Below are 116,747 nucleotides of genomic sequence, written 5' to 3' on the forward strand. Positions count from 1 at the left end.
TTTATTTTTAACTGGTTAGCTAGAAATCGACCTGATTTGTTACTGTGTTCAAAATTCTGCAAGCAAAGTCTTTGTACTAGGAATTGTGTTTTTTTTATTAATAATTTCATTTAATTCTAGTTTTGTTTTGCATATTTTGTTCATTGTTTCTTTATCTTGGTTGCACACGTAGGCTTCTTCTAAGGATTTGATGTTTTTTTTCTAGTTCCTGAATGTTTTTGTTTTCTTCTTTCTTTTTTTGTGATGAGAAAGAAATTATTTTACCTCTCATCACAGCTTTCCCTGCTTCCCATAAAACAGAAGCTGATGTTCCAGGAGTGTCATTAAAGTCTAAATATGAAGTCCACTCTTTTTTAAAATATTTAATAAAGTCTTCATCTTTAAGCAGTGATGTATTAAATCTCCAGTTTTTACTTGGCGTAGTATTATTCTTGTGCATTAGTGTTAAAGATACAGGAGCATGATCGCTGACAGCTATAGGGTGAATCTCAGTGTCTGAAATATCACTCAGCAGTGAGCTGCTGACTAAAAAATAATCCAGACGAGAGTAGGAGTGACGGACATGTGAGAAGAAAGAATATTCCTTACTGTTGGGGTGAAGGGAGCACCATGGCAAAGGCCATAGTCGCTCATATACTGTTTGATTATATTTGTGGACTGCCAATTGCGCTGAGTTCCTGCTGTGTTGAGCCAATCCATTTCTTCATTTAATCCAAGGTTGAGGTCGCCTCCGAGAATAAGTGTGCAATCAAGGTGTTCAGAGAGTGCACTAAAAAATCCGTGGAAGAATGAGGGTTCATCAACATTTGGACCATATATACTTACAATACATAGCTTTTTGTTAAATACTGATAATTTAATAATAAGGAATCTACCCTCTGGATCTATAACTGTATCGAGTACTGTAAAATTAACATTTTTATGTATTAAAATTTCATAGCGCAGCGGTGGTGTGGATAATTTTGCCGAAAAAAACGGCGGAAGCGGAGCCGCCGAAGAGTAAACTTTCTCTACTTTCAGAAGTAAGTACTGAATATTATGTCACTTATTTATGTCACTTATTTATGCGCAAATGTTTTTATAATGAAGAACATTAAAACATTACTGTTGGCCACATGTCGGGAAAGTTATGTGACATTAGCGATGTTTGTACTAACTTGGTTTTAAAGCCTTTACTTCAAAATATACGGCGTTCAATAGTTGACTTTAATCTTACAGAGAATGTGATGATTTTATGGATAATTAACGTCAGTCATATATCCACAAACACAACAAGCTGAAAGTCAGTGATGCTGCTCAGTTTGCAGTCCTGTATATCACGGCACAAGCAGGATTCACTGCACTGTTAATGTTAGCTAAGTTATATTGCTGCCTCTGTTCGGTGGTGTCGAGCCAAACGGACTTTAACGTGTGTTTGAACGAGCTGACGGTTCACTCGTTAAGCTGAAAGAAAGATGCTTTAATCACAGGAGTCACACGTGTCCACTTTACCATCTGGGAACTCTTCTTGTTTTGTAATAACACAATCCTCCTTCTTTTGTGCTTGTTTGTAGCAGTGTATACACCTGAGACTGTCACCTGTCTGTCTGTCCTGCACTCTCTCTCTTTTTCTTTCTCTCTGATTGTGTAATAAAAGTATGAACATGTATTTATAAGTTACACTTGTGTTTAAATCCTGCAGCTTATCACACATTTGATTTCCATGTGTGACAACTGCAAGTGTCCAGAGTGAGGACAGACTGAGGGACCCACTGCTGCACATCATCTGTGAGGCTTTGCACCCCTGATGATCCACCAGGACAAACTCAGCAGTGTGTGAGGAAGAGGAGGAGGAAGAGCCAGCAGCAGCTGACAGATGGAGAGAATAGACAGACTGTTCCCTGTTTGTGAAGGACTGCTAGGAAAGTTTAGAATAACTAATTGTCTGTCCTGAATCAGTCTTATTAGGTAATGTTCAAATAATTTTATCATTCCAGTGTTTGCAGTGTGGGAGAAAGTACTCAGGGCCTTCAAGTTACACACTATGAAAGGCAGAAACAAGTTTAATATTCAGAAACCTAAAGTATGTATCAGCAGCTGAATGGACCTAAAAATAAATGTTTGTTTCAGTTCTATGAAGCTTTGAGTATTTTGGATTAGTAGCACTGCTGTGTTTGTTGCATCATATTGCTGTAATTGTTTATATGCTTTATATATTCTGAGGTAAGTTGATCTATAGTGTTACATCATACAGTGGGGCAAAAAAGTATTTAGTCAGCCACCGATTGTGCAAGTTCCCCCACTTAAAATGATGACAGAGGTCAGTAATTTGCACCAGAGGTACACTTCAACTGTGAGAGACAGAATGTGAAAAAACAAATCCATGAATTCACATGGTAGGATTTGTAAAGAATTTATTCGTAAATCAGGGTGGAAAATAAGTATTTGGTCAATAACAAAAATACAACTCAATACTTTGTAACATAACCTTTGTTGGCAATAACAGAGGTCAAACGTTTACTATAGGTCTTTACCAGGTTTGCACACACAGTAGCTGGTATTTTGGCCCATTCCTCCATGCAGATCTTCTCAAGAGCAGTGATGTTTTGGGGCTGTCGCTGAGCAACACGGACTTTCAACTCCCGCCACAGATTTTCTATGGGGTTGAGGTCTGGAGACTGGCTAGGCCACTCCAGGACTTTCAAATGCTTCTTACGGAGCCACTCCTTTGTTGCCCGGGCGGTGTGTTTTGGATCATTGTCATGTTGGAAGACCCAGCCTCGTTTCATCTTCAAAGTTCTCACTGATGGAAGGAGGTTTTGGCTCAAAATCTCACGATACTTGGCCCCATTCATTCTGTCCTTAACACGGATCAGTCGTCCTGTCCCCTTGGCAGAAAAACAGCCCCATAGCATGATGTTTCCACCCCCATGCTTCACAGTAGGTATGGTGTTCTTGGGATGCAACTCAGTATTCTTCTTCCTCCAAACACGACGAGTTGAGTTTATACCAAAAAGTTCTACTTTGGTTTCATCTGACCACATGACATTCTCCCAATCCTCTGCTGTATCATCCATGTGCTCTCTGGCAAACTTCAGACGGGCCTGGACATGCACTGGCTTCAGCAGCGGAACACGTCTGGCACTGCGGGATTTGATTCCCTGCCGTTGTAGTGTGTTACTGATGGTGACCTTTGTTACTTTGGTCCCAGCTCTCTGCAGGTCATTCACCAGGTCCCCCCTTGTGGTTCTGGGATCTTTGCTCACCGTTCTCATGATCATTTTGACCCCACGGGATGAGATCTTGCGTGGAGCCCCAGATCGAGGGAGATTATCAGTGGTCTTGTATGTCTTCCATTTTCTGATGATTGCTCCCACAGTTGATTTTTTCACACCAAGCTGCTTGCCTATTGTAGATTCACTCTCCCAGTCTGGTGCAGGTCTACAATTCTTTTCCTGGTGTCCTTCGAAAGCTCTTTGGTCTTGGCCATGGCGGAGTTTGGAGTCTGACTGGTTGAGGCTGTGGACAGGTGTCTTTTATACAGATGATGAGGTCAAACAGGTGCCATTCATACAGGTAACGAGTGGGGGACAGAAAAGCTTCTTACAGAAGACGTTACAGGTCTGTGAGAGCCAGGGATTTTCCTTGTTTGAGGTGACCAAATACTTATTTTCCACCCTGATTTACGAATAAATTCTTTACAAATCCTACCATGTGAATTCATGGATTTTTTTTCACATTCTGTCTCTCACAGTTGAAGTGTACCTCTGGTGCAAATTACTGACCTCTGTCATCATTTTAAGTGGGGGAACTTGCACAATCGGTGGCTGACTAAATACTTTTTTGCCCCACTGTATTCTATAAGGATGTTATGTGTTTGTATACTTTCTGCCCAGTTTGACACATTTAGCAGAAGTCAGACAGGTTAAAGGCTCTGATATCTATTCTGTATGACTTAAAGCAGTTATGACATGGTCTGATTTTCTCACCCAATAAAGGAATATTCAATATATTAGTCTACTCTTCATTTTTATCAGAAACAGTTATCACAGCTCATACAATTTCTTTTTACACATGTATGTAAGCAATGAGCCAAATTTAGTAATGCCAACATACTGAAGGAACAACATTTCTCTCTTATATATGATACACCTATATATGCACTGTCAAAGATACTTGTCTTTGAGTGAAGATTTAAGGTGATAAGACATATAAATAACTGCAACTTGAATCTGTTCACTGCTGTAATAGCTAATAATGATTAATATAATAACTATAATATTGGCCATATTATATTTACATTACCAAAGTGATATGACTTTAGTCTCATGAACAACATTAGCTAATTGTTATTTACTAACTAATCTTAAATGACTGTTCAGTACAGAAATGAAGCCCAACAATCATGTTTTACTGTCCTGTGGTCTCAGCCTCAGATACTTATCAAATCACACAAAGCTCTTGTAGAAACAAACAAACAAATGAACAAAATATGTTTTCCTTCATTTCTGTCAAACAAAGTTGTATGACACGTTTCCAGCGGTTAGTATCATGGTTGCTAGGCAACCTGGGAAGCGCAACGGAGACTAGACCGTCCCATACAGACAAACTTGCCGTTTATTTTGCAAATCGAGCTCAACACTGCCCCTAGTGTCCTGGAGCACTTCCGTTGTGTTTTGGAATTTGCATGTGCTTTGGGGTTTGCATGTGCTTTGGAGTTTACAAGTGTTTTGGAGTTTGCATGTGTTTTGGAGTTTGCAAGTGTTTTGGAGTTTGCAAGTGTTTTGGAGTTTGCAAGTGTTTTGGAGTTTGTACGTGCTTTGTCTCTAGGGGCCACTGTAGAAGAGCATGTGGAAACATCACTTGTTTGTAAATAGAAAGAGAAAAAAAATGGGCGGTGAGAGGCTCCATAAGTCTGATTATGTGTGTGTATATTCACTAATATGAACAAGCGTGGCTTGCATGTGTGTCCTATAAGTCTGTGTGTGCTGTGAGGCTGTTGTAAATGTGCTGCCGTTGAGTGCATGTGTTTGCGTGATCGTGGTGTGTAAATATGCAGAAATAGAGGGTATTGTTTGTAGGTGAGTGGGGAAGTAGGTGATCACAGCAGTGAAAGAAAAGAGAAAGAAAAAAACCACGAGAACGGTGAGTGACAACAACAAAAAAGAAAAGAAACGGAAACATTCCAATTAAAGCAATGACAGAGGGTGACGGTGTTATATCGGCTATGACATCATACTGATATTACAAGGTTAAACTCATGTTAAAGGAGAGAGTGTAGCGGATTTTTATCTGGAGTGCAGTCAATATAACCACGGAGTGGTGCCGGGGTCACGGTAGAACTGTCCGTCCACGTAGAGCCGGTCCATGGCGATGACAGCGCGGGAGCCTCTCTAGATGAAGCTACGTCGAACTGGGAACAGGACCTTGCGTCGTTCCAGGATCTCTTTGGGGAACTGGTCGTTCACGCTGAAGTCCATTCCTTTCAGCTCCCTGCCGCAACTCTTCACCTGTTCCTTCTGTTTGAATTGGCTGAATTTGGCCACAATTGGACGTGGTCTCCCAGTCGGCGACCTTACAGCCCCCAAGCGATGTACTGTTTCGAAGGCGATGTTCTTTTCATCACAGCTTTCCCTGCTTCCCATAAAACAGAAGCTGATGTTCCAGGAGTGTCATTAAAGTCTAAATATGAAGTCCACTCTTTTTTTAAATATTTAATAAAGTCTTCATCTTTAAGCAGTGATGTATTAAATCTCCAGTTTTTACTTGGCGTAGTATTATTCTTGTGCATTAGTGTTAAAGATACAAGAGCATGATCGCTGACAGCTATAGGGTGAATCTCAGTGTCTGAAATATCACTCAGCAGTGAGTTGCTGACCAAAAAATAATCCAGACGAGAGTAGGAGTGATAAACATGTGAAAAAAAAAGTATATTCCTTACTGGTGGGGTGAAGGGAGCACCATGCATTGCAAAGACCAAAGTCGCTCATATACTGTTTGATTATATTTGTGGACTACCAATTACGCTGAGTTCCTGCTGTATTGAGCCTATCCATTTCTTCATTTAGTCCAAGGTTGAGGTCGCCTCCAAGAACAAGTGTGCCATCTAAGTGTTCAGAGAGTGCACTGAAAAAACCGTGAAAGAATGAGGGATCATCAAAATTTGGACCATATACACTTACAATACATAGCTTTTTAATCAAGTATAGATAGTTTAATGATTAAGAATCTGCCCTCTGGATCTATAACTGTATTGAGTACTGTGAAATTAATTTTTTTATGGATTAAAATTGCTACTCCTCTTTGTCTAGAATTATAACAAGCTGAGAACACATTAGGAAACTCAGGTGTTTTAAGTTCATTCGACCCTCTAAGGGGTCTGTGGGTCTCTTGTAAAAGGACAACATCTGCCTGTAGTTTTTTGAGTTGGTTAAATATTTTTAACCTCTTTGGAAACCTAACTGAGCAAGTACTAAAAAATACCTGTTACCAGTTACTACCGCCTAATGGAAACTCTAAAGACCAAGCTGAGTCAAGTTAAGCCAAGCTAGGTTGGTGGTAGTGGATAAAGGTAATTAGAGCTCACAAGGTCTGATTGAAATGGAGGTCATTCAATTTCAGTGTAAAGAAGTTAAACTACATATGTCAAGGTCTCATAATGGTTTGACCCGAAACCTCTGCTGATAATTACCCACGCCTTTTTTCACACCTTGGCTCATATGATATGTTTCATAGTTGGTCAACGACCCTGGTAAAGACAACCCCATCTGGGGTTTAAATACCTGGGACTCTCCAACATTTAGTTTTAGATCTAACGAAGGTTCTCAGATGAGTGGTGAAAGGTCTTCAAGAAACTTAGAGAATTCCAGCTGCTTTCTTTCAAAGCTCCTCAGACTATCATGACCTGGATGACTGGGAACCCCTTTCTTTTCTCATTCATTGTGTGCAGTCCCTCTGGAGTCATAAAGTTGGAGCTTGTCAGTAGCAAAGGCCTGAAAGTACAAAAATGGCTACTGAAGAGGGCTTAAAAACAGTCCTGCTTGAATTTGAAAGCCGATTTAAGTCTGTACTTTCAGAACTCCAGACATGAGTGTAGTGCTCCTGTGGCCCGTTGGTCTAGGCGTATGATTCTCGCTTTGGGCGCGAGAGGACCCCCGTTCAAATCCCGTACGAGTCCCCTTCCCATCGAAAGCTTTAACCTTCATGGAAACTTTTGGCAAGTGTAACTCCTTCTGGGTCATTGTAAATGTGTTGCTTACAAAAACTTTCAATGTTATCTGTGACACCAATTTGTCTGTCAAAACTGCTTTTACTGATTGTGTGAAGCAGTCACTCTGATGACTCATTGAGTGATGCCATTGACTGCACAGTCCCTGCCATGCAATATGTTTATGTCACATTTTGAGAGTGACTTGGAAACCTAACTGAGCAAGTACTAAAAAATACCTGTTACCGGTTACTACCGCCTAATGGAAACTCTAAAGACCGAGCTGAGTCAAGTTAAGCCAAGCTAGGTTGGTGGTAGTGGAAAAAGGTAATTAGAGCTCACAAGGTCTGATTGAAATGGAGGTCATTCAATTTCTGTGTAAAGAAGTTAAACTACATATGTCAAGGTCTCATAATGGTTTCACCCGAAACCTCTGCTGATAATTACCCACGCCTTTTTTCACACCTTGGCTCATATGATATGTTTCATAGTTGGTCAACAACCCTCGTAAAGACAACCCCATCTGGGGTTTAAATACCTGGGACTCTCCAACATTTAGTTTTAGATCTAACAAAGGTTCTCAGATGAGTGGTGAAAGGTCTTCAAGAAACTTAGAGAATTCCAGCTGCTTTCTTTCAAAGCTCCTCAGACTACCATGACCTGGATGACTGGGAACCCTTTTCTTTTCTCATTCATTGTGTGCAGTCCCTCTGGAGTCATCCCTGTTGGAGCTTGTCAGTAGCAAAGGCCTGAAAGTACAAAAATGGATCCTGAAGAGGGCTTAAAAACAGTCCCGCTTGAATTTGAAAGCCAATTTAAGTCTGTACTTTCAGAGCTCCAGACATGAGTGCAGTCCTCCTGTGGCTTGTTAGTCTAGGCGTATGATTCTCGCTTAGGGTGCGAGAGGTCCCAGGTTCAAATCCTGGACGAGCCCCCTTGACATCGAAAGCTTTAACCTTCATGGAAACTTTTGGCAAGTGTAACTCCTTCTGGGTCATTGTAAATGTGTTGCTTACAAAAACTTTCAATGTTATCTGTGACACCAATTTGTCTGTCAAAACTGCTTTTACTGATTGTGTGAAGCAGTCACTCTGATGATTCATTGAGTGATGCCATTAACTGCACAGTCCCTGCCATGCAATCTGTTTATGTCACATTTTGAGAGTGACTTGGAAACCTAACTGAGCAAGTACTAAAAAATACCTGTTACCAGTTACTACCGCCTAATGGAAACTCTAAAGACCGAGCTGAGTCAAGTTAAGCCACGCTAGGTTGGTGGTAGTGGAAAAAGGTAATTAGAGCTCACAAGGTCTGATTGAAATTGAGGCCATTCAATTTCAGTGTAAAGAAGTTAAACTACATATGTCAAGGTCTCATAATGGTTTCACCCGAAACCTCTGCTGATAATTATCCACGTCTTTTTTCACACCTTGGCTCATATGATATGTTTCATAGTTGGTCAACGACCCTGGTAAAGACAACCCCATCTGGGGTTTAAATACCTGAATGAAGGCAGATTTAAGTCTGTAATTTCAGTGTTCCAGTTGTGAGCGCATTCTTGCTGTGGCTCGTTGGTCTAGGTGTATGATTCTTGATTTGGGTGTGGGAGGTCCCGGGTTCAAATCCCGGACAAGCATGTAGAGTTGAATATCTATGCGGCTACCTCCTGGAGAGTGTTGTTCACTTGGTTGGCTCTTTTGAAGTGGGTTCTCTTCACCATAGAAATGATTGTAAGATGATCCATCTTCCTTGGACGTCAAGGTTTTTTTTGTGTTGCTGAGTTTACCAGTTCTTTATTTCTCAGGATCTGTCAGTCTGTAGATTTTGTTGCTCCTACTATTGTAGCAATTTCTTGGATTGGGTTTTTTTTTCTTTTCTGTTTTTGCAGCTTAAGGATGGCTTGTTTCACCTGCAGGTGTTTCACCTCCTTTGACCGCAGGTGAACTTTTCACATAAATATCTTCCAAATACAAGCACCACAACTCAATTCCAAGACTTTTATCTATTTATTGAAAGTGATATAACAAAGGTTTGTCCACACGTGCCGATGAAATAGCCTTTGAGTCGATTGTCTAATTTCTTTTGGTCCCCTTAAAAAAATAGGGTGGGACATGTTAATGAGCTGAAACTTGAGGTTACTCTATTCTGTAACCCCCGTTCTCTGATAACACGAGTGAGGTGTCTCACTATGGGGAACTCTCTCTCAGCGTTGTCCTCAGAAGCCTCTATATCATTACTCCAGCCAGTATGGAGTTCATCACAGCACAGAAACAGCTTTAGTGAAGGTTACAAATGATCTTCTTATGGCCTCTGACAGTGGACTCATCTCTGTGCTTGTCCTTCTTGACCTTAGTGCAGCGTTCGATACTGTTGACCATAATATCCTATTAGAGCGATTAGAACATGCTGTAGGTATTACAGGTATTGCACTGCAGTGGTTTGTATCATATCTATCTAATAGACTCCAATTTGTGCATGTAAATGGAGAGTCCTCTTCACACACTGAGGTTAATTATGGAGTTCCACAGGGTTCAGTGCTAGGACCAATTCTGTTTACATTATACATGCTTCCCCTAGGCAGCATCATTAGAAGACATAGCATACATTTTCACTGCTATGCAGATGACACCCAGCTCTATCTGTCCATGAAGCCAGATGACACACACCAATTAGTTAAACTGCAGGAATGTCTTAAAGACATAAAGACTTGGATGGCCACTAACTTTCTGCTTCTTAACTCAGATAAAACTGAGGTCATTGTACTCGGCGCTGAAAAGCTTAGAAATATGGTATCTAAGCAGATTCTTACTCTGGATGGCATTACCTTGGCCTCCAGTAACACTGTGAGGAACCTTGGAGTCATTTTTGACCAGGATATGTCCTTCAACGCACATATTAAACAAATATGTAAGACTGCGTTCTTCCATTTGCACAACATCTCTAAAATTAGAAATATCCTGTCTCAGAGTGACGCTGAAAAACTAGTTCATGCATTTATTACTTCCAGGCTGGACTACTACAATTCATTATTATCAGGATGTCCAAAAAACTCACTGAAAAGCCTTCAGTTAATCCAAAATGCTGCAGCAAGAGTACTGACAGGGACTAGAAAGAGAGAGCATATTTCTCCTGTTTGGCTTCCCTTCATTGGCTTCCTGTTAAATCCAGAATTGAATTCAAAATCTGCTCCTCACATACAAGGTCTTAAATAATCAGGCCCCATCTTATCTTAATGACCTTGTAGTACCATATCACCCTATTAGAGCACTTCGCTCCCGCTCTGCAGGCCTACTTGTTGTTCCTAGAGTATTTAAAAGTAGAATGGGAGGCAGAGCCTTCAGTTTTCAGGCCCCTCTTCTGTGGAACCAGCTTCCAGTTTGGATTCGGGAGACAGACACTATCTCTACTTTTAAGATTAGGCTTAAACTTTCCTTTTTGCTAAAGCATATAGTTAGGGCTGGACCAGGTGACCCTGAATCCTCCCTTAGTTATGCTGCAATAGATGTAGGCTGCCGGGGGATTCCAATGATGCATTGAGTTTTTCCTTTCCAGTCACCTTTCTCACTCACTATGTGTTAACAGACCTCTCTGCATTGAATCATATCTGTTATTAACCTCTGTCTCTCTTCCACAGCATGTCTTTTATCCTGTCTTCCTTCTCTCACCCCAACCGGTCGCAGCAGATGGCCGCCCCTCCCTGAGCCTGGTTCTGCCGGAGGTTTCTTCCTGTTAAAAGGGAGTTTTTCCTTCCCACTGTCGCCAAAGTGCTTGCTCATAGGGGGTCATATGATTGTTGGGTTTTTCTCTGTATCTATGAAGCGCCTTGAGGCGACTTTTGTTGTGATTTGGCGCTATATAAATAAAATTGAATTGAAATTGAATTGAATCATTGGCTGGCAGTCGTGACGCTTGCGTCACGGAGGGGCCACCCTCCTCCCTATAAAAGGGTGTGACACAGCGTCACCCGTCATTCAAGATAAGCTCACCCCTTCCTCGCGTCGTGCAAGGAGGGTGATCTGGTGAGACACCTCACTCATGTTATCAGAGAACGGGGGTTACGGAATAGAGTAACCTCAAGTTCTCTTTCAAACATTCGTTTTGGTGTCTCACTATGGAGATATGCAGACTCCCGTATTGCCAGATAAGCCCATCTGAACGACTGACTGCCAATTTAGGAGGTCTCGTGGGGACCCACACTTAACACAGTGTGGGCTAGAGGTGGTGCAGTGACATCCAACCTGTAAAACCTTGCAAAGGTCAAAGGTGAAGCCCAGCTCGCAGCTGCACATATCTCTTCTATAGAGACACCCCTAAAAAGGGCCCAAGAGGTTGCCATTCCTCTGGCAGAATGAGCACGAAGTCCCTCCGGGGGGGGGGGGGGCAGACCCATGTAGGAATAAGCCAATTGGATCGCCTTAACAATCCAGTGGGAAATGCGTTGTTTGCTAGCGGGCTTGCCAAGATGTGGTTTAGCCCAGGAAACAAACAGCTGATCCGACCTCCTGAAAGCCTTCGTTCTCTCTATATAGGTACATAAAGCCCCTAACTGGACAGAGAGCATGTAGGCGCTCCTGTTCAGGGGAGGAGAAAGGAGGATGGGGTCACTCTGATATGGTGGTGGCTATGGCGCTTTCGATTCACTCTCAGTGATGCAACCCATTGCTGAGATTCCCTCATATGCAGTCTGCCTAGTGAAATGACCGCCAGTGAAGACGCCATTAATCCCAGCATCTGCAGGCATTTTCTGAATAGGAGATATCTTCCCAACTGAAAAATGCCGGCATGTGATAGCATTTTTTTACTCTGTCCACAGAGACACGCTCTGTACGAGGCGGAGTTTAGAGCTATTCCTATGAAAGAGATGGCCTGAGCTGACTGCAGGACACTCTTTTGGTAGTTTATGGTGTAACCCAGAGCCATCAGATGATCCACTGTCAACCTGGTGTGCTCTCTTCCCATTATTTCTGACTCTGATAGCAGCAGCCAGTCGTCTATGACCTCAGATGCTGATTCAGAGCCCGTAGGTCCAGTATCGGACGCAGTCCCCCTCCCTTCTTGGGCACGAGAAAACACTTTGAGTAAAAGCCGCATTGGCTCTGCTCCTGGGGTATTTCTTGTACTGCTTCCTTTGATAGCTAGGTAGTTATTTCTTCTTGCAGGATCCTTGCTGATTCGCCTTTTGCAAGAGAGAAAATCACTCTGTGAAATCTGGGACGGGTGGTTGCGAATTGCAAACGATAGCCTCGCTCTAATGTCCCCACAACCCATTCTGGCGCAGCGAGAGCTCGCCATCTCTCTATTCTTGCTGACAGCGGCCCCAAAGACAGGCGCTCCACAGTAGACGGAGCTCTGGCTCCCTCTTGTGGCGGAAACTGGTCCTTCGGGCCAGACCCGACTGCGCATGCGCGGGCGGCCCGTGCTTGACCAGCGCTTATGGGGCCGGACACCACTCAGGGAATCAACCCCGGTGGTGTCTGGGTGCGTGGGGGCATTATGTTTTTCAACATACTTTCTGTGTTTTTCACACATTTTTCCCGTGCCCTTGGCAACATGCCTGGATGCAATGGGTGCGTTTTTAGTAAACAGTGTGTTTTGTGAGACTGACATGCTTGATTCAGCTGAACAGTGTCTCGTCGTCTCTTTGCTGAAATGCGCTCTGTGGGATCCAACTCGAGTCCCAGGCGCTGAAAGGTGGAGGCAGAACACACTTCTCCGAACGGGCTCCTGAACTGAGCCCTGGAGTGAACTTGGAACCCGGGCTGGTCCGGCTCCAATCTCCCCGTGGGGGATGTTAGGCAGTCCGCTTCTTCTTGCGGTCCGACTGCTTGGCTGGTGGTGGGGCACCCTGAGCGGCAGCAGGCGGGACATGTTTCCTGTGCCAGTGGGTCTTAGGGCTCTGCGATCCTAGGGGACCCTGGGCCGCGACCTGCGGGTCTGGGCGGCGAGGGATTTTAAACGTTGGCACGCCGTCTGGTGACCTGAGTGAACGTGCGGCGACTGGGTGGAGGCGGGAGCGCAGCCTGGGTCTTCCTAGGGAGACAAAGCTGCAGGGCCTCTCCCTCTTTCTTTTTCTCCTTGCACCGTCTTTGCATGGTGTCAACGGCGGTCCTGAAAAGGCCAGCGGGGTTGATTTCGTCCAGAATGTCACGTTTTTCTCTGTCTGAAAGCCCCGACAAGTTCAGCCATCTTGCCCTCTCCTGTAGGACGATGATGCTGAGGGCTCTGCCCGCCGCTTGTACTGCTGCTCTAGTGAGGTGGAGACACTGGTCCGTAACTATGCCCAGCTCTTCCCACAGCTCACTAGCATCCAGGTTCGCAGCAGCCTGGTCCTGGAGCTCCGCCGAGTAGGCTAGCAGGAGCGATGAGGCGTTCAATGCCCTCGCGGTGGTGGCAACCGGATGACATGGAAAGTTTCTGGTTTGGGTGGAGATGAGAAGCCACCAGATTCTCCACTGTGGGAATTTGGTAGATGCCCTTCTCCTTCATTCCAGCGCAGTCAAACGCCACCGCTCCCTGCACGGGGTTGGGTGACGAAAATGGCTTTGCCCAGCAGCGTGTGACCTCGTATACGCATTCGGGGAAAAGCGGCAGTACCTGCTTAGTAGTGCGCTTTGCTTTGGGGAGCCTTTTACCCTCGTATCGTGAGGTGGAGGTCTCCGTTGTCACCGCGGGGCATGGGATTGCCAGCTTTTCCGCTGCCCGTTTTGCAACGTCAAATAGCTCCATGCTGCAGGACTGTGTGCCGGGGTTATCACAATCGGCCCCTTGTGTCGCAGAATTCCTACCAGAGGGGGCAAAGAAAACATTGTCATCCTCGTCCGAGACGAGAAGTTCCGACGCTCCCTCAGAGGAATCGCTGAGTAGCTTAGTCTCGAGGGAATCAGACAACATAGCTTCGCAGCTGACCTCGGCATCATCCACCAGCGGGACGACAATATCCATCTCGTCAACCGAGCTGGTGCCTGGTGTGGCGGACTCAGTGTGCTCCATAGGTGGGCCGATTGGAGACAGCATTGGGTCCTTCTTCAACAGGCTAGCCTGGCGGGCTAGCCTTCGGCAAAGGCTTTTTAGGGTGAAGCGAGCGCAGTGTTCGCATATACCCGGTGTGGAAATAGCCGCTTGGGCGTGTTGCAGCCCGAGGCACATCACACACACGTCATGTGTATCTGAACCTGAGATTGTGCATCCGCAGGGGGAAATTTTGGGCAGCGGTTTGCAGTCTGCCATATTAAGGAAGCTTGGTGTAGCTAGCTTGGAATGGCTGGACGACTAACGCTGATTTTGTTTTTCTTCTCTCGGTCGGGTAGCTATGGTGAGCTAGTATGACCTAGCTAGTGTGGTGGCTAGCGCTTGTGCTACTTGGCTTGGTGACCGTGTGTAGCAAAGACAGTTAGCTTGGTCAGCAAACTGTTGTGCTAGGTGCGTGGTGGCAGCTAACACACTCTCCGACCTGGCTCTGTGGTGAAGAGCAGGCGACTCGAAACGTGAGCCGTGCTAGCGCCCGGTGATTTCCCTGCAAACATTCAGATTAGAGCAGCATAAATTCATTCATGAGGGGAAATTACAGTGAGAACACGTGGAGGCTGTTAGGTGGATAACATAGTGAGTTCAGTTCAGTTCAGAGTTGGGGTGACTGTAGCTCAGGTGGTAGAGCAGGTCATCTACTGATCGGAAGGTTGGTGGTTCGATTCCTGGCTTCGCCTAGTCTGCATGCCAAATATCCTTGGGCAAGATACTAACCCCAAATTGCTCTCCGATGCATCCATCGGAGTATGAATGTGTGTGAATGTTAGCTATAAAAGCACTTAGAGAGATGTGCTGGTGTGAATGGGTGAATGCACAAGTTGTGTAAAGCACTTTGAGTGCTCAGATGAGTAGAAAAGCGCTATATAAGAACCAGTCCATTTACCATTCAGTGCATTGATGTGACATTGTCCTGAAGGATTTAGTTATTCTTTATGGTTAAAGAAATTGCAATGATTTATTCATATTTATTATAAATAATTCTAATTATACATCTTGCTTCCATATTTGTATCCTGTGTCACTAAAAATACATTTTATTTTAGTTTTATACATTGATTAATGACCTGCAGAATCTCCTGATCATATTAAGTGATTCATAATTGTCACTTTATGCTTTCTCCATCTCTAAAGTGATGACATCCTTGCATTACATACTTTAGGTTCATTTTCTGTAGGCAGGTTTCTGACAGAGAACAGGCAGACTTACACTATAACATGCAGCGTTCTATAGATGGATGCATAAAGAAATGAAAAATTACATGTATGTGCTAACTTTCTAAACACTTTGTTACATTTATGATAAAATAGATTAAACACATTTATGTCGGCCTTGGCTCATAGTTCTTGTCTTTAAATTAACTTTGCCTGTGTGTGTTTCAGGTCCTGCACTCTCAAAGACTGAATGAACCAGCATTGCAGCCATGGGTCACTGTGAGCATCACAGGGAAGGTTGAAGCCGCCCACTGCACCTGTAAGGCCGGAGTCGTGGAGACCTGCACCCACGTCGCTGCTCTTCTGTTTAATGTAGAAGCAATAGTGTTGATCTGTGGCACAAGGACTGTTACAGATGAACCTGCATACTGGGTTTTGCTGGGTAATATGACCAAGATACAGCCAGAGGTTGGCCATAAGATAGACTTCTCCTCTTCAGCTGCCCAAAAAAGGCTCTCGATCAAAACATAAGCAGACCATCCGTAGTGACAGGTAAAAGGAGCCGTCCTCATAAAAGAAAAATTCCACCTGCTACTGTGGAGGAGTTGTCACTGCTATAATGCCATAATGTTTTATCTAGGGGTCTAGATTTATGCCTGTAGTGCACTGCCGTGTAAATAATTTGCATTTACTGAATATGTACTGACTGAGTACCACTGTTCAAAAATTGAATAAAGAAACAAACTAATTTTTGCCTCTTTTTTTTTTTTTTAATTAAAAACACTTTATAGAACATCACATCCGTTACAATGTAGAATCCATGTCATTTATAGTTTAAAAATGACAAAATGTTTACATAAAATCATGACAGTGTTTACATGATATCACCCACTACTAACATTACTTTATTTACTGTATCTTTTGAAAAAAAATACCACTATTTATACAGCAAAAGACTTAAGAATATTTAACAGGAGCAAGTTTCATTTTTCCCTGGTTTTACTACCACAATGTTCAACAAACGCAGCAAACCTTCACCATCTTATCCAGAAGGGTCACCTCTTCACCCTCATATGGAAGAAGTAATTTGATTGGCATGGTGGTATGTTTGAAGCAGGTCCCTTGTGTAGCGCTGAAACCCAGTCACGATGTGTTTCATCCATTTTAGAGGCTGGTTTGCTGCAATAATGCCAAATAATTAGCAACTCTATAAATAGAAGGTAGTTCCGCAAAATCGCTCAGTAGGATGTTTGTTCTCATTTGCTATGAGCTCAGAGCGCATCAAAAATAAAACTAATAGGCTATAAAGAGTGATATGAACATATTTAGAACTTACCGTAATGAAAATGTCTGGAGCACCAACAGATATTTGGAGATGGAAGAGAACTGGATATCAGCTCGTCTCACAGCTGCTATCCAGGCTAGACGCCTTCGTTTGGTAACATCGATACACGAGCTGCCTCATGTTGCTTCCAGGTTGGGAAAGAATGAAAAGACAAACCCTTTTCAAGCTTATTCTCTTGCCGGTCATGCGATCGAACATTGCAGCCGACCACACAGCAAATACGAACCATGGCTGTTGTGTGTGCCTTCGCTCCTTTTTCGCTTGCGCTTTGTTTAGACCCCCAAAATGGCGGATCAGGCCAAAATCCTTTCCACGCCCACCCCCGTGACATTCACGCTCCAAAGCCCTATAGTCAAAATCTCTATCGTTGGCCAAATTTATATCGTTTCTATCGTATATCATTTATATCGCCCACCCCTACTTTTGAGTATCACTAGAAATATTATAAACAGTCTCCATACAACAGTTTGCTATCAGTAAACACCGACGGCATTCACTGTTATTCAATTCAATTCAATTTTATTTATATAGCGCCAAATCACAACAAATGTCGCCTCAAGGCGCTTCATAAAGTTAGCATACCACATCCTTGTTAGCAGTGTATAAACGATAGTTTAGCATACATTAGCACAGGCATCAATAAAGGACTGCCGTACTAAACACTTTTACTAACCGCAGGCAGATGGACAGGCGACAGGGATTGAGCGCCTGTAGTTGGTGTCTAAGCGGGCGATGCTTGGACCAACGCAGGACAGCAGGTCCTCAAACTGGGCGAGGGAAAGACGGTGGTACCGCTGAAAGCAGCCGTCAGCAGCTCCTGGAGCAAATGGTGAAAACTCAAAAAAATTAAAAAAAATTTAAAAAAAATCCCCATTTTAAAAATGTCATGTGACAATCCAATTGATCTGATTGCCTTACGGAGTGATGATGTCAAAAGGACATCTTTAATACCTTTGATCCTTTGAAGTTCTGAAGTCCTTAAATACGGATCAGAAACAGCAATTTTAAAGAAGTTTGTTCGCAGCCTTCAAATGTTCGACAAGAGATAAATTTGGAAATATTTCTAAACCTTTTCAGAGTCACTGTGCACAGGCTCCAACATGCGTCCACGAAAACGCCGACAAAGAAAAAAAGATAATGCTGCCTCTCCTTCGTGGTCTGGCCAGCCAATCTCTCCAGGAGAAATGACCATGGATGGTGTCTTATCAGTCCAAAGGGCATTACAGGAAAGTCAGAAGGAAAACTCTGACCTCCATTACAAAGTTAAACAAATTGAAGAGAAGCTTCAACTAGAGGAGAAGTGCAGACAATTGGAAGCACGAAATAAAGACCTGGAAGGAAAACAGCAACGCCAGCCTGATATAAAAATTATCAATGAGGGCTGGGGAATGAAGTTTAGTCAAGGACGAAAGAAGTTTTTTTCCCGTTTTCTTTCATCGGGAACACAGAGTGCTGAATTAAAAGAAACATCTGCCCAGCTTCAAGGAAAGAAAGCTACTATTGAGGAGATACAATGGGATCTCCAAAACATGGAGCAAAAGAATCAGGTGCTTCAAGGAAAGCTCAATGAAGCTGAGAAAACAATTGAAAAAATCCGGCAACAGAAGACTGAACAGGAAATACAAATGGAGCACAAACTGAAAGGCATGAAGGAAACTTACAGAGATCTGATAGTCAGGTTTAATGAAACAGAGTGCAAAAATGAAGAGCTTCTTGAAGAAAAAAAGCAACAGGAAGAAGAAAAACGTATTCTCCAGGACTTTGAGAGAAGGAATTTAAAACTGCGAGAATTTTGTAATAAAATGAAGGACAAAACACCTGAACTGGAAAGAGAAAAAGAAATACAAATGGAGCACAAACTGAAAGGCATGAAGGAAACTTACGGAGATCTGATAGTCAGGTGTAATGAAACAGTGCAAAAATAAAGAGCTTCTTGAAGAAAAAAAGCAACAGGAAGAAGAAAAACGTATTCTCCAGGACTTTGAGAGAAGGAATCTAGAACTGCAAGAATTTTGTAATGAACAAAAAAAAACAAAACAAAAAAAACAAAACAAAAAGGACAAAACACCTGAACTGGAAAGAGAAAAGGAAATACTGGAAAAACAATGTTCAGAGATGCAGTGTACGATCAATGGAATAAGGAAAAAACACTCAGAGCTCATGAATGTGATGTTGTTGAGGGTAAGTGACTTGAAAAGCCAAATAACTGAAATGCAGACACAAAAGCAACAACAAGAGAAAAAATGTGAATACCTGCTGAGTATGCGTCAAGAATTCAAGAGAAAAATTGACCTGATAGAAGAGATGAACAACAAAAAACAAGAGAGAAATACAAACATGTGCAAGGCAAATCGAATGGAGGAGGCAACATACAAAGACCCGAAAGAAAAGCCTAGTAAAGAACAAGCAGGATTAAAAGAAATGGAGCAAAGATGCAAGCAACTCGAGAAGCAAAATGCAGAAACAAACGATCAGTTGAGAACCCTTATCCTGGAGAAAAAAGCACTCATGGAAAAATACCTGGAAACGAAGAAAAGCGGCTTCTGCTGGTTATTCAGATGATTTAGCCTCGTCCTCCTCCACCTGTGATCGATCTTAATTTTCACCTCTCCTGTCCCCCCTCTCCTTTTCTCTTCTAACACATATTCCCTACCATCTTAATCTTTTTTCTTTTTTTCACCCTCACCCCCCAACCAGTCCCAGCAGTTGAATGCCCCCTCCTGAGCCTGGTTCTGCTGGAGGCTTCTGCCCGTTAAAAGGCAGTTTTTCCTCCCCACTGTCGCCTAGTGCTTGCTCAGAGGGGATTGTTGGGGTTTTCTCCCCCCCCCCCTCCCCTTCATTTACTTATTTGATTGTTTAACTTTTCTTTTATGTTGTTTCTGTAGTTACTTGTTTTACTTTTTTCAACTTATGTAACAAAATAATAAACCAATTGAATTTATCCTTTGAGTATTTTTCAACTAATCTTTACAGAATTAAGCTCTGTCTTTTATTTGCTTGTTAAAACTCCATAAATGGTGAAGTAAAAACCCTGGGATATGGTTTAAAACATTGAAATAGACTAACCAACTAGTCTAAAACTAAGAAACACTTAAATATTATGTTAAATTGAAAACAGTTAAAAAGAAATATCCCCGTTCAAAAATGTCATGTGATAATCTCATTGGCTTATGGAGAGAAAAAGGCGCACAAAAGTGGCAGGAAGACGAAGAAAAAACACGGCATAATGATACTTTTACATTTTGAAATCTACAAAGGTTTGCACTGTGAGAATCAACCTGTGAGAACTGTGACTAATCTTCCTGTGTGTGTGTAAAAAAAATAAAGTGAATAAAGTGAATAAAGTGTATAAAGTGTGTGGCGTGGAGCTAGTTATTCTGAGAAACCCTGCTGCAATAAATGAGGGACCACTGTATATACTTTCTCTATGAGTCTCCAGGTGAAGGCACAGCCATGAAGTCGTCCACTAGGCAGTCCCAGATGGCCGTCGCTACCTGGGGGATGATCTGGCACACCGTGGACACACCAACTCTGTAACTGAACGCGATGGTCCTGAAAGAGTCCCTGGTGGCAAGGAACCTGGACAAAATTGTTCAAAATTAGTATTATGTGTACTGCAGTTACAAAATACATTATTCAAACTCTTTTGTGATGTCAGATTTAAATTACAAAACATAAATCTTACATAAAACATTTTGTAATTATAAGGATAATTACATAATATATATTAGATATAATATAAAACAGTCAGTTGTGTTTTGTTTTAACTTTACCATATCATAATTTGATTGGTAGCAACTTTTACCACTACAGTGAGCCAATCACTCATAATTCCTAAACATGTCAATCAGGTAGGAATGAAGTAAGACATTAATAGAGTATGTATGTAGCCCTTTCCTTGCATAAATCATTGTTAATATTTTTGAAAAATTAACCTGTGATAAGACAGCATATCAAGATAGAATATGCTGGATAGAACCATATAACTAAAGATGAACCAAACTGTTCACAATTTTATCTAACTCTCAGTTTTAAGAAAGGCTGGTGACCCCTGTTATAGAGTCTGACAGCTGCAGGGATTATATACAGATATTCAACTATACAAGAATTAAACCAGGTCTAAATTTAAAAAAAAGGAGTGAGTATCACTACAAAGATTAACCCACAGTGGTCCTCATACCACAGTTTGATATCAGCAAACACCGAGAGCATACACTGATATGACACCACAGCCATGCTATCAATGCAAACACTGATAACATAGCATATATCGAATTAAATCAGGACTTGATGAGGCCTTTTGAGTAGGGCTGGGCGATATGGCCTAAAATCGCAATATAATTTGAAGCATGTGTGGTAACGATATATATTCTTTTCTTCTGTATAATGTATTTTCCACACAAAAAATCCTTTAATTTTCTCAAAAATTGAGAGTTTGCCTTATGTATGAATTCTGGTTGTGCTTACTGACCTCAAACCAATTTCTGCGTGCAGAAATCTGTTAAAAAATGTTTTAGTACAACTTTGGTAATCCGCACTGCTTGATGGATTGTCAGAGCATTACGGCTGCCGTAGTGAGGAGCTTCGCGGAGTAATCTGGGTCCAAAACTCTGTCCATTTCAGGTCCCAAAGTCAAACGAACACTAAGAGTTAAAAACGGTCTAAATTCTTTTATCTTTAATTAAATCATCAGCGTTGCTGCTTTATCGGGTGTAACAATTAAGTTTTACATCCATGAAAACAGAATTTATTAAATTTAACGGAGTTAGAAGTCAACAGGAAGTTAGCTCGCTAGTTTACACCTAAACATTTCATACCATGTTCTGACAGAGACTTTCGAAACTAATTAAAATGTACAGCTCTGCTACCACTTCCAACATACATGAAGACAGAGGTTACTAAAGTTGGATTACCTGTTATATAATGATGTGCTACGTGATTGCTAGCGACACAGCTATGTTAGAATAACATTAGCACAGTGAAGCTGGAGGATGAACCCAACTTTTTCCACTCATTGAAAGTTAACGTGAGGGATTTTGGTGGTCAGGGACAAATGCAATCGCGCAGCAGGATGCTATACACGGGCCAAACTTCAGTCAGGAGAACAACTGAGATTATTCATCCACAATACGAGGTTAGTTATTAATATACTGCAACAACATGGAAATAGTACAGCTGCGAGAGAATTCAACATTAATGAATCAATGTTACGGAAGTGGAGGAAGCACAGTTTTTGGCTTTCCCCATATTTCAAAAGTGCTTCATCTCTTTGCTATGACTGTCGCCTAGTGATGCACGAATCATGAACGAATTGTTCAGTACTCGAGAATCACTTTACTGACTCATGAATCATGATTCACAAGCCCAACTGACTCACTGACTCATCCCTGTTGCTGTTAGCAGCAATATATCTAGCTTATAATTAAAATTGTGGAGAAAAACACAACATCCAGTATCTTAACAAAAAGATTTCTGCTCTGAACTGGAAGAAAAAACCCTGAGTAGAAAGCTCACATCAAGACAATAGCTCCTTGGTTCACAGTAGCATCGCTCTGCTAATATGCTAACAGCACATTTGAGCTACTCACCCCCTCCCTTCCTGTGCTGAATCGTAAGCATAAGCGAATCACTCAGGACCATTGACTGTAGAAAACATGGACGACGCGACAGGTCCCCAAAAATGAAGCCAAAACGTCTCTATCGCCCCCTGGTGTCTGGCTGCAGTATAGGTCATAAACCCCGCCTCCTCCATGTTAGCGGATGGGACTGGGGTCAGACTAAAATAAATTAATTCTCCTTAGATAATTTTTTTCCAAAGATTCTTTCTTTTGTTTTTAATAGTTCTCATCACGCTGATTGATGTTCAAGGGGTCTCCTTTCCCATAAGTTTGATTCTAATTCCTACCGCGGTGATGTTAAATTGGGGTGAAACGTCATCATAAGAGCTTTGACTGACAGCTGCAGTCACGGAGAAACTTGCGTATCTCTGTTCGCGAATAGCAGATAGAGCGTAGGCTCTGAGAGGAGGACCAGCGTTTACGCTACGAAAACACGACCGAGTGTTTTAACCTGACAGCCTGAGGTGTTCTTCAGTAAACTGGACTACCCGACAGAAGGACCCGAGGCCCCGCTGCACTTTTTCGGTAAATTAAATGTGTTTGTAAGCTAATCCGTAACTATTCAATTCAATTCAATTCAATTTTATTTATATAGCGCCAAATCACAACAAAAGTCGCCTCAAGGCGCTTCATAGATACAGAGAAAAACCCAACAATCATATGACCCCCTATGAGCAAGCACTTTGGCGACAGTGGGAAGGAAAAACTCCCTTTTAACAGGAAGAAACCTCCGGCAGAATCAGGCTCAGGGAGGGGCGGGGCCATCTGCTGCGACCGGTTGGGGTGAGAGAAGGAAGACAGGATAAAGACATGCTGTGGAAGAGAGACAGAGGTTAATAACAGATATGATTCAACACAGAGAGGTCTGTTAATATATAGTGAGTGAGAAAGGTGACTGGAAAGGAAAAACTCAATGCATCATGGGAATCCCCCGGCAGCCTACATCTATTGCAGCATAACTAAGGGAGGATTCAGGGTCACCTGGTCCAGCCCTAACTATATGCTTTAGCAAAAAGGAAAGTTTTAAGCCTAATCTTAAAAGTAGAGATAGTGTCTGTCTCCCGAATCCAAACTGGAAGCTGGTTCCACAGAAGAGGGGCCTGAAAACTGAAGGCTCTCCCTCCCATTCTACTTTTAAATACTCTAGGAACAACAAGTAGGCCTGCAGAGCGGGAGCGAAGTGCTCTAATAGGGTGATATGGTACTACAAGGTCATTAAGATAAGATGGGGCCTGATTATTTAAGACCTTGTATGTGAGGAGCCTACTACCGTCCATAGCTAGCTCCTGAGACCTAGCTAGCTAAAATGAGCACTCGGCTGTCAGGGTTCGTTTAGCTAATCTGTGCAGGTGAATGAATTTACTGAAGAAATCAAGAGAAACGCCCCGGGCTGCTCAGTCACTAATTACTGTTACTGTACTTTTATTACAAGTATTATATTATACTGTAAAAGCAACAGGCTGCACCCTGCTTCAGCTCCTGTGCAGAGCTGAATATTTAATATGTGCAAACAGCATGTTTTCAGTCTCTTGCCACATCTGTAAAGACAGAAACAATTTTTTTAAAAGCTTGTACTTCAGTAACTCCTCATTAATCAGGAACTATGGATTAAAGTACTGTAGTGTACTGTAATACTGTACTGAAAAAATGTAAGAGAAGAACTTCAGATCCTGAGTGTGTGAGGACAGAAGAATCAGCTTTATTTCAATATTGAGGGATAAAATTTATTTATTTATATCTGAGTTTGATGGTTCTGTTGTCTTTGTGATTACAGGAGCTGCCCTCAGATTCAGACCTCAGCCCCATCGAGTGACAGCAGACAGATCATCCAACATGTTCATATGTTAACTGTAAAATGAACTGATGAAAACAGTACAAAGGTTAAAGTACCACACGTACTGTAGTGAAAGCTGCAGCTGTTTTATTGATAAAGTTAAACAAAAACGACAAAAAACAAAAGGATTAATCACTCATGTAACTGTGTCACTATATATCAGCATTAACAGGACCTCAGTTTGGTGTTTCACAAAGCTGCTGATCTCAGACCTGCACAGCTTCCGTTTTAAACACTTGATGTACTCAGCTGCATGAAGAGCATATGAGATTTTGTCTAGCACAATTAAATAAAACCTGATGAAGGTCAAAGGTCGTCACTTGTATGTTGAACTACAAACTTGTCATCTGGAATTCTTTCACAGTTTTTTTGCAGATAGTGTTATTTACCATAAAGTGATTCAGAGTTATTCATACCAGAGTAACCAGAGAGGATCACATATTTTTAAATATATAACTTTCTACAGGACTGAATATAATATCTTTATGTAAAAGTCCGGAGCCTCTGGGGAGTATCAGAGTATTTATAACATTACACAAAACAAAGGTCTCCATCACAGTGTTCATGAAATGCTGGGTTTATCCATCTCCTGGGGCAGGCCTACGGAGGAGTGCTGAAGATTTCCCTGTGAGGGAGCTGCTGGTGAAGATCATGAGTCCTGCTTGATCAATGCCATGAGCTTCAGTCTTCCTGGTGTTTCTTAAATGATGCCTCTTACAGCGGGTCAACAGAACTTATGGCACAGGACAGCTGTGATGAAAGAAAGGGAAGAAGTTTCTCCAAACCTCTGGACCCAGGAAACCCAGCTTAGTCCTGATGGTCTCCCTCACTAGTTTATCTCCAGGGTAAATGTAGCTGTTGATATAATATGGACTCTATTATTAAATGAAAAGAACAAATTAGACTACACTACTGAAACCTCATGCTGTTGTTTTTAAAGTCTCCATGTTACCAGGCTGTAGAGGGCTCTGAAGATTTAAACAGTTTTAGATCCATTACACTCACAGTCTTATGTTAAAATCTCAAAGGACAGCATTATATTTTTGATATTAACAGTAACTCTGGGCCTCTGTAGAGTGTGCAGCTGATCTCATCGCTGTCTAAAAATGGATAAAAAAAAACATAAGTGTTGAAGACTATTAAGAGTAGCAGGTGTGTAGCATCGCTAACTAGCTAGCAACAAGCCTTCAACACAATGCGTATGCTAGCGCCTAAGCTAACTAACGAATTAACAACAGAGTGATTTTAGAACTATAAGATGATAAGCTGTGTGTCTTTTTTATAACAGTGACATGGTTGTATTTACCTTAATTAAACGAGTCGTCAGTCGCGGTAAACCAGCAAAAAAACTTGAGCAGCCGGGCTACGTAAAAAGTGTAGGGGGGCGTGTTTGCGGTCACGTCCAGCGGGTGTGTGGGCGGGAGCGTTACACAGTCGCTCCACCTCAAGTCACTACTGCGCAGACTCTGGCTCCAAATTTGCAAGATGGCAGCCTCCACAGGCGGGGTATTTTGGCTTCATTTTTGCACAATGGTAGGAGGCGTGGTCGCGTCGTCCATGTTTTCTACAGTCAATGCTCAGGACTCGCTCACCCCCTCCCTCCTGGCTCACAGCTTCTTCTTCTTGGTTGGCAACCAATGTTAAGGCACATTACCGCCCCCTGGCTCACAGCTCAGTGGACATTTAGATGAGAAAATATATATTTGACACATTTAAGGAAAATACTAATACAATTAAAATAAACAAAATAAATGTTTATTAAGCAATTTTGATAGGAAATTGCTTAATTTTAGAAATGTTTTTGCTCTTTTTTGCTCTATAAAATAGTTGTTTTCTTTTAGAATCACTCATCTTAGCAGCAGAGATGGGCAGTAACGCATTACTTGTAACGCGTTACTGTAATCCGATTACTTTTTTCAAGTAACGAGTAAAGTAAGGGATTACTATTGCAAAAACTGTAATTAGATTACCGTTACTTTCCCGTAGGAACGCTGCGTTACTAAAACCGTTTTTTTGCGAGAATGTCTCATGACAGTGACGTAAGCAAGTGCGATGTTTGTGAAAACAGCTGTGTGCAGATCAACAATGGATAATATATGGAGTGTGGGAGAGAGTATGAGCCGTGCAACGTTTTAAAAGCGTGGAAGTACTGACCTTACTTTGAGTTTGATTCCATAAAAAGTGACAAAAACACTAGTGTCCGTTGTGCGTGGGAAGAAAACTTTTTTTACAGCAAAAACCCCCTAAACTTCCAAGCAAACACCGAGTGCGCTACGACATAATGGGAAATTCACAGAGAAACTGGCGGATTCTTCCACTGACCGCTGCGGCACACCTGCACCAAGGTAAACCTCTGCCTACCCAACTCCTGCTATACAGGTGAAAATAGAGCAAAAGGACCGCTGAGTCTTTGACTTTATTTATTTTCTGCTGTGTTTTACTTGCATCTATTTGAAAGAGTGAGTGTAAAACACACCACAAAAAAAATTTATGTGCTGGAATGTGCATAAAATAGGTTTAAATATTAAACAAATTTCTTCCAGTCAGAGAATGTTGCATGTAATTTAATTTTTGCTTGATGCATAAACTTAAAAGATTAAAACTAATAAAACAAGTTTTAAAAAGAGACTTTTCCATTTGATTACATTTTGTATGATGATTATGTAGAAAAAGTAGAATTGGGCTGAAAGATCTATCGCTTTATCACCTATTCAGGTTGTAAATTGTGTTTTTAAAAAGTAACTAAGTAATTAATTACTTTTGAAAATAAGTAATCAGTAAAGTGGCTGGGTGGCTGTAGCTCAGGAGGTAGAGCAGGTCACCTACTGATCGGAAGGTTGGTGGTTCGATCCCTGGCTCCTCCAGTCTGCATGTCAAGTATCCTTGGGCAAGATACTAACCCGAACTTGCTCTCCGATGCATCCATCGGAGTATGAATGTGTGTGAATGTACTTAGAAAGCACTACGTATAGATAAAGTGCTTGCGAGAATGGGTGTGATTGGGTGAATGAGGCATGTTGTATAGAGTGCTTTGAGTACTCCGTGAGAGTAGAAAAGCGCTATATAAGAATCAGTCCATTTACCATTTAAAGTAACGGGATTACTTTTTGGGGGAAGTAATCAGTAATTAGTTACTGATTACTTTTTTCAAGTAACTTGACCAACACTGCTTAGCAGTAGGATTTACATGAAAAGAGAAACAAATTAAGTTTGAGTGAAAATGTAAATTTTTTGCACTCTCTGGTCAACTGACTCAGTGAATCAAATGACTCAAAAAATCTGATTCACTTTGGTGAGTGACTCATTAAAACTCGATTCAGTAAAAAGAATCAAATTTACCATCACTACCTTTTTCGCTTGCGGTTTGTTTAGACCGCCAAAATGGCGGATCGGGCCAAAATCCTTTCCACGCCCACCCCTGTGACATCACGCTCCAAAGTCCTATACTGGCTGGAGTAATGATATAGAGGCTTCTGAGGACAACGCTGAGAGAGCGTTCCCCATAGTGAGACACCGAAACGAATGTTTGAAAGAGAACTCGTAAACCATTCATCCAATTTGAATGTGGATACCCCCAAATGAAACCTGAGAGTCGAAACATGATGACCATGTCTATAATATAACTATAATTGGAATGTGTTTCAGTAAACAAGTAAAACAATAAACAAAAAAAGCTTGTGTCCATACACAAAAGGTGATAAAGGGAAATCACTGCAGTCTGTTGCCAACCAAAGTGAATGCATGTGACTGACTGAACAGTTATTCTTGGTATGTGAATTGTGTTTCCAGGTGTGTGAAAAAGATGCAGCAGCAAATAAGAATCAGCAATTGATAACAGAAGGAGATCCTGGGAATGTTGAACTACTTTCGTATTAAAGGGCCCAGATCACGACCCCTCCATCACTATACTAGCAGTTGGTATAAGTTGCTGTGGCATTGTGGGTTATGGGCAAATATCTGTACTATGGGTTTTCAAACAAGACATACTTTCAGTCTAATTGCACTGCCATCAACGTAAATATGATACTTGATTGTTACTTAAGTGCATTTGATAATCAGCACCTGGCTGGACAGCTAACGTTGGCTGTAGGTCAGGAGGTAGAGTCCATCTACTAATTGGAAGGTTGGTGGTTTGATCTGTGGCTGCTTCAGTCTGCACGCTGTCAGATTCATTTCATGAGATGAAAGACAAATATGCCCGAAGTACATTGTCTTAAATTTATTAAGCAGTTAAAAGGTTCAAGTTAAAAACACCATGCCTTTTAGTTTGTTCATGAGACCCAGAGTTGTTTTCTTGTAGGTATCACAACCCAACACCCACATTGGAAAGATAACATTTGAATGTGTGAGATTAGATAAAACATAAATGTGTTATGAGTTTATTTGAAATATAAAGTAATGAGGTTTATAAGCATTAAACATAAAAAATATATTCTAACAATGCCTAAGCATCTGTGGAAAAGACACTGATACCCATAGTTGCTCTCTGATCATTGGAATGTGTATAAAAGTAGAATAGTAAAAAGTGATATATAAGAACCAGTCCATTTTCCATTTATTTGCCTAAATAAGGCTTTACTTAATTGTTTCACACTACTTCTACATTTGGATTTACTATACCTGTTCAGGACCAGATGACTTTTAAACATAAAAATCTGTCAACAAGAGTCTACTTGTTCTGTTGTTTATACACATTTTAAAATGAAAATAAAAAAACCCTATCAAAATAAGTTTTTATTTAACATTAATGCACTGCCACTTTGGGAGCATCCATATAGTGTTTGTTGATTTGTCATCGTTTTCATATTCTGAGGAGCTTTGGGCTGCTTTCACTGAGCATATTTATCTATATCTGTTTTGTTTTTTGTTCAAGTAGCTGGTGGATACTGAGGTCTTGCTTTGGATTATTTACCGGTTGACTGGCATCTCCTTCCAGTACCGTGTTGGAGGGCCCAGTCTTTTTTCACTTTGATGGTTGACAGCTGCACATTTCCACCCGTAATAACTGCCACTCCACGTTTCCGGTCCTTTCACTGTTGGAAGTAAGGATCGACTCTATAGTATTGAACCACCACTTTCTCAGCATCAGTTACATGCTCCTGCAGCTCTTCTCCAGCAACATTGTCTGTTTTACTTTTTTGCCCAGCAAAAGTCATCACTGAAAAAGTTACAAATATTCACATCCCGTCCTATTAAGAGTTCTTCATTCCCACTGTCACAGAGTGCTCCCCATTGGAAGGTCATCTGATTGAGCCCATTATAATGAGCCCATTATCATCAATGGAGCTCTAGTGGAGAGGGTGCAGTCCTTCAAGTATTTTGGTGTGCACATCTCCTCAGACCTGACATGGTCTGCCCACATTCAGGTCCAGACCAAAAAGGCTAGGCAGCGCCTGTATCACCTACGACAACTGAGGAAGTTCAGGGTCTCTCCAAAAATCCTCAGGATTTTCTATACAGGCGCTGTGGAGAACATCCTCACACAGAACATGATATCGTGGTTTGGGAACAGCTGTGTGAAGGACCAAAAAGCTCTCCAGAGAGTGATCCGCACAGCAGAACGCTGCTGCAGGATCGCTCTCCCCCCGCTTCAGGACACCTACACCAGGAGATGCCGGACTAGAGCAGCGCAGATACTGAAGGATCCGTCCCATCCTGGCAACAAACTGTTCCAACTTCTGCAATCTGGTAGAAGGTTCCGCATCATCCGGGCTAGGACAGAGAGACTCAAGAGGAGCTTCTATCCCCAAGCCATCCGGGCCCTAAACACACACACCCGCCCTCTCACATCATCTATAATTGACTGAGACAGGACTCTGTTCCAGACACTCTAAACCCAGGCACAATGTACATTCCAAATTCCTTTAATTTTAAATATGTTTATATTGTCTATTCTGATAAATAGTCAGATGTCTATTCATATTAATGTACAGAATTCACCTGCTTGCTGCTACTAATGCATATTCACCCAATGTATATACTATATTTATATATATATATATATAATGTTCTTCCTCTACACCCCCCCCCCCCCACCCCACCCCCCCATTTTTGCACATGTCAAGGAGCGTCAGGCTACATTTCACTGTGTGTTATACTTGTATAACTATGCATGTGACAAATAAAGAACCTTGAACCTTGATTGTTGCGGTTTCCTCTCTAATATTGTAGGGGTAAAGTGCTGTAAATTGGTGCTATATAAATGAAACACAAGTTGAACAAAGTTTGAGCTTGACAGTGGAGGAATAGAGTATCAGTTAGAGTTTTCAGAAGAAAGAAAATGAATAAACTGCTGTCCAGTGATATAATGTACAAGGTTTAAATGTTAAACTACAAAAATACCTTAAATGTACATTAACTGTTGTGAAGCTGACCCCAACTTTAGGTGGAATTTACTTAAAATGAGGTAGTAAAGACTAATATCAGTTTTTTAGGGATTTAATTTAATGTATAGTTTATGTGTGTAATTTTTTAAAATATCATTATACCTTTATATACAAACGTTATGTAAAAGAAAGAAACCCTCAACTGCATATGAGTAAATAGATAAAATGTGGACTATTAAACATTAAGTGAACTTGATTAGAGCAGGCAGAATGCAATAGTTAAAATGAATCAATACCTAAATCATACTAACTCTCAGAATCCTTGAAGCACAGGAAGAGGAGGAAGAGGAGTGACAGCAGCAGTAATCTTTCTTGCCAGCTGTCTAATTTCAGGGTTTTGCAACCCCTCAGCTGTGGCTCCGGTAATAAAAAGAAAAACCAAAAAAATATATAGGGAAAAAACACTGAGATTGTAGACTTGGCCAGCTCTTTCTTCTACCTTTTTGGTCTTGGTTTTCCTGAGACAGGACAGTAGTGGCCCCTGTGTATCAAATAAAGTTTTGAAACCATTTCTTGTAGTCTTTTTTAACCATAGAAAAACCTGGAATTTTAACAGGGGTGACTGCAATTTCTACATGTGCTATACATCACTACGACATTTAATTATTAGTAATTATTTTTACTGGAATTATAAAATTATTATTCAACCGACTCTTTCTTCCATAGTGTGCCTGTCTCCCATTGTACCGCCTCATTTTGCTTTCTTCTTACCCTCGCCCCCAAATGGATGGGAGTTTTTCCTTCCCACTGTCGCCAGTTGCTTGGTCACAGGGCAGAGGGTCATGTGACTGTTTGTTTCTTACTAAAATTGTTTGTAGTCAACAATATAAAGCACCTTGAGGCAATAGTTGTGATTTGGTAAAATATAAATTAAATACAGCATAGTATTCAGTCTAATTACTTTTGTCCATCTCTCCAAAAAGTTTTCATGAATGATGATACTGAGAGAGATTGAGAAAATCAATTTAAAATATATCTGATTCTGGATTCATTCAAGTAAAAATCACTGGACAAGCAAGAAGTCAACAATGGAAATGTGTGTTTTGAATGAGTCGGAAAATAATGCATCCCCCACAGTGAGTACTGCAATCTGGTGCTTTATTTGAAGTAGTGTCTATTTAAATTTTACCATTTTAACAGGATCACAGACTGAGTGTGTCATCTCTCTGACAGGCCTGTGCTAACGCACGTGCACGCACACCTGCAAACAGTGGCTTCCTATCGTATGGGGCTGCTCAGAGTAAAAGGTAAAAAGGAAGCCCTCACTTTGCTTTAAAGTTTGGTTAGAAGGCTCATTATGAGGTCATTAAAAAAGGGTAGCTAAATAAAATTAGACACATTAGATTTGTGATTGTAAAAAGCGGTGTAGGCGATGACGGACACTCCAGTGTGTATAATTGAAAGGTTGAGGGGGCTGCATGTCCCACCCCAATGTCAGTGCAAATCAATGTCCCCATCTCTAATAGACTCTTACACAAAATACATTTGTAAAGGCAGTTTGTTACATAATCCACTTTTGTTGTGACTTTCTATATTTCATCATAATAGAGTATGTACAACAATTTATACTCTTGGTATGCAGCTCTATTTACATTTAAGTCTAGTCACAAATATATAGAACTGTTGTAGAATGTGTACAACTACAGCCATAAAAGTCATAAATGCAAAGGCCAAATGCAGTACAAGGGCTTTCTACATATACACAGTGAAAAGAACACTGCAGTGCAAGTTTTATTTTTTTCTATCCTGTACATGTCTGTGCTTTCTGAAACATCAGGTCACGTATCTGTACCCGGTACCCTTTACTGCTGTTTGTCAAAACAGATAAAAAAACCTGTTATCTGCAAAAATCAATTAAATGCCCCACAATCCTGCAGACACCATCTCCAAAAGTCCTGATCAGGATTCAAGCAGTAAGCAGTCCTCATTCTCAGTGGAAGGAAGCATGAGCTGTTGCTCGTAGTACAGACTCTTGGCGTAGTTGATTTCTTGAGATATTTTGATGGCGAGGCTCTCGCTTTTCACATGGACCTACGGAAGGAGTGTCAAAGAATGAAAACACTGAAGTTGGGAAGAGACAGAACAATTTAAATGAAAACTGGTCCTATAAGCCACCAGTCACTGAAATTGGAGAACTAAATTAGACAACTTCTTACAATTTAAAATGACATGACATTTTAAAAATACAGCTGAAGTGTATCTCATTATCTGATTGAAAAAGAATCCTAGCTCATGAAGGTTCGGGATTAAAGAAAGTTATTTTGGTCTTCTAACCCACAACTTGACCTTGGTTGTTCTAGTTTTCTGCAATGTTATCATCACATTATGTAGGAGGAGAGTACTTCTAAGACCTTGAATTTTGTATCTGCAGGCTTCTCCAAACCATTATTGTAAAGTGTCAAACTCCAGTCCTGGAGGGCTGGTGTCCCCAAACGTTTACTTTTTTTGCTGCAACACACCTGAATAACATGAGTAGATCAACACTCTATAGACTTGACTGCATGCTGACAGCTCTGAAGCCCATGGCTGTCTGCCCATAGTCAGCTGCCATAAAAGTATCATCTGTGATTTTGACCAGGGCTGTCTCACTACTGTGAAGTGACCAAAAACCAGAGTGAAAATGCTCAAACAGACGATTGTTAGTAAGGTGAGAGTAGATCTAAACAGCAAGTTTTCAAAAGAAAAGGTAAATTAGCAATTGGACACAAATTATTTAGGTTGGAAGGGTCTGCATCAGGTTTGTTGAGAGTTGGAATTATCACAGCTGTTTTAAGAGGTAAAGGAAAAAAGCAGAGATTAGGGAAGAATGAATAATGTCTGCTATTAATGGAAAGAGTGAGGATAAGTAGGATTTAGTTTCCTAAGTGGGAAGTGGGTCAAGGCAAAATTCCACCCAGCAGAGTGGATAAAGGAGACACTGGGTTTTTAAAGGAGCAAAAATATCCATAAGACTGGAGTCCATCATTGCAGTGAGACACCAGTTCATCAGGAGTAGATAAATTGTCTCTGCTAGGAAGACTGTCGATTAAATGGGAGAAAGCAGTTATATCAATGTTCTTGATATTATGATAATCAAAATGGGAAAATTAGCTTTCTCCAGGCGGTGGATGAGCTCTCCCTTAGCATGGGGTGAGGAGTTCAGTCATTTGGGAGGAGTTCACAGTAGAGCTGCTACTCTTCCATATCGAAATGAGCCAGTTGATGCGGTTGCCTCCTGGGTTCCAACTGGAGGCCACGGGGTAGGCCCAGGACACACCGGATTGGGAATGAAGTGTTTTTTCCCAGGTAAGGTGGAGAAGGTGGCTCACTACTTAGGCCTCTGCTCGGACGACCCAACTTCAGATAAGCGAAAAATATAGCTGGGGGATTTCTTGTTTTGTTATTTCAGATTTTAACTTTCAATGAACTTTTATTGAAATTGTCCAACAATGTGCAACAATCATAATGCACGGCACAATGCATCTTTTGTAGTAACATATTTTCATATCATATTTAACATTGGTTTATTTTAAGTGTTTTTCTTTGTTGTCTTTTGGAGTATAGTCCAATGTTCTTAATGCACAATTCAAGTGCTGCACAGTTTAATCATTAATGCTGAATGTGATTATTGGTTTCAAATGCTTTTGTTTAGAGTTTTTCACATCCTTCATTAAATAGTTCTCAAATTTAAATTGATATCAGGGCTCTAGAGTGTGACCAATTTGGTCGCAAATGCAACCAAATTTTTCAATGGTGTGACAAAAAAAAAAAAAACCCCTAGGTCGCACTGGTGCAACCAACTGTTTGAGTGAAGAAAAAAAAAGGTTTCAGCAACTCTGAAAGTCTCTGTGTGGAGACACAACAGACACACATTATGCCCCTATCATGGTCTAAAGGGGTCGGCAACCTGCGGCTCTTTAGTCCTTATAGTGCGGCTCCGTGTGGTTTGGGAAAATAATAGCTGAAGTGTATTTTATTTATGTTAGTTCTTTTTTAACTTGTAGTTCTAAATTGGAAGATTATTGTGATATTGAAATATAAAAATAAAATTAGATTCTATTGTTTTTTTCATCGCTCAAAATAAGCGTCACACTCGCTGAAGCCGATATACCTGCCTAAACGGCGTGCATTTATCGAGACTTTCAACCCCAGGTAGGCCAATTATGGATCTTTGGATCCACATTATGTCAGCAGCTATTCTCCACCATGAACTATGTTAAAAACAAACACCGCTCACGCCTCACAGATGACAGCTTACACTCCTGCTTAAAGATGAAAGTCCCTTCATACAGCCCCGATTTGCAGACACTGTGCGCAGAGGTCCGGGACCAGAAGTCCCATTGTAAACATATCACGGCAGACCCGACGATGTTTGCATGAACATGCTTTTCAGCATCTCTTTATTGACCACTTTTCACACATGGTTGCTGTATGCATACAACTGGCTGTAGCTTTTCAGCTCACAGCCCAACACATACCAAGACAACAGCACAGACGTTAAGGCGGCGAGGCGTGATTGCGGGTGTCGCTCAGGTGCATCCGCCTCCCCTGCAGCAGCGCTGCAGACCACGCCCCAACACACACATTAACCAGGTAAAATACATATTTAGGCAGAATTTTGCAAATATCTATTTTTCATTTTTCAGCAGCATAGTGCTTGTTTTCCAATTATTTTTTAAAAGTCAGGTCAAGGCTCCAAAATCCCAAAGGCGATATAACAGTTTTTGTTTGCTACATGGATCATTTTAGTTCAGCTGGGTGTCTGTATTTATGTCTTTTTTGCACTAGATTCTGAGCTGCAGGTTCTGTATCTCTCCAACCAAAATACGCTGAACCAGCAGCAAAAGAAGATCCAAACTACGCTTCACATTTCATAAATGTTGTCATTAACTCCCTCTTGAATTTAATCAAATCGGGACCTAGTGAATCGGAATCGAATGGATTATAGAAATCAGTGACGATACCCAGCCCTAATGAAGCAGCCTGGGCCTGACAGAAGTGGATGTAGCTGTGGGTAATGAGAAAAGATGAAAAGAATTATTGATAACTTTTTTTGTTAAGGCCTGATCTGTCTGAAATTCATAGCCAGTGCTCTAAAACGGAGCCATCAATCTTTGAACGCTGAACAAGAACAGTGTATCCAGAAAACAGGTTATATGTCGTGATAAATGCACTGCCCAAGTGTCCCCTCTACCCACTGCCTTTAAGCGGCAGGCAGCAGCAAACAGGTCGTCAGAGGAGGCCAATGTGATGATTAAGTTTAACATTGCCTACAATATCTCCAAAGAGTGCCAACACACTTTAAGCACAAGCACTTTTTCAGTAACTTATCTTTCTTGTAGAAATGTGCTCCAAATAAAGAACTTTGTGTTGACAAGATTGTTAATTAATCGTTTACAAATCAATTGTCTGTATGGACAGCAATTTCCCCCCCCAAAAAAGTGCACATGTAAAACTGTGGTGTTAAGTAATGCGGTTGAAAAATTTTGGTGCGCCTAACTTTGTGCTGGTGTGCAAAAAGTACACTGGTGCGCAAAAAGTGCTCACCAGTGCAACCGTGGCAAAAAGTTTGTCTAGAGCCCTGTATATCAGTGTTTCTTAGTTTTAATTTGGTCTATTAGTCTCATTTTTCCCACTTGCTTAGTCGATTTAGGAAATTAGTCGGCAGGAACATCCCTACTTGTGATGACACATGATCAGAGGGTAAGCACCAGACACTTACATGGCTACTAAGATGAAGTTATATTCTTAGTTACCAAACATACTGCAGAAGTTGTTCAAAGGGAAATTAGGAGTCTCTTTTTCTGCTGTAAACCATATTGATGCGTGTAGTTGTTTGAATATCACACAGGACACAAAATAAAAAACATAGTGGATTGGTTTCTTTTTCTGTGAATGAATCTGTGTCTGGCTTTTATTTGTCCTGCTTGGTCTAATGCAAACTATCTGCTTAAAGAGAAATGAGACAGTATTTTGTCTAATTTGAATCAATCAAAACCACTGGAACAATCCAAAAATGTCACCGAAAACTCACCATGGGCTTCTGGTGGGAAGGACCGGGAATTGCCACACCACTGCTAGTATTCTCAGCCTTCTTGGTGAGTTGCACATATACCTTCCCATGATCCTTAGATACCAGACAGTGGTAGAGGTCATCGTATTTGACCTCCAGAAAGATGGCCTCACGATCCACGAAGTCACCTGGCTTCAGGAAGTAGACAACTTTCGAGGAGATGAGTACGCAGTACGTGTCGATGGGCTCAACAGCAATGAAGCTGTAGGAAATAAAACATTAAGCTTTGCTGAATCTGCAGGCAATCAACTGTAAGAACACACAATGAACTGAGTTACACTCACAACTCTGAGTGAATGTTGTCTGTGAGGTGGAACAGTTGCTCCTGACCGTCCGCCTGTGTGGCTGAGTATCGAGGCAGCAGACCCTGGGGTCCCTTACAGCAGCGGGGCTTCCTCACATGCTGCACAGTGAGCCTGAACGACATAGCAGCAGAATGTAAACACTTCCAAGAACAAGAACGATTCAGGATATTTCAGTTCTAAGAACATTAGACAAAAATGAAGCTGTGCCTTAGGGTCGGGGAACGGGTCCTGACTGTCAATTGTGCTTATGCGCCGAACGGGCAGGGTGCTTGAGGGTGGCTCCACCTGAGGACTCTTTTGTCCTACTGGGAGACTTCAACGCTCATGTAGGCAACGACAGTGACCTGGAGCATCGTGATTGGGCAGAACGGCCTCCCGGATCTAAACCAGAGTGGTGTTTTGTTGTTGGACTTCTGTGCAAATCACAGTTTGTCCATAACAAACACTATGTTTCAACATAAGGGTGTCCATAAGTGCACGCAGCTGCCCTAGGTCGCAGGTTGATGATTGATTTTGTAATCATATCACCAGACCTGCAGCCATATGTTCTGGACACTCAGGTAAAGAGAAGGGCTGAGCTGTCAACTGATCAACACCTGGTGGTGAGTTGGATCAGGTGGCGGGGGAGGATGCTGGACAGACCTGGAACACATAAAACGTACGCCTGCTGCCAGGTCTATGGCAGAACTTCAACAGCATTCTGAGGGAGACTGGAGATGTTGAGGTGTAAATTTGATCCAGGAAGTTATGGCCGCTCATTGGAAAGTCTACATGCTGGTAATACTTTAGCAGGAATTTCTTCTTGATTCTCAGCAGGGCTGAAGATGGGCTCCCACATACCGATGGACCATTAACAACTGACATATGAAATTATCTTGCGTGCCAGATATAATTGTATCGCTGACCGTAGGTTTGACCCCCCTGGTCTAAATGGTTCAGAGAAGGCTTGGGAGAAAGTGCTGTGGTCAGATGAAACCAAAAAACAACTTTCTGGCATCAACTAACCCATTTAAACCTGAACAAGAACCTCCCTCCCTCAACTAGAACAGTGAAGACCGATTTTGGATGGGTCTTCCACCATGGCAATGACTCAAAACATACCACCAAGGCAACAAAGGAGTAGCTAAAGAAGAAGCACACTGTAAGAGGCCATAAGAAGATCATTTGTAACCTCCACTAAAGCGGTTTCTGTGCTGTGATGAGTTTTGAAACCTGACATTCCTCTGCAGATGATCTGTTAGCTGTTTTACAGCTACTATTTCAACCATTTTTTAAGATAACAGGAAAGTTGGAGATTGTCTTTAATTAGAGAGTCTATAATTAGCTAAGACAGATGTGTAAAGCGATGGCTTTTGAGTAGTGGTTTAATCACTGCTAGCTTGAAGGTCTGTGGTACCGAGGTCAGTAATAGAGATAGGCATGTTTAAGAGTGAAAGATTGTAGGATGGCAGGACTTCATTGAGCAGTCTTGTAGGAATATGGTCTAAAACACATGTTGATGTTTTGGAATTACTGAAGTAATAATTACTGAGGTTGGAGAAAAAGTCTAAATAAATGTCAGTGATACTGAAAGCTGTACTGTGCTGAAGAGAAATCTAAGGTTGCTATTTTTTTTTTTCTCAATCAGTGATGAACAGTAAGATGTTCTAGCTTCACAGGGAGCATTTTTATAGAGTAACAAAGTATTTCAAAGTATCTTCAGGCTAAATGTAGATTGCACATTTCAGTTACATCTTTCCTTTTCAGAGGAGCCACAGTATCCAGACTTGTATGCACCAAACATGTAATAGTTTTAATAAGATAATTGACGTCTGGGGGCATAGAGTTTAAGTAGCTGCTCTGCACTGTGTGGGCACAAGGCATTGAAGGAGATAGTGGATAGTGGAGGAATTACATCCTTAAACTTACTTTCACCACTATCAGAAAGACGTCTACTGAAATGAAGCGTATTCCCCACCGCAGTGGCCTAATCTGCTTGGAGAAAATCCACGTGTGCACATGGTCAAAATATAAGCTGGTGCATGTTCAGGTTATGTAATAAAACTGACTTTAACAAAATAAAATAATGTTTTGGATTCAAATACTACAGAGAACAGACTTAACCCACCTATGATTACTTAGACTAGCCATATCACGGACTGTCTGGGCTGTCTCTGATGCAAAGTCCAGAGCTCCAGCCACTGGTTTGGTCACAGTACCAACAAGGCCTTTACCCAGGCCAGAGAAGAAGCCACCGACCCCACCCTCCGTCTTCACACCCTCCACAGTGGAAGTGATGATGCTCGTCATGCCTCCAATAATACCTGAGATAGGACAGAACGTGTATTTAAAAGGATGTACAAACTTGCAAAAATGCTAGCTTCAAGGGGAGCAGGCAGTGGGTCTTTAGTTTAATGTAGGCAATCCGTAACTTTGATATTTCATGTGAGTAATGTTTCTGGTATGTTGTTCTGAGGCTCTTGGATGACTCGTTGCTGCGCTCTTGGTGTAATTTTGGTTGGCCAGCTACTCTTGTGGAAGGTTCACTATTGTTCCATATTTTCACCCTTTGTGGATAATAGTTAAAAAATTCCTTGCTCCATTAAACAGCACTTTTCAACTTTTCTAAATTTCCATAGGGGGCTAATAATTCTGTCATCTGAAGATCAGTTCAAATTATGTAAAAAAATAAATTCTGAAACATCACTTATTCCAAAGGGCTCAAATATTTTCTATTAACAATTATCATTTTAGTGTCATCTTTCATTCAGTAATCTGTATTGTTTGATCTTAAATCTTTTGTTTCAACAATAATTTGTTCTCCCCACCACTTTTTTTTTTTTTAGCATTTTAGCATACGGACAACAGAGTTTACATAAATTACATTTTTAAGGGTTTGGGAGGCTCTTCATTCAGACACTCATTAAATGAATCTTTTATCAACTAGTGGTAGCATTAACCAGACAAAGAAGAGTTTTGAAGCTGTACCGTGAGCCAATCCATGAATCCCTGCTACCAGGTGCTCTCCACTGGTGGCTCCGTGGTATCTGATGTACTCTCGTTCATTCTGGTGCCGATTGTCCATAGTCTTTCCCAGCCCATCCGATAAAGTCCCTGCAAACTGACAAACAAAGCAGAGTCCCACCACACTGTAAATAGACTGGTTCTATGCACCATTTCTGCAAAGAGTGTGGCGCAGGTGCCGTTTCAGGTCATCTCCAGAAAGACATACTGATCGACCAGGGCACATCGTTCATGTCTCGCACAAGTGAAATGTCACAGCTTGATGCATAGCCCATGCCCTGGGTTAGGCACGGACCGGTTAGGCACTGCTCACTTTTTTTTACAACACTGGATTTAACCAAGGAATACTGGCACATTCCCTTGTCTCCGCAGTCTAAGGAAAAAATGGCCTTCTCTACTCCATATGGTTTGTACAAATTTTTCACACTTCCTTTTGGCTTGTTTGGAGCCCCAGCCACTTTCCAACACCTCATGAACCAGGTGCTACGTCCACACGGTGAATATGCTGCCACCGAATTTGAATCATCCACAGTGACACCTGGGCAGAGCTTGATTAAATGATTAAATCATTTCAGATTTAATCTACTATAATCTTAGAATATTTAATCAACAAAAACGAATTAAAAGAATTTAGATGCCTAAATTATGACTAAAACTAAATGACGATTTGCTGTCATTGGCTGGACATTATACACCTAAACAACAAAACTTACTTAACTCTTCTAATGTCTATGTATATATTTGAGGCTTTATGTATATTTTTGATCATGTGTGGATTTGAAGAAAATCCTAAATAAATTTGAAGTTGTGTACCCGAATCTTGTTTTTTTTTAATCTCATTAGAGATGCTGCACAATCATTTTAACCTGGAAAAAGAAAGTTAAAAGAAATGATTAAAAGATGACATTCATTCCTAATGACCAGGGTATATAAACTATATAAAATATCACACAAATACAGAACCCCTGAATTTTGGAGGTGAATAAAGTTTATCTGATTTTAACCAAACCTAAAAAGTGAGAGGCACCGTGAACCAAACCTAAGATATACATACCTTGGCTGCAGAGTTGGACACACCGTGGGTTACACTGCGTATGAGACCACCCACATTGCCATGTTTGAAGAGTTCAGTCATGCCCTCAGAGACGTCATTGAGGAGGCCCATGGGGTTCCCCAGAAAGTCCACAGACCCAAGTATCTGAGCCGCTTGACTGATGAGCTCCTACATAAAGACAACATTGCACTGTAAGGCTCTGACACAAGCTACACTGTCTACCACAGCACATGACATAGTTGTCTATGTGATAACTTATAGTGGATTTAAAAACATTTTTTTATAAACACCTTAACAGCTTAGAATTGTTGCAGTTTTAATTTTTTATATATTTTTTGTTGTTCTACTAAATTCTTCTAAATGAAATCTCTGTAGACATGTAGTACTGTGCAAAATTCCTGAGCCCACCACATTTCTTTATAGTTTGCTATGAGGTATTATGTGTGTGTATATATATATATATATATATATATATATATATATATATATTTATATATTTATTAGGGGTGCAACAATACTCGTATCGATATTGAACCGTTCGATACAGTGCTTTCAGTTCGGTACGCATATGTATCGAACAATACAAAATTTTTAATTTATTTTATCAACTTTCCTTCTGACGATGCTGTCTGTGTTGAGCACTCAGTGGATCTGCACTCGACAGTGCAGCCTAGGCGGAGTAGTCGAACGCAGATTCACTGAGCGCAGGGCAAGCTAGAGGGACAGAAGTTAAGCTCTCCTTGCAACATGGCAAATTGAACCTCCCCCACCCTAATTCAGATGTGGCGTTTGGAACTATTTTGGTTTTCATGTGACGTATGACCCTGAAGGTAAGCGCGTCATGGAAAAAAGTAAAACAGTATGTCGGATGTGCCATGCAATGCTCAATTACATTGGTGGGAACTACTGCGTTAGCGCAGTTAGCTCGTTGACTTGTTGGCCGTCCAGCCCCACGCACGGGGCGATCCGTGGTAGCTCGTTAACGGAGATTTGCCGTGTTGTGGCTTTAACGTCATTTCAACAAGATTAACGCTGACAGCACTAGTGGGAACACAACGAATATGACTGCACATTTACTCCGACATCATCCTAGTGCAAAGACAAGTGGAAGCAGACAAAAACAACAAGCACGCATGCTACAAACTTTACCCGAGTCATTTAGACAGCCGTTAGCACATGATTCTCCTTATGGGGACCTGATATGTTTAATATGCTGCTGAGAATATAGCCCAGAAGAAGCGTATAGTATAGCTTTTATTTTGGAAAGAGCCATTTCTCTGTAATAAACTGTCTTTTCCAAAGATGAGTGATTTCTCGATCAGAGATTTCTTTTTTTTTTTATTACTTTGTTGTTTCAGCAACATTAAATTTAAAAACTGTACTTTTGAATTAAAATGTATATTTATAATTTCAATAAATGACAAATTACACACACACACACACACACACACATAAATGCAGTATATAAGGCAAGAACAGAAGTTGTACAATTTCACAAAGCTTGAAAGTCTATATTTGGTATTTTTCAACACAGCCTGAACTTTCTTAGGCAGCTTGGGATGGGAATAAGAATTGATAAGAATGTAGTGTTTCCATTATCAATATTACTTATCGATTCTCATTTGCTACATTTTGAGAGTCACCACCGAGACATTACATTAATGCAAATTAATTACATGCTGTGGGTCAAATGTTTGTCCATGTTGGAGGGATTTACCTTCTTTGTTGCTATCAGCGTTGGGATCATTACTCAAAAGAGTATTACACAGAACACTTTTCTTAAAAGTAATGCACGATAATACTTTGTTACACTATTCATTACAATACTACTCTCTGTAAAATGACCTAAAACATATTGCATCATAATTACCATTTCATATAAACCTGAAGTTACAGTTCCACACAACAACACAAATCCCTGTTTACCATTGTTCAACTGTTCTATTTGTGGTGGTGTAGATCAGCTGATAGGCTGTGGTGATGGTTGCAGTAGGAATTGTCCATAGTTGTGCATTCACATCATCTAGTAGATCTTCAGAGGGTACTTCACGTGGTCTTGGTAACCGGCTATGGAGGGTCCAAGTTTCCAGCTTTGCCATAATCCTATCTTTCAGGTCAGCACCTCTCACACTCAACACTCCTTCTTCCTTCATACTTGGGGTTTGGTACCAAATGTCAGGTGGGGGTTATGATATCTCCCCTCTGACCTGTCGTCCTTGGCGTAGCATTTTTGTTGTACCTCGTCAGTCTCTTACAGTGAGAGCAGTTACCTTCTTCTGAATGTTGGAACACTGAGCTACTAGTTGTTTTGCCATCAAACTGGATGCTGGATATCGAAGATTCCATGGGTCCATCATCATGTTCATGTGACCACTTCCGCTAGAGTTACTTGTATAGTAGTGTTCCAACAGTGTCCTATTCTCATCTCTTGTCTACTTGCGCCTTCTTGCTCCAGAAGCCCACTTCTCATCAGTGTGTCCTGGTTCCTCAACACCTGACGCGGGACATTATTAATCTGGGCGACGTCTGAGCCGGTATGGCTTCAGTCTCTCACTCATATCAGAGGTAGGATTGGTTAGCATGGGAGTTCTAGCCTAGGGACCCTTACTTGATACAGACAGTCTTACCACTATGCTAAGCGCGCGCGCACACACGCACGCACGCACACACACACACGCACACACATATATGTATATAAAGCCTGTTACCTCTCTAAAGTGCTTAAGGATGTCATTGATGATGATCTCCTGTGTTTCATAGGGATGCACTCTTGTGAATGGGTACATGTTGATGACTGCATCTTCAAAGCGAACTAGAGGAAACCCCAGGGTACCTTTCAGGGCCTAAAATGACCAAAAAAAAGGAAAAGAAAAGAAAAGAAAAACAAATCACGTAATAATATGAGGCAGTAGCATGGCAGCTCTCAGATACTTGAATTGTTTTATGCCACAAATGCAGAGTGCCTGCAAAGTCAGGCTTTAACCACATTAGAATAGAATAGAATAATCCTTTAATTATCCCACAAGGGGAAATTTGGGTGTAACAGCAGCAAGAAAGATAAATATACAAACAAACAGTACACATGACACAGAACAGAAACATACACAATTTTTACATATTTACATGAAGGACAATGGTTACCAAAAGCAGAGTACTGTACTGTTATTAAATTAAATAAGTAAATACAGATAAGAGGCAAACCCTGTTTATAGTGTGAATTAGTTGATAAAATAGTGCAAGTTACAGCGCTGATGTAAACATCTATGTTTGTTGGGAGTGGTGGTCTGAAACAACAGGCAGCCTCAGGGCCCCACGGACAGCCTGATACAAAACAGCTTGGTAAAAAATATGTTGCCGTCCATCTCTCTATAGTAACAACTATATGGGAAGTAATGTGTTTTTTAAGATAAATCTCCCATTTGGACGTTGTTCAGTCAGTGGCTTGGCTGCTTGGATTGCCAGGTGTACCTGTGTAGTGCTTTAGCTAGCAGCTGTCTGACTTCACCTCGGCTAACTGTCAGTGATCTGGACCTTTTAACAACGTTTGAGTTTTTGGCGCCATTTGGTACTATTTTAACAGATTTATCTAATCAGCAGATATGCACAGGTGTGTGTGTGTGTGCGTGTGTTGCATCAAGCAGTTTATAGATGCCCCTTGGTAAATGAGCTACCAACTGTTAGCTGATAACATAGCACTCCATATCGAGCTCCAGATGTAGCATATCCAGGCTCCAAAACCCAATATGGTGACAGCTTTAAAATAAATAAATTAATAATCTGCAAAGTCACAATTTTATGGTGTGAAAACCAGCTGCTCACACATAACATTATAAGTATTTAAGTATTTAATGTAAGAAGTGAAAAGCACTGGTCTCCTGTGACAGAATACGATGTTCTGGTTGGAAACCTTGTGTCCTAGTATTCATGTGGATATCTCCCACCTAAATATTGCTGCTGTTGGCAGCATGAGTGAGAGCTACACAGAACTGGTGCCTGTCTACTGTTACATCAATCCTTTAAGATTTCATCTGCCCTACAAAGACGTTTTCAACTTTAAACAATTAATTTAGCTTTATTATATATAAAGATCCAAGCTACTCCAATTTTTATACTTGGTTAGGTTAATTAAATTGTATTTACATGTAAACAGCATATTCAGGAAAAGAAGAAAATATTCTTAAAATGCTGAACAACTGCTTTAAGAAAATAAAACTTTCGAGTGGTTATGTCTACCATTAAGCTTTGGTTTTTGGACATGTTGCTCTCTATCAAAGGCACCGCCACTTTGCATTATCAGAATGATTTTAGGCTAAAAGCTTGGTTATAAAAAAAAAATCAGTGTCTGGTTACCTTGAGTTCAGCAGGCAGCTTGTGAGAGGTGAAGACACTCAGTTTGACCTGAGGAAGGCTGATCTTCAAATTCTCAAAGTAGTACCGTTTGTGAGGTCCAGTGTCCTCGTTGGGCTTGTCACGGAGGTTTTCATCCAACTTCTCCAGCTCTGGATAAGGATAAAAATGATCAGTTTTGCGGTGAGCCTCTCGCCACTATTAACAATGATGCTGAAACAAAGACCCACCAGCATCTGTCTGTCCATATCCAAAGAAACTGAGCAGCTTGAGCAGCAACTTCTCCTCAATTATGACAGTGAAGCGACGAGCTGTCACCATCAGGTGCTGCGTATATATCATGGTTACATCTTTAGTCACAAGATTATGGTACAACAAAGCTATATGTTTTCTAAAAAAAAGATATCAAGATTAAGTTAAAAAAATATACTTTCTGACAGTTTCATCAGTTTACTTTTCTACAGTCCCCAGTGATCACCTGTGATGGAGCACTTGTGTGGTACTCACCTTGTAGAGGTCAGTAAGCATGAGGCTGCTAGGAACCTTGACTGAATTGACTTGCATTGCTGGGCCACTGTCACTTACACTGCTCTCACTGGAACTGGGAGTCACACACAGCATGACAGGATGAGTGGTACCCAAGAGCTGATTATCCACCTGATAATCACAATGTGACAGAAAGAGTATTTATAGAGTTAGCGAAACATTCACTACATATACAAGTTCATCAGGAAAGCATTCACAGCACAGTGTCAGACTGAATACTTATGTACATATTATATTTTTATTTTCAGATTTTAATTTACAAGAATTTCAAGCAAACTTTTTCCCTTTGTCATTATAAGGTATGTGTGTAAAAATGTGAAATAAAAAAGAAATTAAAATAAATCCATTTTGGAATAATATGACAACATCTGGAAAAGGTTAAATGTTGTGAATACTTTCCAGATGCACTTATCAGACTCACAAGTACAGCAAGTTAAATAATTATTTGTAAATTTGCTCACTTACAATACAAAGATGTGAAATCTCTCATTTTTATGGCAGCTTAATTTTGATTTAAAAACATATTTCATAAAAAGTTACAAATTGATTTGTATGTCATTGACTGAATTAAGTATTTGATGCCTAAGCTAAAATGACTTAGAAACCTTTGTTGGCAAACACAGCAATAAGATGTTTCTTGTAGGAGTTTGGACCCCCATCTTCACAGAAACACTAAGTCCTTTAGGTTTCTTGGTGCCGTTTGGCAACTCGAAGCTTTAGCTCCCTCCATACATTTTCTCTAGTACTGAGGTCTGGAGACTGGCTCCATGATGTTAATGTGTTTGTTATCTGGCTGTTCCTTTGTTAGGTTATGTTGTTGGTATGTTTTGGATAACCGTCATGCTGGAAGACCCATCATGACCCATCGTCAGCGCTCTCGCCGAGGGAAAGAGGTTCTCATCCAAGATTTTACCGTACACGATCCCATACATTGGCCGCTCAATACAACAAAATCATCCTGTACCCTTAGCAGAGAAACAACTCCAAAGCATCCACGTCTGTGCTTGACTGTTATTTATATGAAGTGTTTTTCTGGATTTTTGGTTCATATTCTGTCTCTCTCCAATAAAATTAAACTACCACAAAATTTAGAGACTTTTCTTTTGTTTGTAAGTGTACTTACAAATTCAGAGGGGGATCAAATAATTTTCCTTCTTAATTTTCAGCATGTATACCACATGAATGTAAAATGAAGCATCTTTTGCATTCATTTATCTATATTATCAACCGCTCTATTCCAATTCAAGGTCATGTGGGGCTCGTGCCTATGAATGTATGTGTTAGATAGAAAGCACGGAAGCATAGAAAAAAGTGCCTGTATGAATGGCTGAATGAGGCAAGTTGTATAAAATCCCCTGAGTGCTCAGGTAGAGTAGAAAAGCAGTATATAAGAATCAGTCCATTTCCCATTTACTCCACACGGAAAGGCCCTAGTCTGGACTCTAACCCAGGACTTTCTTACTGTGAGGCAATGATGCTAACCACTGTATCCTTCTGCTACCCATTTAAGCTGAAAGTACACATTTCAATAAAATCTTGGTTGCTTAATTGAAGTCATTTATGCGTCTGACTGTCAGTGTTGGGTAAGTGAGTCCAGATAATGGAAAGCTACCCTGAGCATGTGAAACAGTTCATTTAAAGTAGCTGTGGAATAAACCTCACACTGCTTGGTCCTCTAATGTGTTTATTAAGTACTGTAAATATTTTCAAATGTGCAGTAAACTCACCTGTATATTGTGGATGCTCAGCTCCAACACTTCATTGGCAGCAGTGCGAGTAAAGTGGACATCTATACCAGACAGCGTAGTAAAAACAAGCTCCTCAGGAACTTTGTTGACCAGAGACAGCCCTAGCCCCTCCTCCAAGTTCACCAACACCTGGGTATAATTACAGAGAAGAAGTGTATTGTGATGGCATCAGCCACACAGGGGTAAATTAGTCCATTTTTCACTTTATTAGTTTGCTTTGCAGTTTTCTTCATTAATATAATTCATTAATCATTTGGTTAAACCTAACACTGATATTGTGAGGCGCGCACATAATAACATTGTGTGGTTTTTCTAAAATGTTTTGTTATATTAATTATGTTTCTCTTTCTTTGAGTTACCTGGGTTTGGGCGGTGGCTGTTTCCTGTCTGGGCAGGGGGCGTGGCTGAGGACTCTGTGAGCGGAATGCCTGCTCAGCAGGACCAACCATGGGCTTACCAGGAGCAGGGGTATTTTAGGTTTAGTTAGGCTATTCTGTGCTTAGTTAATATTAGTGTGTTTTTGTTTTCCCCCCTATTGTGTTCAAATGGTTTGGCCAAATCATTATAAAAGCTACCCTCATGCGTCTTTGTAATTAGGTCAGTTTGTGAGTTAAGTTGTGTCTCACTTTGTTTTGTTTAAGTTTCTGGAAATTACTTTTCGTGGAGTTATATTTAGTTGACCTCTTTTATGGGCCTGCTAAGTATGTTTTTGAATTTTGTTAATTTTGAACTTTTTGAGGGTTAAAATAAAGAAAACCCTTTTTGAAGATATTTTTTTGCCTGTGTCCTCTTTGCTTTGGCTGCTTGGTCCCTCACATGTATGATTCCTAGATGAACCATTTTAAGGTTTTCTAGAAAGCCTATTCTAACCAAGACAAGTGCAACAATGTAAAAAATTCTAGAAAATAATAAGATAATATTCATCCACACATTCACCATCTTTCTCTTATTCAGGGCAGAGTTGTAGGGCTAGGAAGAGAGAAGGCAAGACAACCCTCTCCCCACCCCATCCAGCTTAACCAGGAGAACATTGAGGGATTCCCAGACACACCAAGAGATGTAATTTCTCCAGCGGATCCAGGGGCTTTCTCCTGGTGCGACATGCTTGGAACATTTCACCCATTTCATCTTTGCCAGATTACTGAACCACCTCAACTGGCTCCTTTCGATGTCGAGGAACGGGGGCTCTTCTCTAAGACTCTCTCAATCTCCTCATCCTATCTCTAAGGAAGAGAGACCAGAGAGCATCACTGTAGCCATGGTCTCTTGCTCCCTTCTCCCCTCAATCATGAACAAGACCCTGAGATACTTAAGCTCCTTCACATGACACAGCAGCTCACGTGGAGGACTCCACCCTATTCCAGCTAAGGACCATGGACTCAAATTTGGAGGTGCTAATTCCCATTGTTGGTACGTCACACTCTGCTGTGCTCCTATCCAGTACCATGGAACAGATTTTTCAAGGGAGGCTGTGGAGAGTGATCCCCCAGTAGTTTAAGCACAGCCTCCAGTCTTCGTTCTTAAAGATGAAGAGCTGGGACAGCATATTCACTTTTTTAAACTGTGAGAATATCTGAATCCCCAAATTGAGAAGTATATATACACTACAAATAAACACTTGAAGTGAAAGATTTTTGTTACAGCATAATAGATGCATTTCAAATGATTTTACCTCCAGCTCCTGCTCAGCCTCTCTCTTCTTCACGTCATCTCTGCCCCGATCCTGTTCTGTACTAGATGAGCTCCTCATCATTCTCCTCTGACTGAAGTCACTGATCTGCAAAAAATGCAGTTTAAACCAAAATCAATACTGAGGAGGTTCACAGATATGAAATTCAGATATTTTCATGAGTATTTTTGGATCATTAGAGTGATAAATATCTGGTACATCATAAAAGAAGCAGTTACCAGATTTATAGTGTGTGAACAGAAAAGAAAAGCCAAAGAGACTGTCTATCAGATTTGGAACATCTGGAGTCAGGTCAAATATAAATGGCTGAAGTAAAGACTGGGACGCAAAAACAATTGTATTATGGAATTGCAATTTTTTTTCAACATCAAATGTGTTACTCTACCATCCCACCTTCAGTAAAAAAAACAAAAAACACATGCTCAGATGGGTTAAAATCATTCAAGAACATTCAATTCTTTGTCTTAAGGCACGCTCACACAGGAAGTGATTTGCCTGTCATGCATCATTTTGTTGCTCACAGTTGTTCGCTACCAGTGTCTTTAGGAATGTTAGCCAGAGGTTTCCAACTTGTTTTGTGTTGCATGCTCTGGCCCCTGGAATACATTGACAAGTCTCTAGGGTGGAAACATGAGTGAGTTGGTAGTGTACCTACGGCTTCTGATTCACACAATTACTGGGGGGTGTCCTATTGACCATAGCATATTCAGGAGCAGGATAATGAGTCAAAACGAGCTGCTTGAGTGAGAATTTTCTTCATCAACAAGAAGACCAACAAGTCCTGCAAGGGGACTGTAAAGACCTGCTCCCAATAACATGATCCCAAAAAGTTGATTCTGTTCATCCAGACATCTCGTTTTCAGTGGGAGAAACCTTTTGTCACTCATTCAAGTGACTTCTTCAGTCTCAGCTGACTGCAGATTTCCCCAACCTTATAAACAGTACATTTGCATAATTACTGAAACAAGCACCACTTGTGAAAAATGGGCTGCGAGGTCAGTTTCTTGATCATTATTGTGCATGAACAACCACTGGTCACTGACCACTCATCATTGGCCAATGACTAATGATCAATGTCCATTAGTACCACAGAGAGTTCACAGAGAGTAGGGGAATGGCTGCAATCACAGCACTGTAAGATGGTGACAGATGTACCCTTAGGCCCCCTCCTCGATTCAGAGATGGTCTTTCCCTTTTCATGTAAATGGCCTCTTTGACTCCCCACTCAAACCAGCGTGCCTCCCTGTCCAGGATGTGTACACCCTTATCACTGAAAGAGTGTCCACTGTGGTGAAGATAGACTGCAGAGTCCTGGCCTGACAACTTAGCTCTTTTGAGTGTTGTGGCATCTGCTTCGCCAGAGGTTGTTTGGTTCCCCCGATGTATAAATCCTGGCAATTCTCCCGGCACTTAACAGTGTACAGTATACTACTCTGTGTCGGGGGACCCGATCCTTGGTGAGGTTGATCATACAGGCAATTGGATGTTGGACGCTGAGGGCTTTGCATTGCTGAGACAGGCCGAAACTTTTGTCCACAGTTGCTTTGCTTCCACGTCTGCAATGTTACAGTTTCTGTGGCTGTGATCAGTTCCACTAGAGGGATTTGTTTCTGTGTCACAACAAAGTTCAACCCTTTTGTTTTTCTCTGCTTGGATGAGATATCTGTTAGACATATTTTTCACCCACTTGTCCCCTTCGGTGTGGCATCCTTCTCTCTTCTGGCCGCATTGTAAGTCTCTGTTAGATCCGCTCCTCTTTCGCAAGTGGTGCTAGTTTTACTCATTGTGCAAATGTACTGTTTATAAGGCTGTGGAAACCTGCAGTCAGCTGAGACAGAAGAAGACACTTGGATGATTGACGAAACCTCCAGATGAACAGAATCAACTTTTTGGAATTTTCTTACCTGGATGACTGAGCATGCATTAAGTCAATATCATGATGTTATAACAGTATGTTAAAGACTCTAAAAAAAGCATATATACCAAGTAGCTTGAGAAGAGAGTACTGTCAGCTGTCAGAACGTATTTTCTTATTTATTATTTTGAAGAGCCTGTTAGGTGAAACTGTTTGTAATTGCTGTGTTTTTAATTTGTCTAAACCAGGGGTCAGCAACCTTTAAGACCCAAAGAGCCAATTGGACCCAGTTTCCACGGAAAAGAAAACACTGGGAGCCGCAAATACTTTTTGACATCTAAAATGAAGATAACACTGCATACATTGTTTTTTTTTTTTTACCTTTATGCTTTGTATGAACAGCTATAAAGTGTTGCTTGTGAAATTCATGAAGTGCTACAAAGAAAATGAAATTTAATTCATGTAATGAACACATTTTGAACTTAGCTTTGAAAAATTACAAAAAAGAACGACATCCAGCTGAAGGTCTCTTTTAAATGAATTAAAAGGCTGAACTTAAATTATCCATGTAGCAAACAAAAACTGAGCCGTCATTCTTATATCACCTTTGGGCTTGCTCTGAATTTTAAAAATAATTGGAAAAAAGCACTATGCTGCTAAAAAATGGTTAACGTGTATGGCGGGGCGTGGCCAGCAGTGCCTCTGCAGAAGAGGTGGACGCACCTGAGTATCATCCGCAATGACGCCTCGCCACCTTAAAGTCTTTGAGCAACGAAAAATAATAAAATATAATTTTATATTTTTTCAAGATCACCATGGTAAATGGCCTGTATTTGTATAGTGCTTTACTTAGTCCCTAAGGACCCCAAAGCGCTTTACACTACATTCAGTCATCCACACACACATTGGTGATGGCAAGCTACATTGTAGCTGCAGCTGCCCTGGGGCGCACTGACAGAGGTGAGACACTGCTGGACACTGGCACCACCAGGCCCTCTGACCACCACCAGTAGGCAACGGGTGAATTGTCTTGCACAAGAACACAACAACCAAGACTGTCCAGGCCGGGGCTCGAACTGGCAACCTTCCGATTACAAGACGAACTGCAAACTCTTGAGCCACGATCGCCCACGATAATCTCCCAAATTTAGTTATTTTTTAACTTGTAGTCTTAACAGAAATAAAATACACTTTAGCTAAGTACTTTTACAATTTATTTTCCCAAACCACGGAGCCACAGTATAAAGACTAAAGAGCCGCAGGTTGCCGACCCCTGGTCTAAACAATTCTTTAAGAGCAGCTTTTTGTCATTTCTTTAGACTTTCCTGTTTTGGGTTTTTCACCTGTAAAACACGTGTGGGTCCATCTGGCAGCACCTGGACCGACAGAACCCCAGAACCTGGCCTCATCTTCTGGTTGATGAACTGCTGCTCAAGACTAGGCTCCAGAAGTCCAGAATCTGGTCCCAGAACCACCTCTGCTCCATCATACAGACCCGCAACCCCACCTTTCACCTGGAGAGTACCAGTCACCGAATAATGTAAAACTGAAGAAAGTCATGACAGGAAAAACACAAGCACAATAATATGCTAAGCTGGTGGTGCACCTACCTGTACTACCAGTCGAGGCAGGCCACAGGTCAGCATGCCTGAGCTGAAGTACCATGTCTGGGTGGTGCTGCGTCGTGAGTCTGGCCTCCTCAGCATTAGTGGCTCAAAACTGGGAGAGGTAAACAGGCAAAGAAATACCTCTTACACCCAGAGTTCATCTCAGCTTATGGTCTGGGGTCATTAAATTACTGAAAATTACTCCTGAGAGAGAATTCTTAAACTGCAGAGAACAAACCTGTTGTCACTAACAGCTGCAAGTCCAGCGATGTCCAGTACAAGAGAGGAGTCCAGTGGGCGTGGCTGAGCTGGTTTGCTCTGTGGTGGAGATGAACCTTCATGACAAAGCATGCCAGTCCCAGTCATCCTCCACAGCTGGGAACGCTTCCCTGGTTCCTGCACAATAATCCATGTAAACAGAATGATTATAATTTTCTATTATTTTCCTTTTTTCCTCTCTCTCTCTCTCTCTCTCACTCACACACACACACACACACACACACACACACACACACACACACAGAGGAAAAGATAATGGCAACAGGTTTTCTGATCAGCCTGACAAGTGCATAAAAAAAAGTTTTTTGTTTCAAAATAAAACTTGAGTTGATGGCAAGTTTTGCTGCTGGGTTGCTGCTTATTCACAGTAGTGGAGAGCTAGCCTGCACACAGATGAATGCGTTAACACAATTCCAGGTAGTATTTAAAGTGTGGTATTAGCAATCTGACCATTTTTAAAAGAGGGCACCTATGACTGGAGATTCAAGCCATTGCACGGTTGTATAAGGACCAAATGGATAGAAGCAACAGGCTGGACACCTCATGCTCGCGGAGCACCACCAGAATACTAGGGGATGCAGTTAATTGTCTATTAAATGTCTGGAGGCTGAGGAGTGTGATCCCCCTATAGTTGGAGCACACATCGGTCTCCATTTTAAAAGATGGGAACCACCACCCCAGTCTGCCAATCTGGAGGTACCGCCACTAATCTCCACGCAACATTGCAGAGGCGCGTCAACCAAGACAGTCCTACAACATCCAGAGCCTTAAGGAACTCAGGGCAAACATCATCTGCCCCAGGGCCTCTTGCCAACAAGAAGCTGTTTAACTGCCTCAGTGATCTAACACCAAGTGATGGATGAGGTTCCCCCCTCGTCCCCAGACTGAAGTTTCCTCTTCAGAGGGCATATCAATGGGATTAAGGAGATCCTCGAAGTATTCCTTCCACCGTTGGACAATATCCTTAGTTGAAAAAAAACAGTACTCACCTGAACAGTACACAATGTGGGAAGAGCACCACTTTCCCCTCTTGATTCGCCTGATGGTTTCCCAGAATTGCTTCAATGCAATCCAAAAGTCTTTATCCTCACCAAACTCCTTCCAAATCTGAATTTTTGCTTCAGCCACTGCCCGAGCGGCATACGACTTATCATCCTGGTACCCATCAGCTGTCTCCAAAATGCCGCAAGCTAACCAAGGCCGAACTGGAGCGGTTTGGAGCCAAGTGTGAACTGGCGGGAATGAAAATCAGCTCCTCCAAATCAGAGGCCATGGTCCTCGGGCAAAAAAGGGTGGAGTTCCCACTCCAGGCCAGGGATGAGTTGCTTGGGGTCTTGTTCACGAGTTGGCGGGGGGGTGGGGGGATATTTACCGGTTAATCTAAGTCTCTACACTCACCTTGGATGAGCTTTCTCCAAAGGGTGGCTGGCCCTCGTTAAAGCCAGGGGGAGAAGCTTAGCAATTCGGGAGGGGTTCCAAGTAGAGCTGCTACATCTAATGATAGATTTAAATTTCATCACAAGCAATGTGATGGAGGAGACTTGTACGTTTTTCTTGAGAGGCCATTAGTCTTATGTTGTGGGAATGTGGATCTACGACAGGATCTACGTCATATTGTAGCTCTTGTCTTTTTCTATTGCATTCATTTTGAGACATTTTGAGTTTACATGGCCGCTAACCTGGCCAGGTCTCCCTTGAAAAACAGATTTTATCTCAGTGAGACTTTAAGGTTAAATAAAGGTAATAACTAATAAATAAATCAATTACATCGCTATCTTAAATGACTTGTAAATCAGTGCATTCTGTTTTACATTTTACAATGTATAACCTAACAAATATACTACCTTCTTCCTCAGGATGACCCTCTGAGTCTTAGTGTCCACATCTAGAACCAGTTCAGCACAGCTCACCAAACACTTCTTCCCAACAAGTCGTCTCTCGACAATCCTGCAGATACAAAATTAACCTTTGAACTTTAAAAAAAAAAGGAAAACAAAGAAAATGATGTCCTTTTTAATTCCTTCAGCCATACTGTGAGAAAGTGTGCGTGGCTGCGATGTAGATGAAGTTCTCATAGTAGAGTTTGTTGTATTCTCGGAAGAAGTTCATGTCAGCTGTGACCTCAGAAGATCCGGCTCCCTTCACAGTGAGTATGAGGCATGGGGGCAATGTAGGCTCATCACAGGCGTAGTCTAGCACTGCGCCTGGCTTCACCTCAGTGTGCAGCTGCATGTCAACTACACCGTGCTGCCAGAATTGAATAGGCACCTGCAACAATTAAAACAAAGGAGTTTATTCTAACAATTTACCTCATGCTCCATTTGTCGTTCATTTTTACTGAAGACGTGTAACAGATAATAAAGCCAACCCAGACACTTTTGCATGTGAAGGACACAAAAAGATAAGAAATAACAAATAACCAGACCATAACTGCTATGGATCTCAAAAAAAGATTCTGAATTCCTCTCAGAACAACACCCCCCAAGTTGCAAATTAATAATAAGACCCTTTGTCTCTGGTATACTATCCATTACAGGAGATAGAGCAGGTCGTTTAACACAAAGCACATCAAAGTATCCTTGGGCAAGTTACTAAACCCTTGGTTTACCTAATGTGTGAGAGTGTGCATGAACGTTAGACAAAAGCACTTAGGTTGAGAATAAAGTACATGAATGCGTGCTTGATTGTGTGAGCCTTGTATTATTATTATTTTTTTAAAGAGTGAATGTTTTATTTTATTGTTTGTGGGAGCAGCCAACCACATGATGCAAGAATTTCCTTTGGAAATGATAAAGTTTTGTGAAATGTGTAAAAAAAAAAAAAAGCAAGGAGTGCTGAGAGTAGAAGAGTGGTACATAAGTACTGGTCCGTTTACCATTATTGAACTTCTACCAAAGCGTGTCATTTTTTCTTTTCCGAGAGAGCTAACAGTGGATGTGTGTATTATCAAAGACAGAGGAAAGACTTCAGCGAGTCCAGTGTTTTGAGTACAGGCGTTATTTATCTGACTAATACAGTAGCACCTGACAGTTAGGACCAACCTCAGAGGTGTTGTCAATGCGGAAAGGAGGAGGCAGCTGGTCAGTGTCAGTAAAGGAGATCTGGTAGGTGGCTCCCTTGAGGGTGATCTCTGTCCGTAGGAAGAAACAATTCCCCAGTGTGTCCCTTTTTAAAATAAGATACAAATAAAATCAAATAAATACATAAAATATTGTGAAATGTGTTTCTGTTTGTCTGTCTGTAACACCTGCTCCCCAGTATCCTTCTCTGTCTCAATCACCCTCTCATGTCCTCCTTCACTACATTTATGAATCATCTCTGAGGTTTCCTCCTGCCTGGCAGCTCCATCTTCAAACTCTTTGTCCAATGTATCCACCATCTCTCAGTTGCACATGTGCAAACCATCTCTCTAACTTGCACTCAGCTCTACACACCATCCTTGTTCTTGAAAATTGATACCAGCACATTTCTTTCAATTTCCAAGATTGTGTTAAACAATCTGAGTAAAACATCCACTGTCCTTTTTCCCGAGACATCTTCCTACCTGTGCAGGTATTTACACGAACCACTTTTCCACTCTTCATGGCCAAACTCACTTTTTCATTAAAAATCCTCTTCATTATTCACTAACTGTTCCCCATCCGTCCTCCCGTAGATGTCTTTCTGAAAGTGCTGTAAGTTTAAGAATATAATCCACCCACTATTATCATCTTCAATGTCCTGTACCAACACAGAGCAGAGCAGCTACCTGAACACTACTCCAACAGAGGTGGATAGTAATTTTGCATCCTCACTACGCATGACTCTGGATACTGTAACTCCTCTGGAATATAGAGCCTCAAATCAGAAGTACCTGACTCCGTGGTATAATTCTCAAACACGTAGCCTAAAGCAGATAACTCGTAAGCTTGAGAGGAAATGGCGTGTCACAAATTTAGAAGATCATCATTGAGCCTGGAGAAATAGTTTGTTGCTTTATAAAAAAAATAAAATAAACAAAATTAAATTTAAAAAAGCGTCCCCCCGTTAAGCTACAACATCTTTCTATTCTTCACTGATTGAAGAAAATAAGAACAACCCTAGGTTTCTCTTCAGCACTGTAGCCAGGCTGACAAAAAGTCAGAGCTCTGTTGAGCCAACCATCCCTTTAACGTTAACTAGTAATGACTTCATGAACTTCTTCAAAAATAAAACCATTAGAGAAAAAATTACTCATAATCATCTCACAGATGTAATATTATCTACAGCTACTTTTAGTACCATTGATATTCATTTAGACTCTTTTCTCCAATCGATCTTTCTGAGTTAACATCAGTAATTACTTCCTCCAAACCATCAACGTGTCTTTTAGACCCCATTCCTACAAAATTGCTAAAAGATGTCCTGCCATTAATTAACCATGGGTTCCTCAGTTTCAGCCAATGTGGCAACTTGTAAATGGAAGAATGGAAAAACAGGGCTTTGTTATCCTACCCTGGTCATTGTCATTGGCTCAGGTATGTGGATGACACCTGGGTGAAAATCAGATCTCAAGATGTAAGAGATTTTATCCATAAAATATTCTCTCAGATTATTAGAGAAACAAAATTCATGATTTTTTTTACAGCCAGTAACAAGATTGCTTTCAATGCAACATTCGATACACCTCATCAAGTGACAGATGGAGCTGTTTATCATGAATTTGTCTGCCATGACCTGACCTAATCAAGTCATAGCAGACACAGATGAGAGAGGGACATGGCAATCAAATAATCCAGACTACACATCTGCATAGGAATTCCACAGTAGTATATCATTTCAGCTTTTGAATTTTTCGTTTAGAGGCCATGCTACACATGAATAGAAATGGCACAGTCTTTAAATAATTGCATGTGAATTTCATCAAGCTGGCTGCTGAGTGCGGAAACGTGCTTCTAGAGGGACTTTGGCATCACGGAAAGACAACATGGACATTTGCTAAAAGATTAATGTGTCTGCATACAGTAGGTAGCTCACCTCATATTTACATGAAAAGACATGGGTTTGTTAACCTCAAAGCCTCCTGACCATGTGCAATTGGGGATGTCCATGAAGCGCACACATAGCAGTTGGTCATAATCATTTCGTGGCCAGTGAAAGACAACGCTGGAGCCTGGCAGGGTGGAGATGTAACCATCCGGGTTGGCCGTACCCTAGGACACACATGAATATTTGTTGTTATGGGAATACTGGTTCCCTGGAATCACTTTATTACTTTATTTATCTTTAATTATTTACTTAGTTACCAACCAGCAAAGCACAAAGAAGCACTGTTTTAGTCTTTGGGTCTGAAAAGTAAAAGTCCCGAGTGACAGGGATGTCAAAGCTGAACCTGGTTGGTTTGTTTGTTTGGTTTGTTTATGTAGGGACAGGATATGGACAGTTTTTTTTTCCTGTTTGCGTATCGTATCTTTACAGGTCAGAGTAAAGAAGTAGACAGGGAATGATAGAGAGGAGTATGAAACAAAGATCTCTGCCTCACTCTAAGCTGCCACTACTCTAAAACACCTGTGCAAAATAAATAAAAAATAAAATAAGTATTATCCAGAGTTTCTTTCACCTTTCCTCTTGCAAATTCTCTCTGGGCAAAGGCCAGTTTGTGTGTAGATCGGTTGTCCAGCATGTAGCGTGGGGCAAAGGTTACGATGTGTGTGTCTCTATAGCGTCCTTTTCCTTTGCGCACACTGATACCTGTGTCAGTGAGACAGGGAACAGTTAATGAACTGTCATTATATTTTGGGGTAGTGAGAAGAGAGTGCTGTAACGGGCGACATTGAGGAACAGGAGAAAGATTCTTGTTGCACAGAACTATAGAATCAGGGCAAAAGGCCACTATTTACAAGGCACAAAATAACCCAAAACTGATCAAACAAATGAGGGAGAATACTAAGAAAACAATTAGAGAAAAAATATTAACTCATCTAAAATGTAACCATGAATTTGTTGCATCAGTACTGACAGCAAATCATCCAGAGAGGTCACGAACACACTATGATAAAATCTGCCGGACATCATTCAATCATTCAGCTCACACCGGTTGTGAATAGACCAACTTGCCTATGTTGTAAATGAGGCCAGGCCTGTTTCCATGTTGGATCACTTTGACTGCTCTGACTCCACTTCCTCCATCCAGGGAGAAGCCTTGACACCAGCCAGGAATTCCATCTGGATGGATCCCTTTACCAATCCGCATTGTACACCTGGGATCATTATAGATGGGGAAATAAATAGAAAGTAAGGATGAAGGAAATTCTATACCTGCTGGGTAGAACTTGAGGCTTACTGTGGAATCCTTGTTGTCTATGACACACACTTACATGGCAGGCTGTTCCTTGTCGGTGTAGCAGAAGAGTAACGGGCTGAGGCTACGGGCCAGCTCGTGCTCCTCAAACTGGCCTGCTGCATCAGTCTTGGTATTGTCTTGACGGAAAATTAATGGTAGACCTGAGGGATAAAACCGGCTTTAGAGAACAGAAGCTTCCGGGAAAGTGTTTGCTTTTAATAATCAGAGTAACTATTGCGTTCAGAAAACATTACCAGTCTTGTTGATAAGCCAGTAGGGGGCAGAAATCAAGATTTTTAATGCCCCTTGTGCTCGTAAAATGATGCGAATGGTGAGACAAAGAAGACGTTTGTTGGTGTCATACAGCCGCATGCGCACTACATAGTTCTGAGTTCCCGTAGGAATCAGCAGCTCTTTACACACAGGGAAGTTCTCCAGCAGGACTCCTAAAGAAGAATGCACATCATCAACATGGAGACTGAGAATACAAGTTTATGACATAAACACCAGCTGATGTTTGGCTAATGCTCACCCAGCTCCATGTTCTGTGAGGTGTCAGCAGCATGGAGCACAGCCTCTTTTCCTGGCTTCAGTGAGCCTTTAATGGACATTCCTTTAATGTAGTAGCTGATGTCACAGGGCAGCAAATTGGCCAGCACCATGGTAGGCAGAAGGTAGACCGTGTGCCCTGGCTGTCGATAGATTTGCTTTGTACTGCCAGAAACGTATTTGTTGGCAGGCTGCTGGTCTGGGTAGTTCTCCTTTTTTATGACCACGCAAAACCTGCAAGACAGGAAGAAACATTAAGAATGGTATTGAGCGCAGGCGAGACAAGAAGAAAGAGCAAAAACGTCTGACCAGATCTACCTGAAGTTGTGCTTGAGGCTGTCATCAAAGTCTGCTGACTGACACTCCCTCTTACTGCTGCTGATCTCTCCAGGCCGCTCCACCGTGGTCCAGTGGATAGGAACCTTACAGAAGAACAAGCCCAGGCCTTTAGGCCGAGACTGCAGCCGCCAGGAGGTCAAGTGGAGGGGGACTGCCAAGGCCTGGCCAGGCAGGATTGGAGGCAACACTACTGGTTCTGTCAAAACACACACGCACACACAAATAGAAGGATTTAACAGAAGACAAGAAAATAACATAGAATAACCTAAACTACATACAATAAAACATAATAAAAAAAATAGGATAAATCAGTGGTTGATTGGATGGTTGATAAAATAAATGACCCTACAGTAGATGGGAAATTGAGCAGCGTCTTACTGTCAGGCGCGGAGGGGCTATCCAGTCTGACCTCCATAGGAACATCCAGTCGGTTCTTGACCATGAGGGCAGAGCGGACTGTGACCACCTTCCTGGCACTGCCCTCCATTGTGATGGAAAAGACCACTCTCACAGGAGGCAGGGCAGAAAACTGAGGAGCCATTAAGTAGGAGGTGTATTATTAGCAACAGTCACGTCAAAGTCGTCCATCTCTTCACACTCAGAGTCTCTTAACTTCTGAGAACAGCTTAGAACCTTTGTAATTACTTTGACAAATGCAGTGAAGTTTGTCTTCAGCTTCTTTGTCCTTTTAACTCCAATGAACTTAATTTTTTTATTTGTAGTATTAGATCATAATCAACAATTTACAAGGTACATTATACTAGATCATCCTTTGTCATGTATTATACTGGGCTGCTATTTGTTGCCAGTCATTTGAAAACTGTGAAAAACCTGACTAGACTAAAGACTGACAGAGCTGTTCACAGTCTGATTTCCTGCTGCGTAACAAGCATTAAGCTGTTACTGTAGCTTTAGAGTCTCTTCAAAATGCTTGCCTTCTCTGCTGTTCACTAATCTGGAAACAAGATGTGGCATACTTACGTAAACGTGTGGGTGGATAATGTTGGTCCTGCTGATAGGGCTGCCGACCTGTGGGAAAGTAAAGGAGCAAAAAATATTTAAGATGAGAAAAAAAAGGAACAACAAAAAAACATCCCACCCTAGAAGGCAGAAAACCCTAGCATTACTAATATGAATTCTGTTTTTGAGTTGCGCTCACAGTGTTGGAAGAGCTGCTCCTGTCTGGAGCTGCATAACGAAAGAAAATGCCCACTTTGTCCACAGACACCGGCTTCACTTGCTCCCATCCACATACACGAACCAGCAGCTGGTGCAGTTTCAGCTCATGAGTGTGTCTGTATTGAAAAAGGCAGTGATACACAGTAAGGGTGCATAGCTCTATAGAGATGAACCATCTAAAAATATGAGCTGCATCGGGTTGGAGCTCATTTACCTCAACCAAATTGCTATTCACCCTGTTAATGTACTGACAGTTTTCTTTTAATTAAAAAGGTAAATGTGAAATGCTTTACACTAACCAAATATCATTCAGATTCTTCTTGCAAATCATCATTTGAGCAAAGTAGACAGCTTCTTAACAACATCTTAATTTCAGACAGCTGCTTATTAATAGCACAGTTAAGCTGCTGTGTTATCACAAATAATCAAACCGGGAGGAATAAAGGTTAAGACAGTCAACAGAGTCACTGGATGCAACGTGAAGCCGAGCAGTACCGATGACGGAGTTTCTCATGGGCCTCAAACTCAAAGGGAATCTCCTCCCCAGGCAGCACCTCTCTCCACTGGCTCACATTGTGGCTGTCATCAGATCCTGAACTGTGGACATCAGAAATGGAGTCTGCACTACTGCTGTGGGAGAGTGCTACCCTGTGGGAAACATGTAAAGAGCTTCAGGTACTTGTCTATTCTTTGTGGCTGAGGCAATTCTTTGCTGTGTAAATTCACGCTTCATTAGATACATATTAAACCCAAACTGAGAAAGTTGTGGTGTTAGCAAACTGATGTACATGCACTCAGCATTAACAGCACTGTCAGAGTACAGTCAGTGTTCATTTGTTGGCAGTTCATTTCTATGAAACATGGTGTTTCTGCAGATTGTATGCATTAAGATCGTTCTGGTTACACCTACCTGGTGGGTGTTGTAGTCATAGTGGCAAACCACATAGTACATCCAGTATGGTTGCGTAGAGCATAGGGGACAAAGGGCTGCCTCTTCTTAGACAACTTGACATCTGATAGAAACAGAATTAAAAACAGAGTTTGTATATATACATATACACAGACAGATAGAAAGATAGATATTCAGATGGGTTACTGGAACAAGAAGGTCTAAGTGGATGACGGATGAGAATAGGGAGCGGAAAGGATAACAATAAAATTAAATATATATAAATAAAACACATAGAACTAATAATGGTTCATCCTAATACCAACTGCAGTATTACTTTGAATCCCTCAGTAATGTCTGTAGTGCTGCTGAGCAGATAGAGCTAGACTTAAATGGCTTTATTTTTTGGTTAAGAACTGTAAATGCAGACATTTAGACACATTTTTTCCATTCCAAGTCATTTCTATTTCTTTGTATGCATGTTGTTTGTTTTTTTCCTGTGTGAGTACTATAACAGTATTAACAATTAATGATCAACGGCCAAAAGGAATGATGTGTGCAAGCAAGAGAGTTTTACATCCAGAACAGGTTTTAGCAGTTCATCCACAACCAGAGACTGAAATGCACCAAGTATTGAATTTCACTTGGTATCACAAAACTTAACAATACTCACTTAGAAGCTGGAAACATCACATTGTTTATTTAAAAGCTTTAGGTAGCAGACATGAGGAGAAATGAGAGTGAGAGAGAATGAACAGATGGAGCGGCTCTGCTGTAAGTTGGCTTCTTTGTTATTCTTGTCTGTAGCCTGGCATTTTTAATACTGATATCAGACATAATTTATAGAGTATGATCATTTTGGTGCTAGTCAGAATCTGACTGAGCCTAGTATAATAAGGGAACACACAACAAACTGTGATGCAGTGATAAGAAGATTCAAACCCATCGGCCAGCTTTGCAAAGTTTGCATGTTCTGTGTTGTTTGGGTACGACAGCTTTTCCCCACAGTCCAAAGACATTGTGTTGGGTTAACTCAGTGGTTCCCAAACTTTTTTCTCTGGGCCCCCCTTTGTTTTACAGAAAAATGTTCGCACCCCCCCTCGCGCGCGCGCACACACATCCTCCAACCACACACACACATATTTTGCTCAATTGCGGTTTATTTCACACCTCAAACATTTAGTAAACAATTAAGCAAATACAAGTAATCTACAATAAATTACAGGTAGTAAGAAAATAAACTACTAACTCTTTTACACTACGTCCACACTTTTGAAAACGCAGCTGTTTCGTCCACACGTAAACGGCGTTTGGAATCACCGAAAACTGCGATTTTTTAAAACTCATTTTTTGCGTTTACGTGTGGACGAGGATCACAGAGTTCGTCAGGCAACGTCAAAGGTATGTGCCTTTTTGTCACGTCACGCTGTGCGCACGTTATTGCTTACATGAGAGATGGCAGATAGTCAGAGTACATGTAGTTGTTTTTTTCCTGTGTAATAATATTCAACATTGCTATCAATACTTTTTTTTTTTTTTAAAAATGCCTCTCTGTGCAAAATGGGTTTAAAAACATAAACAGCTGTGGGATACTGTTTGTCCGTGATTTGAACCGGGGAACAAATCGTTCCCCGCCCTAGGGGGCGGGCCCCACACTTTGGGAAGGTCTGGGTTAACTGATGACTCTGAATTGCCTGCAGCTGCGAATATGATTCTGCCTGTCAGTGTTAGCTCTGTAATAGACCAGGGTCCTGTCCAAGGTGCACCTTGCCTCTCGCCCTATGACTGGGATAGGCTCAAGTAAAGAAAACGGATAGACAGATCAATGGATGAAGTGAGGCTATCCAACAGAAGTCATTTTGTTCTCACTTCTAAACAACTTGTGGCAATTTTGAGCAAAAACAGTTTGGGTTTATAGCTAAAATAGATTCCCAGCATGAAGCAGGTGCCAGTGAAATCATGGCGATGCTGACATCAGGTCAGCTACAATTCAGCTTCACAGGTTTAGTACAAGTACTAACGTGAATTACAAGTACTGAAATAAAGAGACTACTCAGAAGAACAAAAGGTCTGCAGAGCTTAGGAAAAAGCTGGCTTTGTGTACCAGTGGAAACACATGGGGTATGTGGTTCCTAAAAGAGACAGGCATGCAAAACAAGAACCTCACCAGCACTCCAAAGGTTTAAAAAAATCCCTAACTGTGGTACTGATGCTACTGAGGAGGCTGAGTGGGTGGCTTAATCTGAACTGTACCTCTGGAATGAATCTGCTGCTCGAGGCAAGTCAAGCTGGCTGTGCTCCTAGTTCTAAGGTGAGCAAGAGGCGCACCTGATAGTAGAGACAGATAGTTGAAACAGAGACACATGCAGAGGGAACACACAAGAGGGTTAGTGTTATCCTTCAAACAAGAACACCAGCAATGCACTGAAAATCATCTCTCGACCAACACCCAGTTAGATGATTCCCATCTTATTCAAGTGAAGGAGCAGAAAAATCTAGCAGCTGGGGATAATGTGAGCGACTTTGTGATTGGCTCTTTAAAATGTATTGAAGGAAAACCTAACTAAAGGAAGAGAATGGCAGCTTAAGTGTTTTCTTTAGAAGAGATCGGCTTATCAATCGAGTGTGTCACAGGATAACCAACCAGTGCTTGACCAGCTTCTAAACTAGGATAACAGGCGGGCTTCTGTTTTCTTACCCTGGCAACAATCTTACATAGTACTGTCTGAGCTGACAATACAAATAAAAACTGTTCAAAGAACACAATGTAACTGTTCATTCAGCTTTACAAAGTTACAAATCTGGAGATGTCGTGCAGCTTGTCGTGCAGTGTTAGTATTGTACTGATAATGACACCTGAGTGCTGATGACACCTGAAACGGCCACTTTATCATTCAGGTGATTTTCAGGCGATTTCAGGTTTTTGGATTTTCTCTTTTACACATTAAAAAAAAACAACTCTAGAGTCCATTAGTTGTTACCGATTTGCTGTAACTTACTTTGCCCGAAGCTGGGTGGATCAACTGAAGAGCCTATCCAGGGCATAGGGGGCGACGTCTGGGGGGGCTGGTCCTCCTCATTACAGTAGTCAGCTATCCAGGAGCTCTTGGTGGTGGTGTATTGTTCTGAAAAGGCCAGACATATACATGAGCCGCAGGTCTGCCATGTGGGACAATTTTAACACTGTACCTGGAAACACTGTGTGAAAGTCCCTCCTTACTTACCCAGCAGGACAGACGTGATGTTGATGTCCAGTCTCTGCTTGGCTCGAATCCCCATCTTAAGACGTGGAGGATGGAGACGACCGGCGGCCTGCTGCTGCCACGAAAGGATGCAGGGCCAGGGCTCAATAAAGGGCTCCCAGCCTGGCACACAGACAGATATCAACTTAGCAAAACACTGTGCAGTATGCAGTATCATGTTAGTATTAATTTCTTCTTATTTTTTAGAGCTAAATACTGCCTGAACTGAAGCTCCTATTTCTGCTTATCTAACATTATGTCAAAGTTTATAGCAACTCTTGGCTCTCTATATTCTTCTATTATACCTTTCTACTATAAGGTTGGACTGTCTGTGGATGTCGCTTCTCTCATCTCGGGAACAATGTTAAAGTCAGGCCCTTGCTCCTCGATAGATGGATGATTGGGTGAATGAATGTTTTTCTCTCATTTACAGGATATAATTCACAAATCCTGGTTTTGAGCATGGAAGCCTAGGGCGCGAGCCTGGGTGGAGCCGCCGCGGGTGCAGATCTTGGTGGTAGTAGCAAATATTCAAACGAGATTTGATGTCCAAAGAGCATTTTTGGACAGCATTTTGCTGTCAGGAATGTGCCCATTTTAAAGAGCTGCTTAAAACGAGCAGCCAGAAGGAATCTGAGTTTCTCACATCAGAGAGGAGGATGAGCTTTGAAGGTTGTAGCTCTATACCTTTAGAACTCCACCCTAATGGACTCTTGGGTCCTCCACTAGGCCTAGGAACCCCCCTGTGGGCAAAGTGTGCAGTGACAAGAGAAGAGGCCTGGCCTGCCTACAGGGGCTGCACTTGACACGACTCACTTTGTTGATCGTGGTGCACATGATTCTGTTATACAAACCTGCTGACAACATGAAAATGAAGAGCTGTTGTTTTTCTAATGGCTATAAAATAAGTAAACACGAGTTTCACACATATATATTCTCTATCTCTCTCTATCTAGAGAGAGATAGATTGAGGTCACCTTGTTCTGAACTCTGTTGTGAAACATCCTAATACATTTTACAATGCCATTAAAACTCTTGTCAAACTATGAAAATAACAGTCTACTGAGACACTCCTTTTGATTAATCTGCATAAACATAAAAACACAGATGTAGTAAACAAAGAATGTTCACCATATTGTGTAAACATGGAGTAAGTAAATCCTATTACCTGACAGCTCTCTGTTGTAGTAGTCTCCAGACAGAGTGAAGCTAGCGTTGCCTTCATGGATGGAACCAATGCGCTGCAGCACGTAAAGCCCTTTAATGACAAGGAATCTGAGATCAGGCTGAGAAACAGGTGGATGCTGTTCATTGGATTTAGTGAAGGTGCTTACCTGTTTCATCTTATGCTTAAGGTCTAAAATTTCCAATACTAAAGTATTTTCTCCAATAACATAAAAGAAGCACTTTCAATTTTGTTTTCCAACATTATTTGGAACACAAGCAGCCCATGTTAGTGGGCACGAGAACAGTAACTTCTAAGTGAATCTAATAAATGGCTTTGCTCAGCAGCAGTTGCTGAGGTAAGATTAAAATGTGCCACTTGAGCTAAACTACTGGATGCTGACTAATCAATTTTAAATGTCTTTGATAACAACCATTATTTAGAGAGACTTACTGGACAAGGTTAGTTCTGCCAGCGGTATGTCACAGTCCAGGCAGTCATCGATGAAACAGATGCAGATGCTATCAGCCTTCACCTCCACTCCTGACAAAGGAGCCGAGTGGCTGCTGGTCCCAGAGCTAGCCCTGGCTCGAGGATGACCTGCTATATTCTCAGCATTCTCCAGCAACCATGTTGCAGCTTGATCCAGCTGACCTGATGTACAAATAATTGGATTTTTAGGAAGGTTTGCACAGATTGTTAAGCATTTCATCTACTTCCAGTTTTAATAGTCTCACTCACCTTTACAGTGGATCAGGGCTGTTTTGCAGTCCTCCTTCCTGAAACCAAGGTCTTCTAAGTGGGTTAGCTGACCCTCTGAGGGAAACATATTTTAGTGGAATAACAGTATATAATCAGTAATCAGTGCAACTAAAAATACAATCTAAAAAGTCAGGAATGAGGTAATAATGTAAAAAAGTATGCGTATACATGCACATTGATCTAAGGAGCTTGGAAAGAAAAGCGTGTGGACTTCTTTAAGTTTCCTTGAATACGTTTCACCTCTCATCAGAGAAGTTTTTTCAGTTCTAATAGCAACTGGTGGAGAGTTCCAGTCTTAACGCTCACTCACATCCTGGGCCATTTGACCTCAGGAAATGACATGATAAGGTGGGGCTAGGTTTCACAGTGGGTTCACACAAAACCTTGGCTGATTTTGACCCACACAAGTTTTCTCACCTTGGCTTAGTGTGATTAGGCAGAGGATCAATAGGGGGGCCTTGACCTTGGGGGACACTCCCATAGGGCTTAAAATCTGGGACTCTCCTCCATTTGACCTTAGAAGTGATGAAGCTTGTCAGATGAAATGTCTTCAAGAAACTTAAAGGCATTATGTTAGTCTATGAAGACTTAAAAATCTATACAGCATACCTATAAGGGACTCAGTCTTCTGCCTGAAGATGTCTTTGGGTGCAGGGCTGGCTCCTTTGGTGGGGGGAGCAGTGGTGTCAGAGACATGAGGCAGTGGGGCACTGGCAGTAGGGAGAGACTTGGTGATGGCCAAGAAGAGCTGTATGTCGTTGTAGGACAGACGGATGTCTAGAGCTGGAAATTGAATCTGCCAGAAAATCAGATCCAAAGCTAACTTGGTAATCCATAATGTTACATTCTGTGAAGAAATACTGGGAAATACTCCATATCTGCTTTCAAAGCTCTTTTTAACGTATGTCTTCTAACTTCAACTACTTTATGACAAAACTAAAACCTCAATCGCAGGACTAGTCTTTACCAGCCATGCTCAGCGTCACTGATATTTTTTTCACAAACTTATGTAGTTACTAGTTGAAGCTATCAAACATTAACAAAAATATAAACAATGAACGGAAATGATATGTGAATTAAATTTTATTGACATAGAGGCAGCAAAGGATGAGTTGAGATTAAGGAAATTGTCCAAAAATACAGTACAGCTAGCTTCATGTGCATTTCGAGTTACCAGCTTTAATCACCAAGTGTCATCATTATTCCAAAGCCATTGTCATTAAAGTTGAATCTTGCCCATTTTTATGCACTATAAGGCAGCCTGGACAACAAGGCTTTCTTCATAATCTTCGGGGCGTCCTTCCAATGTAATGCAATATCTTATCCTATGTCTCTTTTGAAAATATGTTGAACTTGCAAGTAACCCCCGACCTTAGTTTACTGTATATAGGTTGATTGTAAAGCTCTAACCTCCAGCAGCGGTGGGATGTCCTCTACATTGAAGGCATCCAACAGACCTGAACTGCTTTGGTATGTGGGGCTCCCACACAGCTCCAGCTGGATATTGACCGGGTCGATGATGGAGAGTGCAGTTTCCTGCTCGCTGCCCAGCCGACATGAGAACACCTGGTGTCACAAAATTCGTCAGAATCAAAGGAGTTGAAGTTGATAGCAGTTTTCATATGCTAACCTACTCACTCATCCAAGTGACTTCTGCAGTTTCAGCTGAATGCAGGTTTCCTCATTCTTATAAACAGAACATTTGTATATTGACTGAAACTAGCACCACTGACTAACAATGTGCTGTGAGGTAGTTTCTTGATCATTAATATGCATCTGATCTCAACTGATTAATGTCCATGAGTACCATTCACAGAGAGCTGGGGAATAGTTGCAATCACAGCATTGTAAGATGGTGACAGATGTACCCTAAAGCCCCCTCCTCAATTCAGAGATTGTCTTTCCCTTTTCATGCAAATGGCCTCTTTGACTTGGACTGTTACTGATGGGTGAATAAGTGATGAAATGCTTCTCCCACTGAAAGCACTACATCCAGATGAACTTTTTGGTAGAGCCATAATAGTAATACCACAATTATATCATTTAATGTGTTTTCATTTTTAAACATCATCTCTTTGAACTGAGTAAAAGAACTGTGATAAATGAGCAGCAGTAATACAACTAGCAGTCTCAGCTGTCACCTCTATTCCTGCCAGGCTGCCAGAGAAGGGTCGGTCCAGCAGACGGGGTTTGTAGGTAAGGACAGTGGTGCCCTTTAAAATGATGGCATTGGTATCCAGGCAGGACGAATCCTCCACAACCACAAACTCTGTTCCTGTACATCAAATGGCAAATATTTAAAATGGCAAAACCAAGTAAAATATGCAGGTCAGGTATTTTAGGATAACCCAAAATATTTCTAAGCCCTGGCATAATTTACAAATGCAGGAGATGAAATGCTACACAAATATATTTTTCTTCAGTGACATTTAAGTTATTATATGTGACTTTTTTTTCAACTATAAATGTTAAAAAAAAAAAAGTTTTAGTTGTCTGACCAGTGACTGCCTGATGTGCAAGTCCTGTTTTTTTTAACATTATGCAAAATAATTGTTAATAACATAGCATTCTAAAATGGGAGTGTATACAGCAACTAAGTTGTGCATGAAGATTGTGAAAGAAATACAGCACGTCATGTGAAGGAGATGGGGTATACAGCTGATTTTGTAAGTTTGCCCTCTAACAAAGAAATGATCAGCCTATAATTTTAATGGCAGGTTTATTTGAACAGTGAGAGACAGGACAATAACCAAAGAATCCAGAAAAATGCATTTCAAAAAAGTTAAAAATTAATTTGCATCTTCATGAAGGAAATAAATATTTGATCCCTTTGCAAAACGTGGTTTAGTACTTCGTAGCAAAACTTTTTTTGGTAACTGCAGAAGTCATACGTGTCTTGTAGTTGGACACAAGTTTTGCACATATCTCAGGGGGGATTTTGTCCCACTCCTCTTTGCAGATCCTCTCCAAGTCATCGATGTTTCATGGCTAATGTTTGGCAACTCTAACCACAGATTTTCTGTGGGATTGGAGACTGACTAGGCCACCCCAAGACCTTAATATGCTTCTTCTTGAGCCCATCCTTTGTTGCCTTGGTCATGTGTTTTGGATCATTGTCATGCTGGAATAACCGCCCACGACCCATTTTCAATACCCTGGCTAAAGGAAGGTGGTTCTCACCCAAGATTTGATGGTACATGGCCCCATCCATCCTCCCTTTGATGTGATGCAGTTGTTCTGTCCCCTTGGCAGAAAAACACCCCCAAAGCATGTTTCTACCTCCATGTTTGATGGAGTTCCTTCCGAGTAGTTCTGGCCTGATTCCTCACAGTTCTTATTTTCATAAACTCCACGAGGTGAGATCTTGTGTGGAGCTCCAGACCAAGGGAAACTGGCAGTTATTTTATGATTCTTCCATATGCGAATAATTGCACCAACTGTTGTCACCTTCTTACCCAGCTGCTTGGCGATGGTCTTGTAGTCCATTCCAGCCTTGTGTAGGTCCACAATCTTGTCCCTGATATCCATGGAAAACTCTTTGGTCTTGGCCATGGTGCAGGTCGATTGATTGCTTCTATGGACAGCTGTCTTTTATACAGGTAACGAGCTGAGAAGGCTCCAAATGTCAGCTTGTTACCTGTATAAAATATAAATGGGAGCCAGAAATCTTGCTGATTGATGGGGGATCAAATACTTTTTTCCTTCAAAATACAAATTAATTTACAACTTTTTTTAAAATGCATTTTTCTGGGTTTTTTTTCTCTTACAGTTCAAATAAACCTATCATTGAAATGACAGACTGGCCATTTCTTTACTGGTGGGCAAACTTACAAAATCAGTAGGGGTTCAAAAAATTTCTCCACTGACTGTGAGAGACCAAACAATCTTTTCCCAATATGTCACAAGCACAAAATGACAGTCTTATGAAGTAGTTAGCTCCATATAATGAGTGGAGGAAAGTCAATCACTTTTCATTATAGTTATTTTCATTTGTAGATGCAGTGAAAATACAACTGCTGAATGGAAGTATTTCTGAATTCATTAAAAAATAAACTTATCTTAAAAAAAAAACTTGTTCCTGTTAGACTGCTAGTAAGCATTAGTTACAGTACTGTGTGTAGCCACTGTAATCTGAGGTTTAAGCTACATTTTGGTGTGCCAACAACCACACTTTGACTACTTTTCAATATAAGAGCACACACAGTTTTCTTTCATTGTTCTTCATGTCTGACCTGTGACGTTGATCTTGATCTCAAGGCAGCGCTCCTGGGTGACCGACACTGTGGACCTCTTGGTGACTACCCCACTCTTGACTGTCTTTGGCATAACAGTTCCTATTGTACTGGCCATGGTACAGGAACCTGAATCTGTGCTAGTGTTACTAGGCCAGCGCTGATGATGTTTGGCATCACTGGGTATCTTCTCAGTCGGCTTCTGCAGGAAGTCCTGTACCAGCTGGACCCAGTCAAAGATGAGAAAGACCCTGAGGTTATTGAGGACCACTGTGAAGCTGGAAGACTCACGTGTGGATCTGTAGAAAGAGAGATCATAATGTAAGTGACTAACATTATCTAGAATGTCCACTTCTTCCAGTTCAAAGATGTTCTCCAGTGTTACCTATAATGCAGTTCAAGCTGTAAGGATGCCCGGTTGGCGCCTGTTTTGGATGCCTGGAGAATGCAGTCAAATACATTGTGCCTTGTCCCATCATCTTCACCGGCTCTTTTATTTAACCCGGTGTATCGAGTGTCATATGCCAGCAGGGAATGAGACACCAGGTTGACAGACTTGGATCCATTAGAGAGACTCTCAAAGAGCAGCTTTGATTTAAGGAAGTCGAACCTTTGCAAGAAAAATAAAAACAAAAGGGTGAAATGGAATAGTTTCAGACTCCCCTGTAAAAAAAATTACCAATTTAAATCCCTCGAACACCACCACAGTTTTTCATCCATCGAATATTAGATGACCAAACCCAAGTTGCAACTTTTAGCTAATGTTTGTAGGAAATCAAAGAAGACATATAGCTTCCGTTTCTTCTTGGTGCACAAACTAAAATGATACCAAATGATTTAAAATTCTCTGGAGACGTTTGGCTATGATGCACAGTGCCACGTTTGGAGAAAACCAAATACAGCATATCAGCACACCTCATGCCAACTGTTAGCTTAATGCTAGAGCGGTGATGGGCTACATTGCAGCCACTTGCAGTCACTAATTATGGAGACCATGAACAATCTGTGCACATATCTCAAGCACTGTCCACCATAATGGACATGATAAAAGCACCAGTTGCTAGGGAAAAATGTCTATTCCCCCACAGGCTGGCAGAGGTTTTTGGAGGTTTCTGGCTTGTGGTAGGTGACCTTGAATGCAAAGAAGGTACTGTACCAGAAAACCTCCAAGTGTTTAAATTTGATTGCTAGCAGACTGCCACAGTTGCCGGTAGCTTTTTATGTTTGTCTGCAAACTACGAGTTAAGCAGTAGTACATCTTGAGAAAGAGTGACGCAAACCAGAGATTAAGAAGATTGATCTCAAAATAAAAGTTGTGCCTTTGTGCTGCAGCCAACATGGTTCCCTAGGTACAGCATTTACTCTGAAGACAAACAGTCTCATTTGAGGCACCCTTAGTTTCACTTCCGCTCAGAGAGTAACTGGCCAGCCTGCATGAACTGTGTAACTGAGGTTACACAGGCTTAGAGAATGTAGGTTCACTTGATCCCACATTGTCACGTGTCCAAAATGGCAAACAAACGAACCTCAATACCAAAAATTCTAGGGCCAAATGTGAGGCCTCGTCTCCCACAGATAAAAGCTTGAATTAAACTGGGACATCCAACAGGATAATGGTCCCAAGCACAGCAGGAAATCTACAGTTGGTAAAATAAATGTTTAACCACACATCGATATTCGAAGTAAATATATGTCTAAAGATGCTATTAACATGAATTTCTTAATAGATGTGGTAACAACCCATACAACCCACACGAGCAATGAAATCAAATTGTAGATGTCCATAAATTAAGTGCAATTAGCAATGAGAAATGACACGGAAAAAGTATTGAACACACGCAGAACAGGGGGTCATGACAACAAAAGCCATGACCCTCAAGACCTTTGTGACCTTATTATTGCAAAACATACTAAGGGGCAACAAAAGTCACAAAACAAGTTAGAGGGAGGTAAACAAACAAACATACAAGAGAATGTGTCTGTCTGTGCATGAGCGTTTGTCCCCAGCATGAGCCAAGGAAGGGGCCCCAGACACCAGCCACCCAAGAACTGCCTGACACCTGCCGCAGCTCTCACCGCACAACAGAGAGGCCTAAGTGACCGAACCAGGGAGCAGGCTAGCAACCACCCACTAAGCACCTACATCACGGGGTTGCTACTGTTCTAAACCAATGTCCCAGAGGGACCCAAGACTGGCCAAACAGATACACACACAGAAACTGCACAGAGGCACACATCCTTCCACATCCACCAAGAATTATCGCAATAGCTGTGCAAGAGCCAAGGGCCCCTTGTGGAGAGCTTAAGAAAGACCCTGAATCAGAAGGTGTGATTGTTTCAAAGAAAACAACAAGTAACACACTCAATATCCATGGCCTGTACCGCACAACTCCATTGCTGAAGAAAGCCTGTGAAATACTGGGAAACTTTAGCCTGCTAAGATGTTTGGAGGTCTAAAAGCACAGCATATCACCCCAAAAACACCATACCATGAAGTCTGGAGGTAGGGCTGTTTTTCAGCACACACCACTTCATATAACTGAAGGAAGGATGAATGGAAAACATACAGAGACATTCCTGTTAAAAATCTGCTGCCATCTACCAGAATGATTAAAATGACATGAGGGTGGATATTTCAGCAGGACAATGATCCCAAACACACAACCAAGAAAATAATCAACTGGTTTTAGAGAAAGAAAATAAAGCTGCTCTAATGGCTCAGCTAATCAGCTGACCTCAATCTAATTGAAAATCTCAATGCTAAAGCTCAGAGTTTAGGATTTGGAGACTCTGTGGAAGAATGGGCCAAAATCACACTTGAGGAGTGCATTCGACTAGTTTCCCCATACAGGAGCTTTCTGTCATCACCAATAAATGCTTTAAATATTTACTTAATTTACTGAAATGTTTATTTAATATAAACATTTCAGTCACATAATTTTTTCATCTATGGTTGGATTTCTTTGCATGTGTGGACTGGATGGGTTGTTACAGACATCTGGTGAAAATAGCACCTTTAGAAATATATTTACTTAGAAAAATGTGACCATACCTATGTTACCTGCTGTATAACACCATGGCTGAAACCCCACCCACAAGGTGCTACAATGACTCAAAGTCCAAACCTCAACCTGACTGAATTGCAATGGTGGGACTGTAAGAGAGCTGCGCATAAACAACTGCCTGCAAATCTCAGTGAAGTGAAGGAACGCTTAGCTCCTCCACAACAACACCAGCCCGAAAACTGTCAAAGAGCCGTGAAATAGCTGTAAATGCTTCTTTATAGAAAGTCAGAAAGGACTTACCTTGCTAGTGAGCATTTGTGTTCACTGTTTTGAGGATTGTACAGTAGCTCCAAACTGACATCCATCATGTCCAACAAGAATGAAAAGTTGGTATAAACATCTCCACTCAACACCGTCTAGAGAGAGAGAAAGTCAGTCTGCAAACTGAAATATGAAAAAAGAGCTAATCTTTTTCGGCATTCTGGCAATGAGATCTTCTATAATTGTAGATGCTATCCTCACTACCCACCACGTAGCCTCACCTGAAGAATTCCCTGCACTTTCCAATGTCAGCTTTACACTCTACATCACCTCCTTTTTACAGCTTTCAAAATGAGTAAATGTTCTGCAGTATTTAAGACATCAAAAGCCAGCAAATGCTATATTTTGTAGGATATATGTCATATCCGTATTTAAAAATGTACTACAATGCACTGTAAACTGCTCAGGTGTACATATGTGTGCTTTCTCACATAGGTGCTGGGATCCTGCAGGTTGTAGGGTCGCAGGAACTCTTCAATAGGCTCTCCCAGGTTGTTCTCCAGTAGCCCTCTGATCAGTTGGTAGTGGTCCACATCCAGAGAGCAGTGTACCGATGACAGGCTGCCTTGGATGGACATGTCGGGTACCACATGGCTGAGTTCTCTGAGTTAGGACCAGGTTTGGATTATGAGTATGGTCATATACTGACACAATTCTAGCATGTGCTACTGAAAAAGGGTTTCTCTAAAATTTATCCCATTATTCATGTGAGAGTTGCTGATGTTTAAAACTTCAGCATATCAATGAGTGTAGGATTAAAAAATTTGATGTACTGAAAACCTGTACTTTTCAGTATCCTCCAAAGTTGGAGGAGAACCCAACAAAGCCAAAGTTGGGTGCTCGTGAGCCTAATAGCCCTGAGTTATAACTGACTTATTTTATGGTAGGGAAGCAAAACAACACAAAAATAATGGATGGACAGTGAAAATATGCCCTGAAAACTGATTTTCAATTCAGCTTCAATTCAGTTTTATTCATTTAGTGCCAAATCTCAACAAAAGTCACCTCAAGGTGCTTCCACTGCTAAAGAAAAAAGAAAATAAAGTCTGTTATGAGCAATTAAAAGCAGGGCTTACTTGTCCAGGTTGCGCTCCACTTTAAGTTTGAGGCGGCAGCAGTCTTTCAGCAGGTTGTTTCCGGTGCGACGGACACAATAGGAAGGAAAGACCAGGTCTGAATATTCAAGAGGTTTACCACCAGTGTCCAAAGGTTGACTTGGCAAACGCTCTGCAGCAAAGATATCCATCTCCTGCAGGTCCAATGAAATGCAGTCCAACAAGCACATGTGGTTTTCTAATGGGAATAAAGACACACCACATACAGCTAGGTTCATAGTGTTTTGGACAAATTCTATAACACTGCCTTCACCATCTTCAATAGATGACATGGCTTCCTTTGGCTGCTCTTACTTTCATAATTCTTTTCACTTCCCATCATTCTGATACAAATTAATCTTGTACCAGAATGATGGGAATCAGTCCAATGTTGTTTCTCTACAGGCCTCAACGGACATGTTAAATGTTACGTTTCATAGCAGTATAATTACAGAAAATATGGCCCGTTTGGAGTTAGGGAAAGCCTCCTCGCTCTTAAAGGAAGACAGCAGCAGGGTTAAAATTTGCAAAGCTCCAGCTGAACAAAACACAAGACTTCTATAATGTCCTTTGGACAGATGAGGTGAAAGTGGAGATATTTGGCCATAAGTTATGCAGTCTAAGACCTAAGTCCAGACCTCAACAAGATTAAAATGATGTGGTAGGACCTTAAGAGAGCTTATCATAAATGACGGCTTGCAAACACTATGAAACACCAAGGACTGGTAGAGATGTGTGAAATGGCCGTGCTTCCTTATTGAGGGCTTTAAGAACTCAGAAATTACTCACCTTGCTAACGAGCATTTGCATTCATTGTTTTTTGGGACTGTACAGTAGTTACAGATGCTGACCTAAACTGCGAGGACCATCCTTCTCAGGTGTCTTCTCTGTGTCTATGGTTTGTGGCCTCCCAGAGGTGAAACCTTTGTATGCGGTGGAACTGGATGTGGCGACTCTGCGCGTCTCCTGATCACTGCACCTCTCTGCTGCACTCTGGACATGCTCCTTTAAAAAAAAGAAAAAGAAAAGAGCTGTATAGTTGAACACCAAGTACTTTTAAAATTGATTTCTACATACACACAAATAGTAACTCATATTTTTGTTAAATGCCTAAATAACTAAAAGCAAAAGACACTATTAACTGGTTTACATATATATTCATGAGATGGGACCGTGGAAAAGCTTACCCAGAGCTTAGAAAATAATATACATGAAAAACGAATAAAATTTTCAAAATACTTTATCATAATAACCTAAATATCTAACATAATTCCTAAAATTTAGTAACACCAATTGTTAATTTTTAAGTGAAGTCTATTTCTTTGTAAGCACATTTAAAAACAACACACAGATTGACCAAAGTGTCATACAAACTGGGGGAAAAACACTGAAACAAAAACAGAGACAAGACACAAAACCAAAAAAAGAGTAGAAAAAAATCCTAGGGAGTAAAGACGTGTCTTCAGGCGGGTTATACAATACAATATTTTTAAATTATTTTTACATAATTTAATCTGTGGATCTCTTTAGGTCACACTTAAACTTATACATTCAAGCATGTATTTTTCCCTATGTTATACATTTATGACAGGAGGAGTTTTGTGAGGCAAATGAGTATGTAATATATGCCGATCATTGACATATCGGCATTAGTTTACATCATCATTCAGATATTTATAGTATGGTGACTTGTGACACTGTAAAAACAGTACAACCCGTTTCCACATCAAAAGCATTGTCCCAATTCAGATCCTTGTTTTTGAACTTGATGGGATTTAACACTAACACTAACACACACACAGACACACACACACACACACACACACACACACACAGACACACACACAGACACACACACACACAGAGGTAGTTAAGCATCATTCCAAAAAAAAAAACAGTGATGACGTGCACACAGTCATCATAATAGCTGGTTAAAAACCAAAGCCAATCAGAAATTGAACTACACTTGACAATCACTAACTTATAGTACTATTAGTGTGTGAAGTGACATGTTGTTTTTTTAAACGTATAATTTAAATAATAATAAATGTGGTGAAATTAGAAAAGACTGGAAGAGAAATGGGGCACAGGCATCACTCCATGCATGGATGAAACCAGAAGCATGACTCACCAGAGAAGGGAAAAAGGCATGTGCCATGGTCAGTTTCTCTACCTTGTCTCTGAGGGAAAAAGTCCCATACGCCCCTGCTGGAAGGAAGCGGTTCTTCACCTTCAGCTGACCGAGGTTGACTACAATGAGCCTTGGTGACCAGGAGCTCTCTGGGATGAGAATAACTGGGGCACCAGCCTCAATATCCAGCAGGAGTCTGGATGCCCTCTGAGGCTGATCTCGTACCTTTTGACAGACACAGGGAGGAAGGAATGAGCAATATGCAACAAAACCCCCACTGGTTTGCACAATCTCTCCAGTGATTTATCATGAAATGTAAGGGAAAAACACAATCTAATTAAAAAATTAACAAGTAAACACCTGCGCTTATTTAGTGCCCCTCCAATTAAAAAAAGTCATGCAAAGTGTAGTTACTGACAAAGCCTGCTCTGCCCAAGAGTGAACTGTGCCACTTTAGCAGTGGTCAAATTGACAATGTGGTCCATTCTCCAAAAGAAGGAACGAACCTTCTCAAGAACACTAAACGGCCTGAAGACCACAGAGGACAACTGAAGTCTTTCCTTGGTTAAGAGTCTTTACATCTAACCAAATGAAATGCAGCCTGGAGAACATATGCATAACTTTACAAGGGGCTACAGGCAATGACACCAACTTCACTAACATTTGGTTTGTAAAAACTACAGCCTAAAGAAATCATGTTGTTTTCTTTCCATGACGGCAGCCCTAGCAGACAGCACTCACAAGCTGGCCCTCCACTGCAGCCCGCTGCCGGCCTAGCACATCCTGTAGCTGAGTGAAGTGTTGGATGAAGGCTGCCACCTCAGCTTGAAAGCGCTGTGTGTGCACGTAATGCACTGACGCCATCTGCAAAGACACCTTGATGTCACATTCCCGCTCCAGGTCGGGGTCAGGCTGGCCATACCTGAGGAGAACAGAGCACACAGGTGACTAAAAACAGCACGATACTTCTAATTCCTTTAGCACAGAGGAACAGTCTTTCGAGCACTGCAGTGATACATACTTAAGAATATTGAAGATCAGTGCCTCCCCTCCTTGTGTAGTGAAGCGCTCTCTGTAGAGATCACCATGTGGGGTAAGGTCACTCAGGGACAAACTTCCTAAAGCTCCTTGTAATGCCATGTCACCATCTGAAATACCAGACAAAATATAACAACAATATACATTTTGGTGAATCGATAGTAATAAGATAAAATCTGAATATGCACAGTTTGTTTTATTGCTTTTACAATATGGAAAATAAAATAAGAGAGATTCATTCATACCAAACATCTCTAGATGAGCAGATAATTTGGACACACTTGCTTTGGCAAGCTCATTGAGTTTCTTGTTCAGTACAAGAGACAAAGAATGAACCTATGAATGAAAACACAGGAATGGGTTAGCAATACAAAAATCACTTCAGAATTGCCACTTTACACTCACCAGCCACTTTTATCAAGGACACCTTGCTAGTAGTAGGGTGGACCCCATTTCACCTTCAGAACTGCCTCAGTTCTTATTGGCACAGATTGAACAAAGTGTTTAAAACATTCCTCAGAGATCCATGTCCATGCTGACATGACAGCATCACACAGTTACTGCAAATGTGTCGCCTGCATCCATGATTTTAATGCTCCTGTTGCACTAGAGCCCAAAGGTGCTCAAAGTATCTAGCCATTACATTACCGCCAACCTGAACCAATGATAAAACGTAGGATGGATCAAATTGTGACTACGATCCGAATCTTGCAGGAGAAACTGAAACTCATAAGACCAACATTTTTTCCCCCAAATCTTCTGACCATTTTTAGAGAGCCCTTGTAAACTGCAGCCTCAGTTTTTAACCCCATACTTAGCTGACAGGAGTGGCACCCGGTATGGTCTTCTGCTGCTTTAGCCTATGCGACTAGTTCACTCCCATGTATTCATTTGTGATTATCAGGGTTGCAGCAAGGCTGTATGTTCCAGGTGTAATCTCTCCACTGTGGAGGTCTCTCCGGTTGGTTCACAGCATGACTGACTGTTATGAACCAACACTTGATGAATTTGCTAGTATATTTACTAGATGATTAGCAAATGACATGGAATGCTTTAGATCATAAGCTCTGTTTTTCCCCAGCAACCCCCTCGCCTATTATCATTGTGCTACAAAGTCCTTCTTTTCCTTCAGTTTTTTTTATTTCTAGCAGCGTGACAGAAGTTTATGTTCTTGAATTATTATTATTATCTCTTGATTGCAGACTTTGAAAATAATACACCTACCTGTTAAGTACGTTTTTGACTTAACTACATGCTGTACACCACATTCCAAATTATTATGCAAATTGTGTTTAAGTGGCATAAAGATCAAATAAGTTGTTTTTCAATTAAACTCTTGGATGGAATTGTGTCTCAGGGCTCTTTGTATCACTGAAATTAATCTCGGACACCTATGATCATTAGTTTGGCAGGTGAGCCCAATTAAAGGACAAACCACTAAAGAAGGATGTTCCACGTTATTAAGCAGACCACCATTTTCAAGTAATATGGGAAAGAAAAAGGATCTCTCTGTTGCTGAAAAGCGTGAAATAGTTTAATGCCTTGGACACGTAATGAAAATCTTAGCTATTTCACAAAAACTTAAGTGTGATCACCATAATGTAAGAGATTTGTGGCTCAGTCAGAGCACACACAGGTTCGTGCAGATAAAGGGACAATGAGGAAGGTTTCTGCCAGACAAATACATTAGATTTAGAGAGCAAAAAGGCCATTACAAAGCAGCAAACATATTTGAAGGAACACCTGTGCATCATTGGTTGCTATCGGTATAAAAGGAGAGTAACTCATGGTATGGCCCCCATTCTTCCCTGACCTCAATCCTTGAGAACTTTTGGAGCATCCTCAAACAAAAACATATGAGGGTGGGAGGCAGTTCACATTCAAACAGCAGGTCTGGGAGGCTATTCTGACATCCTGCAAAGACATTCAAGCAGAAACTCTCCAAAAACTCACAAGTTCCATGGATGCATGAACTGTGAAACTGCTATCAAATAAGGGGCCCTATGTTAATATGTTACTTGACCTGTTAAGATGTTTTTGATTGAAATAGATTTTGATTTCAGTAAATATGATCTCCTAATGCTGCAAATTCCGAATGACCATATTCAATTCTCTACAATCTTTAAAATGTTTTGAAACTCTGTGTGCATAATAATTTGGAACAGTGCATTTTAGTTTTTTTATTTTTGAAAGACATACTGTTTTCATTGGGAGGTTTGTTGAGTAACATTTGAATTATACTCTAATGGTTGATGACTCAAAAATTATGCTGACTGTCATTTGAATCAACTATTCAGGAAAATCAGAGAAAAATATCATTTGCATAATAATTTGGAACGTGCTGTATAGGTGTTTTCCATCAAGCCATGAAACTACTCTTTGGTTAATTGTCCAGTTTCTTTTGAGTCTGTAAAAACTTGAGTACTGTATCAAAAAGGCCTAAAACTCTTGCAAATTATTTTAGAAATTACTCCAATTTAAGCTTAAAGTGTACACTTCAATGACAGCACCTTAAATTGTTACAGCATACAGAAACAAAATGACAAAATTGTATCTGACAGCCTTACATTGCTATTCGTAGAGCAATGTAGCCTGCATCAATGATAAACAGACTATATTTTCATACAGGATCTCTTAATTATTGAATCCATATGCATTCAGCATAAGGCCTGATAACTTTTAGCAGGCTACGTGACATACCTTTAGGTCGACTTTGGTGTTGACAGGCTCTCTTTTGTCCTTCTCACTGCTGTCTGGCTCATAGAGAGGCTCTCCTGGCGCGGGTTGGGGTGTCACAGGCACCTTGACTGCATGATTATTGGCAGTAGAGCCAACACCAAAAAAGTCCAGAATAACCACCCAGGTCTGTAGCGTGATCAAAACGTCCAGGCAGTTAAAGTCAACGTCCACACTTCGGCCTACGCTCCCATAACGCGTTCTGAACTCTGGATGGTTCTGGTCAACCAGCTGTACACTGATATGGACTAATGACTCATCAAAATCTGGTGGTGGGTTAGGAGAGGGTGTGTGGTGGTTCGGAGAAGGAGGAGGAGTGCTGGGACAGTCCGGGCCCCTCTTGGATTTGCGACTGCTAGATGAAGGGTTGCTCGGATGCCTCTGGTACAGCTGGAAGACATTCTGAGCCTCCTCCATGTGAGCGGGCAGTGAACGAGGCATGACTGGGTACAGAGCATTAGATGCTGACGGACAGCTTTGAGAAAGGTACTCCTTTGGACTAAAGGTGGAAGGTTTGGGAGCTCCACGCGACACCATCAAATGTTTGTACTTGGACTCGGGATTCTGCTCCAAAAGGTCTTCCATGAGCAGGGAACGAAGAGCCAGCTGGATTTCCAGTAAATGAGGGTGATCCTTGGTAAAGTCTCCCTCCAAATCTTGGAAGCGCAAACTGACTAAGCCCTGGGACCCCTGTGTTAGATCAGCACTGAGATGAACCTGCAATTCTGCCACATGTAAGGTGACTTTTAGCTGAGTGAACGAGGAAGAGTCAATTGTATGTTTGTTTGACTGTAGAGGCAAAGGAGATGAAAGTGACATGTGAGAGAAGCTGAAGTGAGGAGGGTCCCTTGCAAACATTCCTCCCTGTGGGTCGGGAAAGCGGTGAGGTTTGGTGCAGGAAGGTGTTGGTGGTGGGGGTGTGGGCGGCTGGCTCGGTGTAACATGTTGCTCTTCAGTCAGGGACAAATTGTCCAGTGTCTGGAGGACTTGTTCATACACAGGCTTGCACAGGAACACCTGTCACCAGAATGAAATGTTAAAGCAATTAATCCAGCAGTAAGACTTGCACAGCCATCGCATGTTATATCTGACTTCATCTCAAGCAGAAGATGGTGCAGCTGTGTTGGAATAAAGTATTCTCAAAAGGGAAAGGTGAAGCCAGTCAAGCTAGTCTTGGTGTAACCATGTGATGTTGTGATAAGCCAAAAAAAAGAGAGGTAGTTACATCTAAACAAAAACTGTGGTTTTTAAATTATTGCTTTTAATTACGAAAGTCTTACTTCCTAACTTTTTACAAGTATATTTTAGGAAGATTAATCCAAAATACTCTCCACCTTTCCACCTCTAAAAAATATAAATGATGCAGATGTGCCACAAACTACAGTTGCACGAGTGGCTGGCAGCTGAATTCCATTTTTATTTTAAAATGCACAACTCTACAGCAGCGTGTTACAGCCTACAATAAAAAATGTTTTTTGTCTCTATGTATAGTTTTCTCTATATTAAAAACATGCATAGACTGTGAATTTTGTAACTCATTTGTTTGGGGAATCTGGTGTCTACGACAGAGTATTATGGCCACATTAAGAAAAAAAAACAAATACAGATCATTTTGAGAATAAAGTTGAAATTCTATTTTGAGAAAAAACTCAAAATGTGGAGATTACAGTTGTTTCTAGGCAAACTTCCACTTTCACTTTAATTTTAAAATGATCAATACTATATTTGTTTCTTATTGTGGTCATAATACTGCTTCATAGATGTCTACAGCTTTTAGCTCAGGTCTCTGAACTAGACCTTTAGACCAACATTTTCTGTGTTGGTGCACCTTTTGTATATGATAAATTACATGACTTACTACATGTTACAGACCAGCTCAGAAACTAATGGAGGAAATCAAGGTATCTGTGTTATTTTTGTAATCTTGTTTATACATTTAGTTTAAATATAGTTTACACTTCTCACACATTAATATTCAGTAATTGTCAGACTACTTTTCTTTTATAGAAATACAGGTTTTTCCAACTATAAGGAATTCAAAATGTTCTACTTCATGGTTCTTTGTTCAGTATTGATGTGAAGGACTCTTTACAGAAACATCTACTGACAGTAGTTTAAAGAAAGAAAGGCAAAGTACAGGTTTGAATTGTTGTAAGGACAGCATTTATGTTAAAAAGTGAAATTGGGCCCAGCTCTGTTGTAATACTGATGTGCAAGCACTTTTGTGCTTTCCTTAATGTACTATGTGATCTGTAAAGGCAAAAACCACCAGCCTGTGTTTTCAATTTATGTGTTTAGAAGTAACCAGTCCTTCATTCATGAATAGTGACTTATATTCAGAATGCATATATAGTTGTGTTATATACCTTAACAGGATTAACAAATTTGCCCTCAATTCTCAGTAGTCCTGTGCTCTTGAAGGATTCCTCTGTGGTGAGGAGAGTAAACTGTGCATCTCCATCAACAGGAACTTTCTCCAGGGTGAACTGTATAGTGGTGTCTTTCAGTATATGGAAAGCTAATGAAAGAAAGAAATTATATGAACATACTTGCATTACCATGGAGAGAATCTGCCACCCGAAATACAACTATCCTAGAAATTTTAAGCGTGCTCACCTTTTCCCTCATTTAAGGATTCAAAGAAGTCATGACGTGTGAACTGTGGTCCATCCTGAGTGTTGCTCCTGTTGCGAGTTGGTGACACGCTGCCAGCATTAACCCCCTTGCCTAGCCTCTTCACAACTAAATTACTCATATTGAGTGAATAGAGGCAAATGTCCTTCACCAACACCTGCAACCTTTCTTTTTCTGAGTATTGCCCAGCAACAAAATTCTGGATTGTTATGCTTCCCAGGTGACCAACCAAGAGTTCCGGGTGACCAGGTTTACGGGGAATGGACACAACTGGTGATTCAATGCTAATGTTGAGGGTCAGTTTTACTAAGAATGTATCTAAAGTGGATTCAGGTTCCTCCATGGGAACGTCCTCTTCATCCTCAAACGGATAGGCCCAGCTCTGACTCAAAGATCGCATTTTCCGTGACGGCGTCTCAAAGAGTGACACCATCCCACTATACTCTGCTGTTTTGTTGGCTAGAACTGTTGACACTTTCGTGGCAGCTCTTTTCAACATGGAGCGGAAATTGTCTTCTACTTCATTGGCTGATAGACTGAGTTCCTTTAAGAACTTAGCTGAGTGGTTGTAGTGCAATGATGCCATTTGAAGTTTCAAAGAACACTCTCCTTGGGATTTCTCCATAAGGCGGAAATTCAAAGCTTCTGCAGGAGAACGTTCTCCTGTATCGGGAAGGAATGTTAATCCATCAAGACTTGGGGAGCAGTCTTCAACACTACCGATGCTGACCACAAACTGGCTTCGGCCTCCCTCCTGGGTTAGGTCCACCAGCTGCATGCATCCAAGTGAACCGTTAATGTCCAACCGGCTACCCATGGACACATTGACCTTGGTACCAGTAATGCTGGCAGTGGCAATCTTCAAACCTTTCTTCTCAGTACCTAAAACAGTGCTGGTAGACTCTGTACGGAGGAGAAGCAGGTTGAGGCGATGGATCTCCACAGTCAGTTCTTTGTTCTGGTCATAGGTGGACTGATATATCCCATCTTGTTCCTCACCACAGTCCTGTTCTGTATGTTGTTGTGCTTTATCATGTTGCACTGGTGACGTCCAGGTGCCTTCTTCTTTGGGGAAAGACTTCTGCAGGAACTTGAGCAGTTCTACCATAGTCTCAGGGTTGAGAATGATATCCAGGTTATTGACCTGCATGCTTGTAACCTGAAGGGAGCTTTCCAAATTCATGGAGGGGCAGTCTGAGCTGACAAACTGGTACTCAAGCTTAATCAGGGCTTCTTGGTCTTTGAAAAAGGAACTGAAGGGGGAGAGTCCATCTGAGGGCAGGTGAGAAGTCTGCTCAGTATAGCTTTGCTGATGTGGAGGAGAACTGCCATTAGCTGAAACAGGAGACGATGGCTGGCTTTCTCTTAGGCTGCCTGTGGGTATGTCAAAACTGAGATGCTTATGAGAAGCAACAAGGAGGTCAAAGTCTGAGCCGTAAGTTTGTAGGGTGTCCACCAGCAGAAGACCATGGACAGTTAAAGCAACTTCTGCATCATATGGTCGCTTGACAAAATGAGCATTTGTGCCAAACACTTTAAGAACAGATATGTACCGCCCATCACTCTCTACACCAAGCTGCATGTAGTTAATGTTGAATTCAGCTAACAGTAGACGGGATTCCACCAAGACCTCACGTGTATGCTGCTCCAATGTCATCACGCTCTGAGTAAGATTTTTGGCTGAACCCTGCAGCTTCCATGAGCTCTCTTCTCTTTGAAATATCTTTTCATGGCGGAGGGTAAGAGGATCAGAAGGTCTGACAGTCTGACTCTTCTCTTGGCCTTTGTTTCCTTCATTTACAGCTGGACTGTTTAGTCTAGCCAGACAACTCCTAAGAGCAGTCATCTTCTCAAGGTTCATATGGATCTTGAGGTCTGGTAGGGTTCCTGACAGCACAGCACCGGGGAGCTGGGGGTCAGATGTGTAGCGCAGTCTCTGCTCAAGCTGCAAGAGCACATTGAATTTCTCCACCACGTGTGTAGGCCCTACCTCACTCTCCTGAAGATGCTTCCAGTTGTCTTTATAGCGACCGACCATTATCTGGAGGTCTTTAAAGGACAAGGAGTATTTTTCATAAAGCTTTTGTCTGTAGGCCTGAGTACCTTCCAGAGACCTGAAGCTTGTAAACTCAGGGTATTTCACCTGTGCTTTCAAAGGCACATCGAGTTCAGGTGGGGGAGATTCTGGTGGGGTTGCAAGAGGAGTCTGGTACTCATCATCACTTATGTTTTCTCTTTCTGGCTGAGTAGCCATTGAGTTGGACTTATTGTCATCTTGAAAAACAATGGATACAATAGCAGGGGTAAGTGAGATATCACTCTTAACAGTGGGAAAAAGAACAAAGACACTGAGGCATATTAGTGAAATGGCTGATTTACCTTGAGAGTTTGTCAGTAGAATCCTGCCTAAATCAACAACAACAAGCATTGGGTCTCCTGACTGGAAGTCATCAGGAAAAATCACCTGGGGTGCAGAGATGTCCAATTTCATTGTCCAGCGCTTACTGTTCTCCTACGAATCAGACATGAGTAAGATTTAATGGTGATTTAACTTTTTCATACCACCATGAGCAACATGAGGCAATTGTTGTTGTGATTTGGCACTATATAAATAAAACTGAATTGACTGAAAAATATAATTGAATTCAGAGAATGTTTCTTACAATGAACTCTCCCACAAGCAGCTGATCGATGGTTTGTCGGATTTCTGCCTTGGTCTGCATTTTCAGCTTGTTGTACTGCCTCCTTGCAGCTTCTGTCACTCTCAGCTCCAGTTCTGACTGATACCCAAAACCTGGGTTTGAAAGGCATTTATTTAAACAGTAAACTGTTTTTAAACAGTCTCAATTCAGTCAACTCTGCTTGTAATTGCGTATCACATGACCACTCACGCAGAACACATTTCTGGTCTCAGTGCTTGCAAAACATGCTACAGAGGAAAACCAGCAAGGTATAAAATCCACTTTAAATATACTTACCCGAGGTGTGAATTCTTCCCTTATAAAAGAATTCAATCACTTCTTTTATTGCTTGTGGGTTGTAGATTATGTTCAGTGGACTAGTGTTTACTTCCAGTCTTCTCTCAAACTTGCACCTCACAGGGTTACGCTCGTAAATCATCTCAAACACTGGGCATGATACGCATTCCACATTGCATCCTGACAGAAACATAACAAACAAAGTGTTCTCAAGTGCTTTATGTTAAAAAAGAAAATAGTCACTCAAATCTGGTAGTATGCAATAAAAGCACAATTCCATTACACAGCAGTGGGTGATAAGTTTCATCACAGCAGGTGTCTTTCTGAAAGTGCTGCAACTACCGTAAGTTTAAGAATACAATTCCTCTACTGTTATTTTCTTCACTGCCATGAGCCAACACAGAACAGAACAGCAACCTGAACTCTGCTCTCACATGTAGGCTGATTATCTCAGCTTTACATCTTCACTGCATATGATTCTGGATACTGTGTAGAGGAGAACAACCCTAGGTTTCTCTCTGCACGGTAGCCATGCTCACAAAAAAATAAGAGCTCCGTTGAACCAATCCATCCTTTAAATCTTAACTAGCAACCTTAAATAGTAACAGCTTTATGAATTTATCCACAAACAAAATTTTGCTCTTTAGAGAAGAAGTTACTCATAACCATCTCACAGACGACGTTCAATTCAGTTCAATTTTATTTATATGGCACCAAATCAAAACAACAGCCGCCTTGAGGTGCTTAACATTGTAATTTAAAGAGATTAGTTAAATTAATACAACCAAATGCTTTGGTTACAGTGAGGAGGAAAATCTCCCTTTTAACAGGAAGAAACCTCCAGAACCAGCCTCGGGGAGGGGCAGCCATCTGCCATGATCGGTTGGGGCGATGAATGACAGGACAAAGACACACTCTGAAAGAGAGCCAGAGATTAATAATAATTAATGCAGAGTGGTGTATAAACACAGTGAGTGAAAAAGGTGAATGAAGAAGAAACACTCAATGCATTGTGGGAATCCCTCAGCATTTCCCTCGGGATAAGTATCATCAATCAATCAATCCATCATCCTTGACCTATTGCAGTGTAACTAAGAGGGGGTTCAGGGTCACTTGATCCAGTTCTAACTATACACTTTATCAAAGTAGAAGACAAATATGATTCAAACCACTATAGCACAGTTCCTGTAATACCTACAGTATACTCTAATAAGCACAACGATGAATCCACACATAGATACTATATTCTGTACTGAAACCTGACTGAAACTCAAATAAACCTTTCCTCTGCAGATGATCGGGAAGGTTGGAGATTGGAATGTAATTAGCCAAGAGAGAAGGGTAAGTGATGGGTGTTTTAGTAACAGTTTAAATACTGCCAGCTTGAAGATCTTTGGTACATTTGGTACACAGCGGATTAATCGAAATAGGTTGATCATATTTAAGATTGAAACATTAATTAATAGTAGGACTTCTAGGAAGAAGACTGCAAAAGACTGTGACGAAGTTCATGAAATCATTACTAGTTAAGGTTAAAGGAATGCTTGGCACAACAGAGCTTTGACCTTTTGTCAACCTGGCTACAGTGCTGAAGAGGAACCTAGGGTTGCTTTTATTTTCTTCAATTAGTGATGAAAAGTAAGACATTCTACCTTTACAAAGGGCTTTTTTAATAAAAGCAGCAAACTATTTTTCCGGACTAAATTATGAGATGGTCTAAATTAATCCACTGGCAAAACACAAATATCGACACACTGAATTTAAAAACTTCCCCCAACCATTTGTGCACAATTTAGTACTCACCCACATACAGCATGGCCACAAGCTCAGCGAACCAATTATTTTATTCTGTTTCCATAAAACTTTACTTCATAACTGTAATAGGTCATTAACATTAACACAAAACAAAAATCTTACCAGAAGTAGTGCTGGACTGGCTCGATGACTGGTTAGCAGCAACAACAACGTTCCCCTATAACATGTAACAGCAAAATATAATTAACTGTGTGTTTGAGGAACTGCAATTCACTTTTTCAATATTTTTATGTGATGAACTCCCTGCTCTGCCATCACTGCTTACCGTTTTGGGCGACACCAGGACAGGAAAGATGGTGCCCTGAGTGGTTAAGTCTCGAAGGAACAAACTTCCCAGCTTTACAGACAATAAGGAGGACTCTGAGCGAGGGAGAGACTCCACCATCACTTTCACCCCTGTGGAAACAGTTACAGTCATTTGGATTTTAACAGACGTGCACAGGTTTTGAGTTTATTATATTTTCCCATCAGTCTATGGGAAAATAGCTGTAGGTAGATTAAACTACAGCTAGATTGTGAACATCAGTCACTTGTTGGAACAAAGACTTTGATGGCATCAGTCATGTGACTCTTAACTGGCTGGTTTCTTATGTCTCTAACAGGTCCTTATCTGTAAGGCTAGGACATTAATGTTTTACGTGAGATTACCATTTCAACTAAAATATTTTAGGGGGACTTGAATTTGTTCACCCAGGGTACCCCCCTCTCTTGATATTCAATGCAGACTGTATTCAACTATGTTTCCATCATGCATCCTGCAGGTGAATGAAGCCACAAAACAAGTGAACAAACATGTTACAGTTTATCAGAGGTGCTGGGTCCATTTAGGGTTGATTAACTGCCCGAGTGGGAGAAGTTGAAAAATTACAATCATTGAGAGAGTATTAATGGTTCTCCAATAAATCTAACCAAAGCACAGCCTCCTCAATCCAACTCTTCCACACACAGCAGATTAGACGTGCAAATACTCTGGTTTTTCATTTGAGATGCTTGAGTTTAGACATTTAAAAGACAATTCCTGCTTTGATATACCAGAGAATTCCAGCTGTATGACTCCACTCTCATGCAGCGTGTCTCTGCACTTGTCCTGGTGGAAGAGGGTGACTCCACCCTTCTCCAGTAAGAACTCCAACCGGGCAAACAGATGATCTCGCCTGGTGAAAGTGTTCAAAGTGTGAGAGTCCTCCAAGGGGTCGAACAAGTCTTCTGTTTCTGCTGGAAAAATATTAAACGTTTACATTATTTTAAACAGAAGATTGCTTCACAAGACATGTGTGCACTACCACAACTAGAGTTTACAAACAGATGAAAAATAGATGCAAAACTGTTCGCAGCTGGCATTTGTCAAAGGTACCGCGATCGCCTAGCTCACCAAGAATATTCCAAGAGGATGGACTTTGCAGGAGTTCTTGTGGCCTATCTGGATCCTGGGACTCTCCATACCAGCCCCCCCAGCCTGGGAACCACGATTGTAGGTACTGGATCATTCCTGAACTTCCGCTCTTTGGAACAGATGTTGTAGATGAACACGTCTGGGGCTCACTGCTGGGCTCACGTGCATTCTGACAGAGGTGACACGGAAATAAGATGACTGGAACGTTCACAACGATCAATGACCGTCTGAGGAGTGATGGCTGCATTTCTTGTAGGCTGACTAGTTTAAGGGTGGGGGTGATTAATGACAACACAATATCTGAAAGGCATTTATGTAAGGCTGGGAAATGACACAATAATGTGTTTTTTGTTTAAAATGAATAAAACCTGAGAATACCTCTGCGATTACTTCCTGCTTTCGAAACCACTCATGGACAACTTCTCTGAGAAGCTGCAGCTCTTCAAACGTCTGCTCCTCCTCAACCCGCTCCAGCTCACTCTAGATGAAAAAGTCCAGGGAAATGTTCTCAGAAGAATATAATCTTGAAAGATCAGTACAGTACAAATTAACTGCCTTCCTATCCATGCACTTGGACAGACAACAAGAGTGAATCTAAGAAGATAATGAGGTTAATGTGTTTTAGCTGGAAACAAATCCAACAATTTCACTTTTCATGCCATCACTGTTCAGCTAAGCAGGATTTTATACAAAAATATCTTTCTTATCTATAGAAAATGGTACAGATGTGGGCAACAGGAGTATCTGTTAAGGGATCTAGCCATCATTCAAAAATACTCAACACTGTGTACTTTTGGCAGTTTTTATTAGTAAAAGATTTTTTCCTTTTATATTAGCAACATGTTATACTGAATACTTATTATTCATCTCGTCTTTCTCTTACTGAAGTACCTCTTCCTGAGGACTCAGTGGAACTCCTTTGAGTCTTCTGAAGTAGAGGCTGGTGTAAGTTAGGGAGTCCCGGGCGCGCTGCAGGGCAAAGTCCCAACTGCCTCGCCGCCGTTGCTCTTTTATGTCACTCAGGTTGGCTTGGATGGCAAACATCCACCACTGTCGGCAGCTGCATGATTTCAAAGGTTTATTAAACAACAACCCGAGTATTAAAATACAGTACAGCATGTTATCATGTCTGCTGGTAAAGGAAAAAACAGACATTATTTTGACCCGTAGTAGAGTGGGGAGAATGTGACTGAACACTTGGGTTACTGACTGTTCTGAGCAGCAGGGTTACGGTAGCTGAACTCAGGAGAGACTTTAGAGTGTGGAAAACTAATCCGAGGAAATAAAGAGAAAATTCCATGGCCAAATAGTTTCAGGTCTGAGCAGCAGAGCTGAGGAGAGGCAGCTGCAGACTGAGGCGGAGCAGAGTGGATGCTGGGTCAGAGGCTGGAAGTTTGGTGATCAGTGTTTGTGTTTGTGTGTGTCTGCATGTAGCTACGGGCCAGGCAGATACACAGTAAACCACAGGTGGAGAAAAGAACTTGTAGGCATTCGCGTGCTGTGGGGGCAAATTTGATTTGAGTGTACACCTTCAAGATATACCTTCAAATCAAGCTATCAAGGATCACATCTATGTTTTATCATCGAACAAAGTGTCCTTCACCAAAGAAGCAAAACATGAAAGAAAGGGACAACGTGACCAGCATAGGGATAAAGTAATCCGATTAAAAAGGTTCATGTTTTTGTCATAAAAAACTAATTTCACCTCCTGATTTCCTTTTCGCAAATATCAACTTTTTAAGAGAAAGTAATAGTTTATAACTCAAAAACTAAAATGTCTTTGGTTACAGTCGCTAGTGTTATGGAGTTCAATCAAGAGAGCTAAGAAAACGGAATTCAGTTGACTGCAGTCTGCAATCTACTGACATCCAGCAGTGAGATCTTCCACACTGTACCTTTAAGTGTGAACTTACTTTCCTGAAATAGGTACTTTTGGTCTCCACTTTCTGTAAAACATCTCTCTTTCCCTGCGATCCAGCTCTTTAAGGAAGGCCATGATCTGCTGGTACTGCACCTAAGAGGCAAGACACACAGACAACAAACATCATCCAAAATTCTAGCCTTGGTCTGTGAAAGCTCTAGATTAGGTTCAGTTCCTAAGGATACAAGGAATGCTTCAATGGAAAATTCATACATCCATTTTCTACTGGTGATCAGGGGTCAGATTGTGGAGCAAGTAGCCTGAGCAGAGAAGCCCAGACTTCCCTCACCTAGTCCACCTCTTCCAGCTCATCCAGTGGGACACTGAGACGTACCCAAGCCAGCCAAGAAATGCATTCTCACCAGTGAGTCCTGGGTCTGCCCTGGGGCCTCCTCCCTGTAGGACATGCCCGGAATACCTCACCTAGGAGCCGTCTAGTAGGTATCCTAGTCAGACCCCCCCCCTCCTGTCCCGGCCATGCCTAGATTTTCTGTATATAAAAACTATGAAAAATCAATGACAAAGGGCAGCCCTAGATGATCCCCTTAGTTCGAGCACATCCTCTGGTCCCTCTTCTGAAACAGGGGAACCACCTACCCAGTATGCCAATCCAGAGGTACCGCTCAAGACAACGTTGCAGAAACGTGTCAGCCAGGTCAGCCCTACAACATCCAGAGCCTTCAGGAACTTTTAGGGCAAATCTTATCCATCCCAGAGGCCCACTGTACAGTTGTTTACCTACATCAGTTATCTCAGCCCCAGTTATGGGCAGACACTGCTTCAATCATACATCCCCACAGCATGACTGTGGGATTATGGAGATCCTCAAATTATTCCTTGGGGATATGAAACCCTCACATATATAATTTTACGAAAACAGTTGTCACTGTTTTAAAAAAGAGGGCGTTAGGTTTTCATACAGACCTGTGAAAGGCGTAAAGACATAGACTCCAGCTGAACCTGGCCTTCGATTCGTGGGGTGTGTCGGGACCTCAAAGGCTCCTTGGAGGTGTTTCTTCGGAGCAGCACAGAGGCGCACACCGGCTCAAAGATGTACTGATGCTCACGGCTTTGCATACACTGGCTCATAGCATCCTGTTAGTTAGAAAAACAATTAGCCTACTCATATGGGGTATCTCTTTTGAGAAAATTTTACTTTTGATCTAGCTTTGTATAATCACAGATCATAATCCAAGAGGATTTCTAACTGGTGGACTATAAAAAGAGGGGTGACAAAGTAAAAGAAAATCATGAACCCTTGATCCTCACAGTATAACAATCAGGTGGACCTGTGATGCTGTGGGCATCATCTGGGTCCATACAGGACTATGGTCATCAGAATAAACGTCTTTTGAATGTGTTGTAATGCTATGGAAATCATAGTTATTTGATACAACCCAAACACTTTTCATCATCGTCAAAACAGCAAAAGAGTGAATGTATTTTGGAAGATTGTTGTTCATTCTATCAGCGTTTTAGTGAACTGAATTTTAAAGACAAGCCATCCAGGTGGTCTTCAGAACTGAGCTGTAACACTCCAGTGATCTGCCACCAAGTTCACCATATGACTGACCTGGATCTGGTTAATGGGCAGCTTTCCCAGCATTTCACACTCAGTGTCCCAGTAGATACTGAAGTCTTCGATCTCCAACTGCTTTTGTCTGAAGAGCTTCTGGACCTGCAAAAGAAAACCACCACTAACCTCAAACCCAAAGACCAAACCAAGTCCTTAATCAATAAAAGGAGCAGTTTACCCTCTAACCTCTTTTGTAAATGTGATGCACATCTGATATTAACTGACTGATTGACTGATGTCATTTTAGGGCATGTTTAGGCATAGCTGACAGATTAACAGACTGATGGCTCTTAATGGAAGTGTTTGATAATGCTTCTAATTTTCCAGAGAAAAAAATGAATAGGCACACAGAATCTCTTTTTGTGATACTCTACTGCTCATCAGTAATACTTAATACTTAAATAGTTAACAGTATTTAGTGCTTTCCAGGGAAATTTTGCATTAATGTAACACAGCATTAAGGAGGATGACTTGTGATTAGGCATCTGCACGTCTAGTTGACTAGCCGACTAATTGTCACTGTTGTCACTGGTCAGTAACAGACATAATAGTCTTTTAATCTAATAGTTCAAATTTGAATTGATACCCAATGCCGGTAAATTATTGTCCTAAATATTAGGCAGACATCTGCCACGAGATGGCACACTGTTGTTGAACAATGGCATAAATCTGTTAATCTAGGCCTGATGTTTTTGCTAACCCTATTAGACTGAGATCACGGATACACCCGGAAATTAACTTTCTCCAAAAGGTGGATTAGGAGTTCAGCAGGGTTTCAGAGTAGAGCCACTACTCATCCTGGATCGAAATGAGACACCTAAGGCCGTCACCTCCCGGGTAAGGTGCTTCGGCCAGGTATGTCCTACCGGGAGGAGGTCCAGGGGTAGACCCGGGACAAGATGGAGAGATTACATCTATCAGCCGGCCTGCGAATAGCTCGACGTTTCCCTGGATAAGCTGGAGGAGGTGGCGAGAGAAATGTCTGGGCTTTCCTGCTGCCATGCGGCCCGACTTCAGATAAGCGGAAGAAAATAGTTGGATGATTTATTGATTTATTATTTTAGATTTTAACCTTCACTGAAGTGGTTGTCATGAATTTTCAAACCGCATGAATCATAATGCACGGCATAATGCTCCACTCTTTTCAGTCGCAATTTAATTGATCACATTTTAGTAATACCAAGTGATATCTTTTATAGTAACATGTTGGTTTATTTTAATTGTTTTTCGTCTGCTACTTAACGGTGCAACACCTCACATCGTGCATTATCAACATTACGCTATGTGTAATGTTGCCACCAACATGATTTATTATTAAGAATGTCCTTAATAGTTTAAAATGCATTTGTTATTAGTTTTTGACATTTTCCATTAAACGGTTCTCAGATGTAACTGAGTATATATAATAATGCAGTAATATCTTAGTGTTTCTTAGTTTCAGACTAGTCGCCAGGAACATCCCTGTGTAATGACTGCCCATTTCATGAAAGAGGCTGAGAATGATCAGAACAAGAATAGATGACATATTAATCCATATCAGTTAAACTTTCTAATACAAATATATATATATTTACACTATAAGCTAAAGACCCTACAATAATACAGAGAAAACCCCAACTATGGGGTGATAACCTTATATGAAAAAGCACTTGGTGACAGTGGGAAGGAGAAACTTCCTTTTATCAGGAAGAAACCTCCACCAGAACTAGGCTCAGACAAAGACAGCCATCTGTCATGACTGGTTCGGGTGAGTTGGTTATGGTGCTGTAGGAAGATGAGAAGAACATTTTATGGTAATGTTTTTTTTGTTGTTCTTGTTTTCAGACAAACACAGGTAATTTCCTTCTTGTCTTCTCAATTTAAATTCTAGTTCTCATTCATTGCTACAGCTGCTGTTTGTAACCGGAAAATGTCATGATGGCTGCCAGTCCAAACTGAGAGTAGCAATAGTATGAGATGCAATAACTTTACAGGTCTGGGCTAAGCTATAAAGTGAAAATGTCAATACATAAATCAGTATGCAATGGAAGAACTTGTTTACAATGATGCACACACAGTGTTTTTTAACTGCTTTGATCAGAAAATCTTTATGTAGCACTAACTAGTCTTACAAGAAGAACAGAAAACAAATGGACTACTGTATCATCTGTTCTCATGAATATAACAAATGATTGGATTTTATGAAATCAACTAACACTTACCAATTCCCTGGAAGGGTTCTGAGCACATATATTTTTGATGCAAACACCAAAGGAAAAGTGCTTCTCTGGGTTGGAAAAGTCATCCTCAAATCGTAGATGCACATTTTGGATCTTCAGCTAGACATATAAAAAAAAAACATAATTTAGTCACAGTTCAGTCTGTAACTCAAGGTCAGACAATGAGAACTACCTTAGTACCAAAGAGTTAAGCTAACTTTTGAATGAAGCAAACCAGCTGTGTCGTTGTTCATAGATGAAGAAATTCAAAGTCTGCAGTAAATGTGACCCTGAGAGAATTGTGCCTGATGTGTGTATTCTGTGTAGTTTGTAACCCATTCATTCACATGTCAGGTGTTCTCAACAGGCCAAAATGACCCTCTGGTCACCGTCTGCTCCTTGTTCAAAAAAGATCACAAGCTGACTGCACACGCATGCACGTTTCTATTTTCAGAGACTTTTCAGGGAGATTTCTTTTAAAAGCTGCTTCATGGAAGAGAGGAGGTTATTTATTTATTTTTAACTGCTGAAGACAAAACCACCGCTGAGATCTGCTGTGAGGGCAAAACATAAAATGGACCAAATTCTGTTTATCCGTTGGGCTGTTTGTAATAATTATTTATATTATTATTTGTTTTTGATATAATCTCAACTGGTACCTCATGTCTTACCTCAATATTTTCCACAATTCTGGTGACTAATGAGGCAGTCACAGAGTACCAGTACGACTCTCCTGTCTGTTCACACTCATTCTGAAAGAGCCAAAGACATACGAAAAATACATTAAAGATAACTGTGCTTAGTAGAAAAGCCAGACATTATAAAATCACTGCACGAGATAAAAGCAATTCCTGTGAATTCTGGATGGACAGACGGACAGACAACTTGCCATGTCATGAGCTCGTCTGGACATAAGACAGAAAATAATTTTATCACAATCAAAAATAATAGTTAGGTGACGTAACCTTAAATTGTTTAGACGAGAACTGATGCAGTGGCCTGCATCTACAATTTACAACGGTGTTTTCACTGTGTGGCAAAGTTCACTAGTAACCAGACAATTAAATGGCAAGACGAACTTATTGTTACATTGTTATTTTTTATTTCCACCATTTCTGGGGAAAAACAAAACACTTTTGATCTACTTACTTTGAATTTGTCCTCGAGAGCTTTGAGGAGGCGTTTTTTGCGTTCTCTCTCCTCGTCTATGTCCCTCTCCCTATCATACTCCTGCAGCTGGGCAGGGCCAACAATCAGGTTGAGCTGGGACATGGAGATGACCCATGGGTCACTGTGAGGCCGGTAGAAAGGGATCTGGAGCGTGATCTTTCCAATGAAGCCTAGTAAAAGAAACACAACAAGTACTTTTTTAAATACTGCAGATATTAATTCATGTCTGTTAATCATGCATTGCAAGGCTTGAAATGGCTTTTAAACTCCCTACTGAGTAATCACTCAGTAACACAAAAAGAACCCGACACATAAGGCACTGCAGTGCTGCGGAAGTTTATTTTGTTGCACTTTGTTCACCACAGCTTTTCCCCCTATTTGAGAAGGTCCGACGGAAAGCCATGATTGGACGATGGAGACCAGCAATGCTGGTTAGCCTCCCCTGACACCACCCCTGAACCCACTGCTCCAACCATCCCCAGCTGAGCCAGAAACCACAACCCACCAAAGACTCCTTACAGCATTTGTGCTTATTCCACTTGACTTGGGGTGGCTGTAGCTCAGGTGGCAGAGCGGATCAGCCACTAACCAGAAGGTCGGTGGTTCAATCCCAGGCTGCTCCAGTCTGCATGCCAAATATCCTTGGGCAAGATACTAACCCCATGTTGCTCTCCGATGCATCCATCGGAGTGTGAATGTGTATGAATGTTAGCTACTTAGCACTTAAGTTTAGAAGTGCTTGTGTGAATGGGTGTGATTGGGTGAATGAATTAGCTGTATAAAGCGCTTTGAGTGCTCGGACAGAATAGAAAAGCGCTATATAAGAACCAGTCCATTTACCATTTACCATTTACTGCAGCAACACCTTTCAAAAATAGTTGCAACAAAAATTATTCACACTGTGTTGTACAACCTCTTCTTTTACCAAAATGCTGGAATATTTTGAAACTGAAGAGAGTAATTGCTGCAGTTTTGAATCCAAAAGGTATCCTTTCTCATATTTTTTGCCGCCACCCTTTAAAGCCTGAATCATGAAATAACTGCAAACTGGAAAAATGGAGACTTAGTGGGGCTGCATTTTGATGCTATGTCATCTTAAATCGGTCATGTGATTTGGATTTGTTGGCGTGTCTGTTGTCCCCAGAGGGTTAAAGGAGCTTCACAAGTTACTAAGCATCAAGTCTATTCGAACCAGCGTCTACCATCTGCTGAGGCATTGGTGGAGCAGCTGAATAACACCTTGAAGTTCATGCTTTGTAGGTTCATTCACAGGGATGAACGCAATTAGAATCCTGGTTAGACTCTCCCCAGGGCTCCACAGGATTTTCTCCCTTTGAGTTACTGTTCGCTCAGAGTGTTGGATCTGGTTAAAGAAAACTGGGAGAGGGGCACAGGACGGAAGGAGGGCACAGGACGGAAGTGACGGGTAAGGTAAGCGACGGGTAAGGTAAGCGACCCATGTTGTAGGTGACGTCAGACGCCGGAGATTTGGCGGAAAAAACAAAGCGAATGGTAGCGTAGAGTTTAACAAAGTTTCCTTAAGCTTCAGTACTGCCAAATAAACTAACCAACTGTCATATAACTAACAACATCTGTCTTATCATCTCTAACACCCTGGAGGACAACGGGGAGAGTTTAGACGCTCTCCAAGAATACATCGAACGCTGCTTCCAAGATTTAGTAATGAAGAAGGCCCAGAGTGCATCTTCCCCGGCTAAAACCGAGACGCCGTCATCGAAGAGATGTCGTCCGGCAGACTCCCCCGGCACAACATCGCCTGCCGGCAAAGACATCGCAGATATCCTGGAGTCAATCGACAAGCGATTGTCCAGTTTCGATGCGAGGCTGTCCCTGGTGGAGATTCTACACCGGGAATTTAAATCTCTGAGAGAATCCCTGGAATTCAGCCAGCAGCAGGTGGAAACGCTTGCCGCTGAAAATGCCACGCTACGGGAGTCGGTCAAATCTCTCGCCGATAACGTGACCCAGCTAAACACTGAAAATAAAAAAATAAAAGAGTCCGTTATCGATCTACAAGCCCGTAGCATGAGAGACAATCTTGTTTTTTCTGGTATTCCAGAATCTACCGGAGAGGACGCGGAGGCAACGGTGAAAAGCTTCATTAAAATCCACCTGAAGCTGCCGGAGGACACCGTAAAGAACATCGCCTTCGACAGAGTGCATCGCTTGGGGGGCGTGAGGTCGCGGACCGGGAGACCACGTCCTATTGTGGCCAAATTTGGTCAATTTAAACAGAAGGAACAGGTGAAGAGTCGCGGCAGGGAACTGAAAGGAACGGACTTCAGCGTGAACGACCAGTTCCCCAAAGAGATCCTGGAACGACGCAAGGTCCTGTTCCCAGTCCGACGTAGCTTCATGCAGAAAGGCTCCCGCGCTGTCATCGCCGTGGACCGGCTCTACGTGGACGGACAGCTCTACCGCGACCCCGGCACCACACCGTGGTTATATTGACTGCACTCCAGATAAGAACCCGCTACACTCTTTTCTTATTCATTCACACTTTCTCCTTTAACATGGGTTGAACCTAGTAATATCAGTATGATGTCATAGCAGATATAACACCGTCACCCTCCGTCATTACTTTAATTGGAATGTTTCCGTTTCTTTTCTTTTTTTTGTTGTCGCTCACACTTTATGTGGTTTCTTTCTTTCTCTTGTCTTTCACTGCTGTGATCACCTACTTCCCCACTCACCTACAAACAACACCCTCTATTTCTCCATATATTTGCACCACGATCACGCAAACACACACGCTCAACGGCAGCACATTTACAACAGCCTCACAGCAAGCACAGACTTACAGGACACATACGCAAGCCACGCTTGTTCATATTAGTGAATAGTCACACACATAGTCAGACTTATGGAGCCTATCACCACACTTTTTTCTCTTTCTATTTACAAACAAGTGATGTTTCCACATTTTCTCCACCCGTCTAAACGGAACACCCAGCTTACATCATTAGACATACACACACAATTATGGGCATGCTGAGGTTTGTCACATGGAATGTAAATGGGGCTGGCACCAGAGGAAAGAGGTTAAAGATATTTAACCAGCTTAAAAAACTACAGGCAGATGTTGTTTTATTACAAGAAACTCACAGACCTGTTACAGGTTTAAACGAACTTAAAACACCTGAGTTTCCTAATGTGTTTGCAGCTTGTTATAATTCTAGACAAAGAGGAGTAGCAATTTTAATACATAAAAATGTTAATTTTACAGTACTTGATACAGTTATGGATCCAGAGGGTAGATTTCTAATTATTAAACTATCAATATTGAACAAAAAACTATGTATTGTAAGTATATATGGTCCAAATGTTGATGAACCCTCATTCTTCCACGGATTTTTTAGTGCACTCTCTGAACACCTTGATTGCACACTCATTCTTGGAGGCGACCTCAACCTTGGACTAAATGAAGAAATGGATAGGCTCAACACAACAGGAACTCAGCGCAATTGGCAATCCACAAATATAATCAAACAGTATATGAGCGACTATGGCCTTTGCGATGCATGGCGCTCCCTTCACCCCAACAGTAAGGAATATACTTTCTTCTCACATGTTCATCACTCCTACTCTCGTCTGGATTATTTTTTGGTCAGCAGCTCACTGCTGAGTGACATTTCAGACACTGAGATTCACCCTATAGCTGTCAGCGATCATGCTCCTGTATCTTTAACACTAATACACAAGAATAATACTACGCCAAGTAAAAACTGGAGATTTAACACATCACTACTTAAAGATGAAGACTTTATTAAATATTTTAAAAAGGAATGGACTTCATATTTAGACTTTAATGACACTCCCGGAACATCTGCTTCTGTTCTATGGGAAGCAGGAAAAGCTGTGATGAGAGGTAAAATAATTTCTTTCTCATCACACAAAAAGAAAGAAGAAAACAAAAATATTCAGGAATTAGAAAAAACCATCAAATCCTTAGAAGAAGCCTACGCGTTCCACCAAGATCAAGAAATAATGAACAAAATATGCAAAACAAAACTAGAATTAAATGAAATTATTAATAGAAAAACACAATTCCTTGTACAAAGACTTCGCTTGCAGAATTTTGAACACAGTAACAAACCAGGTCGATTTCTAGCAAACCAGTTAAAAATAAATAAAGAAAAAACAACTATATGTGCCACTAAAGATTTATCAGGGAACACAATATATGACCCTGGAAGAATAAACAAGATTTTTAGGGATTTCTATGAAACTTTATATTCACCACAAATAAACCCGTCTAAAAATGAAATTGATTTGTTTCTTGACAACGTAACTCTTCCAAAATTACTAGACAGTCAAGCAATGGCACTGGATTCGCCACTGACGCCAGGTGAACTCCAGGAAGCCCTGATAAGTATGCCCATTAATAAAGCTCCAGGTCCAGACGGCTTTCCTGCAGAATTCTACAAAGAATTCTGGACAATTTTGGCACCAGTATTCCATGGAATGTTGCAGGAAATCAAGAAAAATGGCAGACTACCACCAAATATGAATTCTGCTAACATTAGTCTCCTGCTAAAACCAGGAAAAGACCCTTTATTTCCCTCAAGTTATCGTCCAATATCCCTTATAAATGTAGACCTTAAAATAATCTGCAAAGCTCTCTCAAAGAGATTAGAGAAAATAACCCCCCTCTTAATTCATCCTGACCAAACTGGTTTCATAAAAGGTCGGCACTCCTCAACAAATACTCGTAGATTTCTTAATTTAATAGACTACTCATACAATAAAAACATTGAAACCATAATATTATCTCTAGATGCAGAAAAAGCATTTGACAGAGTTAACTGGAAATTTTTATTTGCAACTTTACACAAATTTGGTTTTGGAAACTCTTTCATAAATTGGATAAGAATATTATACAATTCCCCAACAGCTCGTATCAGAACAAATGACCAGACATCCTCCAGCTTTTGTCTCCTGAGGGGCACCAGACAGGGATGCCCACTCTCCCCTTCACTTTTTGCAATTTTTATCGAACCTCTAGCAGCAGCACTTAGACAGGCTACAACAATTAAGGGCATAAAATGTAATAACGTAGAACATAAAATCAGTCTCTATGCAGATGATGTGTTGCTTTTTCTGCAAAACTCACAAATCAACCTCTCTGAGGTAATTACTCTAATAAACTGGTTTTCAAGAGTTTCAGACTATTCAATTAACTGGCCAAAATCTACAGTTCTTCCCATTAACTGCTCCTTCCACAATTCATCTTCTGCCCCACTACAATCTGGAAATATTAAATATTTAGGTATTATTGTTTCTCCTAAGCTTTCAGACTTAATTAAATTAAACCACATCCCACTTCTAAAGAAAGTAGAAGGCGATCTGACTAGATGGAAATCTCTACCCATATCACTCATGGGAAGGGTCGCCACTATAAAAATGATGATCTTGCCAAAAATAAATTACTTATTTTTAATGATCCCTAACAAACCATCACAAGATTGGTTCAGATCTCTGGATTCACATATTTCTAAATTCCTTTGGAAAGATAAACCCCCGCGCATCAGCTTAAAAACGCTACAAAGAACCAAGGATAGAGGAGGACTAGATCTGCCTAATTTTCACCAATACTTCTTAGCCAACAGGCTTCAGTTCATCTCAGAATGGTTAAAATGTACCCTCTTAGATGAGCCCTGGCTAGATGTTGAACAGGCACTATGCAATGATCTAGAGATTTCAGACCTACCATTTATTAGCTCAAACATCAAAAGACATGAATGCTTTAAAAGCATCAACATCAGCTTTTCTCTGTCAGCATGGTGGGAGTTTCTAAAAATAACGGAGTCTTCATTAATCCCATGCAAACATACACCTATCTGGAATAACCCTGACATATTACAAAACAAAAATATGATTAATTTCCCAGAATGGAGTTGTAAAGGAATTAAATACTTAGAACATATATTAGAGGGAACAGAATTTATTCCATTTGACAGACTAGTTACACAATATGGGATCAACAAGAAAAGATTTTTAGAATATCAACAAATTAAATCCATAGTAAAAAAGAAATTTATCCTCAGTCAAGTTGAATTACAAACACCACCAAGTGTGGTTCAATTTCTTACTCTTAAATCCCCCAAACTATTATCTAAAATATACAGAACACTTTCTAAAATAGATGAATCAATATCCCTTCCTATTGCAAAGTGGGAAGCAGATTTATCAGTCAGCTTAGACCAAAACGTCTGGTCTCAGATTTGCTTAAAAACCTTTAAATTTATTAAAAATCCCAATCTGCAATTAATACAATACAAAATACTGCATAGAGTGCACTATACAGGTCATCGAATGTTTAAGATGGGCTTTACATCCGCCAACAACTGCTCACACTGTCAAGGCAATACACCAGACAGTTACATCCACGCTCTTTGGTTCTGTCCACCAGTGCAGAAGTTTTGGCACGAGATATGTGAGGACTTATCAAAGTGTCTGAAATGTAAAATTCCAACCTCCCCTTTAGTATGCTTGTTGGGAAATTTGGATGATGTCACTACAGAAATTAATACAGTCCACATGGTTTTTATTGCCCTATGCATCGCCAAGAAAACGGTCCTCATGAACTGGAAAAATAAAAATAATCTTAATTCTAGCCAATACAGAAACTATCTAATAGATCACATTAGTCTCGATATAGCCTCTGCCACCACATTAGATCAATCCCTCTGGGCTCCTTTGATCGGCTCCATCACCTAGCGGGGGTGGGGGGTCGTGGTTTGGTCCCGCCTTGGCTATTGTGGTTGATGTGGAGGTTGGGATGGGCTTAGGGCACCTGGAGGACCCCTAGAGACGTTATCCCTGGAGGGCTTAACCCGGGGGTTGTGTTCATAACCTGGTTAGTGGCTCTGGTCGCTCTCAGAGGTTGTTCTCCTCGTGGCCGCGTGCAGCGGGGCTGGAGGATGGTCTGTGCTGGCGGACGTAGGTTACTGGCCTGGTGGCCTGGCTGCCCCTGAGTGGATCCGGGGCGGGCGTGGGGGTTTGGGGTTCGGGGGTGCTTCGCCTCCGTGCTGGGGCTCTGGCTGGGCCTTGGGGGCTTCGGTCCTCGTCGGTGTGTCGCCGAGGTTGTGGGCGGGTGGGTGCACGGGGGCTCAGCCCTGGCGCAGGGGGCCTCTTGTGCATCGGCCTAACCGGGGGGCTCTTGAACTGGCAGGGAGGTTGTTCCATCTTTGCAGGAGTCCACTCTGCAGGTGGGGGAGAGACATAGGAGAGGTGGAGAATAAACTTAACCTGGGTGTCTGTGTCTTGTGTAGTCTGGGAGATGATTGAATGTTGGGGTGGGTACAGTTTCCTCTGCGGTGGGGTGGAGTGGGCTGCCCCGGGTCCTGTGGGGCTTGGCGGTGTTGCTGCCGTAGGCCCCGGTCTGGATGGGCCTGGGCTCCCTTGCCTTGGTGGATACCAGAGGACGGGGGTGCATATTGGGGTCAGCGGGGAGCTGGCCCTAGGGAGGGACACCCTCCCCTCCCTTCTTTTCCTCCCCATCCCCGGCTGCCTCCCTCTTCACGCTCCACCACACCCACCCACACAGGTAGGGCTTTGGGGTGCGGGTGTGTCACCAGGGTGCAGGGGAGACATTCCCCCCCCCCTGTCCTCTTCTGGCCACCTGTGCCTCAATTTTATCTCACAACTTAGACATCCACATTACTTACACTCTCATAACACACACATATATATATATATAGGGCCTTGAGGGTGGGCACGTTAACGGCGTCCAGTAGACGGTCTGTGTATTCAAACCTGCCTCTGGCGCCGGTGCCCACCTCTCAATTTTAAATCCATGTAGACATTGAGGGTTCTCGGGAGGGGCCGTGCTAACACCTGCTGCTCTCTGGCAGCAGCACCATGCTCTCCCTTGTTTTAAATACACTTTAGAGCAACACGCAGCAACACTACACTTGAGCGGGAGGAGGGAGGTATGGGGTCTTAACACACCCCTGTTCTCTGCTAGCCATCGGGGCGGGGGGGCTGGGAAGAGATGCTGGCTGTCCGATTGGCCTCCCTGCTGCTGCGGAGCCTGGGGCGGTCTGCTTGCCTCCACCCCGGAGGGAAGGGTAACATCTCTTGGGTCTGGGTGCTGTTTCCATCTCTGGGGGTGAGGATACCTGGACCCGGGATATAGAGTATGTTTGGGGAGTGTGATTGTGTGTACATGTCCATTTACGTTTATTCCTGCGTTGGGTGAGTGCTGAGTGTTTGTATATGTGTGCATGAGGGTGGGAATGCATGTCTGTGTCTGTGTGTGCCTGTTTGTCTGTGTCTATATGTCAGGTCGGGTCTTAGACTTCACCTCTCTGGGAACTCCAAGGCCCTCCAAAGTGTGGAGGCCTATCTCCCCTCACCACACTCCCTGCCGGTGACTGATGCCCTCAGGGGTCGGTGCGTTGGTGGTTCTTGGTGTCCGGGGCTGGGCGCTCAGGTATGTACCAGCTCACTCCCGGTGACTACTTGGCGGGGCCTGGCGCCTGCTGCTCGGTCAGGCCTCTTCCGGGGCGCGGGGGGCCCTCGGGCCTCCGGCCTCTGTGCCTGCGGCTCGGTTCACTCTGGCACAGCTGGCTGCTGGCAGAGCCGGCGGGCACGCCGGTGCAGCCCCCTCTAGCTTCTGCCCGGTGGCTACTGGGTGACCCCTCATCTGGGGATCCTCAGCCCTTCCCATGAAGGTGGCACGGATGCCCCTCCGGTGGTCCTCCTTGGGCTCTTGCACTCTGGGGCCTCTGGATGTCTGGGGCCTGGATCTCCTCCATGCCTGCTTCATGCCCTGGGGGACGGGGCTATGGCTCTCTACATCCTCTAGCAGACCATTACATGGGGAAACCATTTGAATACAAGCGCGCCGATCCACACAGGTGTGCACATGGGTGTTCACTATTCGTAGACTTAAATCACACCTTTCTTGGCTGCTACTTCAAAGCACATTGTGCGCTGTCTGTCCTGCGTGCTGCACAACAACATTCAATATTTAGTATTTACTGCTGTTTACACTTAGCTAGATTAATGCGATGGTGTTGTGTATAGTATGTTGCATTGTTTTGTTTTGTTTTTTTGCTTGTTTTCTATTCTTTTTCTCTCAACAGGTGATCCCGGAGATATTTTTTCTTCCCCCCTTTCTCACTGTCCCTCTCCCCTTCTGTTTTTCTTTTCCTTCCTCTTTCTTTCTCCCTTTCCTATCCCTCACTCATGTCTGTCCCGTCTGTAACAACTGAAAATAAAATAAATAATAAAAACAAAGGTCGATCAAATGGACCAATACGGCAATGCCATGATGATCCATTTGGCAAAATAAATCCATTGGGTATCCTTGTTGGTCCTCAGACAACAATTCTGACGGCTAAAGAACCAAATGGGACAGGCGAAAAAAAAAAAAAAAAAAAAAAAAAAAAAAAGAAAACTGGGAGAAAGGTCCAAGCCCAGCTAAGAATGAAATTCAATACGTTCTGGACCTGAGAGCTGAACTTCACACATTGGTGAGGTTATCTCACGAAAATCCGCTCCAGGCTCAGGAATGTCAGCGCAGACAATTTTCACTCATTGCTCCCTTCATCCAGCTCAAAGTTACTCGCCAAGTGGCAATGGCCCTTTGTTGTCATACAGCCAGTAGGGGATGTTCACTATGCAGCGGTACGGTTGGATAGTGGGGGTGCCACACAAATATATCACCTCAACCTCCTGAAAGAATGGAGAGAGGCTAAATCACCTCTGGTGAGCCTGGTTAAAGAGATCGGTTGGGACTGGAAGTGTCTAATTCACCCATTCCATCCTTGCTTCATTGTGACAACCATATCACACAGGCCCAGACAGCAGATGTTGCTGCTGGACTAGGCTAGATGGCTTCCCGGCCGGTCAGAAGGTATGTAGCAGGGTACGGTCCACATAACACCCCACTGTTAGAAAGGCAATGATAGAGAAAAACTTGTTTGACCTAACAGAGAAAGTCCTATCAGACAAATAGGAAAAAAATAATTTATTGCAGAGCCAAAGATATTCACTACAGCCTTAAGCATGTTAGGTAAGAATTTATGGTAAACAGTATCAATGACTGATACTGTAGAACAAATACAGAGCAGTTCCCTGCATCGAAAGCTATCAAAAGAAAACTATAGACCTCCAAAAGTCGAGTACTGCTTTTGAAAATCCCACTGAAAAGGGTGAAAAACCTGCCATTTGCATAATAAAGATCTGAACTGACTTTCCAACTTTTTAAAAATAATTTCCTAACAAAGGGCAAATTCAAAATACGGCAACAATTGCCAATAGAGCATGGCATCAGGATTACGTTTCTTTAGTTCTATATGACACTACTTGGATTACAAACACAACACAAAAGGCTTCTGGTACCAAATAAATGTGGAAGGAAATATCGATACAGAGATATATTATATCCACTGCCTCTTTTGATACACTGATGCCCAAAATCACTTGTTTTATGAAAACATGTAGGCACTCTGAAAATTTTCTTTAGCCAGTCTGACAAACTAGGGTAACTACTTGGTTGACTGCTGGTGATTGCACTTAGCAAATAAGTGACTAGTAGTTCTGTGTATTCATACAGATACAGATCTGTTTAAACAAATTAGTTGTCTCTACACTATGTGCAGATATCAGTGAATGTGTTTCACCTGCTTTGACTTCGAATGGTAAGTCAAACTCTCGAAGGGCATCCTTCCTCAGAGGGAGGTTCTCTAACTCCACCGCACCTGAGGAATAACAATAAACAGATAAACACCATGTTTACTAGGGCTGCTGCACACTCCTTTAAAAGTGTCTGAATTCAGATTGACCTTGACAGTTTTTACACTGTCTTTAAATGATTTTCCAAGCACACTCCCTTTGACCACACACAGTTAACATTGAGCTGCAGATCATTAAAACAGCAGCAGATCAAACCACTATTAGTCTACCGGCATCGCAGAGGTGTGCCAATCTTCATCCCCCTGAAATAAATTTTACTTAGAACTAATATTCATAAACTGGTTAAAGTGGAGTGACAGCCATCTAGTACAACAGACTAGGGTGAGAGGAAAATGGACAAAGACAAGAAGAAGAAATACAAGCAAAAATGAAAGAAGTGAAGTTACTCGCCCGTACAATTTAAGCATGTGTAATTACCTTTCAGAAGAGCAATGGAGAGTTGATCTGTGTTTAGGTTGCTAACATATTTTCCTAGGTATGTGTTCAGCACCCAGGCAACAAGGCCCTCCAACATCCTGATGGCTCGGGGGTGATGAGAGCCACCCGCGGTGGGAGAAAATTGTGATGATGAAAGATTGACCCTCTTGATTGCAGGTCTTACAAGGGAGCCGTTAAATGTCTAATAAACATAGCAAACAAATTTCTTTTAACCATTTGCATAATGTTCCTACAAAATTCTAGTAAATTGCTACAAGTCAGATACAGATAGACGACAACTTAAAGAAGTCAAGCTGTAGTGGTTCAGAGATAGCACTTGTACTCTAAAATGAAACATTTTGTCTTAATGGGACTGGTTTCATGTGGGATTTCAACTACTTGGTCAATAGGGCACTCACTGAATAGTACGAGAATGAAAATTGTGTGATTCATATGCTATAACCTTCACAATCACCATACCAGTACTATGGGAGATTTTTGTCTGAGGGGTCAGAAAATGCTCTCCAACACCACCAATAAAACATTAAAGTATGGTGTCTGTTGGAGCAATTATGTTTAGCCCTCCTGTAAGATCCAAGGACTGAAGCTACTCTATCAGCATGTGGTGGTTGAACACTTTACTAACACAGGTTTTCCATGAATTGCCCTTTAACGTGTCACTTGTGCAGTGCCCCACTAAGAGACCCGAAATTCGTTTCGTAATCACACATATTTATAAGCAACTGCGGTGCGGTTTTGGGGGTGTAGGCTTGCTGTTCTTCAGCCAAATGTAGCAGCCAGGCTGTGATAACCTTCTCTGCAAACTGGTATCCTCACAAATCAGCGGTTTTGCAGCAGGTTTCATCACCGAAATACTCACGGCAGGCACCAGGCTAAAGCTATCCAATCAGGTGTCGTCAGAAACGGCTACTATTAATGAAGCAACGACATAGTCATATATATGGGATTAGCAGGAATGTTTTGATTTATCCAGTGTTAGTACAGAAAGACTAACTGGAAAATCCTCAACTGGAAAGTCAGCAGTTAGCTAGCATATGCGTGTTACAACAAACATCGGTCAAATGTTACTCTCACGGACAGCAGTGCCACTGACTCACCGCCAAAGACGACAGCTGCCTTATCGATCCATCCTTGAGTTCTTGTCAGTACCAGCCTATTGCCACTGTCAGTGGGTGGCCATGTCATGTCAGAGCACTCAGGACAGGACTTTAGAAACATTTAGCGGGACAGCAACAGCAACCCAAGGTAGTCAAATATGTTTCCGCATTAAGGAAGGGGCACTAGCTAAATAAGGGAAAAAGTGAAACTGAAAGCGGACTTATTGACAAGCGTTATTCGTCAAAAGAAAGCACCCAAGTCGAGATGGCTGTGGTGACGGGTGATAGCAAGGTAGCCAGTATGCTAAATGCTAAATCTAGCATGTTACAGAGCTCACAACTAATCTAATAAGCAACTGATGGCAACACTGTTGAGCGTCTCAAAATCAAAAACCAAAAAAAAAAAAACCCCTGTAACTGTCGTATTTCAATGCGTTAGAGTTATGTATCGCTACATTGTAAATAACACACTTGCGAATAATGTTGGAATAATGTCGAACTTCACGTATACTTCCTGTCACATGACAAAAACAATTCTTCTCGTGTGGCGTTGATGAACCACGGGGAAAATGAATGATACTAATATCTCGTCGCGAAACTAATTTCGATAAACAAGTATTTGTTAATGATGTACAGCCAAAAAAAAAAAACAAATCTTCGTACAACACACTTCTCCCCGTATTTCGTTGATATTAGCTGTCATTTAAAGTGTTGGCGTATAAAAAATGTAAATCCCGTGTGCTGTCATTAACAAAGGAAAGAGACCATAAACACAACATGAGCACTTCCGGTACTAGGTAAGTTGGCAAAACTGGAGTAATACCTGAACTTCCGGCTCATATCGTAAGAAAGAAATATGCTTTATGCAACAGTCTGTGTAATCCCGTGTGCAGCAATATGAAAACATCGTTAAACACAAGCATCCGCACATGACGACGTGTTTCACATACGAAATCGTTTCTACCTCATAACTTCCGTTTATATCTTTCAAAGTAAAAGTCCTCCTGAAGGCAATAAAACAACTTGTACATTAATAATTACACGGAATCAGATAGTACTGATAAAGCACGTATGAACAAAAAATAAAACACCAACAAAAAAATAAATAAAGTACACAAACTGATTCATGGAGGGGTTCTGAAGCCTGTACAAGTGATTCTTGTTCGTGGCAGATACTTAAACCACCAGAAGGGACTTCCCAGGGTACCTGTCCCTCCTCTGCGGAAAAAATGTGAGGGCTACTTCGGTGCCCTGGATCTCATCATAGAAGAGTATGAGTTAAAGCAAGCAAAACAGATGGTGGAGACGTTTATGAAAGGAGGAGGTGTTGGAGAAGAACTGCAGAGAAACCTGGTGAGGAAAGCATGCAACACTGACAACTGGGTGAGCTCATTTACTGCCACTAAAAGAGAGATCCAAGGTGCAGTGAGCGGACATAGGGAATTGACTGATAATGACAGAAAGTATGGAAATTCCAACTCGTGATCATGCTATAGGGAAGGAAGAAGATGGAATTACATAGGTCTGCATAAGGATTGCATATCGTGGATAGACAGGTGGGATACCCCCCCAAATAAATCGCACATCATACTTTATAGATGGCATATAGATTCGGAACTGATAACCATTCTGATTGAAAAGGTGAAGTGAATCTTTATTGGCCTTATGAATTCACAATGTTGCATTAAACAGTAAAATGAAACACTGTTGCAGCAAATGTGTTGATATTAATCCAAAAGAGAACTTGTTTTTTGTTAATTGCAAGTGGGGGTTTGAGGGATGCAAGTGAAATTTATATAAGTCTGTTTTTCTGCTCACTGTGCTCCAAGTGCTGCCATCAGTTTCTAATCTGACAGCTGCTCATCAGTGTAAAAACATTTTATGTTTAAATGCATTGGGTTAAAGTTTATCGCCAACAAAGTGCGATACATTTTATTGAGTGAATGCGATTCCCGAGCAGTGGCAAAGGTAGGATTTTGTCTAGAAGTAATCACACATTAATCATTACATTATTTTTTTATGAGCAGTTTTAGTTTTTAGTCCAATAAAATACCATTCTTTGACAGTCTTAAGTGAGCTGTGGTACTGCATTCAATGAATTTAAAAATCTTTTAAAAATAACTCTCAGGTGAGAAGTTGTTTTTTGTGCACAACATATTACCAGAGGCTTTGTGCAGATACTTGCAAAGAGCCAAAGTTGTGTTACAAGCATAATGCGGTTGTTTCTGTTCTGGATATAGTATACACTTTGCCATCAAGCTTTTGTGCAATTGAAATAAAAGTAATGTTCATATCCATGCAGGAGACTGTGCGACTATTTTCCTCCTCCTCTGAGACAAAATGAAATCAGCTGATTGTAGTGCAAGTGGAACCGATTAATGGACTCGATAGGCAAGTGAGCTAACAATTCCAACAAACTGAACTACTGGGATGAAATGAGTACACCTTTTTCAAAAGACATTTGATTATTTGCTTGAATATTGTAGTGTAGCGAGTCACATTTTCACAGGTTTGACATAGGATTGTTGCTCCTGGCTACTGACCTGGGAAAACACTGTACTACTTAATGTTAGCTTAATATTTGCTCTATAAACACTACTCATGACCTAGAAAAAAAAACTGTCACATGGATTCCATTTGTCACCATTCCTTATCTTTGCATATTCTCCATTGTTCAAAGGGTATTTTCCTTCCTCTTCTTATCCTCCACCACTTGGTTGGTGGACGACCACCAACCAGTTGGTTTTATTTATACAGCACCAAATCACAGCAGCAGTCACCTCATGGCGCTTTATATTGTAAGGTAGACCCTACAACTTATCAATAACATAATAGCAAAAGATTTAAACGGGTTGGGACCATCCGTTGTGTTGTGCAGCAGTCAGGTTGGTACACAGCTGACAGCCCTATTTGACAACTGTTAGAATTCATATTATGGCAAGAACCAATCAGCTAAGTAAAGAGAAACAACAGTCCATCATTACTTTAAGAACGGAAGGTCAGTCAGTCCAGAAACCTTTGAATGTGAAACTGTCTCACATGAGGACGCCCCAGGAAAGGAAGACCCAGAGTCACCTCTGCTGCTGAGGACACATTCATCCGAGTCACCAGCCTCAGAAATCACAAGTTAACAGCAGCTCAGATTAGAGCCCAGATAGATGCCACACAGAGCTCCAGTAGCAGAAACATCTCTACATGTTCAGAGGAGACTGTGTGAATCAGGCCTTTATGGTCAAATAGCTGCTAAGAAACCACGACTAAGGAAAAGCAACAAGCAGAAGAGATTTGTTTGGGCCAAGAAACACAAGGAATGGACATTAGACCAGTGGAAATCTGTGCTTTGGTCAGATTAGTCCAAATCTGAGATGTTTGGTTCCACCCGTGACCCAGAAAGATGAATGGATGGTCTCTACATGCATGGTTCCCACTGTGAAGCATGGAGGAGGAGGTGTGATTGTGTGGGGGGCTTTGCTGGTGACACTGTTGGGGATTTTCAAAAATCAATCCAATCTGGTTTGCATTTAGTTGGACCATCATTTATTTTTCAACAGGACGATGACCCCAAACACACCTCCAGGCTGTGGAAGGGCTGTTTGACCAAGAAGGAGAGTGATGGAGTGCTGACCAGATGGTCTGGCTTCCACAGTCACCTGACCTAAACCCAGTGGAGATGCTTTGGGATGAGATGGAGCGCAGAGTGAAGGGAAAGCGGCTCAGCATCTCCTTCAAGACTGTTGGAAAACCATTTCAGGTGACGACCTCATGGAGAGAATGCGAAGAATGTGCAAAGCAGTAATCAAAGTAAAGGGTGGCTGTTTTTAAGAATCTAAAATATAAAACATGTCTTGAGTTATTTCACACTTTTGTGTTTACTACATAATTTAATGTGTTTATTCATAATTTTGATGCCTTTAATAACAATCTGCAATACAAACAGTCATAAAAATAAAGAAAAACTATTAAATGAGAAGGTGTGTCCACACTTTTGACTGGTAATGTAAATAAAACTGAATTCAATTCAATTTTATTTATATAGCGCCAAATCACAACAAAAGTCGCCTCAAGGCACTTCATAGATACAGAGAAAAACCCAAAAATCATATGACCCCCTATGAGCAAGCACTTTGGCGACAGTGGGAAGGAAAAACTCCCTTTTAACAGGAAGAAACCTCCGGCAGAACCAGGCTCAGGGAGGGGCGGGGCCATCTGCTGCAACCGGTTGGGGTGAGAGAGAAGGAAGACAAGATAATAGACATGCTGTGGAAGAGAGACAGAGGTTAATAACAGATATGATTCAATGCAGAGAGGTCTATTAACACATAGTGAGTGAGAAAGGTGACTGAAAAGGAAAAACTCAATGCATCATGGGAATCCCCGGCAGCCTACGTCTATTGCAGCATAACTAAGGGAGGATTCAGGGTCACCTGGTCCAGCCCTAACTATATGCTTTAGCAAAAAGGAAAGTTTTAAGCCTAATCTTAAAAGTAGAGATAGTGTCTGTCTCCCGAATCCAAACTGGAAGCTGGTTCCACAGAAGAGGGGCCTGAAAACTGAAGGCTCTGCCTCCCATTCTACTTTTAAATACTCTAGGAACAACAAGTAGGCCTGCAGTGTGAGAGCGAAGTGCTCTAATAGGGTGATATGGTACTACAAGGTCATTAAGATAAGATGGGGCCTGATTATTTAAGACCTTGTATGTGAGGAGCAGGAGTTTGAATTCAATTCTGGATTTAACAGGAAGCCAATGAAGGGAAGCCAAAACAGGAGAAATATGCTCTCTCTTCAATCAGTGACGAATAGTAAGATGTTTGGCTTTGCGGAGGGCTTTCTTATAAAGCAGCAAACTATTTCTCCAGGCTAAATGATGATCCTCTAACTTTGTGACATGCCATTTCCTCTCCAGCTTACGAGTCATCTGCTTTAGGCTACGTGTTTGAGAATTATACCACAGAGTCAGGTACTTCTGATTTGAGGCCTTAGTTTTCACAGGAGCTACAGTATCCAGAGTCGTACGTAGTGAGGAGGTGAAATTATTAACAAGATAATCGACCTCTGTTGGGGTAGCGTTCAGATAGCTGTTCTGCTCTGTGTTGGTACAGGGCATTGACGATGATAACAGTGGCTGGATTATATTCTTAAACTTAGTTACAGCGCTTTCAGAAAGACATCTACTTTGATAAAGTCTACTCTCCACTGCTGTGTAATCAATTATTGTAAATGTAAATGTTATCAGGAAATGATCAGACAGGAGAGGGTTTTCAGGAAACATTGTTAAATGTTCAGTTTCTATGCCATATGTTAAAACAAGAACTAAATCAGATAAAAAGTCTGAGAAATCAGACAGAAACTCTGTGTAAGGCCCAGGTGGACGATAGATGATAACAAGTAAGACTGGTTTCTGAGTTTTACAGCTGGGGTGGACAAGGCTAAGCATCAGGCTTTCAAATGAATTAAAAGTCTGTCTTGGTCTTTCATTAATTAATAGGCTGGTGTGAAAAATTGCTGCCACACAGCCCCCTCGGCCTGTGCTTTGAGATTTCTGGTAGTTAGAATGACTCGGGGGTGTTGATTCATTTAAACTAACATAATCATCCTGCTGCAACCAGGTTTCTCTAAGGGGGGGGGGGGGGTAGCAGGAGGAGAGAAGCTGCAGAGAGTCGTGTAAGACTGCAACTGAAGCTGAATTGAATTGACTTGGATAAGCAGTGTCAGAGCCCTACAAAATGACCTTCAGCAGGCCATTGATGTAAATGTCTCTGACCTATCATGGTGCAGTGGGTCCTTGGTTCCTGCTGGTGCATGACAATGCCCATCTTCACATGGCAAAAGTATGCAGGCAGGTCCTGGAGTATTAAGGAAGTGATACCACTGAGTCACCCTCATGCTTGCCTGACCTAAATCCAGTAGAACACCTCTGGGACATTATGTTTTGGTCCATTTGCCGCACCCAGGCCGCGCCTCAGATTTTCCAGGAGCTCAGCGATGCTCTGGTTCAGATCTGGGAGGAGATCCTCTATGTGCTGTCTCACATTAGGAGCATGCCCCGACATTGGCAGGCATGTATACCAGCACATGGTGTCTGCACAAACTACTGAGTACCATTTTGAGTTGCTGCAGTTAAATTTTGGCCAAAATAAATAGCCTTCCACATCATTTTTTCACTTTCACACAATTTTCAGCGCGTCTCTTAATTCAGCCCTCTGTAGGTTGATCATTTTCATTTCCATCAAACGATGTGGCATCCTTTTGTATCTAACATATTACCCAGTCAATATCAGTAAAAGTGAAATTAATGATATATATTTTAGACGTTTTTTCCCATTGAGATCTGATGTGCCATTCTTGCAACAAGCATGTATACTATGATTTTGAACCTCACCCTAAACCCTACACAACAAATGCTAAAGTACTCTGGATATTACCTTCCTGTGGCTCATATTAAGTCCTATTAAGAAATAAGCATTACTTAGCTTAATGCTTATTTCTGTCTTCGGTCTATTCTTAACTGCTTTTAATCATTTTTAAAAATGTTCACTGTTTTATCCTGTATTGTTCTTTTATGCTTTTATATGCATTTCTTTTGCTTCTGTGTTTTAATGCCATTTAACATGCTACCATGTTGGTACTTCATCTGCCCTGTTACTTCATCTTACTCTGTTGTATGTTAAGCACTTTAGTACACCACTGGTTTTTAAATGTGCTATATAAATAAAGTTTTTTTTGTTGTTGTTGTTATGAAACTCTTGTTTGTTTGTTTCTGAGAACCTTTTGTTTTCTATTTTGG

At 41.5% G+C, this 116,747-nt stretch overlaps 1 protein-coding gene, 2 long non-coding RNA genes and 1 other non-coding gene across 7 annotated transcripts; 2 read left to right on the plus strand and 2 right to left on the minus strand.

The window, feature by feature from the left end:
• Positions 1 to 8,048: 8,048 nt before the first annotated feature.
• Positions 8,049 to 8,120, plus strand: trnap-agg (transfer RNA proline (anticodon AGG)). The gene has a single exon. It is a non-coding gene; the product is annotated as a tRNA-Pro (tRNA).
• Positions 8,121 to 19,421: 11,301 nt separating this feature from the next.
• Positions 19,422 to 26,274, minus strand: LOC146494770 (uncharacterized). The gene is made up of 2 exons (XR_014871435.1): positions 25,467 to 26,274; positions 19,422 to 25,035 (listed from the first exon to the last, which is right to left on the minus strand). It is a non-coding gene; the product is annotated as an uncharacterized LOC146494770 (long non-coding RNA).
• Positions 26,275 to 31,526: 5,252 nt separating this feature from the next.
• On the minus strand, positions 31,527 to 110,480 carry vps13d (vacuolar protein sorting 13 homolog D). 4 transcript variants are annotated; one of them, XM_085145111.1, is made up of 70 exons: positions 109,964 to 110,480; positions 108,846 to 109,047; positions 108,356 to 108,433; positions 97,680 to 97,870; positions 97,202 to 97,282; positions 96,534 to 96,650; positions 94,330 to 94,434; positions 93,681 to 93,851; positions 92,749 to 92,849; positions 91,727 to 91,895; positions 91,214 to 91,315; positions 90,815 to 91,004; positions 90,475 to 90,654; positions 89,708 to 89,838; positions 89,545 to 89,599; positions 87,628 to 87,807; positions 87,313 to 87,443; positions 87,029 to 87,161; positions 84,632 to 86,923; positions 84,382 to 84,533; positions 81,980 to 83,032; positions 79,525 to 79,615; positions 79,263 to 79,389; positions 78,983 to 79,163; positions 78,284 to 78,466; positions 76,962 to 77,115; positions 76,093 to 76,309; positions 75,448 to 75,619; positions 74,996 to 75,111; positions 72,076 to 72,300; positions 71,691 to 71,989; positions 69,600 to 69,733; positions 68,869 to 69,024; positions 68,068 to 68,254; positions 67,438 to 67,512; positions 67,150 to 67,350; positions 66,700 to 66,789; positions 65,514 to 65,654; positions 65,289 to 65,414; positions 64,543 to 64,617; positions 62,311 to 62,413; positions 61,896 to 62,048; positions 61,381 to 61,516; positions 61,203 to 61,250; positions 60,600 to 60,750; positions 60,201 to 60,417; positions 59,866 to 60,116; positions 59,588 to 59,779; positions 59,368 to 59,494; positions 59,108 to 59,250; positions 58,611 to 58,741; positions 58,028 to 58,203; positions 56,074 to 56,197; positions 55,065 to 55,300; positions 54,877 to 54,979; positions 52,992 to 53,149; positions 52,757 to 52,865; positions 52,490 to 52,660; positions 49,274 to 49,378; positions 47,581 to 47,730; positions 45,815 to 45,964; positions 45,538 to 45,634; positions 45,311 to 45,459; positions 43,669 to 43,803; positions 40,961 to 41,128; positions 39,871 to 40,003; positions 39,011 to 39,206; positions 36,883 to 37,014; positions 36,560 to 36,800; positions 31,527 to 32,577 (listed from the first exon to the last, which is right to left on the minus strand). In XM_085145111.1, the coding sequence occupies exons 2-70, from the start codon at positions 108,940 to 108,942 to the stop codon at positions 32,446 to 32,448; spliced, it is 13,176 nt and encodes a 4,391-aa protein (XP_085001237.1). In that variant the 5' UTR covers positions 108,943 to 109,047; positions 109,964 to 110,480; the 3' UTR covers positions 31,527 to 32,445. The 4 variants fall into 4 exon arrangements, with proteins under 4 accessions (XP_085001237.1, XP_085001235.1, XP_085001239.1 ...); XM_085145109.1 differs by having other exon boundaries at positions 90,475 to 90,657; positions 109,964 to 110,479; XM_085145113.1 differs by lacking the exon at positions 64,543 to 64,617 and having other exon boundaries at positions 90,475 to 90,657; positions 109,964 to 110,479.
• Positions 110,481 to 110,606: 126 nt separating this feature from the next.
• Positions 110,607 to 115,413, plus strand: LOC146494772 (uncharacterized). Its single transcript, XR_014871434.1, has 2 exons — positions 110,607 to 111,316; positions 113,515 to 115,413. It is a non-coding gene; the product is annotated as an uncharacterized LOC146494772 (long non-coding RNA).
• Positions 115,414 to 116,747: the final 1,334 nt, after the last annotated feature.

This window comes from Neolamprologus multifasciatus, chromosome 20 (genome assembly GCF_963576455.1).
Source record: "Neolamprologus multifasciatus chromosome 20, fNeoMul1.2, whole genome shotgun sequence".
In the NCBI taxonomy this organism is placed as follows: Eukaryota; Metazoa; Chordata; class Actinopteri; order Cichliformes; family Cichlidae; genus Neolamprologus; species Neolamprologus multifasciatus.

Bases quoted from the DNA above. Each gene is read 5' to 3' on its own strand.
- vps13d (XM_085145109.1), bottom strand. From the start codon at position 108,942: ATGTTGGAGGGCCTTGTTGCCTGGGTGCTGAACACATACCTAGGAAAA. The intron at 86,924-87,028 runs GTAAATCAGCCA...TTGTTTTTCAAG, and splicing joins TCTACTGACAAACTCTCAAG to ATGACAATAAGTCCAACTCA. The intron at 79,390-79,524 runs GTATGAATGAAT...CTGGTATTTCAG, and splicing joins TGCTCATCTAGAGATGTTTG to ATGGTGACATGGCATTACAA.